Source organism: Mercenaria mercenaria, chromosome 3 (genome assembly GCF_021730395.1).
Source record: "Mercenaria mercenaria strain notata chromosome 3, MADL_Memer_1, whole genome shotgun sequence".
In the NCBI taxonomy this organism is placed as follows: Eukaryota; Metazoa; Mollusca; class Bivalvia; order Venerida; family Veneridae; genus Mercenaria; species Mercenaria mercenaria.
The window spans coordinates 49,153,125-49,297,303 of NC_069363.1; the positions used below are offsets into that span (position 1 = coordinate 49,153,125).

Below are 144,179 nucleotides of genomic sequence, written 5' to 3' on the forward strand. Positions count from 1 at the left end.
CGTCTGTCGTCAACAATCATGTTTAAAGGACATCTCCTTCAAAACCACTGAATGGATTTTGATGAAACTTGGCTTGGATGTCCCTTGGATGGTCCTCTGCCAGAGTTGTTCAAATGGTTCTGCTTGGTTGCACATAGGGGCTGCCAGAGCTGAAAATCGAAAAATCTTCAAACAACATCTCCTAAACCAATGGTTCGGCGTTGGTATTGCCTGGTTGAGTTTTATGTTTAGGTCAGCTTTTCTTCTAAACTATTAAAGCTATTGTTTTAAAACTTGCAACATTTGTTCACCATTAATAGCTGACTCTGTACAGCAAGAAACATAACTACATCCTGCTTTTTGCAAGAATTATGGTGCCTTTTGGACTTAAAAAAATCAGTTTTCTTGATAAAGTTTTGTTTTTGGGGTCGGGTTTTTCCCAAAAACTTTTTAAAAAGCAAAGAAATTTTTAATTCTACATTCCCTTTTTGCAAAAAATTATGGCCCCTTTTTGGGACTTAGAAAAACAGGGGGTAGGGGACAGTATTTCTGTTAAAAAGGGGGGACAAAAAAATCAATGGGTTGCCCCTGCTTTTGTTTTGAAAATATTTTCTGAAATTGGTTTTAACTGACTTGCAGGGTTTTTACGGGAAAAAAATATTTAAAAATTGAAAATTTTTTAAAAAAAAATCCCAGATATTTTTAAGAGCGGGAAGGGAAAAAACGGTTTTTTAATTGAAACAAAAGAAAATTTTTATAAAGTTTTTTGTTCGACATTGTTAAAAGTTTTAATGTTTTTTGGGGTTTCTTTAAAAAAATTTTATTTTGTTAAGCCAAAAATGGGTTTGGTTTTAAAATTTTTATAGAAAAAATTTTTTGTTCTTTGACACAACAAAAAACCCCAACAAAAAGAAAATCCCCCACAAATAATAGTAAATTTTTTAATTTCAGTGAAGGGTCAAAAAAGAAAAAGGATAAAAAAGAAGGGAAAAACGAAATTTACAAAAAAATGGAGAAAATTAAAAAAAAACAGCTTGGTAAAAACGATGGAGGAATTAATCGTGGGGCCCGCACTCAATGCCCCCAATTGGGAAAATCTTTTTGATGGGCTAAAACAAGAAAAGGAAAACAAAAGGGGGGAAGAAAGCCTAAAGGGTTTTTGTTATTGGGGGAAAAAATTTTTTTCTCATATACCATTTTCCCCCGATGTCATAAAAATTTTCAAAAACAGTATAGAAAAATTTTGCCCCAAATTGAAAGTGAAAAAACATTTCAGGATTAGGGGATTTGCAAAAGGAAAATTTTTTTTTAAAAAAAAAATGTCGGAGATGTTGTTTTTTTTTCCCAAATAAAATTTTAAAAAACATTTTCATAAAAAAATTTTAATTGCTCTTTATATTGGGGTTTTTTGACCTCATGTGGGTCTTTTAAACCCTCCCCACAATCGGGGGTAGGGGTTTTAAAGAACGTAAAAAAAATTTTCATAAATTTTATTTGCAAAGAAAAAAAATTTTGCAGTAAAAACAAACCCAAATTATATTTAACAATTTTGGTTTTTTTTAAAACCTTAAAAAGACGTTTAAGAGCAAAACCTTGGGGGAAGAAAGCAAAAAGGGGGCCCCTTTTACGGGAAAGGGGTCCTTAAAAAACGGGTCCCCCAATTTAACCAGCTGTTTGGGGTTTCATTTTATGGCGGGCGCCGTGAAAAACCAACTTTAGTGCGTTTGCGGACCGCCAGGGATCCGGGGCCCAAACCCTGCACACTGCGCAGCCCGGGTTCGGGACCCCTTGCTTTTTTCTTTTTTAAAAGCCTAGGAAATTTAAGAGAAACCGTTAGAAAATAGCATGGCCCTTTGGCCCAGACTCCCAAGGGGAGGGGGGGGGCTGGTCTGGGATCCATGTTGGGGGGAAAATTTCCCCTTTTTTTGGTTTTCTCATGGCGGGGGGCCAAAATTAAACATTTTTTTTAAAATCTGCTTGTTTTTTCCCCAAATAAGATAAAAAACTTAATAAATGCCCCCCTTGTAGGTAAATTTATTTTTTTTTGGGAAACAACGTTTGGGGATTCCATTTTGAAAAAATTTAAAACCATTTAAAAAAAATTTGGGCTCCCCAAATGATGTTTGAAAAAAGCATTGAATTTAAAAAGGGACCTTTAACCCGGCAAGAGAATCAAGTTGAGCAGAAAATTTGGGTTTTTTAAAATCCCAATGTTAAAACAAGAAAACTTTTAAAAACCCTGAGGTTAAGTTTAAAAATTTTTTCTTGTGTTTTAAATGGCCGGAAAATTTTTTTTTGTTTATTGACTGCATTTTTAAAAAACTTTTTCCTAATTTAAATTTTTTTTTACTTTTTCGTTTTCTTTTTAAAATACCCCCCTTTCTTATTGTTTCACGGGGAACATTGTTAATTTTTTGCCCCCCATCCCCAATTTTTTTCAGCGACTTTATATGCGGGTTTCCCCCCAGTCGGGAAAATTCTTTATTTGCCCCTTAAAACACTCTTTTATAATGTAAAAACATTTTCCTTTTTGTGTTTTTAATTGGCCTTTTTTTTTTTAAAACAATTTTTTCCGCCAAAAACAACTTCACGCGCGAAAAGGGAAACGGAACTCTGTTGGGTAAAAACTTGCGTGGGGGTGTCTAAAAAGTCCCCAAAAAAAAGGGTCTAAAAAACGTTTTTGGGACCCCGTTTTCACAGCGCTTGTCGCGAAAAGCCCGGGGGTGTTATTCGATTTATTTGTTATAGAAAAATTTGGCCGCCAACATAAAATGGGGGTCGTTTTAAAAAGGGGGGGACCCCGTTTAATTCGGGGGGGTTGAAAAAAGGCATCGGGACTGTACTTTTAAATTGTAAAAATTTAAACCAAAATTGTTTTTAAAAATTTTGGGGTCGGGTGAGACAAAAAACCCCAACCCAAAAAAAAATAAACTTAATTGTAAAAAAAAAAAGATGGCCCTTTGATAGTGAAAATGTACTTCTTCAACTTTTGCCCGGGGAAGTTTTTTTAAAAGACGAAAAATAAAAATTTTCAGTTGTTTTGCCGAAAAAAAATTTTTCTGAGTAAACATTTGGGGGTTTTATTTTTTTATTTTAAAACATGTATTGTATAAAACATTAAACAAAGGTAAATTATCTTTGTTTTGGTTTTACTGCCGACACATGAAGGGGCTTTTTAAAAAGGTAAAAGAAACCCCCCAAGCTGTTTTTTTTTCACGGCCAGGATAAAGCCCGACTCCCCAGATCCCCAGAATCAAAGGGAGTATAGGGAGAAAAAAAAAAATGGGAGACCATTTTTCCAACTCCCAAGCTAATTTACTTTTTCATTTAAAAACCCACAAAATTTTTTTTAAAGGCCGTCTTTTTTTCTTAGGGGTTTAAAGGCTTAGGGTTTTAAACTGAAGCCGATACCGCACCCTGAAAAATTTTTAATTTCCATTTTCAAAGATGTTTTGGGTTTAAATGCTTGTCGAAAGTAAATAAGAACATAAAAATTTTTTTTTGTCATATAAAAAAAATTAGGCAAATACAAAACCAAAAAAGAAGAATCAATTTTAATAGGGGAACAGAAAGGGAAAAACGCAAGGGAAAAAAAAAAAAAAAATCAAAAAAAACCTCATGAGAATTCAAAACTAAACCCAAAATGTATGCTTTTTTTTCCTTGTTTTGCTTTAACCCCGGGCCCGGAGCTTTTTTGGGCCTTTATCCCATAGGGGGACCCTTAAAATTAAACAAATTTTGATTTTTTTTGGGCCCAAGTAATGAAAAAGGGCAGAGGGGGTTTTTTATTTAAACATTTAATCATGAATGAAAAACTTTCCTCGTTTTTTGGCGGGGAAAATCAAAATTTAAATTGGGGTTTAAAAAATTTTTAAAACCCGGTCATTTGGTTAAACCCAAAAATGAAATATTTTTTTTTGGATATTTTTTTTATTAAGATGAAAACCCAACCTTTTGTTTTTTTTTTAAAGATTAAGTTGGCACAAAAATTTTTTAGGGGGAAAACTAAAAAAAACCCCAAAGGAATTTTATCAAAAATCCCCACAAGGTTTTTGTAAAAAAGGGGACCCCTGTATATAATTTTTGCATTTTCTTTATAAAAATATACATAAAACTTTTTGTTTTCTTATGGGATAAAAAAAGGGGAAATCCGGACTTTTTTTTTGGACATTTATTTTTAAATTTAAATTTTTAAAAACACCCAGGTACTTTTTCCCCTTAACCATTAAACTTTCCCACCATTTCGCAACTGGGGGAAAAGCAAAAATTCAACCCCCCAAAAAAAAAATTTTTGGGCCCAAAAACATTTTTAACATCAGAAAAGTGCGGGGGAAAACCCAAGCAAAGATAAAAATCTTTTAATTGTTTTTATGGGCCTTTCTTATTATACTTTGTATCTGTATTTGTTAGAGGGTTTTTGGGGAAAAGGGTTGTATTAAAAGGGAAATTGGATTTTTCAAAATGGTAAAAAGGTAATGTAGAAAAAAAACCAATGTGAAAAAGTTAGGGGTTTTTGTCTAACATTCAAAAAAAGGGTTTTCTTTTTTTAAACCTTCTTTTTTTCCCATTTTGCTTTTTGTCAAAAAATTTTGGGTGTGTCAAAAAAGTTTAATTTAAAAAATTGCTTTCATTTTCTGAAAATTGGGTATCCAAAAAAGGTTTTTTTTAAGAAAAAATTTGAATTATGGTTTAAAAAATTCTTGACGGGAAACCCGGGGTCCTTTTGTACAAAGTTGGCCCCAAGTGACTGGGACATAGACGGTAACAGTTTAATTTTTTAAGCCCCAAAACCAAAAAAAATTTAAATAAGGAAAACCCATTAAATTTGGGTTGTAAAAGCCCCTTTAAATTCATACTGGTATGAAAGAAAGGGTTTCCCTGGTAACTTAACCCAAAATCAGTATTTAAAGGGGACGGGCCCCTTTTCCCATAAAAAACCTGCCAGTGCTGAACTCCTTTTTTTCCACTTACAAGTTTTTTAAGGGGGTTTCAGGGGACACTTTTTTAAAGGTTATATTAAACTCAAATCTTAAAAAAAGGTTTTGAAACTTTTTTTTTTTTATCCCCCCCACTTTGGGGGGGGGGATTTTGTTTTTCCCCCTTGTTTTGTCCGTCTTCCGAGAATGTTTTTGTCGCCCCCCAACCCCCAAAAAGAAATTTTTACATAGCCCCAAAAATTTTTAACAGGAAGGGTTGGTTTAGCATGTTATTTGTGCCCCGGGTTTTTCCTCCGGATTCATTATTAAAAGAAAGAAGTTAGGGCCCCCGGGATTTTTGAAAAAATTTGGGTTTCTTTTTTGGGTGTTTTGTCGAAACCCTGCCCAAAATTTAAATAAATGGGATTTTCCCAAAAAATTTTACGGGGAATGTTGGTCCCATGTGTTTTGTGAAACCGGGGTTTTTCCCGGGGTCCGGATTCTCCATTGGGTGTAGGTTTTAGGGCCCCCCAAAACATGTAAAAAATTGGTCAAAAAATGTTGTGCCGAATAGCCCCAAAAGTTTTTGGTTCGAGTCCCAAAGTTTACGGGAAAATTTTGGGTTTCGGGAAATGTGGGGTTGTGCACCTGGGTTTCCCGCATCAGGTTCATTCAGTCTTGTAGGAGTTTTTACCCCCGGATTAGTAAAAAATTTGGGGTCTTTTTAAAAGGGTTTTTTTCGTCCCTAGCCCAAAAGAAATTTGACCAAAGGGGCACCAAAGTTTACGGGGGGGAAAGGGGTTGGGCCCGGAAGTGCATTTGGGGGCCCCTGGGGTTTTTGGGGCCCGGGTTTCTTTTCGTCGGGGTTGGGAGTTAGGGCCCGGGACAAAAGTTAAAAATTTGTCTTTTTAAAAGTTGTTTAATTTTTGTGTTGCGCTTTAGCCCCCAAAAAAAAAATTTGACCTAGATTTCCCCCAAATTTTTTACGGGAATTTGGGGTTCAGCATGTGCAAGCGGGAAAACCGGGGGGTTTCGCTTTGGGAAATTCTTTCCGGTTTTTGTAGGATTTAGGCCCCCCTTCCCGGGGAAAAAATTTTTTCTTTTTAAATTTCATTAGTGGGGGCATCGTGCCCCCTTGGACACATTTCTAGTTCTACTGAGAATAAAATTTTAAAACCTTTTTCATTTTTGAAAATGTTTTTTTAAGACCCTATGAAAAAGGTGAAATAAAATTTGATCACAGGTTCAAAACAAAAAAAGAAAATTGGTCATTACAGGAAAAAAACCCTTTTTTATCCCATTCCCCTATTTCAATAATTTTGAAACGGGCCTTACGCTTGGGGGAAACCCTCACTTTTAATTCAAATTTTTTTACTGGGGGGCATTCAAAACTTTTTAAATTAAAAGGGGGGCCCTTAAAAACATTTTTTATATAAGTTTGGGCTTCAAAAATTTTGATAGGGTCCCTTTGTAGCCATGGGAAAAATTAATTTTTTTTTTTCAATTCGCTTAGAGATTTTTAAAAGGGAAATTTGGGTTTATATACTTCAAATTTTAAAGAAAAAAGAAAGAAAAACCTTTTTGAAGATTTTTTTTAAAAATAAAATTTCAAAACATGTTTAACATCCCCTTTTAAAAACCCACTGAAAACGGGTTTTAAATGGCGTGTTTTATTTTTTAGGTCGTGAAAAAAAAGATGACCTTTTTTAATTTTTTTTGGGTCCCACACTTTTTCTAAAATTTTTGATAATTTTTTTTTACAAAAATTCTATAGAGTTTTTTTAAATTTTCCATGGCTTTATTTTGTTTTTCCCCTCAAATTTTAAAAAAAATTCAACCCTTTTACATTGTTTTTAAAATTAAATTTATTAAATTAAAAAAAACTTTTTGATTTAAAAAAATTTATTTTTGGGGCCGGGTACTATGAGCATTACTTTGGTGAGCCCTTTTAACGGGGTGAAAAAGCTTGCCCGGTAAAAAAAAAACACATTTGTCTAACATGCACCACCCTACAGTTCCTGTTTTTATGAAAATTCTGTTTTAAAGCTACTCACTCAGAGGGGAATGAAAAAATTCCCTAAAATGCCTCTTTAACATATTTTTTATTTTAATACCCTTTTGTAAAACATAAACATTTTTTAGGGCCCTCAAAACATATACTTTAAAATTTTCCACAAAATGAATACATTTTTACTAAGCCCTTTCATGTACATGTAAAATTTAAAAAATTAATGTCTTCATTTTTACATAAACTTTAAGTAATGTCCTTAATGAATGCATTTTTTCCCAAATGCCCTTATAAACATATACTTTAGTTAAAGTCCTCTTTTAAAATAATTAAGTAATTTTCCCCATTAACATTTTTCTTTAGTATTACCCCTCAAAAGAATATGCTTTAGAAATGCAACATGTTCTGTACTTTAGTTTTTCCCCTCATTTATTATGTTTTAGTAATGTCCATACTTTATTTTTTTAGTAATGCCCTTATTTCAAAAATTATATTTTATTAATGCCCAAATTTACATAAAACTTTATAATGCCCCTTTTTCTAAATAATTATACTTTAGAAAGGGTTCCCTCATACATATACTTTGAAATGGCCTTATTCTCCAAATTTTTGTTTTAGAAATGTCCTCTTTAAAATTTTACTTTTTTTAATGTCCTTATTCTCAAAATTTTATATTTTTAGTAATGCCCTTTCAAACATATATTTTAGTAATGCCCCTTATTCTAAAAAATTATGTTTTTGTAATGTTCTCATACTTTATACTTTAGTAATGTCCTTATTCCAAAATTTAAATTTTTTTAAAAAAATTTTCCCAAACATAAACTTTATAATGCCTTTTATTCTCATAATTATGCTTTAGTAATTTTCCCCCTTTCATAACTTTAGAAAATGCCCCTTATTTTTCTTTAAATTAAATTTTAGTAATGTCCTCATACAAATATTTTAAAGTAATGTCCTTTTTTCTCAAAATTTAAAAATTTTTTAGTAATGTCCTCATCATAAACTTTAGAAATGTCCTTTTCTTTAAATTTTTTACTTTAGTAATGTTCTAATTAAAAAAAAATTTTTTTAAAATTTAATGGCCCAAAATCCCTATGCTTTGGGTTGTTTCTTTTAAAAAACCCACTTTTTTCAGAATTTGTCCTCAAAAACCCAAAAATTTTTAAAATTAAGGGCCCCCCTATACCAAAACCTTTTAGTAATGCCCCAAAATACACATATTTTTACCAAATGTCCCAGTACAAAAAATTTTGGAAATTTGCCTGATATACATATCCCCCCCCATTTAATGCCCTTTTCTTATAAATACATTTTAAAGGAAATGTGATGTTTTCATTTTCCAAGAGTCAACAAATCAAAAATAGAAAAATTTAAAAGATTTGTTTTTTGGTAAATTTTTTTTTCCCATTGCTGAAAGTTCAAATTTTTTTTTGGGGCCCCCCAAAATTTTTAAATTCAAGCCCTTTAAAGAAATTTGATAAACCAGTCCACAAAATTTTCCCTTTTCATCTTTTAACAAACTCCAAAAGGGTTTAAATCGTTTGACTTTAAAACGGGAAAAAGGGGACTTCGGATTTTTTAAAAATTTAAAAAAAAAAAAAAAAACAATTAAAATTTTGGTGATTTTGTTTGGGAATTTTTTAAAGAGAGAAAAACAAAAAAAAAACATAGGGGTGTTGTGACTTAAAATGACACTTTTTTTGACATTGATTTTGTATGTTTAAAAAAATTGTGATAAAACGAATTTTGAAAAAATTTGTCCTCCTCTATTTGGGGTTACTAAAAAAATTTTTATGAATCAAAAATTTTCCTTTTCCCCTGCATTCACATTAAAATTTTTCAAAAATTTCTTTAAAATATTTATCTTATGAAAAAAAATTGAAAGGAAGGGAAATATTTTTAAAATTTCCTCAACCCTTAATTTAGCTAAGCCCAAAAGTTTTCCCCTTTTTGCAAAATTTTTTGTTGGGGGGGGGTTTTGGGGGGTTAAAAAAAGGATTTTGTTAAATGATTTTTTTGCAAACAGTAAAAAGGGGGCCCTTCAATTTTTAACTGAAAAAATTGGGGAAATTTTCACATTTTTTAAAACTCGGGAAAGGGCCATTTCCCTTTCACTGAATTTTTTTTAAAAGGGAACCAAAAAAAAACCCGCATGAAAAAAAGGGACAATGTTCGATATTGGGCATGGGTTTTTTTTTTGTACTTTGTGAATATATGCCCTAAAATGTAAATTTTTTCCCTCACACACCCTGTAATTTAGTTTCCCACATGTAAAAAAGGAGGGAAGCATGGTAAAGATAAACCCAATTTTAAAAAACATTTTTTTTTAAAAAACGTGTATCATATATATAGAAAAAAAAAAAAGTTTATCTTTTTAAAAAGAGTTTAAAACCCCAAATGATGAGTAAAAAAAGGTAGAATTGTAATCAGTTTAAACTTAAAACCCAGCCATTTTTTTTGGTTTCATTGTATTACAATTGAAAAAAAAGGAAGGTCTATGTTTTTTTAAACCCAAGGAAAATTTAATTTTTGGGGGACAATGTGCAAATTTAAAAGTTTTTTTGGGGAAGGGAAAAAAACAATGTATAGGCCCAAAAAAAAACAAAAAAAATTGCGTTTTGATGTAAGGGGGTTTAAAAGGGAGTTTACTTTCTTAAATATGGGAAAAAAACTAACAAAATGTTTTAAATTAAATTTTTAAAAATAGGGGTGAACTTTCCCGGGTTTTGATTGAGGTGGGGTCCCAAAGCTAGAAAGGGACCAAAACTTTTTTGCTGGCATTTTAAAAACTGTATATTTTTATGGTTTTTGAAAATTTATAGCAGCATAGTTTCAAACAATTCATTTGGGGCAAATTCAAACATCACCAGCAAATCATTTAAAAATTAAAAAAACCCAAAATTAATTTTTGAAACCCTCCATTTTTGTCTTCATTTAGTAGATGACTTAAAAAAACCCCAAGAGCCAAATTTTTGTACATTATGAAAAACGGGCCAGCTTTAATGTTGAAAATTTTCTCTTTTAATGTGAAAGTTTTAAGGCTCCCAAAGGGTTTTTGCTACATGGGGTCAGGGGGGGTTGAAAAATGCCCGGGAAAAAAAGGGTTGAAAAAAACTAAGATCACCGGGGAAACAAAAACCCTAGGGTATTTAAATTTACAGAACTTTCTTTTCCAAATTTAATCCCTTAAATTTTAAGGAAAATTGCAAAATCTATATTGTGAAGGGGACTGCCCCAAAAAACCTTGAAAAAAATGAAATTTTTTAAAGGGCTATTTTTTTTTCAGTTGAAAAAAGGGTATTTAAAATCAATTTTTAGATTTCTGTTAACTTGGGGAGTCCCCCTTCCTTTAAAATTTTAAAAAGCCCCAAACTGAGAAATTGCACTTTTGTTTTAAACAATTCCCTTAAACCTGTTAAAAAGGTTAAACCATTTTATATTGAAAAGTAAGTTGTAGTTAAAATTTTAGGTATTTTCACAAGGGGAAAATGATTTTTTCCCCTAATTGAGCCGCCCCATGAAACCCCCAAACATATTTGCTTTTTTGGCGACCAAGCACGGATCCAGCCCACCGCGCACCCGGGTTTCGGTTTCCCTCCCTGTTCGCTTTCAAACCCCAAATTTGCTTTTTAGAAAAAACTGTTATCCATTGAAAGGCAAAAAAGGCGGGGGACCTGTCGGCTCGAAAATTAGAGACAATAAAAAGAGGGAAAGGGAATCGGAAGAAAAATTTTGGGAGGGAAAGGTTTCAAAAGATTAAACCCCCAATCAGGCCACAATTAAATTTTTGTTTGTTTCTCAAACATAAGGTGCCCCCGGGTTTCTAGAAAAAGGGTTTTGTGTGAAAAAGTTCCCCATTCCAAGTTCAAAAATTTCAGTGCCAAGTTTAAAATTTGGTTACGCTGATGGAAAATATAAAAAGGAAAAAAAAAAATTTTTTTTTTTTACAAAATTACGTCTTTGGGGTTTTCAAAGCAAAGTGATTTTTAAAATTTAAAGGTTTATTGAAAAAGAAATTTTTAAAATTTGACCTCATTCCCAAAATTTAAATTGCTTTATTTTGGGAATTCATTTTTAAGCTAATACATGTGTTTTCTTTTTTTTGGGGGTTTTTCCTTAAAAAAAAGAGAACGGGAAAATATTTTGGTTAAAAGCCATTGTATCAGTTGTTTGGTTATTAGCAAAATTGCTAAAACCCAAAAATTTAATTTTTTGACGCTTGTTTTCCCGATAGGTCAGTTAATTTTTTTACGATATTGTTTTTTGTTTTGAACTTCCTACCTTCAATTTTTAAAAAGCTTGGTATTCCCTTTTACAGTAATGTAAATTTTTAAATTCTATAAAAGTTCAATTTTTTACCATTTTTTATTGAACCCTTATATAAATGTTTTTATGATAAAGGGACTTTTGGGAAGTTTTTTTATATAAAAGTGGGGATAAAAAATGTGGGATTCATAATGATTTTTTTTTTAAAAATTTTTCAATTCAAATTTTTTGTAATTTCTGGTTTAAAGGGTTTTCTTTGTTTAAAAATTTTAAAAAAAAAAAGGCAAAAAAAAAGAATTTTTGTTTTCAGGAGGACCCGTTTTAAAAAAGGGTCGGGACTAGGGCCCCTAAGGAAAAAGGGAAGGGCTGAGGTTAAAGGGAAAAAAAAGATGGAGACATGGATAAAACCCCCGGGCATGATGGAAAAGGGCTTGTTTTCTTCAAATTCCAAAAGGGTCGGAAAAAAACTAGGAAATAAAGCACTTTCACTCTTTTTTTATGGGTTCATTTTAAAAAAACCTTTTTAATTTCCCCCCTGTAAAAAAATTTAAAAAAAATTTTTTTTCCTGAATTTTTTTTAGTAATTTTAAAATTTTTACCGGGTTTAAAACAATACATCAGAAATTTTGCTGATAATAGAAGTTTTTTTAAAATTTTTCATTTTCCCCCGGTTTTTACCTTCATTCATAGAAAAAATTTTTTTAACAAATTTTTCCCGAACCCAAAATTGTAGTTATGAAAAAGTAGTTTTGTACTTTTCCCTTTACAAAAATTTATCAAAAAGAAAAAGTTTTTTCGTCCCGGACCAAAATTTATCAATGTTTTTAAATCAAAAAACCCTAGACTTCAATGCAAAATTCCTTTTTTTTGAAATTTTAAATATTTTAAAAAAAACAAAAGTAATTTGCATAGATTGGGGGTGGAACTTTGGGATGAAAGTTTTAATTTTGCAGCTGTAGAAAAAAAATTTTCTTTTTGATTTTGGGTTTTAAAAAAAAAAGCCATGGCAAATTTTAATATTTGCAATTCTTTAGTCAATAGTTTTTACGTTTTGGAAATTTTAATATGGGGAAACCCAGGCTTTTTCCTTGGTTTGTTTATTTCATTTTTGGGGGGTTTTTTCACTTTTATTTTAGGGTCAAAAGACTTTTTTCAGGGGGAGCCCATTTAAAAAAGGTTTGGGTGGTTTTGACCAAAAGCAGGGAACAATTTTTTTTGGAAAAATCTCTACTTTTTGAAACTACTTGTTTATAAACACCAAAAATTGGGGGCAGTGCATCCTTTGGGATGGGACCTCTATCAAGTTTTTTTTTTCCCAAAAGGTTTAGCTGGGCCTTTTTTTTTGGGGCCAAAAAAAGTTTCAAAAAGTAAAACCTTTCCCAAAAGACTTTTTTTTATTGAACCATTTTTTATGGTCTTCAAAACTTGCCCCGTAGGGAAAAATTATAAGGCCTTTTTTCCCGTGTTTTTTTCAAATAGGCAAAAAAAGGCCCCTTATTAAGGGCTTTTTTTCATGAAAACCTTTTAAAGGTTTCCTTTTGTCAAACTTTGGGCCGTGGCATCATTATAAAGGGCCTCCCCCAAAAGTTTTCAAAATTTTTGGGCACTTTTGGGGGCCCAAAAAGGGGGCTGCCAAGCAAAAAACAGAAAACCCTTTTAAAAACCTTTTTTTAAAAAAATGCTTAAAAAAATCATCACCAAAAATTGGGGGGCAGAAACAAGTTTGAAAGGAAAAAAAGGGACTCCTTTGATGGGGCAATCCGGGCCCCTTTTGGGGCCCCAAGTTTGTTTCTGAAAAATTTGCATTGCTTCTTCCCTCAAAGTCCCCTCATTGGGTTCTACACTGGACCTTTCCCCCTTTATCACCAAACAGCCCGACCAAATTTTTTAAAAAATATGCAAAAATTTAAAGGTTTTCAAAAAAAAAGTTTTCACTGGAGTTATGCCGTTAATTGGGCAACTTGTTTATCAGTTTTCCCTTTTTAAACTCTAGTTTAAAAAATTTTTTTTGTTAGTTTGATTTCTATGGGTTTGTTACCTGTGTTCAATTTCCATGTTCCAAAGGGGAATTTTTTAATTTTTTTTTATTGAAAACCCCTTTTTTTTTTAGGGTTTCTACCCCTTAAGGTTTTTTTCCTGTATTCCCTTTTTTGCTTTTTTTTTTTTTGGCCAAATGATGGGGTTTTTATTAAAAGGGAAAATGAAGGGAAGGATAGGGGTTTTTTGGGAAAGGTTTGCATTGCACAACCGAGGCCAAATTCTCCAGTCAGCTGACTAACAAATTTCCCAGACCTACGAAACCAACCCAAAAAGGGAAAAACAAAATTTTAATTTTTTGTTGTTTGGGGTTTTTTTTTGTCCTTTAAAAAAAACTGCTTTTTTAAGTTGATTTTGCCCAAAAATTTTCCCAAATTTACCCCCATTACATGTTCTTGCAAACGGCCCGAACCCGGAAAAATGGGAAAATTCGTTAGAAGCTGCACGGAAAAAAGAAAATTTATCTAAGGGGGCAATACAGCACATTCTCCGTAATTCTTAAATTTCTCATGGGTTTCTGCGGGAGCTTGTCATAATTCCGAGCAAAAATTTTGTCTGTTAATATTATTATAATAGTGGGTTTTTTTCCTAGTTGTTTTTTGCTCCTTTTGTTTTTTGGGGAAAAAAAAAAAAAGTTAAAATTTTCCCTCCCTTGATTGGCGTTTTGGTTTGGGGTTTCCCCGGGTTTGTTTTAGGGTTAGGTTTTAAAATTTTTTCCTAAAAATAAACAAAGCTATTGCTTTAAAAAATTGCCCAAAAACTTGTTCCAAAATTTAATAGCTGACTCTTTTCGGGAAGAAATAACTTTCCCTCCTGCTTTTTGCAAGAAAATGGCCCCTTTTTAACTTAGAAAATCTTGCTTAAGTTTTTTGGGTTTTGGGGCAATTTTTTCCTAAGCTATCAAAGCTATTTTTGAAAAATTGGAACCCCTTTTTTTTTCCCCTCAGAACTGACTCGTACAAAAAGAAACATAAAATCCATCCTGCTTTTTTTAAGAATTATGGCCCCTTTTTTAAATTAAAAAAAAATCAGATTTCTTGGTTAAGTTTTTTTTGTTTAAATCAAGGGTTTTTTTCCCTTTTTAAAAAATTCCCAAAACTATTGCTTTAAAAAATTGGAAACCCCTTGCACCATCAGAAGCTGCCTCTGAAAAGCAAAAACATAATCCCATCCCGCCTTTTTTCAAGGAAAATTTTGGCCCCCTTTTGGACTTAAAAAAAAAGGGGGGTTTTTGGTTAAGTTTTATGTTTAAAATAACTTTTTTTCCCTTTAAAGGCCCAAAGGAAAAGCTTTTAAAAACGGAGCAGTTAAACGCCATTAAAAGGCTGGGCTCTAAAAAAAACAAGAACCCTAAAACCCAAATTGCTTTTTTCAAGAATTTTTTTGGCCCTTTTTGGTCTTAGAAAAACGGTTGGAAATTTAAAAAAACCAAAAAAAACAGTGAGCGTCTGCACCCGGGAAGGCGGTGCTTTGGTTACAATTGGTTTCTCAAAAGAAAATTTTTATTTTCCTTTAAATTTTTTTATTATACCCCCCGATTTCAAAAATTTAAAATTGGGGGGGGGTTTAAATTGGGGTTAAAAAAAATGTTTTATCCCTCCGGGGATTAGTTATTCGTCCATCTTTCACTTCTTTCCCTTTTTTGGGAGGGGAACCCGGTTTATTTACATCTTTAGAATCTTTTTTATGGGAGTTTTTACCTTTACCCCGCAAATTTTTTTAAAAAAAGGACGGTTTTAATTTTAATTCGGGGGACTACCATTTTTAATTTTAAGGTTTTTGTTCCCTTGAAAATTTACTGACTTTATAGCGAACGTGCAGACCTGATCAGGGCCCGCACAACAGAGGTTTGGGTCTTGGGTGCAAAATTTTTAAAAAAAAGGCAACCAGCAGGGTAAAAAGGTTTGGGAAAATTTTTTATGTGTAAATTTTGGTTTTGTTTTTTTCAGTTGAGTAAGAAATAAATTTAAAGCAAACCCAGAAAGTTTTGTAGAGGGAAGGGAAAATTGTTTTCAGTGAATTTTGAGGTTAGTGTGAAATGATATTTTTAAGTTAAAAATTGGTCAAAAGATTTTTTGGGGTTTTAAAATTTTACAGCAATTGGGTTCAATTTAAATTTTCAATTTAGAAGGGTACTGTTTTTGTCGTTTTTTTTTAAAACTTTGTTTTGAATTTTTATTTTTTAAAGAGGCTGGTTACTTGGAAAAAGGTTGGGGAGGTTCCAAAAAAAAAGGTTGTAGGGCCAAAAAAAATAGGGGAAAACCCTTTATTTTTCCCTTTGGGAAAAAAGATTTTCTTTTTTAAAATTTTTATAAAAACTTTTTCAGGGGTGTTTGGGCCCATGAAAAAAACCAGGTCAAATTTTTAAAAGGGGGTTTATCTAAGCTCAAAAACAAAGGTTTCCCCAGTTAAAAAATAGAATAACCTTTTTCACTCCCCCCGTTTCTGATCTTGGGTTTTTTAAAAAGGGAAAAATGTGTTTTACAAATTTTTATATCCGGGCTAATATGAAAAATTTTTGTGTTTAAAAAATCTTTTTAAAAAGAAAAAAAGGAAAGAAAAAGAAGTCAATAAAGTCAAATTTGGGAAATGCATCACGATAAGGACCTTTCAAAAACCCCCCCCCATGGGGGGGGAAGGATAAACTGATGAAAAAAATTTTGGGGGAAAAGAGGAAGATGGAAAATTGGGTTTAAAAATGCAGAGAAGAAATTTAAGGGAAATTCTGATTTATAATTTTTTTTCCCGTGTTTTGAATTTTTGTATTTTGAAATGCGCACTAAGTTCTAAAAATGATATTTTTAAAAAAAAATGTTTTTTAAAAATGGGGAATTTTAAAAAAGGGGGGCTCGAGCTTTTTTTTTGAAGGGAGAAATTTGAAAATTTTTCCCGTGTCCACCCGTTTTTTAACTGGGAAGCATTAATAATTTAGAAGTCCAGGGCAAAGGCTATAAAAATAAGTTTGGAGACCAGTTTCCCGTTTTCGGGTTTGTTCCAAATTTGGGCAAGTTTAAAAACTTTGCTCATGTTAAACCCAAACAGTGGGTTGAGAAAAAAAAATGGGCTCCAGGGTCTTTTATTTTCATCAGACCCAAAACAGTCTTTGGGCATAGATATCTTTAATTTTTTCCTTTTTGTAAAATGCACCCGGAAAAAAAAGGGGGAAAAAAGTGGGAATTATCAAAAAAGGGGGGGTCCACCCAATTTAAAATTGTTAAATTTTTTAAGGCAAAGAAAAAATGTTTTTATGTAAAGAAAAAATTTTTAAAAAAGTAATTTTTTAATTTTGTTTAAAAAAATTAAATAAAGTTAAGACTTTAATTTGTCCTTTCCCTTTTTTAGCGTTTGAAAAAATTCCCTTTTGAGATTAATTTTTAAAATAAAAGTATTGCTCCCAAAAAAATTTTTTTTAGCCCTTTAACATTACAGATTCGGGATTTTCATGGTTTCAGATGGAGTATTACAAAAATGTGGTTGTACAACTCGCAAAAAATTTATCGATGGGGAAGCCCCCCCCTGCTATGGAAAAAACCGTGAAAAAGGGCCCCATTTGTTTTTCAGGGGGCGTATGGAAAAAAGCTTTAAAAAAAAATTTCCATTTTTAGAAAAAATCAAAAGACAGGGGGGCTATTTTAAAAACTTTTCATGGGGGCCGTGCCAAAAACAACAAAGACGGAAGGGGGCTTTAAACCCCGGTGGGGGAAAATTAAGTGAAAAAATCCAGTTTCGATAGAAGGGGCTAAAAAAAACATTTTTGGGGAAGAATGCAATAAGTGATAATGAAGATGAAAAGGGGTTTATATAAAATTTTTAAAAAATTTAAAATTTTTTTATTTAAACTTATTAATTTTTAAAGGGTTTTTTTTTTGCGTTTTTGTTCCTTTTTGTTTTCAGGTTTTTTTAAATTTTTTATTTTGTTTTGGGCCCTTTCCCCACCACTGTGGGGGGGAAAATAATTTATTTAATCCTTTAGCCGTCTTTCACAAATGTGTCTGCACTCTAAGTTGAAACCCTTTCTCATGCGGGTCTTTTTACCAAACCCCGAACCCAAAATTTTTTTGCCATTTAAATTCCCAGCCAAAATTTGAAAAACTAGGGCCAAAAATTTCCCAGGCACTTCGGAATTTTTGGCCCTTGAAACAAAAATTTTTTATAAACAAAACCTGAAAGTTAATTTGGGTTTTAATTTAAAACACTGAAGTCTTTAAAGGGTTTTTATCAAAAACACCCCAAAGTCTGATTGGGGGGGTGTAGGGGTTTTTTTGCTTCCCAATATTTCTATTTCCCATTTTTTTAAAATTTCTAATTTAGATGATTTGGGGGGTTTTGGGAGAAAAGCGCTTTTTTCAAAAGCAGTTTTGTTTTTTTTTTAAGAAAAAAAATTTCATTTTTAATTTTTTTGAAAAGTTTTGGGAAATTTTTTTTCCAGTAGGGACTTTCTAGCATTGTATATTATAAAAAACAAAAGGTTTTCACTTGGGGAAAAAAGACAGAAAAAATCAATTTTTCCAGGAAACAAACCTTTTTTTGGAAATTTTAAAAATGTTTGTCAGAAAAAAAGTATTTTTTAAATACTTATTTTTGGGGAAAGCAGAAGTAAATACAAAAAAATCTTTTCAAATTTAAAAATGCATTTTAAAAAAAGTTTAAAAAATTTTTACCATGCACTTAGTTTTTTTAAAAACTCATGTTTTTAAAAATTAAAAAAAAACCGGGAAAAGAATTATTCAAATTTTCTAATTTTGTAATGTAATGTTAAGGGGAATTTTTAACCCCCCCTTTTTCAAATTTTTTTTAAAAAAACTGTGTTTTTTAAAAATTTAAAAACCCCTATTCTCGCCTTATCTTAAAATTTTAAAAAAAAAAAACCCCCCCTGGGATATCAATTTTAAAAAGGAAAGAATTTTTTTTTAATTTTTTTTTATTTTATATTTTTTTTTCATACGGGAAAATTTGTTTAATTTAAATTTATATATGGAAAACATTTTCTTTTCGTGAACACATTTTTTAAATTTGGGTTTTATTGTCATTGAAATTAGTTGGCCCAAAAATTTTTTCCCCTACTTTAAAAATTTAAAGGAAAACTTTTTTCTAGAGAAAAAATTTTTAATAAAGAAAGAAAAAAAGGGAAAAATTTACCTAAGGGAAAAATTGGATTAAACCCTTTGAAAAAAATTAAAAAAAAAAACCATTTTCCCCAAAGGGAAAAAAAAAAATTTAAAAAACTTTTCCCGGGGGTTAAAAAAATTTTTGTTTCATTGAATTGTAAAACATCAGCGTTTAAGTTTTAAAGTTTTTTATTTATTGACCCCAAAAAAGTGTCCCTTTAAAATAATTTTCCTAAAAAGTGCATCAAAATTGAGGCTGTAAAAAGGGGGACGTTTTAGGTCTATTTGTGACCTTGTCTGTTTTCCGTCTGTCATTTAGGTTTAAAAACCCCTTAAAAATTAAAATTTATGTTGGCACCCCAAAAAGTTAAAAAACAGTTAAGGGAAAATTTTGGTTTTTTTTAGTATATATCAAAAAAAAGGTAATTTTCTTTAAAAAATGTAAAAACGGGGCAAAATTTTTAAAAAAACATTTTAAAAGGCAAATTTTCCAAATTTTTCATATAAAAAATTTTTAGAAAATTAAAAATTTGGGAAAAAACAACCCTCCCTTTTCTTGTTTTTTTTACAGGCACTTACAAATAAAATTTTAAAGGGTTTCATTTTTTCCCGTGAAATTTAAAATTTTAAAAAGGGTTTCTGCTGGGTTGAACACTGTGATATGTTTTGAAAAAAAAAATAAAAAATTTTGTTTCTTTTGGAAAATTCTTTGAAAGATAAAACAGTGGGATTTAAATATTTAAAAATTGGAAAAATTTTCAGCATTTGGGAAAAAAAAATATGCACGTTTTTTAGAAGTTCCCTTTTAAATGGAGCAGCTCAGATGTGGGCTTTTGGGAACTTCCTTTTGGGGAAATTTTGGAAAAAAGGGGAGCTGAGATTTAGATAGCTTGTGTTCTTAAGAAGGGCATTAAAATTAGAGAGTGAGATTTTTGATATGCTCATGTTTTTTAAAAACAAATTTTTAAATGGAGCAGTTTAGATTTAAAATTTTTCTATTTTTCTTAAGAAGTCATTTTTAAAAAAGAGCAGTTTTAAAATATTGATATGCTCGTGTTTAAAAAAGTCATTAAAAAATTAAAAGCAAGGGTGAGAATTTTTTTTGCTCCTGTTCTTTTGAAAACAATTTAAACCCGGAGCAGTTGAGATTTTTGATTGGGGTCCGTTCTTAAAAGGCATTTTAAAATTTGAGGGTTGAGGGTTGAGAAAAGCTCATGTTCTTTAGAAGTCATTTGAATTTTGGAAACAATTTTAGATTTGATAAGCTCAGTTCTTGAAGTCATTTGAAATTTGAGCACTGGGATTTAGTTGCTCATGTTCTTTAGAATATTGAATTTGGTATTTGGATTTAGATTTTGCTATGTTTCCCTTTTCCCGTCCCTTTGAAATTTGGGAGTTTAAAACACTTGGGAATTTCCCAATTTTTTAAAAAGGCATTTTAAATTTGGCAGTTTTAGATTTAGAAAATGCTATGTTCTTTTGAATCCCTTTGAATTAGAGCAGTTTGATTTGATATGCTCATTTTTTCCCTTTGAATTTTTTTGAATTAGAGGCCCGTTGAGATTTTTGGGTATGCTCATTTTTCTTTAGAAAATCCCTTTGAATTTGGCAGAAACACTTTTGATATTTCTCCTTTTTCTTAAGAAAGGGATTTTAAAAAAAAGAGCGTTTTTAGTTTAGAAATTTCTAAGTTTTTTAGAAAATTTAATTTTAATTAAAAGCAAAAAGATTTCTTAGATATGCTTCCCCATTCTTAAAAAGGGATTGAAAAAAGGCAGTTTTTAGAATTTTGATTGGGTATGTTCTTTAGAAATTTTTTGAATTCGAGCAAGGGTTTGGGGTTGATATGCTCTGTTCTTTAGAAGTCTTTGAATTAAGGGGCAGTTGACCCCCTTAGATATGCTCCTATTCTTAAGAAGGGGGGGGGAAATTTAAATTAAAGCGTTTGAGTTTTTGATATTCTCAAGTTTTTTAGGAAAATTTATTTTGAAATTTTGAGAAAATTGAGAAATTTTAAAATTTTGCATGTTCTTTAGAAGTCATTAAAAAAAAAGAGCATTGATTTGGTTTTAAAAAATTTCTCGGTTTCTTTTGAAGTCAAATTTGGGAAATTTGAAGCGTTGAGGTTTGGGGTGGGTCATTTTTTTTAAAATTCATTTGAAAAGAGCATTGGAGTTTGATATGCCCGAATTTTTTAAAAGTAAAATTTTAAAAAGGGGCAGCTGAGAGTTAAAATGTGTGAAAGTTTATTAGTAGTCATTTTAAAAAGAAAAAGCTGGGAAATTTTGATTTGGATGTCCTTTTTGAAGTCGCTTGAAAAAAACATGAGGTTTAAAAAATTTTGTTGGGTTTAAAATAGTTATTTTGGGGGGTTTGAAACAATTTAGAATTTAAGGGTTTTTGTCCTGTACACAGTTTTGGGGCATGAAAACCCATTTGTTTAAAAAAAACCGGGGGGGGGGGGCCAAGTAAAAAGTTTAATTTTTTTTTGTAAAATGATTTCCTTCTGCCCCAAAAACTATTAGGGCATTTAAAAGAAGAACTTGGGAAAATACGGTTTGGACCCCCATTAAAGGGCTTGGTTTTTGGGCCCCTGACCCTTTTTTAAATTTTACCAAAAATAAAAAAAAAGGTTTTTTAAGAGTTTTTCCCGATGATTTCACTTACAAATTTTTTTTGGGGTCTGGGCCCAAAAAGTAGTGTATCGCAATGAAGAGGGAAATCGAGGTTTTTTTGTTTAGGGGCATGCGTTCACCCCGGCCAAAATCCTGGAGTTATGGGCCTTTTTTAAAATATACAAAAAAGCTTAAATTTTTTCTAAAAGGACAAAAAGCCCGTAAAAAAAAACTTTCAAGTTATCTTAGTGGACTTACGCCTATATTTTTAGGATATTTTATACTATGCCCCCTTAATAGTTATTTTCCTTTCAATTTTTATTCCCCCCAACCAAACCTAACCCCATGAAAAAAACGAAGCCCCCTTTTTTCATTTTCATCTGCATTCTTTAAAGGATGTAAAACCCCTGCAGGTACTTAAAAAATCTGCACCTCGCGAAAATATAGAATTTTTCCCAAAGGGCCCAAAATTAAAACCCGATTTTTTTTTTTTTAAACAATAATAATTTATTTTCGCTTTCTGCAAACCCATTTTTTTCATTTTTTTTTAAAAAAAAATTTGGGCCCGCAATACTTTAATACAAAATTTTTAAGTTTCTAAATTTCTGGGAAGGGTTTGGGGGCAATTTATTCAAAAAATTCCAAAAACCTTTAAAAAAATTCCCCTCATTTTTTGGGTTTAAATTTCCCCCCCGTTGGGGACCCCTTTTAAACCTTTAAAAAAATACGAATGGGAATTTTTTAAAAATTTTATTTTAAAAAATTGTTAAACGCGGGAGAGGAAAAAGAGGGGGGACAACTAATGTCCTTAATATTTGTTTTTTCAAACTCCCCCCTTTTGCAAATTTTTTTTTTTCATCATAAAAATTTTTGGTAAAATTTAAAATAACGAAAAAAAAACTCGAATACCGGGAGATTTTAAAAACATTTTAAAATTTTTTTAAAAACTTAAAAGTAAACCCCTTTAAATTTCCAAAAAACCCCTTCCCTTTTTTATTCTTTTTGGCCAAAAACCCTCCCTTCTTTTGTCCAGGGGCAATTTATTTTACCTTTTAAAACTGTTTCTTTTGGATTGGGGTTTAATTCAATTTAAATTTTGCTTTACGTAAAGACAAGGGTTCCAACCGTTTGATTAAAAAATATACCAAAACCGGGCTTTTTTTTAGGGTTTGATAACAAGGGTTTTCTTGATATCAACCTTGAAAAAGTTTTAAATTTTCAAAAATTTTTTGGACAAAGAAATGGAAAGTTTTTTTAGGGAAACCCAAAATTTGGTTTATATTGGCTTTTTCCCAAAACCTAGCTACTTCGACTTTTTTTATATTTTTACTAAATTTTTAAAAACCCCAAAGAAAAGAAATCATTTAAATTTTCGGAAAAATTTTTCAGCCCAAACCGGGGGGAAACAATAGGGAAAACCCGTTTATGTAATTTAAAAAGAATAACGTTTCGGGCGAAAGTTTTTACCAAATGAAAGTCAAATACGAAAAAAGCTTGGCCCTAGCAACAAAAAGGGCTTTGTTTTTTAAACAGTTTCTAGCCCTAAATTTTGAACCAAATTTTTTCGTTTCCCCCAAAAAACCTTTTGGGAAAAGGGGCGGCAAATGGGAAAAAAAATCTGGGAATTTGCAGACGGGCGTTGTTTTATCCGGGTTTTGGGGGAAATGCTTTTCCCCAAAAGGGGCCTTTTTTAGTTCAAAAAAAGTTGTGTTTATACCGCCCCCGGGCCCTGGGGCGGATGTAAAACCCGTGGGGAATTTTGGGTTAAAAGGCAGCGGCCCCTTTTTAAAAAAGGTAAGATTGGGAGTATATGCCTAACTGTTGGGCGAAGTATTTTTTACCACTTGATTGAAAAAAGTTTCCGATTGGCCCATCGAAATTTTTTGTGTTTTGTATAGCATAAAGTTTTACAATCAACCCAAATTTTTTTTTATTGGGCTGGTTCTTCAAACCAAGGACTTTGATGACCCCGATGTGCGCAGGAAGGGTAAAAAAAAAGCAATGGGAAAAGGGTCAACAGCTTTATTTTAAACAGGTTAAAAATGCTCTTAAAATTTTAATTAGTCAAAAATTTTTTTTCTTTTTCTTCTTTCAGGGCATTAAAGGGAGGGCCCTTTTCCAAAACCCTTTTGGAATTCTTTCCCAAAAAACACATACAAAGTCCCTTTTAAAAAAATCACTAAACCGGTTTTTAAGGGGGGCCAAACCCCTTTTGCCTCTCAACCAAAACCCCTCACAGGAAAGCCCAAAAATTTTATTCAAGTTAGGGGGGGCCTTCCCACCGCTCCCTTTTTTGACAAAACTTAAAACCCCCTTTTAAATAAAAAATTTGGGAGGAGCCAGAGTTGTGGGGAAAACGTTTCCCGGGGGGAATTATTTTGCCCGGGTCTGGGCCCCTGAAAAAAAAAAAACGAGAAACAATTTTTGAAGGAAAAAATTTTAAATGCCATTTTTTTTGGGAAGTTTCTTTTCAAAAAATGGCCCTTTTAAACAAAATCGGGAAAAATTTTGTCACCAGGGTGGGTTTCCCCGGATTGGAGACTGTGGCAGCCGGTTTGAAAACCATTCAGGCCAGCTTTGGGGCCCGGGGTTTAGCCCGGGTTCTAACCATTGTTCCGCTGTCCCCGGGAAAAAACTAACAAAAAGGGGGAAAATTTTATGGTTTTTTTTCTGCCACCGGAAAAACTGGGAAAAATTTCCCAATTTTGACTTAAATTCTGGGGGCATGTCCTTTAAAACCCAAAGGGGGCGAAAAAACAATTTTTCCCCATCTCCAAAAGGGAAAAAAAAAGCATCCCCACAAAATTTTCTGGTTGCATTTAATTTTTCTTTTAAATTGCAATTTTTTTAAAATTTTTTAGTGTTTTTTTTACCGTGATAAATTTTTTAAAAATTTTTTCGGAAATTTTCCAAATGTTCGAAAGCCCAAAACAATTTTACTAACTTATACTGTGACCTAGGATGAAAAGGGTTTAAAGAATTGTGGGGCAAGGGTTTTATTAAAAATCATGCGTATAAGGGGTTACCTTTTTTTTTATAAAAATTACATAGGGGTTACTAAGCCCCTATGAGAATTTTTCCCAAAATCCTGAAAAAAGTTAGTAACTTTAAGTCCCCTTTTTGAGTTATTAAGTCTAACCCTAAAATTTCGTTTGTACGGGAAAAATTAGAAAGCCATACTAGGAAAATTATTAATCCCTACGACTTACTGCAAAAACTTTTTTTCTTTGGGAACCCCCCTTTTAGCGTAAACCCTAATTTTAGGGAGTTTCTTCACTTTTTAATTTAAATGTTTTTTAAAAATATAGAATTTTAAAAATTCCCCCCCCCAAAATTTTTAAAAAATTTAGGGTTTTGGGTTTAAAAAACCGGGGGAAAAAAAAAGGGTACTGTAGGGGCGTGTGTTCGATTTTTTTTTTGCTAATTTTCTGAAACAAAAAAAAATAACCCCAAAAGTACGGGTTTTAAAGTGGAAAATCACAATTTTTAAACACATTTTTTGCGAAAAGATTTTTTTCTTCAAAAGCAATTTTTAAAATTTGGAGTCGGGTAAATAAAATTGGTCTATATATGGTGAAAAAAATGTAGAAATCCCTTTCGCTTTAAAAGGGTTTTTAGCATGGAAATTTAAATTAAAAAAGGGAAAAAAAGCCCATTTTAAAAAGGGAAAAATTTTTAAAACATCTTTGGAAATTTTTTTAACGTGCCCTTTTGATAGCAATGTTTTCCTTTGTAAAAAATTTTTCATTTTCCGTACGCCGATTCAAGGCTTTTTCTACGTTTTCTGGATAAATGACGTTACACCATTTCTTCCGGTTTATCAAACGTGCAGAATTACCTCAATCATGGTTCTTTTTTTTCTCCAAACTTCATTACATACTGAGAAAACTCAAACTAAAGTAATTGCTAATTCTGTTATTTTGCCCTGTATGCATCTTCCATGTTAACCGTATAGGGTCGTGCGTTTGACTGTTTGCAAGACTACTCACTTTGAAGACAACGAACATTGTGATATTCACATAATGGGAGTCATTGAAGACTAAGTCAACGCTCAATCCGGTGGTCGTGGGTTTGAGCCCCACTTGGGTCACGACCATGACTTCTCATATGACACCAGTACTGGTTTTTCCAGGAAGCGGACTCCTGAGTGGTTATAATAAGCTTGAAGCTTTCATCACAATCGAGCTAAAACAAATTAGTATAAACTAAACTAGCTAAACTAACAGCGATTTTACATGAATGTTTCTGTATTTGGCAGTCCCGCCTACAGTGGAATACCCTGATCGAGCTGGCATGAAGTGTATGTGTTACGAAAACCTTATGCATATTATAAAAGAACGAGTGAATATTCCTCCGCCACGGATATACAGGGTTCAGAAGGAACACGTGCCTAAAATTAGGTTAGAAGGGTGCGTAGGAAGAAAGTTTTCCTATCACTATTTTATCTACGGGAAAGTATTGAATTCCAGTTTTTATTTTAATAAATTACATTGTATTTCTCTTTGTATTCGTTTTACACCAAACCGTATGCATTCAATATTGCTTGTATCTATCTTGCAATCACCCTCGACTCTTGCACATATAATAAATTTATATTATAGAATCCATTCCTTGTATCTGACCAACTAGATAGTAAAATATTTTTCATTAGTTTTAAATATTCATTCTCTAAATGTGTTAAAAAAAGTTCTTTCGGTCCTGTTTTGTATTATGATATATGAACTGCTTTCAGCACCAGACCAAGCTGGACAAGAAAAGCTATGCAAGGATTCTACAGCAACCAACAGCTACAATATCCTTTAACCACCATAATCGTAAGATGGCAACTCAAACGGAAGTTACCGAAATACGACCCGGAAACATTAAAATCCATTTTCGCGCAATATGGAGAAATTAAGGCTATTCGAATTTTAAGCCCAAACAGTTGTTTGATTATTTTCAAGGACATTTCGACGGCATGCCGCGTGATCCAGGCACGTTGTCTTGGTGATCCAATGAATAAGCTGACATGCACGTGGTGGCACAAATCAATGGCAAATAAATGCGTAGCTGCACGTGCAAAGGGAGTTTCGATAAAAACTGATGTTTTCATTGTTTAGTTGTTTATTTTTGAATAATTTGCTGATAATCAAATTAACAAAACTGTAGGCATTACAATCTTAGTTGTTTTGTTTTTTTAACTATGTCTATTTTCATGGGTCATATGAATTCAAACACCGAATTATCTCAGCAATTGTTTTTACATTTAGAAATAGCGACAACAACACCCTTTTTGTGCTGCCTAAGTCAATCTTGTTTTAGAAATAAATGAAATACATTACCATTACAGCATCAACGAAGATGTAAAACATGAAAGTGTAGCTATTCGAGGTGCGTACAACTCGCAGTTCACGATTGTTACAACATATTTTTGGTGTATTTATTTTCTGAGTGGTGAAGAGAACAGGCTCAATCATACCAAGCCTGCAAAATTGTTGAGCAACCTGTGGAGTTTCCTTTTTTCTATTTTAAATGCTGTGAACTCGTATATATACCGCGTAAAATTTATCATAGGTTGACAGTAATCATTTTAAATTATATATCTTGACTTTTTCAAGACAGAGAAATAGTTTATTTTATTATTCATATACAAACTTTTCTTCAAATGATCCAGAAATCACTCCCCAAGGATAGTAAAATAGTTCTGGAAAAGCAGTGAAAATACAGAAAATATGTTCAAATGCAGAGAAAAGATTAAAATATGCATTTTATTTCATCAATATTTCTAGATAATTCATTAGTATGTATATAATAAATTCCAGTATTTCATGGAAAAGCATAAAATAAAAGAAATCTTACTGTCGGAAACAGTTTCTGCTGGGTTAATATTGAAATAATTATATAAGAACGTTTAACTGGAGACCCTCTACTAAGATTGTTATAATTATTCTGAATCATCAAAAACATGGCCACCATATTGAAACCTTACAAAATTTTCTTGTTAAAACTGTTGGTGCCATTCTGAATAATTTGACACAAATGTTCTTTGGGTGACCATCTACTAAGATTGTAATATTTTGATTTGTCAAAAAATGGCCACCAGAGCTAAAAATAGTAAAGTTCAAATTCCATTTTCTCCTAAATCACATGTCCCAACTATGAATTAGTTTCACAGAAATGTTCCTTTGGTACTAGTAAGTCACTACCATTTTTTAAAAGCCATTTGTATATGAAACAAGAGGACCATGATGGTCCTGAATCGCTCACCTCTTCCCACATGACCCAGTTTTGAGTACGACGTCGTTTTTTCTATTATTTGACATAGTGACTTAGTTTTGAACTTGACCTAGGTATTATCAAGATAAAAATTAAAAATTCTGACCAATTTTCATGAAGATCCATTGAAAAATATGGTCTCTAGAGAGGTAACAAGGTTTTTCTATTATTTGACCTATTGACCTAGTTTTCGAAGGTACGTGACCCTGTTTTGAACTTTACCTAGATATCATCAAGGTGAACATTCTCACTAATTTTCATGAAGATCTCATGAAAAATATGGCCTCTAGAGCTGTCACAAAGTTTTTCTATTTTTATACCTACTGGCCTAGTTTCTGACCGCACGTGACCCGGTTTCGAAACTGACCTAGCTATCATCAAGGTGAACATTCAGATCAATTTTCATGAAGATCCATTGAAAAATATGGCCTCTAGAGAGGTCAAAAATTTTAATAATTTTAGACCTACTGACCTAGTTTTTTACCGCACGTGACCCAGTTTCAAACCTAGATATCATCAAGATGAACATTCAGACCAACTTCCATACAGATCCCATGAAAAGTATGGCCTCTAGAGAGGTCACAAGGTTTTTATTATTATTTAACCTACTGACCTAGTTTTTTAAGGCACGTGACCCAGTTTCAAACCTGACCTAGATATCATCAAGGTGAACATTCTGACCAATTTTCATGAAGATCCATTAACAAGTATGGCCTCTAGAGAGGTCACAAGGTTTTTCTATTTTTAGACCTACTGACCTAGTTTTTGACCACAGTTGACCCAGTTTCGAACTTGACCTAGATATCATCAAGATGAACAATCAGACCAATTTTCATACAGATCCCGTGAAAAATATGGCCTTTAGAGAGGTCACAAGGTTTTTCTATTATCTGACCTACTGACCTAGTTTTTAAAGGCACGCGACCCACTTTCGAACTTGACCTAGATATCATCAAGATGATCATTCAGACCAACTTTCATACAGATCCCATGAAAAATATGGCCTCTAGAGAGGTCACAAGGTTTTTCTATTATTTGACCTACTGACCTAGTTTTTGATGGCACGTGACCCACTTTCGAACTTGACCTAGATATCATCAAGATGAACATTCTGACCAATTTTCATGAAGATCTCATGAAATATATGGCCTCTTGAGAGGTCACACGGGTTTTCTATTTTTAGACCTACTGACCTAGTTTTTGACCGCATGTGACCCAGTTTCGAACCTGACCTAGATATCATCAAGGTGAACACTCAGACTAATTTTCATACAGATCCCATGAAAAATATGGCCTTTAGAGAGGTCACAAGGTTTTTCTATTATTTGACCTACTGACCTAGTTTTTGATGGCACGTGACCCAGTTTGAAACTTGACCTAGATATCATCAAGGTAAACGTTCTGACCAATTTTCATGAAGATCTTGTGAAATATATGGCCTCTAGAGAGGTCACAAGGTTTTTCTATTTTTAGACCTACTAACCTAGTTTTTGAAGGCACGTGACCCAGTTTCGAACTTGACCTAGATATCATCAAGGTGAACATTCTGACCAATTTTCATGAAGATCTTGTGAAATATATGGCCTCTAGAGAGGTCACAAGGTTTTTCTATTTTTAGACCTACTGACCTAGTTTTTGAAGGCACGTGACCCAGTTTCGAATTTGACCTAGATATCACCAAGATGAACATTCTGACCAACTTTCATAAAGATCCCATGAAAAATGTGACCTCTAGAGTGGTCACAAGCAAAAGTTTACGGACGGACGGACGGACGCACGCACTGACGCACGGACGGACGACGGACACCGCGCGATCACAAAAGCTCACCTTGTCACTTTGTGACAGGTGAGCTAAAAAATGTTGCTATCCGAGTAAATTAAACCTGCGCAAGTTGCTAAAGCCATCTTTATTTGAAAAAACGTGGTTTCTATGGATGGGTCTAGTTTTCCTTATATGATTCCATGGCAAAATTCGAAAATCTTAGAATTTGCATGCCTATTTTCAGTTATTTAGCAGATTTTTTTCTTGTAAGAACCTCTTTGAATTTTAAAACTGGTGAGCAATATAGGGTTATCTTGGCCCTCCTGATAATCATTTAAGGGGGCCTCAGTGTCCGAGCGATTGTAAGAATTCTTCATTTGAGGAAGCCATCCAGCTGGCTTACAATATGTCAGTGGTTCTACCCCAAGTGCCTGCCCATGATGAATTAATGCCCGGAGGGGCACCTGGGGTCTTCCTCTACCATGAAAACCTTGAAAGTTGCCAACTGTCAGTGTGATGTTAAACACAACAAGAGGACCATGATGGTCCTGAATCGCTCACCTGTCCCCACATGACCCAGTTTTAAACCGAGTATGATGTCGTTTTTTTCTATTATTTGACATTGTGACCTAGTTTTTGAGCTCATGTGACCCAGTATTGAATCTGACCTAGATATCATCAAGATAAAAATTCTAACCAATTTTCATGAAGATCCACTGAAAAATATGGCCTCTAGAGAGGTCACAAGATTTTTTATTATTTGACCTGACCTGGTTATTGACGGCACGTGACCCAGTTTCGAAATTGACCTAGATATCATCAAGGTGAACATTCTGACCAATTTTCATGAAGATCCATTCACAAGTATGGCCTCTAGAGAGGTCACAAGGTTTTTCTATTTTTAGACCTACTGACCTAGTTTTTGACTGCAGTTGACCCAGTTTCAAACCTGACCTAGATATCATCAAGATGAACATTCAGACCAATTTTCATATAGATCCCATGAAAAATATGGCCTCTATAGAGGTCACAAGGCTTTTTTGTTATTTGACCTACTGACCTAGTTATTAAAAACACGTGACCAAGTTTCGAACAAGACCTAGATATCATCAAGGTGAACATTCTGACTTACTTTCATGAAGATCCATTGAAAAGTATGGCCTCTAGAGAGGTCACAAGGTTTTTCTATTTTTAGACCTACTGACCTAGTTTTTGACCACAGTTGAACCAGTTTCGAACCTGACCTAGATATTATCAAGATAAAAATTCTGACCAATTTTCATACAGATCCCATAAAAAATATGGCCTCTAGAGAGGTCACAAGGTTTTTTTGTTATTTGACCTACTGACCTAGTTATTGACGGCATGTGACCCAGTTTCGAACTTGATCTAGATATCATCAAGATGAACATTCTGACCAATTTTCATGAAGATCCATTCACAAGTATGGCCTCTAGAGAGGTCACAAGGTTTTTCTATTTTTAGACCTATTGACCTAGTTTTTGACCGCAGTTGACCCAGTTTCGAACCTGGCCTAGAAATCATCAAGATGAACATTCTGACCAACTTTCATACAGATCCAATGAAAAATATGGCCTCTAGAGAGGTCACAAGGTTTTTTTATTATTTGACCTACTGACCTAGTTTTTCATGGCACGTGACCCAGTTTCGAACCTGACCTAGATATCATCAAGGTAAACATTCTGAATAACTTTCATGAAGATCCATTGAAAAGTATGGCCTCTAGAGAGGTCACAAGGTTTTTCTATTTTTAGACCTACTGACGTAGTTTTTGATCGCAGTTGACCCAGTTTCAAACCTGACCTAGATATCATCAAGATAAACATTCTGACCAACTTTCATAAAGATCCCATGAAAAATGTGACCTCTAGTGGTCACAAGCAGAAGTTTACGCACACACGGACGCACGTACGACGGACGCTGCGTGATCACAAAAGCTCACATTGTCACTTTGTGACATGTGAGCTAACAAAAACAAGAGGGTCACGATGACGCTCAAATTGTAAAAAATTCCTGTGACGTCAGTTAAGAGCATGTTGGCGACAGCCACTGTTGCTGTTATCATGCAGATTTTAAAATCACTCTTCAAGGTTTTGGGATTAAAATGAAAAGAAGAACAATTTTGTGAATGTTTAAGCAAATTTTATTGAATCTGAATGACTGAAACCCTGTAGAGATTTCCTTTATGAAAATATGGATTGGACATGATCGGCAGACAAACAGACTGCAGGAAGGACATGTGTGACTCCAATATAGTCCCCATACACTTTCTATATGGCAGTATAAAAATCCTGTTGATATCAAACTTTACTCAACTTCCAGTGGAATTTAAACAAATTTACTCTGAAAAATTTCAGACAAATCCAGAATACATCCAAAATCATGGACTAATAAAATATACAAGTTTTGCACTTATTTCTTTTACTGCATATATCTGTGTCATATCACTGCAGTTCTAAGGTAGTTCACTAGGCATAATGTTTGATTAAATAAGTCCTGAACTGCACACCATGAACTAGACTGTAGTGCTGACAACTTTTCCAGTTGTTTTACCAGCTCTGGCTCACTAGATAATATATCACTATGTACCTGCAGAAAAAAAGAAAACGTGTAATTCATTTTAGAACCAGTACCTTTTTAGCGATAAATCATTAACCTATTTCTGTTTCTTTCTATATTTCTGGCACTTTTTTCTGTTTTGGTAAAAAAGTTGTGGACCGCTTTAAACCCATCAAAGAATGTTGTAATATATATCACTTTATCCTATGACAACATGATATGTATCTAGTGGCTTAACATGTCACATTAATATACTGACTCTGAAAGCAAGTCATCCTGATGAGGTGCTGCTTAGAATTTTTTTTTGCCCTGCATGTACAAAAGAAAAATGCCTTTTTACTGTCTATCTTAAAGTCCAATGAAAACTTCATACAGCAAAATCTTGTCATGGAGTCCAGGACAATCAAAAGTCTACTTAACATCTATTTGAACAGAACAGAACTAAATGAGGAAAAAGCTGAATCTTGTAATACCTTTAGAAACAATCCTAAATAGGCTTGAATTATTTCAAAGTTCTTGTTGGTATCAAGGACTGACTGCACAAACTGTAGGAAACTGCACATGACTGGTACTGAGCCTCCCATCTCCGGTGCCAGGGAGCGAATCTCTATATCAACAGCCGACGGACCGAGAGTCTTCATGTACTCCAATACTTTATCATCTGGGAAAATAAGATATAAGAATAATGGCAAATGTACTCTGGTTAAAGTTAATGATGTTAAAGAAATGATATAAATGATTTCTTAAAACATTTTTTCCACAAAAAAAAAGCAAGTAATCATGAACCAAATTTGCAAAGCTATCTGACCTATCAAATCTGTACCTAGGTATTTTTATGAATTTTGCAAGACCCAGATAAGTTACATTTTATTCTAACAGTCTCCTGGACTGCTACCTCTTTCTTTGCCACTTAAGACAACTTTACAAGAGAAAGTTACTTTTATGATAACTAAAAGAGCTTGGCAGTTTTATTACAATTAATCAACAAAGTCAAAATTGAATTTTTTGTGCGTGTCAAAAATGGCTGAAATTTACAATGAAATATACTCTACCAAAATTGTTTTCCACGATAAATTCAAATTTTATCAAGATATTTTCATAATTTAGTGCTCTATTACCATTAGATGATGTATAACATTTAACATTTACAGAGAAATCAAGAACTAAATGTGTGACCATAGGATAAAGCGGTCCCGAACTCCTGTTACTGTACACTGTTTCATGACTCTTTGAGATATATGCAACACAAACTTTTATGCACTTTAAGTTCCCTTTTCACAAAATAAAAGACCATAACTCTGGCCTAGCTGAGTGAAACCAGGTGCACTACTTTACAGTCATGCTATATTACAATCCTCTAATGTCTTTTGACTCTCTAAGTCAAGTACATTTTGAGATACATGGGACACAAACTTTTATTTTTTGACTTAGTCAAGGGCCATAACCCTGGTTTTGCAAAGCGAAATAATAAAAAAAAACTCAGAAGCACAATTTCACATGCTGGATAATATTCTACATGGTTTCATGACTATAGGTGTAATATTTTTTAAAGATACATGCTACTCAAACGTTTTCACCAACTCTGATCTGGTTGAGTGAAATACCAAACAGAACACCAGGTGCATAACTTCACACGGTATAAAACATTTCCCAAATGTTTCATGACTCTAAGTCAAATATTTTTTGATATATATGCAACACAAACTTGTATCCCCTTTATACATATTTTTGACAATCAAAGGTCATAACTCTGGTCTGACTCCTAGAAATCCTGAACATAATCACAGATGTACAACTTTTCATACTGAATATTCTTATGTTTAATAAGCCTTGGTCAAATACTTTTTGAGATATGTGTGACACAATTTTTTTTGCCTATTTATGCATTTTTTTACTAAGTCAAGGGCCATAACTCTGGTCCTGCAGAGTGATATCTCTAACAAAACCCCAGATGCTCAACTTCACATGCTGAATAATATTCCTGTAATGCCTGGGTCAAATACTTTTTGAGATACATGTGACACAAACTAAGGCCCTTTTTGTGCATAATTTGACTAAGTCAAGGGCCATAACTCTGGTCTGGCAGTGTGAGGTTTTAAGTTTGAAGGTGGAGGTTACATGAAGGCCTTGTAGATCTTGTTAAAAGGTTTAATGAATGTGAGTTTTAACTGAACTGGGTCATTTGTGGGGCTGTAGGAGTATAAAATGTGTTTTTAAAGGTTTTAAGTTTGAAAGCTAAGGTTATAAGAGGAATAAGGTCATCTATATATAGGTCAGTTTGTAGGTCTTGCCACAAGGACTGCTGAGTGCGAGTATGAAATGAATCGGGTCATTAATGTGTGCTGTACATGAAACGGTAAAATCTGGTTCCTCTGAACGGACAAACAGACTGACAGCTCAAGCACTATATGCCCAGGGGCATAAAAATGATAAATCTTTGACCTCTAAGTGTGGCTTTGTCCTTTGAGAAAGAGGTATTGGTCTTGAACTCAACACACTGTCTTGTTATGGTAAATGTTGGTCCCACGGTATTTACATACCCATACATGCATGAAAAGCAGACAACAAAAATGACCTTAAATCTTTGATCTCTAAGTTTGACCTTGACCATTGAGCTTAGGATGTGACACATCATCTTTGCTCTCACCTGATATGGATTTCCTCAACAGCGTATCTCCAATATCCTGTCACCAACAAACAGTGTAACTAATAATACCTCCCCCTATTTTCAATCGGAATGACTTAAACTAATTGCTAGTACTTACCATGCAATAACTTTGTTACTTACAATTTTTACTTGAGTTGCCTTCCTTCAACAGCTGTCCTAATGTACACAATGGCATGAGATTTCCTGCCTCCAACTTTGACTGAAGAGTACAGATTATTATTCATTTTTAGCTTCTCTTATTGACGTATAATGAAGACTTATTTATGATATACAAAATTTCTAACATGGGCCACTTAGAAAATAAGTTTGTCCTTCATGGTGACATGTCAGAGATAACCAGGTTTGTAATGCTGAACTTTGACCCTGCTGCTGTTATTCCAAGCATTGGTTGCTGTGACCTTTGACCCAATAACCCCCACTTACTGACCACAGGTAATCATACCCACATGCCTATATTTAGTGAAAACTGTTTCAAGTCTCAATGTCACTGTGACCTTTGGCAATAAAAGGATATTGGCAATCATGCTATAAATTCTGTCAAAGCATTATTGTGCTGAAAAAGTTTTAGTCTACAGGTGACTTGGACCTTTGATATACCAACTCTCACAACAACAGGCTTTATCAACTGACCAACAGCAAATCCTATGAAGTTTGTAAGCCCAAGTATTTTCAGATACTGATCTGAAACCATTATCAATGTCATGGTCACTGTGCTCTTAATCTTTAAATAAATGACTAAAAAAAAACAACAAGAGGGTCATCATGACCCTGGATCGCTCACCTGAGTAATAGGACCTACATGATTCAAATGTCAAACTGATGATAAAATATTAAGAAAGTCAGTAGGTCATATTCATGGTTAATGAAATTCAGTTTTACGATTTGTGTGCAAAACTGTGTAAGTCATCAATATTTCAAGGCTGTATCTTAAAAAACAAGAAAGTAGGTCAAGGTCACAATCAAGTGACATCATATTACTTGGGGTCATCAGGTAATTATAACAAGCAAATTCGATGAATTGGAATCCCCCGCCGAAAGGGTCAGAGTTGAGGAACGGCAAAAAAATATATCCAGCAAAAAGTTAAGAATGTTACCAAGAAGCAAATAATTTCATTAGTCAAAATCAAATTAAAAGAAAATGAATGGTTTGTTTGGGTGGGGCTGGGGGGGGGGGGGGGGGAGAGGACACAACAGTTTACATGTTGATTATAAATATTGATAGAAAATGAAAAATGAAAAAAAAAAAAAAAAAAAAAATGGTGGGGGGGGGGGGGGGGGGGGGGGGGGGGGGGGGGGGACCAAGGTAAGGTGGTGACCAGGTGTAGGTACACAACATCACATGTTTATAATAAATGTTCATGGAAAAGAATGAAAGAAGTTTAATGAAATTCTTCCAATTGGTTGGTTTGTTATGTACAGATCTGTGGATTTTTAAACAATTAAAGGGCAATAACTATATGGAAAATTGACCAATCGAAAAAAACCTTGAAGGGCATCGTCGCAGTATCTTGGTTCATGTCTGTTTCAAGTTTGATGAAATTCTACCTGCTAGTTACTGAGAAATGGCTGCAGACGGACATTTTTCATTAAATCAAGGGCAATAACTCTGACGGAAATTGACCTATCAAAAAAAAAACTTGACGGGCATCAGCACAGTATCTTGGTTCATGTCTACTTCAAATTTGATGAAATTCTACCTGTTAGTTACTGAGAAATAGCTGCAGACGGACATTTTTTATTAAATCAAGGGCAATAACTCTGAGGGAAATTGACCAATCAAAAAAAAAACTTGACGGGCATCATCGCAGTATGTTGGTTCATGTTTATTTCAAGTTTCATGAAATTCTACCAAGTAGTTACTGAGAAATGGCTGCGGACGGACGGACGGACGGACTGACGGACTGACGGACGGACAACGCCATTTCAATACCCCCCTCCCGATTTCATCGGCGGGGGATAATTAGATAGTCATGGAAATAGGATCAGATGATTTTTTAAGTATTTTTCCTATATAACTCACATAATAACTAAGTGACCCCAGGGTGGGGCCTCTTTTAATCCCAGGGGCATAATTTGAACAATTGTGGTAGAGGACTACTAGACAATGCATCATACCAAATATCAAAAGCCTAGGTCGTATGGTTTCTGACAAGAAGATTTTTAAAGCTTTTTCCTATGTAAGTCTATATAAAACTTGGGACCCCAGGGCAGGGCCTCTTTTCACCCCAGGGGTACAATTTGAACAATTTTGGTTGAGGACCATAAGACAATGCTACAAACCAAATATCAATGGTCTAAGAGTTGTGGTTTCAGACAAGAAGATTTTTAAACTTTTTTTCCTATATAAGTCTATGTAAAACTTGCGACCCCCATGGCGGGGCCATATTTGACCCTAGGGGGATAATTTGAACAATCTTGGTAGAGGACCACTAGATGATGCTACATACCAAATATCAAAGCCCTAGGCCATGTGGTTTTGTACAAGAAGATTTTCAAAGTTTTCCCTATATAACTCTATATAAACCATGTGACCCTCGGTGCGGGGCCATATTTGACCCTAGGGGGATAATTTGAACAATCTTGGTAGAGGACCACTAGATAATGCTACATACCAAATATCAAAGCCCTAGGCCACGTGGTTTTGTACAAGAAGATTTTCAAAGTTTTCCCTATATAAGTCTATATAAACCATGTGACCCCCGGGGCAGGGCCATATTTGACCCTAGGGGGATAATTTGAATAATTTTGGTAGAGGACCACTTGATGATGCTACATACCAAATATCAAAGCCCTAAGCCATGTGGTTTTGTACAAGAAGATTTTCAAAGTTTTCCCTATATAACTCTATATAAACCATGTGACCCCCGGGGCGGGGCCATATTTGACCCTAGGGGGATAATTTGAACAGTCTTGGTAGAGGACCACTAGATGATGCTACATACCAAATATCAAAGCCCTAGGCCATGTGGTTTTGTACAAGAAGATTTTTAAAGTTTTCCCTATATAACTCTATATAAACCATGTGACCCCCGGGGCAGGGCCATATTTGACCCTAGGGGGATAATTTGAATAATTTTGGTAGAGGACCACTTGATGATGCTACATACCAAATATCAAAGCCCTAAGCCATGTGGTTTTGTACAAGAAGATTTTCAAAGTTTTCCCTATATAACTCTATATAAACCATGTGACCCCCGGGGCGGGGCCATATTTGACCCTAGGGGGATAATTTGAACAGTCTTGGTAGAGGACCACTAGATGATGCTACATACCAAATATCAAAGCCCTAGGCCATGTGGTTTTGTACAAGAAGATTTTTAAAGTTTTCCCTATATAACTCTATATAAACCATGTGACCCCCGGGGCGGGGCCATATTTGACCCTAGGGGGATAATTTGAACAATCTTGGTAGAGGACCACTAGATGATGCTACATACCAAATATCAAAGCCCTAGGCCATGTGGTTTTGTACAAGAAGATTTTCAAAGTTTTCCCTATATAAGTCTATATAAACCATGTGACCCCCGGGGCTGGGCCATATTTGACCCTAGGGGGATAATTTGAACAATTTTGGTAGAGGACCACTAGATGATGCTACACACCAGATATCAAAGCCCTAGGCCCTGTGGTTTTGGACAAGAAGATTTTTAAAGTTTTTCCTTTCGGTTGCCATGGCAACCAGAGTTCTGCATGGAATTCAATTCTTTGAACAATTTTGAAAAGGGGGCCTCCCAAGGATCATTCCTGTGAAGTTTGGTGTAATTCTGCCCAGTGGTTTTCAAGAAGAAGATTTTTTTAGGAAATGTTGGACGGACGACGAACGACGGACGACGGACATTGAGTGGTCACAATAGCTAAAAAGTTTAGTGACCTATGAACTATGATTCTCTGAAATGATAACCAGAGGCAATCACTGTATGAGGACTGTATGCCTAAATGTTCTCCAACAAATTCAGTGACATTGACCTTGCACCTACTGGCTCTCAAAACAAAGGTAGAGTTCATGTAATGAACACGGGCAATCACTTTATTAAGGCTCTATGCCCAAATGTTCTCCTCCAATTATTTAATGGAAGCCATTTCAGTATTACTGTCAGTAACCTAGACCTTTCACATACTGACCCTCAATTAGATAGACGTCATCTGATGATCATAGGCAATCACTGTATGATGTATATAGAGCATAGGCCGAAGTGAAATCCAGTTATCTATTGGAAACTATTTTCAGTATCAAAAGTCACTGTTACCAGAATGGCTAACAGGTTATTGAATATCTGTCCCTAAGTGCTGAAGTTTTGTGATTACTTATCAAGTGTTGAAATATTGTAATACCTTAGCTTCTTTTTTACTGGCATCTTCATCAACAGCAAACTTTGGTTCCAGGCCTGCCACAGTTGGTAGGAAGAATGGAGCTGCCTTGGGGGCCTTAGGTGGCTCTTTAGGTTTGTTTCTTTGCTTTGAAAACAAACAGAAATTTATATACTTTTATACAGTATACACCTTCAGTATGCTGGTAAAAAACTATAGTATCAGATTTTATCACAAGAAATTTGGAAGAAAATGTTTTTTTTAAATTGCACAAAAAATGGAAAACAAACCTAACAGAGTTTGAACTATCTTAATGCTACGTTACAGTGTTTTACTTGCATGATTTAACCAAAACCTAGATTAAAACATTTTTGGCAAATACTGCTCTTGTCTATCCACTGTATTGTCAAATAATTTTCATAAAATGAACACTGCAGATTCATGAAATTTTAGCTAAATGTTCTTTATTCAAGTTCCACAACAAAATTCTGCTTCAAAGATGATCTAAAACTACCTAAAAAATTCTCCTGTCTGGTAATAAATTAAAGAAATCTTAGATACAAATACCTTGATTATATCTAAGTTAAGCAGATTCTGCCATCTTGAATTTGGCAGAAGAGAAAGTGTCACTAACTCATGACTGATCTGCTCCGCAGATTTGAACTCGGCTCGGATAAATTCCTCCTCCTCATCCTGGGCTTCTTCATCGACACTCTCAGCTGTAAGTGAATGCATGTGGAAGTAAATGAAAGATAAATGTTTTGTGTACCAAGGATATTACACTTTAATGACAAAACCAGTTTCTTATTTCCTGTAAAATTCCTACTGTTTGGTGTCTAAAGGTGTGATATTGTTGTACTGTTATGTGTACCAAGGATATATCCCTTTATGACAAAACCAAAATTTCATGTAAAAGTGTTACATGATGCACAAGAAAGTTATGATCACTGTATCATATATTCCTACTGTTTGTTGTCTAAAAGTGTGATATTGTTGTATGTCTATTCAACACATGTTTTGTTTGTTAGTATATGATTTACACTACATTTCAAATGTATTAATGAAATTGTTAATTATTTATCTATGTCTTGCATACTACTGTACTAACAAACTTTTCCAATATTATGTACCTGGTACCGGTATATTCTTCTGCCATTTTTCATAGTATTGTGATAGACAATGTAAAGTGTTTCAATATTCTTTTTGCAATTTCTGCATTGTTTTACTCTAATTTTTATCTTTATATTAATGTCAATGTTGTATCTTTTATGCTTTTAACTATATTGAAACAAGAGCTTGTCGAACACGAAATGCCCCCCTTGATGCAATCAGTTATTGCACAAGGAACTGAAATTATATGCTCACTGTAAACAAAAGTTCTACCGTTCTGGTTCAATCTGACCTTGACCTTTAACCTATTAACCTAACAAGAGATCACAGAGTGATCTTGGTGCCCACCACTGAGCCATTTTTGAATATTCCAAATTTCAAGACTAGCTCAAGGTCAAAATCAAGGTCAAATTTCGTATCGGTACAAAACACTGTGCATGTGGTCCAAATTTGACAGCTGTGGCTTGAGAAATGTGAAAGAAGGACACTAGATCAATTTCAAGGTCAAAGTTCATTTCAGTAGACAGAACTATGCAAGTGCTTCAAATCTGGAGGCTGTAGCTTGAGAAATGTGAAAGTAGGTATTAGGTAAAAATCAATGTCAAATTTCAGAACAAAAAAATATGCATGCAGTCAAAATTTAAAGTTGTAGCTTCAGAAATGTGAAAGGTCACTAGGTCAATCTCAAGATCAAAGTTCACTTCTGTACACAAAACTATGCATGGGGTTCAAATTTGAAGGCTGTAGTTTGAGAAATGTGAAAGTAGGTCACTAGGTCAAAATCAAGGTCAAATTTTATTTCGGTACTCAAAACTATGCATGTGATCCAAATTTGAATCCTGTACCTTCAGAAATGTGAAAGTAGGTCACTAGGTCAATCTTAAGATCAAAGTTCATTTCGGTACACAAAACTATGCATGTGGTTCAAATTTGAAGGCTGTAGCTTGAGAAATGTGAAAGTAGGTCACTCGGTCAAAATCAAGGTCAAATTTTATTTCGAAACACAAAACTGTGCATGTGGTCCAAATTTGAAGCCTGTACCTTCAGAAATGTGGAAGTAGGTCACTAGGTCAATCTCAAGATCAAAGTTCATTTTGGTACACAAAACTATGCTTGTGGTTCAAATTTGAAGGCTGTAGCATGAGAAATGTGAAGGAAGGTCACTAGGTCAAAATCAAGGTCATATTTTATTTCGAAACACAAAACTAAGCATGTGGCCTAAATTTGAAGTCTGTAGCTTCAAAAAAGTGAAAGTAGGTCACTAGGTCAATAACAAGGTCAAAGTTTGTTTCGGTACACAAACCTATGCATGTGGTCCAAATTTGAAGGCTGTAGCTACAGAAATGTGAAAGTAGGTCACTAGGTCAAGATCAAGGTTAACTCGTGTCAAGCTTCATCTTGCCACTCAAAACTATACATGTGGTCAAAATTTGAATGATGTAGGTTATGGACATGAAGATTCTAAGTTTTTCCCTATACAAGTCTTTATGAACCATGTGACCCCGGGGCAGGGCCATATTTGACCCTAGAGGGATAATTTGAACAAACTTGGTAGAGAACCACTAGATGATGCTACATTACAAATATCAAAGCCCTAGTCTTTGTGGTTTGGTCAAGAAGATTTTCAAAGTATTTCCCTATATAAGTCTATATAAACCATGTGACGCCCAGGGCGGGGCCATATTTGACCCTAGAGGAATAATTTGAACAATCTTAGTAGAGGACCACTAGATGATGGCATATACAAAATATCAAAGCCCTAGGCCCTGTGGTTTTGGACAAGAGGTTTTTCAAAGTTTTTTCCTATATAATTCTATGTAAACCATGTGACCCCCGGGGTGGGGCCATATTTGACCCCAGGGAAATAATCTGAACAATCTTGGTAGAGGACCACTAGATTTTGCTACATACCAAATATCAAAGCCCAAGGCCCTGTGGTTTTGGACAAAAAGATCAGAAACCGTTTAACTGTTCCTGGCCAATGTGACCTTGACCTTTGACCTCAAAATTAATAGGGGTCATCTGCTGGTCATGACCAACCTCACTATCAATTTTCTTGACATTAGGCCCAAGCATTCTTGAGTTATTGCCAGGAAACCATTTTCCTGTTCCTGGTCACTGTGTCCTTGGCCTTTGACATACTGACCTCAAAATCAATAGGGGTCATCTGCTGGTCATGACCAACCTCCCTATAAACTTTCATGACCCTAGGCCTAAGCGTTCTTGAGTTATCATCCAGAAACCGTTTAACTGTTCAGGGTCACTGTGACCTTGACCTTTAACATACTGACCTCAAAATCAATTGGGGTCATCTGCTGGTCATGACCAACCTCCCTATCAACTTTCATGATCCTAAGCCCAAGTGTCATCCGGAAACCGTTTAACTATTCAGGGTCACTGTGACCTTGACCTTTGACATACAGACCTCAAAATTAATAGGGGTCATCTGCTGGTGATGATCAACCCCCCTATCAACTTTCATGATCCTAGGCCCAAGCGTTCTTGAGTTCTCATCCGAAAACAGATTGGTCTACATTCCGACCGACCGACCAACCAACCTACCGACGGACCGATAGACCGACCGACATCTGCAAAACAATATACCCCTCCTTCTTCGAAGGGGGGCATAATAATAAACAGAAAGGATTGAACCTACACTTACATTCGGTATATTTAGCCCCCTGTGAAATAAGGAACTTTATGCAAAGCAAACAATACAATGTCAATGGACAATTTTGTCACTGCACATTAAAATTTCTTGCAGCAGAAGGCAAAATATTCACAGTAACTTTTATGTCATTTGTACATATTCTGTGGCTCAACTAACATTTTGGTTGAAACACCTCTGCAAATGAAGGAATACATACCTGCAGTATGTCTTCTTGTTGATGGCATTTCAATTATCTGTGGTTCATAGTTTGCTGGCAGAGCTGTGAGTGGCACATGTGAAAACAGTGTTTTGTTTGCCCAGAGGTAAACCCCAACATCATCCAGGTGACATGTGGCAAGGAAATCGTATGTAGGTGACATTGAGAGTGAGGTCACAGCACTATCCACTAGGAAACAATCAATCAGTCTGTAAAAACAAGAGCAGTGTGAGAGACATAATCACAAGAGCAGTTTTAGAGATGTCATTACCTTTTATGGAAAAAAACAACAACCTTCTTCTTTAATTTGGTCCTCAGGTTCAGTACAACAAGGAATATAATTAAACAAGGAGCTGCGTTCAATAAACGCTTGATGCCCCCAGTGGCATCCTTGTCGATACAAAGCAACCTAAGTCCAAAACGAGGTCAAGGTCAAACTGAGGTCAGATGATGTTTGAAGATGAGGAATGGTCACAGGTTACATCTGTATTAGTATCAATTCATTCTTGTAAGCGGTATTGATGCTAGACGAAACGGTACCATTTGGTTAACCAAGAGATGGCCCATATAAAGCAACCTAAGTCCAAAATGAGATCAAGGTCAAGGTCAAACTGAGGTCAGGTGATGTTTGAAGATGAGGAGGTGTCACAGGTTACATCTGTATTAGTATCAATTCATTCTTGTAAGCGGTATTGATGCTAGACGAAACGGTCCCATTTGGTTAACCAAGAGATGGCCCATATAAGGCAACCTAAGTCCAAAATGAGGTCAAGGTCAAGGACAAACTGAGGTCAGGTGATGTCCGAAGATGAGGAATGGTCACAGGTTACATCTGCATTAGTATCAGGTCATTCTAGTAAGGGGTATAGATGCTAGATGAAACGGTCCCATTTGGTTAACCGAGAGATGGCCCATATAAAGCAGCCAAAGTCCAAAATGAGGTCAAGGTCAAACTGAGGTCAGGTGATGTCTGAAGATGAGGAATGGTCACAGGTTACATCTGCATTAGTATCAAGTCATTCTAGTAAGGGGTACTGATGCTAGACGAAACGGTCCCATTTGGTTAACCTTGTATGGACTGACGAACGAACGGATGGACAGGACAATCACTATGTGCCTCCCGCATCAGTAGATGCCGGGGGCATAAAAATTATTTTTGACAGATTTATGGTTCTTGTGCTATGTCTTCTGCATTTCCTCTTGTTGCTATCTATCGTAACAGTTTATTATACCTCACTTTTGTCTACAATGATAAAATCCCATTACCCGAGAAAAAGATATTTTGACTATCAAAAACATTTTCAACCTTTTTGACACGTGACCAAGCGAAAGTGACTGTCAGGTCAGGTGACCGCGCTGATATTTTGAATGTCATATAAGGATAAAATACTGCTTCAATTTTTAGCCAAAAATCATGAAATGATTGCCTCCCTTCTACACATATAGTAGTGACGTCACTATTCAATGTGGACACAGGCGATTCAGACGACAGTAACTGTCAGAAAGAAAAACAAAAGAATTTAAAACATTTTAAAACTTTTTCTGTACTTAATTTTGTTCGGTATAATAAAATAAATATCATATGGCAGCGTGTGTGCCACTGATATTATCAACCCTCGAAACAGAATGTCACCATTCGACTTTCGAGACGGGTGACATTCTGTCCTTGGGTTGACAATATCAATGCCACACACGCTGCCATATGGTATTTATATAATGTTTCATTTCATTCACTTCAGCAGTTTAAATGTTACAGTCGGGACAAAAAAATACAAAAGGGGAAAAATTAAAAAGATTATTCAAGAATGAATTCTGTTTTTCGAGCCCTGTACTACCTCTCACTGCCACCTATCATCAACAGCTTCAAAAAATTACCTCCATCAATTGAAAACTAATGTCCAGACAAAAGAAAATTAAGTACAAACAGAGTGCCAGACTGTCACGAAATACGCCCGTCATTGAACTTGGCTAATTCCTCTGGTATGATGACTTGACTGTAAAGAATTCTATGTGTTTTTAACCCTTAACACACACATTTGATTTTCTAAGTCTTCTTACTAAAATATTAATATATATATACCTAAAAGTTAATAGACTGTTAGCTTAATCGCTTCTTAAAGTTTTAAATGTCTGGTGGCCTATTTAGTTTTGTGCATTTCAGTGAACTTAAATAAGCCAACAACATGACAGTTTTTAATTTTAGTATCAAACATACCCAAATGTGTTGCAATTTGTAAAAAAAAAATAAGCAACATAATCATTACTTCTTGTGCTCAGTTGAAATTCGACGTTTGTATTAATCGATTTCTTTACATTTATCGTAATTTCTAAATCATTATTTAAAGATGTTTTCTGACAGGTGTACACCGTCTGTTGAGAAGTCAGTGGATTGGGCCAATTGCGACCAAAATCTTTTTATACGCCAAAAAGTAACCCGAGTATGCGGAAGTTCTTGAATCCGTGCTGATAACATAATTTGTGTCATCAACCCGGTGATTACACCGGGAAGTGTCTACTTGGTAGCGGCCTGTTTTAGAAGGTTGTCAATGGAAAATATAGCAGATTAGAACTCTTTTGACGTGTTCAAAAATATCAACCTGTCCGCAAGATCCACAATTGCTGAAGTAATAGTGTTGAAGTCTGCCTCTGTTCGAGAGAAATCGTTTGTTCCAGTCACGAGATCCACAACGTCCTGAGAAAAAAATATCAATGTCCGACAAATTATTACGTAGCGTTTCGAAGTTAGCTCCAGGATAACAAGAATATTTGACCAATGACGACGACAATAGTTTTAAATGGAAATGTAGCTGTGGTTGGCTAGGAAAACATCGAAATTTACAAGTATATCCCATCCTTACTGCAGTAAACCAGAGTGTAATTGTTAACAAATATGTTGTGTTAGCTAGATAACCATAAAAATTCAACCGAATCACTTAAGATAAAACCCGAAATTAGCCTAAATAAAATTTAAGAAAGAAGCGTGCTATTCACTCTTGAATGTTGACGAAGAAGGAAGATGCCTGATTGGTTCAACGGTGTCACGTGATAAAATTGGCTTTTACCGTAGCACATAAATTAACATAATTCAGAATGGGACCGATTCGCCCAAATGTACAACAATGACATAAATAATTTTATCTACCTATAAAATTCATAAAGATGTATTCTGCTCATCTTTCATTAAAATATTTTATATTTAGATATTTACTTCAAATGCAGATACTCCTGATCAAATATATTCAACTTCACTTAATATATAAATAAATTGTCTATATTGAGCTACATTCATAATCAAATGTCATGTAGTAACAGCTGATTGTGGCTGATTGTTTAAAAAAACTTTCAGTTTTTTACACATTTATACTGCTTTAAGCTGTACACGTATACAGTTTGTACTATTATTAACTAAAAATTCATCAGTGTTAATACACATAAATTTGTTTATTCTATGTTTACATAAACTACTGGTAGTATTTGTTTCATGTCTTTAAATATGAAATTTGGGTCTAGTATACCTTTCATAATAAACATCACCTGGCAGCCATGTCGCACTATTGTAAATATTCAGAGTGATCATTTGTAGTACATTTTGTTTGTGTATTTCATTCAGCATAAATTAACCAGAAAAAAGCAAGATTGTTTCTTTATTTCTCTGTAGTAAATCTGCTGTCGTAGGTTGCATTGCAAGCAATTTACTGGGTGTTAACGTTTGAATCCGAAGTTCTGTTTACATTTATCGTATTCTCTAAATCTTTATAAATTTACACGAGTCTGGGCCGCTAGGCCACTTTGCTAAGTAGAACATTTGTTTTATGTACTGACTGTTTCTTAATATCTTAATTCTTAATATAGTAAGCGTACATTGAAAGGCGTCAAAAATTGTCAAAGTTAAGCAACTACATTTTGTAGTTAACTGAGTTCAGTTTTCTTTATATTTATCGTATATTTTAACAAAATCTGTAAAGGTCCTTTGGAAGCAAAGAATGCAACAAAGACTCGGTTTTGACTGAATCTGTTCAGGAGAGGTAATGACATTACCACTATTGGATCAGAAAATATACCAGCACTGAATCAAAGTATTGGGAAACTTTTTACAGTCAACCATTATTTTTACAATGAGTACATTAGTCTGCAAGGCCGCTAGGCCGCCAGCGTCAGTAAAATGGTGTTTTTGCTATCTAACTACAAAAATGCATATAATAGTTTTATGGAATTAATGGAACACTAAGTACAGTAATCTGCTTACACAGTTAACGACCATAATACATATGAGATATTACACTAGTCCAGACTACAGACTGGGGCAATATTTAAAATTAGCTTCAATACTTTAAGGACTTTTGTCGCTATTTAATCTCATTACAGGGTACGGTGTCCGCAGAAGTTGTCCAAAACTGATCTACTCGAACAATGTCAGCCGCCGATAAGATAAACCGTAAATCATACAGAGACTGGGTGAGAGGAGCCCTCGGATTATCCTTTCTGCAAGAAGGTCTCCATCCATTCACTGACCGTGTTGTTAAAGCGGAACATGAACGAATAGTTAGCAGCCTTACGAAATGTAGTAAGCCACATTCCAAAGGACATACCAAACATTGCCAGATGTATGAGAAGATTGCTTCAAATCACAATTTTCAGACGCCAAGTTTGATAAGTAATTGTCATGCATGGTATACTGACCATTGGCAGTTTGCAAAATGTTTCATGACAACCACAACAAAAGAATCAAACAAGAACAAGACTGCATCCGACACGGATGCATCCGGATTACTCAGCATTATAATCAATGCAAAATTCTTTCAGTTAGAAGTTCAGTCCCCTTTTAATCCACGTACCGGTACTGATATTTTTAGTCAGGTAGGAACACATAAAGTAATTACCAATTATTTAACATTAGTTGCATATTCAACACATCAGGCTTGGTTGATTTTATATTATCGACTTTTAAATGAAAGTTCAGTTTCTTTTTCAAACTATTGACGGATGAAACCCAAAATGCACAAAAAATTAATACGCAAGACAATATTTGGAAGACGGTCGTGGTTGGCAAATCATTTCAAATAACCCATTTGCCATGTAAAACATGGTACTAGATCTACAATTTCCTGAGAATAATTACTGTTATAAGGGCACTAAAACACGTTTTAAAAAGTAATAGATACTACTACTATTTATCAACATGTTAGTTTTAACATAAAATATTTAGAACTAGAGAAGTACTGCTACGAAACATCAAAGAAGTTGGTGAATAAATCTATTTCCAGTACATAACGGTATCTACCATTTGATCACACTTTCCTTATCCTTCTTTCACTAAAAAACTAAAAACGATACAGCTGACGGTATTAACTTTTCACTGTCTGCTGTATTATTTTGTCGTGTTACAGTGATCATGATAAAAAATTTCAGCCGTATTTAATTTAATATTCAGCTGACGGAACTGTCTTATAACTGTCCGATGTATTATTATTTCCATGGCACAGTTATCGTAATAATAATTCTCAGCCGTATTTAATCTACAATGCTAGCATGGCTTAAGTTTTTGTCAGTTAAATAAAAAACGAAGTTGTAGATTCTGGGATAAAAACGGTAGAGACACGAACATGTATGAGAACATCACGACGTTAAATATTACGCCAAATAGCCACAAGACGCTTTATTCATTTCTTCACGTATGAACTTCAGTATAATTTTATCATTTATGTACATATAAGAAAGACCTCTTTGCAGTTTAAGCTCTGATTTATCACTGTTCGTCATTCAAATTTAACTCTGAACTTTTGTCAATCAGGCTATAAGCAACGCATAGCCGTGACTTATTTGATACACAAATTAGTAACGAAACCGTGATAGTATGAATAGTCCTTACTTAAACATCTACTATACAGGCACGGAAGAAAAGAAATGAATTGCTACACAATGCTACACAAGAATTGGAGGATTACGAAGTGACTAAATATTTAGAATCTATGATAGCAGTACTAGAAGACAAGAAAATACAAAGCATTGATCCAGAAGCTCAAGCAGCTCAAGCAGCAGTAAAAAAGTTAAAAGAGGTTTGTTAAAAATATCGTAAAGTAGCCACACTGAGTGAACATTCTTATTAATGTTGTTTTTGCTGTTGTTTTTGAAAAGGAAACAGAACATATTCGTTCCGAATAGTTTTATAATATCATACAAAATGTCACACCATCAGAAACAATACAAAGATGTTTCGTTAGGACCATCGCATCGCAACAGCACGACAACACGATACGACAGCCAAATAACACAATGCAAATGCACGATAATACGAAACGATGGCACGACAAAACGATGCGATAACGCGATACTAATATCGTGTTGTTGCATCATGTTGTCGTGGTTTCGCCTTCTATTATCATGCTGTTGTCTAGTACTCATTTTAATAATGATATAAAAAACATTTTGACTGCATTAGTTTTGCTCACGAGTGAAGAAAATATAAATGACATTCTAAAACTCCAGATTTTTATCGTGTTCATGTTTTACAAATTCCTCAGACGATTTAATTATGATAATACTCAGACTTTAAAGGCACTGGCCCCCAGATGGTACGACAACAAATGAAATAAAAAAATGTAGGTATCAGGAAATGAATGATATATTTAAAAGAAAGCTTTGAAACTTAATTACTGGCAAACTTTGTATTACGGATGAAACACATGGGAATGAGATTTTTTAACTTTTTTTTTTAACTGAAAATTGAAAACCCGTTTGTGACGTTTTACTCTCGGTGAACTGTCTACATAATATTTAAGACAGTGAAAATGTTGTTGTGTTTTATTTTTTCCTCTTCATTTTAAAATATTAATATTTATAAACCATAAATTAATATTTGAGTGTTAATAATATTACAAAACTTAAGTTTGAAAAAAAATCAATTTTAGGTAAGATTTGGAGGTCAGTGTCTTCAACGAGCATAATTCCTTATTTAATTTAACAGATTCTCAAAGACAAATTAAACATTACACCAAGAGAAGAAGCCAAGGTAATGCAAATAATTCAAGCTGAACTGGATGACATCAAAGAGAAAATTAGAACGCTTGAACAGCAGAAGGAGGATTCTACTGCAAAAATAACTGAACTTGGAAAAGGACATGATAACCTTGAAGCAGTATGTATTTACATTGTGTGATTACCCAAATATAAAAAAGATGAATGTTGAATCGCTTGCATACAATGGCAACTGGCAGTCATTTGGGCATTTAGTATTATGTTCAAAACTTGCTGAAGTATGTTAAACATTCATATGGGAAAATTTGAAACCTACATGTAAAATCTACTAAATATGTACAAATGTAAAGGAAGTTTATGAATTAGTTTAAATCATAAAATGATTTATTAATTAATTTCAGAGAGTGGAAAAACTGGAAAAAAGAGTGTCAGATTTGGAACATAATATCGCCACACTGAAAGGTACTAAAGAACATCTCCAGAAAAGGAGTAAATACCTGAAAGACAAACTAGGTAACTTTACAATAATTAACACCATAACTGTTACATCTATTGTACAATGTATCATTTATATAGCAAAGGTGGAGTATTTTCTTCTAGTTATCGTTCCAAGCTTTCAAAGCGTATGAAAATTTATTATCGATTTTTAGCAGGGTTCATCTTGACATTAAAAGCAAACTCTCTTTATTTGACACTCATACACTTCTTGATGGGTCAGAAGTAAGGGGCGCTTATAATAACGAAATTGATAAGCTACATTTACACTTTTGCTAATGCATCCCACGTATTCGCATTAATTATCTAATATTACAGGGTTTGAAGAACTTGATCCTTTGCCTTTGTCGTTAATTTGTAAAAAACGTGTTTAAAGCCGTGGATAAAAATAATGAAAAACACCGATTCTCTTACTCACGGGATATTTGTTGAATTGCCTTCATCTGATATTGATAACCCAAACAATTCATGGGATTTGTCTGTTAAAAACTTACTATTAAACAACATTTGATATTGTTATTTATGGTATGCTACCAATTTTGATAGAACGTATTTACCATTGTTAAAACAAAGCTTACAAGATCAGAATTTACAAGAGTGGAATGATATAATATCAAACCAACCTAAACTTGAGTATTATAGAAAATTCAAGACTGAATTTACATATGAGAAATATTTAGATGTAATAGATAGTGTGCTTGTAAGAAAAGACATGTCACGTTTTAGGTTGGCATTTTGAAAGTGGAAGAGTTGAAGGTATTGATAAAAATGGTCGAATATGTAAACTATGTACAGGAAATGTTGAATCACATTTTACTGTGCTGTCCAATTAATCAGGAGCTACGTCAGAAATATAACATTGTTTCTTCCTTTCCTAAGTTATTAATAGATTTTCTAACGTGTTATCTAATAAGAGTATCAAAACTATTAGAATTTTGTCTAAATTTGTTTCCAATGCTATGAAATTCCGTTTGGAAAAACTTGCTTATATTGCTGTGTTTTCGTGTAGTATTGATTGTGTTATTACATCGTGTGTTTGTATGTTGATGATTGTATACTTTGTTTGTTGATTGTATGTCTTGGTCATCTTAGTGAGTTATTGTAAATAGCCAAAGTCATGAAATAATGCCGATTGCCTAATAAACGTGTAAACTTGTTCCATATGAAAACCGATATATCTCATCTTTATATTTTATTAGTACCCCGCTGGTTGAAAACCAGCTTTGGGGACTATAGGAATGCGCGTTTCCGTCATTCCGTCTGTCCGCAATTTCGTGTCCGGTCCATAACTCTGTCATCCATGAAGGGATTTTAATATTACTTGGCATAAATGTTTCCCATGATAAGACAACGTGTCATGCACAAAACCTGGACCCTAGCTCAAAGGTCAAGGTCACAATTGGAGATCAAATATCAACAGAGTTTTTTTCCTGTCCGGTCCATAACTTTCCCATCCATGAAGGGATTTTAATATTACTTGGCACAAATGTTCCCCATGATGAGACAACGTGTCGTGCGCAAAATGTGGACTCCTAACTTTAAGGTCAAGGTCACGGTTGGAGGTCAAAGTCAACAGGGCTTTTTTCCTGTCAGGTCCATAACTCTCCCATCCATGAAGGGATTTTAATATTACTTGGCACAAATATTCCCCATGACTAGACAAGGTGTCATGCGCAAATTCTGGACCCCTGGTTAAAAGGTCAATGTCACAATTGGAGGTCAAATGTCAACAGTGCATTTTTCCTGTCTGGTCCATAACTCTCCCATCCATGAAGGGATTTTAATATTACTTCGCACAAATGTACCTCATAATAAGACAATATGGCATGCGCAACTTTCAGACCCATAGCTCAAAGGTCAAGGTCACAGCAAATGTTAACATAACATGAACAAGGTCTGTTTCGTGTTCGGTACAAAACTCTGCCATCCATGAAGGGATTTTAATATTGTTTGGCACAAATGTTTCCCATGAGAAGACAACATATCATGCGCAAAACCCAGACCCTTAGCTCAAAGGTCAAGGTCACAATTGGAGGTCAAAGGTAAATAAGGTTTTTTTCCTGTCCGATCCAGAACTCTGTCATCCATCAAGGGATTACAATATTACTTGACAACCCAGAACCCTGGCTTAAAGGTCAAGGTCACACTTTCAGATCAAAGGTCAATAGGATTTTCTCCCTGTCCGGTCTATAACTTTGTCATGCAAAACAGGATTTAAATATCAGTTGGCACAAATATTTCCCTGGATGAGACAACATGTCAGACAAAAACCCAGGCCCAAGGTCTAATGTCAAGGTCACACTTAGAGACCAAAGGTCAGACGCAAGAATGACTTTGTCTGGACCATTTCTTCTTCATACATGGAAGGATTTTAATGTAACTTGGCACAGATGTTCACCAACACAAGACAGATTGTCATGTGCAAGAACCAGGTCCCTAGGTCTTAAGGTCAAGGTCATATTTAGTGGTCAAAGGTCAAATTCAAGAATGACTTTGTTTGAAGCATTTCTTTTTCATACATAGAGGGATTTTGATGTAACTTGGATGAAATGCTCACCACCATGAGGCACCCTTGTTTTTAGAATTACGTTCCTTTGTTTTACTATAAATAAATTTTATTGTCACTTTTTTATTACTGACCGTAGAGAAAAATCGAGACCACTTTTCTGTGGTACAACATACATGTTGTATCCAATTTTTAGGTGTATTTTGACCTGTCTCTACCTGGTTAAGAGTTTCTTGCAGACTTATATTATATAGATTTTTTGTGTTGGTATAACATATTGTATATATAGTACAATATTGTTTATACATCATTGACGGATATCAGTTCATTATGTTAACTTCCTGTCCAAATTGTGGGTATAATCCATCCGTAATTTGTTTGGATCACGACTGGTATGTTTTATTGCGTCATAATATATCATGGGCAACTTATTCAAAGATGGCCATCACCCGTCACAAGGCTCGCGTCTTTTTAAGCCTTTTTTTTTTTTTTTTTTTTATGGAAGGTGCTGACGATAGTTTCATAGTTTCTTGATTAACGATCTAAACGTTGTAGCAATCAAATCGGTTTCCGTAACACATTTATACTAAAAATCTAAAGTTTGAGGTGATTGATAGTATGAAGAATGGATTAATGCTGATATATAAAGTGTGATCTTTTCAATAAATTCTTCAAAAATAAATGTCATTGGTAAATGAAAAGCTCGATCTTTATATGGTTTGATAACTTAACATATTATATTGTCAAAAATATCTTCAATTTGTATTTTCCGAAACTGATCAGCGTTCACAGAACTATAACCTGAATTAGATAAGGAATGAATAAAAGGGGCCAAGATGAAATAAAAAAAAATGATTTAAACTATTTCAGTGATACCGTGTCAAGTTTAATTGACTTTATTCCAATTACATGGGTTCTGCTGTACCTACACATTGTAAACACTCCTCTGAAAGTTGTGCTTTTGCCATGTATACTTTTAAGAGGTCGTGGGTTTGATCCTCGGCCGCGTCATACCGAAGACGTAAAAATGGTACTAGTAGCTTCCTCGCTTGGTGCTCAGCATTAAGAGGATAGTGCTAGGACTGGTTAGCCCGGTGTCAGTATAATTAGACTGGGTTGGGTATCATGTCAAGTGTCTACGGTGTGATATTCCAGTGAGGCAGCACTATAAAGTTGGGCATTTTTACAAGAAGACACCGTCGTTTATATGACTGAAAAATTGTTTAAAAAGACGTTAAACCCGAACTCACACACACTACATGTCGCTTCTTAGAGTCAGTTCCTAAAAGCTACAACACCTAAACAAATATCTTAAAGTATCCGATACATCAAATAGAAATATATGAGGAAGGATAATTTTTGATAATATATTTGATCTCAAGAACTTACTCCCGGGAAGGCAAGACGTCTGACGTCTACCACCTGTAATCATTACACCAGTGAGCTTTACAGACTATGGATATCAAACAATGGCGTGCGGCATTTTTTTATCAATCGGGTGAGTTAAATCGCCGAACGCAATATGGAAAAGCTAGTGCATTGAAGTACTTACATTCAAACGAGTTTTAAATGTACTGACTTAATTGAGTAATTCCATATGTTTGTTTATTTTGTTAGATTTAACGTTGAACCGAAATAAGTATAGGTCAGATAGCGACTTTATGCTATGTATTATTTCATCTAGGGTGGGAACCTTGGTATTTTAAAACTAATGCCCTTTCTTAAGCCAGTTTGATGGCTTTCTCACATGAAGAATTCAACTCCCCGATGGAGGCATGAACCCACATCGGTGAGAGGCAATTGATTCTAAGTCAGCGACCTTAACCATTCGGCCTAACAGGCCCTTTCAACTCCCTTGTTTGAGACAGGTCCCTTATAGATATGTGGTAGTAGCTAGAGGTCCATCTGGGAAAGTGAACATTTATTGCTACAGACAGAAATAAATGAGAACAGAAGACGGTCATGTAGATAACGCAAGGCAAGCGACACCTTCAGGAAGGCAGCAGTACTATACATAGTAAGACATTTATATCTTTATCGTCAACAAAGCTAACAGTATATACAGAGAGCGAGCTACTACGAAATTCATTACAACCCACGAGCTACAGACCGACGGAATAAAAATACATCAGCTGTCTGCATGTGAACTTAAGAAAGCAGAGAAGGTGTTAAGCAAGTACTTACTCCCGCGAAATATCAAGTATGAAGTCGTTTGCGACATGACTGTCAACATCGCCTGTTCCTGGATGATACTGGACATGTAAGCGGCTGTAGAAAAGTTAATAAAACACATGTTTTTGTTGCAGCGTCAAGAATTTCTCATAAGTATTACTATTGAATCTCTCATTCACTAATCTTGTGGTAGGGATTTCCAATGAAAACGTCTTCATAAAATGATCGGATATCAGCCATATTTTAAGTTGCATCGCCTATAATACCAGAGTGTGTCACTTGCCGCCGAGTAAATGTTAAGCCATGCAGTGCACCTTCCCTGAACCAATTCTCGTTCAAGTATGAGCGTTTCATCACTATCAACGTCATTGGTGGGGATATCACCAGGGCCTTATGTATAGCATACTTGTGTTTGGTAAAATGCGTCACGACTAAAGCCGTTCATTTAGAAGTAAAATGAAACCCCACTAAATTGGAATCCCTGAATACCGGAAACCCCTTCTTTCAAAACAAATTTCATGATCCCGAAATTTGGTCTTTTTAGTTCATTAACAAATACCCCTGTACACGAGAACCCTTCTATGTCAGAAACCGAACGATTATTCCAGACAAAAACTTTATTTATTAACACAAACTTTCTTCTAAAAACCTTACAAGTTTAAAGGCAATCAGAATTTTGGCACTTGCCTTTTTCATGATTACAATGATTTACCATACATGATACCATATTTCCATAATGGTTTAGAGGCTGATTGGTTTAGAGGGTTTAACTGTAGTTCGTAACATTACGAAACAGTAAATAATCCAATCTTTCATACGATTTATTTTTGCCGGAGGTTCTCACAAAACCTACTGGTTTTTGATGGCGCAACCACTTTTCAAGCATTCAACTATGAATTATACATTGAAACAACAAATGACAGTGACGTATACTCTATTTACATTTATCATCACATATCAACAAAAACAAACAAAGCATAGTTAATTGAACATTTCTTATCAAGATTAAATTTATGATGTCGGACTTGGTACTTAATAGCGCTTCGTGAACGATTCCGTGAGTCAGGATCACACTATCCACCGATAACTTTAGGGGATGATTTACAAGAACGCACTGACCTACAGAAGATTACACTGATTGTTGCTGCTACCGAAAGAAGATGCCGCAATTCTCGGGTTAACTCCGGATCAGTAAAGACTTTATACCACTAAGCCTAATTATTATGTCTTGGGGTCGCCCCATCAAAGGTCAAGGTCACAGGGGCAAACATCTGTCACTCATCATTTTCAATCAATAACTGTTCATTGGAGAACTATTTGATTTAGAACTTACAAACTTCATATGAATATAGGACTTACGGAGTAGAGGACTTCCGAGGGGTCTACTTTCCAGATTTTATTCCATTGGTTTTGGGGTCATTCCGTCAAAGGTCAATGTCACAAAGGTCTGAACAGGGAAACAGTTTCCGATCAATAACTTGATAACCACGTGACTGACCAGGAATGTTGAAATGTCACAGGTTGATTGGACAGGCAAAGCAAATGGCCCGTATTGATCTTATTCCATCGAAGGTCAAGGGCATGGAGGGCTGAAAATAAAAAGCAATCCGATTAATAACTTGAGAACCATACAGTTCAGAATGTTGAAACTTCATAGGATGATTGGACATGCATAGTAAATGATCCTAATTGATTTCAATCAATAACTTGAGAATCACCACACCCGGAACTTCATAGGAATTTTGGACATGCAGATAATTGATTTTGGTGACACTGTATCAAAGGTCAATGTCACATGGGCTAGAACATTGGAACCCGTTTCCGATCAATAAAGTGATAACAAATTGACCCAGAACCTTAAAACCTCACTGTACGGTAGGACATGCAGAGTAGATGACCCTATTGTTTTGTTGTTGTTCTTTTTGGTCACCCTATCAAAGGTCAAGATCAAAGGCGTCAATCCGTTTCTAATCCATAACTTGAGAAGCATTTGACCAAGAACATTGAAACTTCATATGATGATTGGACATGCCAAGTAGATGATCCCATCGCATTTCAGTCACTAAGCCAATCATCGGTGTCTCTGATTTTCGCTCCTGTACCATATTGGCTTCTTGCCTGTTTCTACCATGGTTTGGGGGACACGTGCACTTTTCTACAAAAGCATCTTTGTTGCAATAAAAGTGTTCAGTGATAGCAAAACATAAATAAAGCAGTTAAAAGCAGAGAGTTAAATAGCAGCGATTTAAAACGTATTTTGAGTAGAAATACTTATAATCGAGTATTTCCAAAATTAATATGTTTCAATAAGGAATTTACATAAGCAAAATGTTTATGGAAGTATAAAAAATATAAAAAGTCCTTATCATTCCAACAGAAAATGTTTACTCAAAGATAATGGATGACTTCCCAAAGGAATTGTTTCGCAAAAACATTCTAGGTATATTTTGATTTAATATATCATAATATAAGTCTTAAACGACACAGGAAGGGCATAAAGAGAGCGGTTATTCTGTATACCTTCTATCAGTTACTAATGAACGAAAACCCACTTGTTGGACTGAAATCTTAAACAAGCCCAACATTTGTGACTAATAGCATAATGTTACATTGTTTTTGATATACCGGTATAGTTCAACTTTCCAAGCGACCTCGGTACCCTAGTGGTAGAGCGTCCGCTTTGAGTGTGAAAGGTCGTGGCTACTATCTTTGGCCCAGTCAATCCAAAGACTTGCAAAATTATGACAAAAGCTCCTTCGGTAACAGCTCAATCTGGCTTATCTACTCCCATGTACTTGCAGCGACAGTTTCCATAGGGAATATGGCGTGGAAAGTGATTGATATCAGTTGTATATGCTCAACAATTCACTTTAAGAAAATAAATATAAACTAACTTTCCAAGCAATCATTTTGCATAAGTCAGTTGTGGATTTAGTCAGGGTAGGAGTAAAGACTAATAATGACTTTGTTGATAACGTTGCTGCCACATTTTTGTTAAAACATAAGTATGCCATAGTTTCAATTATCTTGCTCAATTATTAAGAACAAATAAAATACTTATGGGAAATAATGCATTAAATTATATTGAGGTGATGCCGTATTTTATATTGCATGCTCCTTGGATCTTAAGTGTTTAACTTGCGAGATATTGTAGTTTTTCTTTTGCAAATATAGATCATTTTTTGTCCAGTTTTAAAAAGAATCGGTACACGTGTACGTTATTGTTACGACCTTGTACTAGTAAATTGTAATATCTATTAATTTCCTGACAGTTTTGATTAAGAGTTATACGTACCTGTCGTCATTCTTATTTTGTTTTTGTGTTGTTGTTTTTTCATCATCATTTTCCGGTCAAGCTGATTGTAGTATACAAAAATAACGAACTACATGTAGTATAGGCGGTTCCAGAAGATAAATGTTGAGATTTAAGAAGTTAAACGGTATGGTCGCTGGGCTGGCATATGACAAAAACATGCTGATTAGCGGCAGCGCTGGGCAAAAATGTCTAGATTAAAGATCACTAATAGTAATTTTTACAAAATGGCCTATGCTTGGTATATTCTGAAAGGTAACCGTGTTTTGCACAATTTTGCAATTTTTAAACAACTTTTACCGTGCCACTTTTTATAAATTTTGTATAACTTATGGTATGTCCACAAGCTCAAATAGAGACAAATTTCAAAGTGATAGCCACTATCCAAAACGTTTGCAGAGAACTCATTTTACCATTAATGTTAATAAAAGAAACACCAATTGGTAAACAATTATAAAACACAAAATAAAAATGTCAATATCATTTTTTCTATGGTGCCTCAAGAAAACAGATTTGATGAGAAAGAGTTCATACTTCAACATTAAAGAATAAGGTCGAATGCTGTGTTTCTGTTTTGAATTTTGCTTACTCCATTTAAAAATAACCTTAGGGCAGACGTAAATCCTACCTAAATTTCTTCCACAATATATAATGTAAGAGTGAAAGCAAAATAGAGAACTTTCACCGCGTATAACTCAATATTTTTAAAGATGTGTAACTCTACCCCTTCTGTTTAAGTAGTAAATTCACTTTGAACACCAAGAAATCACTTATAAGATTCATCTTTTTCCATTTCTGTACAAGAAATCAATAATAAATCTTGAAAGAAGTAAAATCTTACTAGAAAAAAAAGGAAAATAAGGAAGAAAAAAAAATTGTCCCAGTAGGGCTTACACCTACGCCCCACTAAGAATTGCAGTAAAAGTAGGCTTATGGTAGGAATTGAATACTCTTCAAAAAGGAGGTTCTCTATTAGTGATCTAATACCTTAGGTGGGATCACGGAGTGAAAAGATGATAATAAGCACTCTCGCAGTTTTACTGTAATTATCGTGTGTTCGCAGTTTCGTCCTCAAATGATTTAATTGTCGTTGTTTCACTCGGCGGGGTCAGGGGTTGACCAAACGAGATTTAAGTTGTGGGAATGACAAGGGTGTGGAGCGAATGTCGACATTTATGGAACGTAAACGGCGGGGGTGCGTTGCGGAACTCGCTAAACAGTGGCGTTGCGCGACAAAAACGGTTAATAAGCGGGTGTGCGTTGCGAAACAAACGGAGATTATAGAGTCAAAATGACGGGGTCACGGAGCGGATAGACGCTAATAAGTGTTCTGCCAATTTTAGCAACTTTTAGCACCGCATCTCCATTATCTAAACTTCTTACATCTCATGTTTCCTCTTGGTACAGTCGCGGGGTCGCGAGTTGACACGACGAATTTGCACAAATCAGCCACCATACATGTAATATCTACTTTTTTGAAGAATAGATGTCGAGTTTGTTAATGTCTTTGTATATGAACATAAACTGATTGTATGGAAAAATACTACAAGGTGCATACATAAAACATTGCTATGTCCGAATACCGCTCAACGTATACTTTTCCGCGCTCTACCTTTTGAGAAACCGTCAAGGATTAAACGTAAACATTAAATACCTGTATCAAATCTAAATATAATATCTGACTTAAACCTGCCCTAAAATAGTAACATTGGCTAGACGCCTTGGGTTAGGTACACCAGGTTTTTTTGTTTGTTTGGGTTTTTTTTTGGTTTTTTTTTTTTTTTTTTTTTTTTTTTTTTTTCAACAATATTGGCTACATTCCTTGGATAAAAATCGTACGGAAGGGGAAGTGTTTTTTGTTGTTTCTTTTTTGCCATTTGAATAGCAACAACTACATTAATGTATTGACCCCGTAATAGAGTATCTCCTTTTTGAAGAGTATTCAATTCCTACCAAAAACCTACTTTGACTGCAATTTTCAGCGGGGCGTAGGATTAAACCCCACTGGGACCAAATTTTTTTTCCCATGTCTTCCTTTTTTTTCTAGTAAGTTTTTACTTCTTTCACGACTAATTATGGATGAATTGTACAAAAGTGGAAAATTTTCATTTTATAAGCGATTTTTTGCTGTTTAATGTGAATTTACCTCGGAAATCAGGAGGGGTAGAGTTAGACATCTTTAAAATACTGAGTTACGTGCGGTAAAAGTTCTCTATTTTGCCTTCATTCGTTAGATTACATGTTGTGGAAGAAATGCAGGTAGGTTTTACTATTGTTCCAAGGTTATTTTTGAATGAAGTGAGCAAAATTCAAAACAGGCCCACCGGATTCGACCTTAATTTTTCAATGTTGCAGTTAGAATTCTGTCTCATTAAATCTGTTTACTTGAGGCACCCTAAACAAAAATGATTTTTAAAGTTTTATTTTGTGTTTAATAATTGTTTAACAATAGTTTGATGTTTCTTTTATCAAAATTAATGTTGTAATAAATTCTCTGCAAGCGTTTTAGATAGTGGTCATCACATTGAATTTTGTCTCTTCTTGAGCGTGAGGAAAAACCATATATTATACAAAATTTACAAAAAAACGGCACTGTGAAAGTTGTTTAAAATTTGCAACACAGTGTGCAACGTGATCAACTTTAAGAATATACCAAGCAAATGCCATTTTTAAAACATTACTATTAGGGGTCCAATACCTTAAGTCATAAAAAGAAATAAAAATTGTAACAAACGGAATCGTGTTAGGGTTTCCTAACAATTCACACATGCCTTCCCATGGTAATAGCTCTTGCTATCATTTTTGTATATTGCCATTTTTTAACAACATTCTAATCGAGATAAACAGTGATTAGTATCTCAGTTACTGCATATGACAACTGAATGAACTTCAAACACTTCTCTGCCATGATAATGCCTTTTGAATAGCATATGTTAAACTTTATCTTATTACGATGAGTTTATATATATATATTGGTAGACATATTTTTAACAAGTATTTGTTTGCGATTTTCAGAGAGTTAGTTTCTAAGAAACAACACATTTCAGCGTAATGGCTTTGCCACTATAATACCAACAAATCAATGACGTAGGTTCCGTAACCCTTGCGGTAATTTGTTGATGAAATTAGGCCTCCTTTTGGAATACGCCATTTCTTTACAAAAAAAAATCTGTTTTCGATCGCCAGAGAGTTACTTTAAACTTATCTTTGCAGTACTGATTTTTTTCTTGCCTACTTAGCGGGGAAAGTGTACCATTGTCAGAGCACGCGCCTGGGATATTTGTTCCTGTCTTTCTTTAGGGAAAACCCTTGTCTAAAATAGCGTACACTAAGGTTTTTAATTCCACACTGTCCATCGGGTAGGATAAAACCTGAATGTTTTTCACAGGCAAGCATGTAAGATCCTTATAATTCCATTTTTAGTTCATCTGATTTTTTGAAAAAAAAAAATGATGAGTTATTGTCATCACTTGATCGGCGTCGGCGTTGCCTGGTTAAGTTTTATGTTTAGGCCAGCTTTTCACCTAAACTATCAGAGGTATTGCTTTGAAACTTGCAACACTTGTTCACCATTAATAGCTGACCCCGTACAGCAAGAAACATAACTCCATCCTGCTTTTTGAAAGAATTATGGCCCCTTTTGGACATAGAAATTCTGGGTTAAGTTTTATGCTTAGGTCAACTTTTCCCCTAAACTGCCAAAGCTATTGCTTTGAAACTTGCAACATTTGTTCACCATCATAAGTTGACTCTGTACAGCAAGAAACTCCATCCAGCATTTTGCAAGAATTATGGCCCCTTTTTGGACTTAGAAAATCAGATTTCTTGGTTACGTTTTGTGTTTATGCCAGCTTTTCTCATAAACTATTGCTTTAAAACTTGCAGCACTTGTTCAACATCATAAGTTGAACCTGTACACCAAGAAACATACCTCCGTCTGGCTTTTTTTGCAAGAATTATGGCCCCTTTTGGACTTAGAAAATATCAGATTTATTGGTTAAGTTTTATGTTTATGTAAACTTTTCTCCTAAACTATCAAATCTATTGCTTTGAAACTTGAAACGGTTGTTCACCATGATAAGCTGACTCTGTACATTAAGAAACATAACTCCTTCCTTCTTTTTGCAAGAATTATGGCCCTTTTGGACAAGAAATCATGGGTAGGACAATATTTATATTATATAAAAGATCAGATGAGTGTCATTCACCCGCAATGCGGTGCTCTTGTTATACATGGAAACAAGACATATTTTAACACAGTTAGAAAGCAAGCTATCTTTCGACTTTAGTCTATCTAAATTTTGAGGGAGTGAGTCTAAATTTCGAGAAAGTATGTCAAAAATAACACTCATATGGCAATAGTGCTATTTCATACTTGAGATTCAGTAAAGATATGAAAGACATTTATATCACCGAAAAATTATCAATTGCTCCTCACTTTAGTTCTTTGGCTATTTTTTATATTTTATTCCTTATTATTTTTACTTCACCTGGAGCACTTTGTGACCGGTCATTGTCCGACGTCTGTCAGCTTGTGTCGTGCGCCGTCCGTCAACATTTGCCTTGTGAACACTCTAGAGGCCACATTTGTAACCCAATCTTTATGAAACTTGGTCAGAATGTTTGTCTTGATGATCTCTAGGTCAAGTTCGAAACTGGGTCATGTGGAATTAAAGGCTAGGTTAGTAGGCCAGAACAATTAAAAGCTTGTGAACACTCTAGAGGCCACAGTTGTGAACAAATATTTATAAAACTTGGTCCAAATGTTTATCTTGATGGCTTATAGGTCAAGTATGAAACTGGGCCATTTGGGGTCAAAACCTAGGTCACTCGGTCAAATCAAAGAAAAAGCTTGTGAACACACTAGAGGCCGCATTTGTGACCCTATCTTTATGAAACTTATTCAGAATGTTGGTCTTGATGATCTTGAGGCCAACCTCGAAACTGGGCCATGTTGGGTCAAAAACAAGGTCAGTATGCCAGATCAGCTTGGTCAGAATATTTGTCTTGATAATTTCTAGGGCAAGTTTGAATTTGGGTCATGTGGGGCCATTCACTAGGTCATCCGGTCAAATCAAAGGAAAAGCATGTGAACATTCAAGAGACCACATTTGTGACCCAATCTTTATGAGACTTGTTCAGAATGATAGCCATGATGATCTCTAGGTCAAGTTCGAAACTTCGTCATGTCGAGTCAAAAACTAGGTCAGTAGGCCAGAACAAAGGAAAAGCTTGTGAAAACACTAGAGGCCACAGTTGTGACCCAGTCTTTATGAGACTTGGTCAGAATGTTTGTCTTGATAATTTCTAGGCCAAATTTGATTTTGGGTTATGTGGGTCACCTGGTCAAATCAAAGGAAAGACTTGTGAACACTCAAGAGGCCACATTTGTGACCCAATCTTTATGACACTTGGACAGTATGTTAGCCATGATAACCTCTAGATGAAGTATGGAATTGGGCTATGTGTGGTCAAAAACTAGGTCAGCAGGCCAGATCAAAGGAAAAGCTTGTGAAGACTCTAGAGGCCACAGTTGTGACCGAATATTTATGAAACTTGGTCCGAATGATTGTCTTGATGATTTATTTTGAACTGGGTTATGTAGGGTAAAAAAATGGGTAACCCGGTCAAATCAAAAGAAAAGCTTGTGAACACTCTAGAGGCCACATTTGTGACCCAGTCTCGATGATCGTTAGTAAAACATTGAAACTGGGTCATGTGAGGTCAAAAACAAGGTCAGTAGGCCTGATCAAATGAAAAACTTGTGAATACTTTAGAGACCACAGTTGTGATCTGATATTTATGAATCTTGGTCAAAATGTTTGTCATGATAATTTCTAGGAAAACTTTGAATCTAGGTCATGTGGGGTCATAAACTAGGTCACCCGGTCAAATCAAAAGAAAGGATTGTGAACACTCAAGATGCCACATTTTTGATCTAATCTTTATGAGACTTAACCAGAATGTTAGTCTTGAAGATCTCTAGGTCAAGTTCAAAACGTAATCATGTGGAGTCAAAAACTAGGACATAAGGCCATATCAAAGGAAAAGGTGAAAACTCTGTAGGCCACAGTTGTGACCCAATATTTATGAAACCTAGTCCAAATATTTGTCTTGATGATTTATAGATCAACTTTGAAACTGGGTCATGTGGGGTCAAAAACTAGGTCACCCGTCAAATCAATGGAAAAGCTTGTGGACACTCTAGAGGCAACATTTGTGTCTCAATCTTTAAGAAAACATATTCAAAATGTTAGTCTTGAAGATCTTTAGGCCAGTTTCGAAACTTTTGTGACCCAATTTTTATCAAGCTTATTCAGAATTTAAGTCTTGAAGGTATCTAGGACAAGTTTGAAACTTGTTCATGTGGGGTCAAAAACTAGGTCACCCGGTCAAATCAAAGGAAAAGATTGTGAACACGCAAGAGGCCACATTTGTGACCCAATCTTTGTGAAACTTGTTTTGAATGTTAGACTTGAAGATCTCTAAGTTAAGTTCGAAACTTGCTTATGTGAGATCAAAAACTAGGTCAGTAAGCCAGGTCAAAGGAAAAGCTTGTGAAAACTCTAGAGGCCACAGTTGTAACTCAATATTAAAGGAACTTGGTCAGAATATTCGTCTTGATAATTTCTAGGCCTAGTTTAAATCTGGGTCATGTGGGTCATAAACAGGTCATCCGTTCAAATCAAACGGAAAGCTTGTGAACACTGTAGAGGCCACAATTGTGACCCAATCTTTATGAAACTTCGTAAGAATGTTAGCTTTGATAATTTCTAGGCTAAGTTTGAATCTGGGTCATGTGGGTCATAAATTAGGTCACCCGGTCAAATCAAAAGAAAAGATTGTGAACACCTAAAAGGCCACATTTGTGACTCAATCCTTATGAAACTTAGTCAGAATGTTAGGCATAATAATCTCCAGGTCAAGAATTACATTGGGTTATGTGGGGCCAAAAACTAAGTCAGTAGGCCAGATCAAAGGAAAAGCTTGTGAACACACTAGAGGCCACAATTGTGACCCAATATTTATGAAGCTTGGTCAGAATATTTGCCTTGATAATTTCTAGGCCAAGTTTGAATCTGGGTTATGTGGGGTCATAAACAAGGTCATCCGGTGAAATCAAAGGAAAAGCTTGTGAACACTCAAGAGGCAACATTTGTGACCCAATTTTTATGAAACTTAGTCCAATGTTAGCCTTGATGATCTCTGGGACAAGAATGAAACTGGGTTTTATGGGGTCAAAAACAAGGTCAGTAGACCAGATCAAAGGAAAAGCTTGTGAACACTCTAGAGGCCACAGTTGTGACCAAATATTAATGAAACTTGGTCTTAATGATTGTCTTGATGGTTTATAGGACTGGTTTGAAATGGGGTCATGTGGGTTTAAAAACTAGGTCACCCGGTCAAATCAAATAAAAAGCTTGTGAACACTCTAGAGGCCACATTTGTGACCCAATCTTTATGAAACTTATTCAAAATGTTAGTCTTGATGACTCTAGGCCAGCTTCGAAATTGGGTCATGTGTGGTCAAAAACTAGGCCAGTAGGCCAGATCTAAAGAAAAGATTGTGAAAACTCTAAAGGCCAAAGTTGTGACCCAATATTTATGAAACTTGGTCAGAATGTTTATCTTGATGATTTCTAGATCAAGATTGAATCTGGGTCATGTGGGTTTAAAAACTAGGTCACCCGGTCAAATCAAACGAAAAGCTTGTGAGCACACAAGAGGCCATTTGGTTAGAATGTTAGTCTTGACAGTTTCTAGGTCAAATTCGAAACTGGTTCATGTTAGTTCAAAAACATGAAAAAAATATTAAACTTAGTCAGATTGTTAGCCTTGATGATCTCTACGATAAGAATGAAACTGGGTTTTTTATGGGGTCAAAAACTAAGTCAATAGGCCAGATCAAAGGAGAAGCTTGTGAACACTCTATAGGCCAAAGCTGTGACCAAATCTTTATGAAACTTGGTCCTGTTTGTTTTGATGATTTATAGGCCAAGTTTGAAATTGGGTCATGTGGGGTCAAAAACTAGGTCAGTAGGCCAGATCAAAGGAAAAGCTTGTGAAAACTCTAATGGCCACATTTGTGACCCAATATTTTTCAAAGCTGATCAGCATGATGGTCTTATTAATTCCCAGGTCAAGTTTGTATCTGGGTCATGTGGGGTTAAAAACTAGGCCACCCGGTCAAATCGAAGGAAAAGCTTGTAAACACTTCAGAGGCCGAAATTTTGACTCAATCACCAGCTTAAATCAAAGGCAGATCTTGTCAATACTCTTGAGACCACAATTTCTGTTGAAACTCATGAGAATTAATCAGAATCTTTGTATAGAAAATCTATAAGTCATGTTGGAGTCTTGGTTATGTGGGGTCAAAAACTAGGCCACCCGGTCAGATCAAAGGAAAAGCTTGTGAACACTCTAGAGGCTACATTTGTAACCCGGTTTGTATGAAACTTGGTCAGAATATTAATCTTGATGATTTCTAGATCAAGTTTGAAAATAGGTCATATGGGTCAAAAACTAGGTCCATGTTTACCTCATTTTTTAAATAAAAAGATCGCGAAAGAAAGCCGACGTTGTCAAAAATATTCTCATGCCACATTAATGCCACCCTAGTCATTTGTTCCTTTATATTGACTCTAAGTATCCTGAAAACCCACCCACCTATCCCCCCCCCCCCCACACACACACACACACACGTATACGCAAACGCACGCACGTACGAGCAGATAAACAGATACACATACGTTTTGTTCTTAAAGGGATTTCCGGTAGTTTTTATGCGCATCTTTCGGCGCAGCCGACACTATCTATGGAAAATTGAAACGAAACATGAAACAGACAATCTTAAATATGAGGAATCTTGAATAAAATAACTATTTTTAATAAGGTTTATCCGTAATCAAATGTTGACACTGGTTTATGTTGCATTGACATGAACCATGCCTGACATGAACCATGCCTGACATGCATCTTGCCATTTTGGTGGCTGTGTTTTGACAGCGCATTTTTGTACAAAGACAGTGTTGTTTATATAATGTTAGACAATTAACTTGCTATGACCGTTCAGATTATTTAGGTTTCAATGATAGAAAGAATTCAGAATTTTTAAACATTTTTTAACTTCTAGCAGATACACATGTAATCACTTTGGTCAGGTTCGCACCATTTTTCGTTCGAACAGGTGTTGCATTCAAGCGGTCTTAACATAAAATTTAGCCTGGTGACCCATACATTTTTGCAATATTTATTTTCGCGATACAATTGTTTATTTGCAATGAAAACAGGAAAAAGATTCTAGCAGCAGTTTTATCAAAATTTTAAAAAAAAGTTCTTTATCAATATGAGTATTTTTCATTGAAAAAAAGTTCACAAAAGTGAATATGAAACCAGATTTTTTCCCATTTGTACGCATAATTGTAATGATATTGTATTAAAAATATGACTATGATATGAAATAAGTATATAATAAAATCTGTTAAAAGAATAAACCTTATTGTGCTTTCTTAATGCATACTTTGGTTGGTATTTATAAAAAAGCAGAAAATCATGAAAATGTTGAAAAAAAAATCAGTTTCAGCAACAGTGGGTGTTTTCAAAACAATTTTTCACAAAAACAAGCCTGGTTTTTATTTGTGCATTGATTTTAGCACAAATTTTCCTTATACGAGGATATATATATATATATATATATATATATATATATATATATATATATATATATAATATGTGAATTTGAAAAAAATCTGTGAAAGAAAAAAACTATAGGATATATATCATTTTTTGTTTCTTGATATTGTTTCTTAGTATCTCGTCATCATTTACTTTCTCAGATTAGAAAGAAATCCTTTATATTTTTGGATAATGCCTTTGCTATATTTTATTTTCTCTTTATTGTGTTTCCCCGTATTGTACTCAACCCATCAGCTCGAATAACAGTTATTTAGAACCTGCTCTTGTAAAACTTTCTATCTGTTATTGCCATCTTGTTTCGGCTGAATTTTTACAATTTTTGTTGTAAATGCACGCTGATGACAGCACGATCTCCGCAAGCGCATGAGGCAAAATCACAATACATTGAAATACATGCTTGAGTATAGAAATAATATTCGATGTCAGATTTATTTAAAAACTTCTTAGAGCTGTGAGTTAACGTATTTCTTATAAATATAGGATCACAAGCTACATTTCGATAAAAATGCTGAAGTGTTATTTTACAAATACATCTGTGGATGTCTCTAAATTGCTTTTTGTACTTTTAGCATGTGTAAATGTTGAGTTCTGCTCAACAGGGGGCTAGAGGGCGTGGACGGTAGCATGCATTTCCACTACCGTCCATGAACAGGCTCAATCAAACCGAGCCTGCAACATCTTCGTTTTTGTCGTGTTGAGCGACCTGTGAAGTTTCCACTTTTTTCTATTTTACATAGAAGTAATGAATCTGTTACATATTTTGACTTATTACACACTCATTTAAAAATTCCGTTAAGTTTCAGTGGAACATGAAACTTCAAAATGTTTCCATATTGACGTTCAAATTTCATTTCGGGTGCGTGACGTCCTAGGCAGCCGCGTTCAAAAGTTCCTAAACGACAATATTTTCATTTTCATACAGGCTAAATAACAAATTTGAATCATTTTCATAATAATTTAATGAAGATGCGTATTTAATAAAAAGGTTATTAGATTCGATCAAGAAATATACACTCGTTCTTTCGCGGAATAATTATAATATTGCGCACCTAAAATCGCGCACACTTTCCGGTATAGAACTTCCGAGGGGTAATATCTATTTAGGTTACATCAACTGAAATCAAGTTATACATAATTTTATTTCATTGACAGCAAAATAATATAAGAAGAATGCCCAAAATAACGAGATGTTTGCATGTACATTTTTTTTTCTTTTTAGAAATCTCCTTGGTTTTTGTGTTTGTTTCTTTTTATTTTCTTCTTCCTTTATTTTTTTATTTTTATCTTTTTTTTTTATTATTATATTTTTTTCGTGTTGATGTGGTCTGACATAAAATCCCCCAAGTATTAACTTGATACGATATCAAACACAGTCTTGTGAAATATCAACTCTGGCATTTTAATTTTGAATTGACCCCTAGTTTATTGCGCTACGGGCGCCGCCATATTGGAAAGTCGACGTAACGTCATGTAGCATTACGGTCTATGGGGAAAAAAGAAAAATGCATTATTTCTTTAAAAAAAAAAACTGAAAAAAAAGTCTAGAGATATTAATGTATGGTATATAAATATGTTTTTGGACGACTTTACCGTTACTGCTAACTCAGAAACGAAGTAAACGTAATAGGTGGAACAGACGTCAATGCATATTTCTCGGTACAAATCTAATAACCTATAAATGTAACACTTACATCAATGTACGCGACACTTTTTAATATTTTTTTATGAATTAACGTCTAGGTTGCAAGTTCAATGGCAAATGGTACAATGATAATTTCCATTTCCTTCCATTTTTAAGCTTTCGTGTTCATGATTTTGCAATAAAAAATCAAAGAAAAAAAGAAATATGTCTATTCATTGTAAATGTTTCCTGATATTTTGGCGAAGTTTGCTTTTGGTGCATGTTGGAATGCTAAAGACTTTAATTTTCCGCCCGTAAATGTCTGTTTTGTGTACTATATACAATATTATTTCGTAGAATAATCAGATCATTCATATTAATAATTATCACAATTTCCATTAAAATTATCAAAATAGATGCCTTCATAATCATTTACAGGTCTCCAACAACACCTGGTGGATAAATATCAGAAATATTATGTAAAGACATGGATTTCTCCTCTAATGACGCAACGAAATAAGGTCAACATAGGGGACGTTTATGTATCACCTAGCATGAAAGTCGACGAAAATGAAAATGACAACGACGGAAATATCACTGAAGTCCGAAAAGACAGGAGAACAAAAACGAGGCATGTAGAGAGATACTGCGACTTATTTGGCACAAATGAAAATAAAAACAAGAAGATTTTTATCGTAGGAGATGTAGGAACTGGAAAAAGCTCCTTTTGTAAAATGATGCTGCAAAACTGGAGCAGCTCCATCACAAAAAGAAGAGACAGTGATGATTTGAGCGTCATGGAAGATGAGGATATCCCTCATAAAAAAGAAGACGAAATAAGCGATATGGATCGATTTGATTTTTTATTCTATATACCTTTACGCGAAAAGCTGAGTGGTACTGATGACATTATCGATATGATAAAAGCTCACTTAGGAAAGTATGGGTCTCTGGTTGACGAGGTATTCACGAACGATTCGGAGCGTATTCTCGTTCTAGCAGACGGTTTGGACGAGTGGGCACATGACGGGATACTGAAATCTAGTCTTGCAGGCGATTCTACAATACTTACAACATCTCGGCCGTCGTCTAGTGGTATCTTAAATATGGAATCAACGGACTACGATTTGAAAGTTACTCTCCTTGGTTTAGATAAGAAATCTGTAACTCCTATGATAGAAAAATACATGCAATTGTTAGATAAAACTTCATATGTCGAAGCCTTTAAGGACATTCTTCCAGAATTACCATTCAAAGATATTCATAAGGCTCCAATGTTGCTGCAGCAGATCATCTGGTTGTACTGCTATGGTCATGATATAGGTAAAGCTAGAAGTTATATCTACATACAAATTATTAATGCTGTACTTGGATCGTATCATGGAAAAATGAAAGCTTTTCCGAAGTTGCAAAGTTGCAGTTTGAAAGATCTTTCACTTCCTGCGACTGTTGCTGATTATCCTAGATGTCTTGAAAATAAAGAACTACTACTTCTTTTAGGTAAAATTGCTTGTGACGCGTACATAACGGGTAAAGACTCATCACTTGTGTTCGGTCGGCACAAACTGAAGCAGTTGGGTGTGCCAGATGAAGATATTGAAACAATTTTACAGACTGGTATTCTAACTGAAGTCAACTGTGCCGACCCGACATACGAGACGACGCAACTTTCATTTATTCATACATCTTACGTGGAGTTTTTTGCTGCTCTATACATTTGCAGCAATTACCTATCAGAAAGTTCTGATTCTTCCTCGAGTAATCCCTTTACTATACTCGAGCGTCTCATTGCAGTAACACCAGAAACCTCTGTGACCGAAATACTGCGATTAGAAAATGTACTTATTATGATATGTGGACTGGATCCACGTCTCACAGAACATGTTTGTGACTGCATATATAAGTTGACACCAAGCGATGAGAATACGGATTATAACATTAACTGTCAGATACATGACTTGATTGAAGATTGTTTATCAGAACATAATTCTTACCATCAAAAACCCGTTGTTAAGTTCAAACTACGTCACATATGTAAGTGGTTCGCATTTGATAGAGGGTTGTCTATGCGTGTTTCTGATTTAGTTCCTACTAGTGTCGAAACATGTAGTTTAGTGTATCTTAGTCTGTCTCATGAGCAATGTTTGTCGTTAGAGTCATGTTTGTCACAAGCAGTATCAATACGAACTCTTACAATAAACAAGATCACATGTACTAAGGACGATTGTGAGGGTCATGCCATTGATTTAACTGATCATAACGAATTAAAGAGTATAGATTTATCAGGAAATAAAATATCAGTTGCTGGTATAAATCATACTTGTCTTCAATCCTACAGAATCTCATACTGTAAATTGTCTCACGAGCAGTGTTCGTTGTTATCATCATGCCTGTCACAAGCAGTATCATTACGAACTCTTGAAATAGAGGACATCAAATGTACTGAGGACGAATGTGAGAGTCATACTATTGAGTTGACTAATCATAAAGAATTGCAGAGTATAAAGTTATCAGGAAATAAAATGTCAGTTTCTGGTATAAATCATACTTGTCTTCAATCCTACAGAATCTCAGACTGTAAATTGTCGCACGAGCAGTATTCGTTGTTATCATCATGCTTGTCACAAGTAGTATCATTACGAACTCTTGAAATAAGTCGCATCAAATGTACTAAGGACGAATGTGAGGGTCATACTATTTACATGACTAATCATAAAGAATTGCAGAGTATAATGTTAAAATGGTGTAAAACATCAGTTTCCGGTATAAAAAGTAAGGTCCTTGAATCGTATGAACTCTGTGGATGTAGCTTATCACACGAACAATGCACAGAATTATCATCATGCTTATCACAAGCCACATTATTAAAATCGCTAGAGTTGTACGATGTCGAATGTATTAAGCCTGAGTGTGAAGGTCATTGTATCGATCTATCAAGTCAGAATCAACTGCGCGACATATGGGTTTCTAGGTGTGACATAATAACGCTTTCTGAGGTTAATCGAACTTGTCTTACGAATCACAAACAGCTACTCAGATCACATTTATCAACCTGTAACACGATATTTATCACCGGTATAAATCCTACATGCCTCGAGAAGTGTGACATCAGTAACTGTGATCTATCGCACGAGCAATGCGCGTCATTATGCTCATTCCTATCACAAGCAGAGTCTTTATACGTCCTTGAACTAAGCTGGATCAAATGTATTGAGTATGCTTGTGAAGGTCATCATTATATTGATCTTACGAATCACAAGCCGCTAGAATTCTTAAACGTATCATATTGTAACATGATATCTATCACCGGTACCTGTTTCCTGACAATGTGTAATATCAGTCACTGTAATCTATCGCACGAACAATGCGCGTCATTATGCTCATTCCTATCACATGCAGTATCTTTACTTGAGATTGAACTAAGTGAGGTCAAATGTATTGAGGATGCTTGTGAAGGTCATTATATTGATCTTACGAATCACAAGCAGCTAGAACGCTTAAAGGTATCAAACTGTAAGATGATATCTATCATCGGTAAAAAAACCTAACTTTTTTGTGTCTCATCAGAAACGGTGATCTATCCCACGAACAATGCGCGTCATTATGCATATTCCTATCAAAAGCCATCAATTTTCCTAGATCTAATATCAGACTGACCGCAGTCAAATGTACCAAGGAAAAGTGTGACTGTGCAAATATTTTCAATCGAATTTCAACTGGTTGATCAAATACCATCACCATTGTTATGTAGATAGTACAGTTTGATTTTGACACACGAGAGTTCAGTTTAAAGACTCGTCTGCCAGTTAGGGGCATCAGCATGATTGACAGAATTTTAACCGAGATGAATGCAAATTTACAGCACATCTGAATTGAACATGCATACAATTTCAATAACATATGTAATGCATACTGTATTTGAAAAAAAATATATTACAGTGCACAATAGACTTCTACTAGATGTTATTTTAATTTTTCTAATTCGCTCATAGATATGAATGTTAAATAATAAAGTAGGATGATTTACATTGTAAAATAATGCTATAAAAGACTCCCTCAGGTTTCGAACCTTCGCCGGCAAAATACAATTATCACATACCTTACTTGCGTACTGTGACAGCCGTTGAGATCAAATTTACTTGTTGATGTTAAAATGAAATGAGTGATGTTTTTGTGTGTGCTATTTATATAAATGTGTCAGCTCATAAATATTAATGAAAGTAGTCCTGCAACATATAATACGGAAGGTACAATACGGGATTTTTTTTCAGCCTGTTCTTATTTCCTTGTGAAATGCAAGCTGTATTTTTGACAGAATTTATATGGGTATATGATAAACATGTATATGTGTTTGGTGTAAAGATAGGGTATGTTAAATAATTTTCTATTGTCATTGTAATTGATTAATTTAAAGTGCTTAGATCTATAATTATCAAAATGCAGTATTATGTATAGATTTTAGTACTACTACGCATATGTTTACATATATTTTCTGTATCATATTTTGTGTTTAATTTGATAATGTTTATATTCTAAGTCAAATTGTATGTACTTAAAAGCAGATCATCAAGAAACTATTTCTTGCCTATCTTGCGAGAAAAGTACACATTTTTCATTCCATATTGTTCCTCGGGTCGAGAAAAAAACCCGTCTTACACAGGCGGCATGTAAAATCCTTATCTATAGGCAAATATTTTATGCAATTAACATTTCTTAGTTTCTTATGGGATGTCTTTGTATTTTAAGGAATATTAATATTTAATACAATAAAATTAGAAAACAACAATAGTTACTGTGTTTGCCCATAAAATCCCAACGCTATCCTAAATAATGAATTCAATTACTCATTATTATCCCCCGTCTCTGAAAGAGCGGGGCGTACCCGTGGCTGGCAGGCGGTCGGCATCCAAAGCATGTCAGCTCTCTAAGGCGATCGGTTTTCATCCGATCTTCACAAAACTTTCTGACAATGTCTTTTTGCATAATATCTCGGCCAAGTATAATAACCAGCCAAATCGCCCAATGCACTCTTGGATTATGACCCTTGAATTATTCCAAAACTGCAAATTTAGCTTTTTCCGCTCTTGTAAGTCAAACAGTTTTCATCCTATCTTCATCAAACTTGCTGATAATATTTGTGGGTATAATATCTCGGCCAAGTTTAATAACCAGCCAAATCGCCCAAGTAGAGATAGTCTTTGATTATGGCCCTTAAATTGCTCGGAAAACAGCGAATTTAGCCTTGTCCGCTCTCTAAGTATAACAATTTCTATCCGATCTTCACCAAACTTGCTGGTAATGTTAGTGGGCATAATATCTCGGACAAGCTCGAAAACCACCCAAATCGCCCCTGGTACTCTGGGAGTTTGGCTTCCCTGGAATTAGGCCAAGTTCGATGACGGGCGCATTTTGTGACAGTCTGGCACTCTTGTTGTACATATTGTGGTATGACCTCTAATAAAATCCCGGTAAAAACAAAAATTGAAAGTTCATTCCCATGCATTTTATCTTGTAACGAAAAAGACTATGCACTAGTTAACTCAGTATTCAGAACGCGCTTATTTCGACATTCAAACTATCCAAAAAACTTTCAAGTCCGGTCAGAATTCCTCCTTATATATAGAAATAGAAGCAGTATCAAAATTATTAAATTGGCAACAGCAGTGGCAGTAACAACCGTAGAAGACTTTAAAATTGATGGTAGAAATAGTAGTGCAGAAACGTAAAATTGACAATAGCATTTGAAATAGCAAATTTTGGAATTGGCAAACGCACAAGCGTGCCAGATTGTCACACTATACGCCGGTCATAGCAAATTTCTTTACACTAGCGCCTATGGATTATTTTTGCCAATTAAAAAACGTTTTAATATATGTTACCTTTAGCAAATCAAAGGGAAGTTAATCCTAAAAATGTCCATGTAATATAAGTACACAAAAAGCTCCTTAAACAGGTAAAGACATGTCAAAAATACATAAAAATGGGATGTAACATGCATGTTGTACCATATCAACGTGGTCACGTTTTTTTAGTTCGGCCAGGAATAAAAAGTAACAATATAAGCAATTGATAGAAATCACAAAGGGGAGTAATCCTGAAAACAACGTTGCCTCACGGAGGTGAACATTTATGTCAAGTAATATTAAACTCCCTCCACGCATGAAGAGGAAATGCTCCAGGCAAATTCGTTCTTGAATTTGACCTCCGACCTCAAAGTGTGACCTTGACCTTAGATCGACCTAGGGACCTTGTTGTTGCGTATGTCACTCTGTCAAAAGGCGGTGAACTTTACTGCCAAGTTACATCAAAGTCCCTCCATGCATGAATACGAAATGCTCCAGACAGAGTCATCCTTGTATACATCTGACATTTGGCCTCTAAGTGTGACCTTGACCTTCGATCTAGGGATCTGATGCTTGCATATGACACTTTGTCTCATGGCGGTAAACATTGGTGCAAAGTTTATCCTAACTTTTTTAATTTAAACTTTGACCTCAAAGTGTGACCTTAACCTTAGACCTAGGGATAGGTTCTTAGGCTTGACACCCCGTCTCATGATGCTAAACTTGTGTGTGCAAAGTTACATCAAAATCCCGCTATGTATGAAGAAAAGTTACTCCGGACAAGGTTTGTGAATGCCGCCTGCCCGACCAACCTCCCGCCCGCAAGGGGCGTTCCAATAAAATGATGTCATATATAATTGGTAGCAGCTTTATAGCAACTGTAGCAGTATTAAAAACATAAAATATGGAGTAAAGCTTGCGAAAGTAGAAACGTAGAAATGGCAATAACAGTAGCAACACAAACCGTAGTAGTTACAAAAATATTTAAATTGCATCAGCAGTACAAATAGCAGCAGAGGTAGTAAAACTGGGGAATTGGCAGTGACTTAAGGAGCTGTGTAACAAATGTAAGATTGGTTGTAGCAGTAGAAACAATAGCAGAAGCAAAGGTAGTTGTAGCAGTAGAAACAGTGAGTGTTTTCAGTAACAGGCTTTTTAAGCAGAAAAGGTACAAGCATTATCAAAAACGCAAAACTGACAAAAGTTGAAACTGAAAATTGCAGTAGCAGCAGTGTAGTAACTGTAGCAGTATTACCAGAAGAAAATACGAGAAATCAGCAGCAGCAGAAGCAGCGTCAAAATATGAAATAGGCAGTTGAAGTAGCAGCAAAAATGTAAACGTGGAGGTAGCAGTTTAAGCCTTGGCAGTAGCAGATGCAGTAATTGTCAATAGCAACAGCAATTACCGTTGTAAAAGTGACATTGACAGTAGCAGATGCAGTAGTAGCATTAACAATCTTTAAAATCATCAGTCGCAGAGGCAGCTGAAGCTGAAGCAACGGTGGCAATAGCAAATATTTAAAATTGGCAAAAACAGTGACAGATATAGCGGAAGCAATAATTTGAATTGCATGTTGCAGAAGTAACAGCAGCATCAAACGTAAAATCAAATATAGAAGTAACAGCTATATCAGTAACAGAGTTAGCTGTAGCAGTAGAGGCACTAAGCAATTGCATTTACAGCCTTAAGCAGAGAACAGTTGCTGTAACAGTAGAAACAGAGGCGTTGATCATTTTGGATTTGTTTGTTGGTTGTTTTTTTTTTTTTTTTGTTGTTGTTTTTTTTTTTTTTGTTTGATTTGTTTGGTTTTTTTTTGGTTGGGTTTAACGTCGCACCAACACATTTTAGGTCATATGGCGACTTTCTAGCTTTGATAGTGGAGGAAGACCCCAGGAGCCCTCCGTGCATTATTTCATCACGAGCGGGCACCTGGGTAGAACCACCGACCTTCTGTAAGCCAGCTGGATGGCTTCCTCACATGAAGAATTCAGCGCCTCCAGTGAGGCTCGAACCCACATCGATGAGGGGCAGGTGATTTGAAGTCAGCGACCTTAACCACTCGGCCACGGAGGCCCTAAGGCGTTGATCAGTAGCAGTACAAGGAGCAGTAGTAACAGCGATACCAAGAATGTTGAAACGACAGTTGCAGAAGCTTCAGTAGCAGTAACATTGATACTAGTAGAAAAAAAAACGTGAAATAGAAAGCAGTAATAGCAATAGCTAAAATACGAAATAGCGAGAAGCAATATTAATAATAGTTGCAAAAATGTGCACAATCGGTATAAACAGTGGTAGCAGCAGGGGTAGCAGTAGCAGAAACATACAATATGCAGTAGTGTAGCAGTAGCACCATTATTAGTAACGTAATATAGGCAGTTGCAGATGCAGCAAAAGCAGAGGAAAAACACAGATTTTGCTGTAGCAGTCGTAGCAGTGGTACAAAATTAACATTTGCAGATGTAGACACAGCAGCAACATAAGCACTAATATGAAATTGGCAGTAACAACAGTTGCAATATAACCTGAAGCAGAAGCAATAAGAAAAGTTTGAAACTGGCAGAAAGCTGTTGTAGTAGCAACCATTTGAAATTGGAAAGAGCTGTAACAGCAGATGCAATAGTACAAGCGTGTCATTGGTAATAGCAGTTGCAGTAGCAAAGCAAAGGTGTGAAATTAGCAGTCGCACTGCAAAAAAAACCAGAAGGTTTGCAAAAGAAGAGGCAAAAGCTTGAAATCGGTTATAGCAGAAGCAGATCCGATAGTGTTATATTGACAGTACCAGTAGCAACAGTAACAGTAGTGGTAATGTGAAAATGGTAGTAGCAGTAGCATAAAGTGGTAACTGGAAGTAAATATAGCAACAGTGCCATTATTAGAAGCTGTAGCAACAGTAGTAGTGGCGGTAGCTAGTATTTTAAATTGAGAAAAGCAGTAGCAAAAACGTGAAATCTATTGTACGAGTTTCAGAGGCAAAAACGTTAAATTTGCAGCAGTGATATTAGCAAAAAATGTAAAATTAAATGTAGCGCCGAAACAGCAGTAGTAGTATCAGAGACGTGTAACTGGCCATAATAGTAGCATCGGTACCAGTATCAGAGAAGTGTAACTTGCCATAATGCTAGTAGTAACATCGGTAGCAGTATCAGAGAAGTGTAACTGGCCATAATAGTAGCATGGGTAGCAGTATCAGAGAAGTGTAACTGGCCATAATATTAGCATGGGTAGCAGTATCAGAGAAGTGTAGCTGGCCATAATACTAGTAGTAGCACCGGTGGCAGTATCAGAGAAGTGTAACTGGCCATAATAGTAGCATCGGTAGCAGTATCAGAGACGTGTAACTGGCCATCATAGTAGCATCGGTAGCAATATCAGAGACGTTAACTGGCCATAATAGTAGCATCGGTAGCAGTATCAGAGAAGTCTAACTGGCCATAATAGTAGCATCAGTAGCAGTATCAGAGACGTGTAACTGGGCATAATAGTAGCCTCGGTAGCAGTATCAGAGACGTGTAACTGGCCATAATAGTAGCATCGGTATCAGTATCAGAGAAGTGTAACTGGCCATAATAGTAGCATCGGTAGCAGTATCAGAGAAGCATAACTGGCCATAATAGCAGCATCGGTAGCAGTATCAGAGAAATGTAACTGGCCATAATATCAGCATCGGTAGCAGTATCAGAGATATGTAACTGGCCATAATAGTAGCATCGGTAGCAGTATCAGAGAAGTGTAACTGGCCATAATAGCAGCATCGGTAGCAGTATCAGAGACATGTACCTGGCCATAATAGTAGCATCGGAAGCAGTATCAGAGACGTGTTACTGGCCATAATAGTAGCATCAGTAACAGTATCGGAGAAACGTAACTGGCCATAATAGTAGCAGTCAAAGACGAGTAATTAGCTGTAGCAGTAACAACAATAAAAGTCCCAAAGATGAGTAATCGCCAGTAGCAATAATAACAAATCTTAAGTTGGCAGATAAATAGTTTTCTTTTATAAATAATTCTATATCTAAATGTTAAAGGCCAAAATAAAATGCTTTCCGTTACTCTCAACGTATGAAATGGAGGCCCCGTTGCTCCTTCGATTTTGACTTATAAGCCCTTCGTCCCATCATATTTATGTTCAGACTTTCCCTTTTCGGTAGTGTGATTAAGGTCAAGGTCAAGACCAAAAGTCTGACGTACAAAGATAATTTATTGTGAATGTTTATTGTTTGGTGTTATTATTGTTACTTTTTTGCACGTACAACGACTTCAAAAGTACCGTATCCCTCGTCTTTTCACACATGTTGTTATAAAACTGATTTTTAACTCTGAACCTTATTTTCTTCAATCTATGTCAGCCATGTTGTTAAGATTTTGTAATCTGGTTTATCACAGGCTTTATATGTCAATATTTTATCAAATTGTCTTAAGAAACGTAATAAAAAACTTGAAATAACATTGACTTTTGAAATTTCTTATTGGCACTGTGCCATATATATGTGCATCCGGCTTCTCCATGACAATGTTCTTCCCTTTTGATAAGAATAAAATTTGTAAGAAGATCCTTTGGAAACATAGAATGCAACCAAGCAAAATATTAGCAAACTCGGTTTTATTGAATCTGTTTATAAAAAATAATGGAAAGTGCAACATCTCTAACGCCCCCGCCCCCGACCCCACCCCCACCCCCACCCCCAAAGCGGAACTCTATTATACATGTATTGAATGGACTCCATAATCCGAAAGTACCAGAAAAGATAAGTACACTGAATCCAAGTACGGGAATACATTTTACAGCCGCCACATGGAACTTAAAGATTGCCGTTGTGATAGTTAATAAATCGGATAGAAGATCCTTTGGAATTATAGAATTCAAAATAATAGCAGACTCGGTTTGATTGAGTCTGTTCATGAAAGGTAATGGAAAGTGCAAGATCTCTGTAACTGAAGGTAGATACTGCCAGTGCCATAGGCCAGACCCAGACATCATCTTAGTTGCGTATCGCAGATACACAGAAAGTAAAACGTATTTATGTTTGCAGCAAATATTCCGAATTGCTTTTACACCCATGAAAATAATACTGGGGAATATCCAGTGTTTGTAACGCGAAAGTATTTATTCAAATAAGAATCGCTGATTATAAAGTGGAATCTATGATATTAATTTGCTTTATTGTCTAGCATAAATATATTTTACAGCCAAAAATATCATATTTTGATTATGTCTGTTCGTTAAACGAAAGGGAGGTAATTCAAGACTCACTTCAGTTTCCAATAATGAACGGTTATTTACCTTTATCTATCAAAATGTATTTAACAGCTGCTACTGTTCTTTCTATTAGGTCAATAATTTAAATCCTTCTTTTTTCTTCATGAAAAAAACAACAACAACTTCTGGTCGTCTTTACTTATTTTTTTTTGACCATCACTCTTTTCCTACACCTATTTTTCATGAAAGTTCTATCACAAATTAACGAAAAAATGAAAAGAAAATAGAGGGTTGGGTAGTTCCTAGCGAAATGCCAGCCAGTTGTGGTCTGCTACCCTAAAAATGACGCATTTTTGCATGGCGCATTTTTGCTCTAGTCCATGCAATAAATACCTACTTCCGGTTTCGATCTGCACAACTTGCCTTGTGGGATTTATGAACATGAAAACCGTCTCATTTCATGCAGAATGTATTCTAGTAGTGATTAAAGCACTCATTCTTTATTAATTTGCGCAAACAATGGGAAAATTATAGGATCTATTTATTATGGACTTCTTTAAATTACTACACCACGGAAGCACATTTACGACCGAATTACTGACCTTATTCTTTTATGTAAATGATGTTTCTCAGAAATCATTTTTACACTCTTTTTGCAGTTGTCCTGGTATCTTTATTGAAGAAAAAATTGTGCATCACTCTAGGAACACATTCCGTATTGTTAAATAAATTTCCCCCAAGGACATTTCTAGTGTTGTGTCAAGTCCTTTAATGACACATCGACACAAGTTTATGCTAATATGGCAATGCTGAAGTCTGCACAGCATGGTAGGGCGCCAGGATAAAACAACCGAATCGACGGATCTTCTGCAGACCATCTGGATAGCTTCCTTGCACGTAAGCGTTCTACAACATAGACGAGGTTCTGAAGCCACATTCAGGCGACTGGTAACTGACACAAACATTGCGGATACCTTAACCACACGATCCACATAAACAAATTATCAATCGTCTTAAAGTACCCGATGTTAGGTCACATTTATATGTTGTGGTAACGCATGCGTTTTGTGTTATAACATTTGCGTAATTTAGACGGAGAAGTTGGTCACGGACGAGCTGAGGAATTCTGAAAATGTTATAACATGAAATGAACATGCGCATACGCTGTTCTAGCATAAAACGTGCAAAAATGTAATTGAATACATTGTCCCTCTGCGTCATTGAATCTCTATGAAATGCGCGGGAATGTCATAAAATATTGGTCGCTATTTGTATCAGTTGGGTTATATGCATTTCATGTGGGTAATTACTGATCACAAATTCTTTTCAAGTTTTGTATTTAAATGCCAGAACAAATATTTATACAAATGTATATACGTTTTATATATTTCATAATTGTATGAAAGAACTTTGTATAATCATTGATGTTGATGTTTTATAAGAAACATTTCTTTCTACCAATTTGAAAGTGTATATTGATTGTAGTTAGTTTATTTTGTTAACCACTTTATAAAACATTTCAATTAGCATATCCTTGACAATCTATAATATTTACACAGGTCAACTTTTCACCTTGACAAATACAAGGACAGTAACATTAGAATAGAAATTGAATACTTTGATTTTGATACTTTGTTATATATATATATTTAGATATTAAAAACTAATTGGGTTTCCAAACGAGATTCATCCATATATAAATGAAAGTCAGCACAATCCTTGAGCAGGTATAAAGATATAAAAGTTCAATTTCCAAGAAAAAGAGCAGTAGTCTTCTGAGTTATTTTCAATTATTTTAAGTGAAAAAAATGAAATAATGAAAAAACATAAGAATTCTACTGCTGTGTTTCAAAGTCGTTATGTTGCTTTTCGTTGTTTATTATAAATGTAACCCACAATTTTCTTCCTGCTGGTCGTTATTCACAGGGTTGTGTCTAGGTGTTTACTGGGAGGTTATCTATATCCCTACTGGCTGAGGAACCAATCAATCCCAAGGGATTCTGCACACGTTATCCCTACATAAAAGACATGTTCTGATAAACGAAGCCAGACGCGATCGCGGTGTTGAAGGGATATCTCCACTGACTGTGGATTTCTGATCCGTTAATAAATACTATAAGATGTCTAGGGTCTTGAACCCAGGAGATGTTTAGCAAACAAGGTTCTTTGGTCACAGCCGGTATTTGTTCAAAAAAGATAAATCAAAGACATATTTTTTAATGGCAGACATAATAACGTAAGACATAAGATTTAAGATAGTATTTTATTATTTCTATAACTATTCTTAAACAAAAAATATAAGAACTGAAAGAAAATGATTATTCCAGTTTTAGACTTTGAATTTTAACTTAAATTTTAATTGAAAATGGTCATAAAAAAAGTGTTTTAAACTTCTAAAAAAATGAGAAACACTTTGATAATTCGTTTCTAACATAATAAAAAGTGATATTACGCCTTGCCTGTCACAGCATCTAAAATGACATGATAATGATTTTAAGAATGTAAAATCTCATTCGATGCAGAAGTTTTCAGCACACGCTTGTCTGGAAATATTGTACATCATTAATGAATAGCTAGACGGAAATGCATATTCATTTTAATACGATAGTCACAGAGTCATCCTAACGCCTTTCGTAACGCTGATGGGATTGTTAGAGTCAGACAACTATTGAACAAGAGATCACAGAGTGATCTTGGCGTCCACCATTGACCCATTGTTTGAATGTTCCAAATTTCAGGACTAGCTCAAGGTCAAAATCAAGGTTAAATTTCATTTCGGTACACAACACTGTGCATACGGTTCATGCATGTTGTCCAAATTTGAAAGTTGCAGCTTGAGAAATGTGAAAGTAGGTCACTAGATCAATTTCAAGGTCAAAGTTCATTACGGTACACAAAACTATGCATGTCCTTCAAATCTGGCAGCTGTAGCATGAGAAAATATGCAAGTGGATCAAATTTGAAGCTTGTAGCTTCCACAATGTGAAAGAAGGACACTAGGTCAATCTCAAGATCAAAGTTCATTTTATTGCGGAACACGAAACTTTGCATGTGTTCTAAATTAGCTGTAGCTTGAGAAATGTAGAGAAAAGTAGGTCATTAGGTCAAAATCAATCTCAAATTTCATTTCGAAACACAAAACTATGTATGTGATCTAAATTTGAAGCCTGTACCTTCAAAAATGTGAAAGTAGGTTACTAGGTCAATCAAAAGGTCAGAGTTTTTCGGTACACAAAACTATGCATGTGGTCCAAATTTGAAGGCTGTAGCTACAGAAATGTGAAAGTAGGTCACTAGGTCAAGATCAAGGTCAACTCATGTCAAGGTTCATCTTGCCACTCAAAACTATATTTGAATGTTGTAGGTTATGGACAAGAATATTTAACCATGTGACCTCAGGGACGGGGCCATATTTGACCCTAGGGGATAATTTGAACAAACTTGGTAGAGACCCACTAGATGATGCCACATTAAAAATATCAAAATCCTAAGCTTTGTGGTTTGGACAAGAAGATTTTCCATGTTTTTTCCCTATATTATTCTATGAAAACCATGTGACCCCCAGGGTGTGGCCATAATTGACCCTTGGGGAATAATTTGATCAATTTTAAGTAGAGGACCAATAGATGATATCACATACAAACTATCAAAGCCCTAGGTCCTGTGGTTTTGGACAAAATGTTTTTCCGAGATTTTTCCCTACATAAGTCCATGTGACCCCGGGGCAGGGCTATATTTGACCCAAGGGAAATAATTTGAATAACCTTGGTAGAAGACCACTAGATGATGCTACATACCAAATATCAAGCCCTAGGCTCTGTGGTTTTGGACAAGAAGATTTTCAAAGTGTTTCCCTATATAAATCCATGTAAATTATAAAAAAAAGGCCAGAACTCATTCAAAAATTGTTGAACCAGGTGATTTTCAGGGGACACAACTAGGGTACCAATACATAATTCTGACAAAGTTTGGTCAAAGTCGCCAAGTAGTTTCTGAGGAGATGCGATAACGTGAAATTGTTAACGGACGGACGGAAGGACGACGGATCACGGACGTAGAATGACTGGAATAGCCTACTATCAGTGATGATGGTGGGCTAAAAAGATGTGGCAGTTTGAAATTTAAGAAAATGACTGATCATAACGGCAGCAACTTTACTGTGTTTATGCTGTCATTTACACATTGCTGAATTTTTTATTTGCCAAATAACCTTTTAAATAGATTAAGATTCATATGTTTCTTGAATATATGGTGTAAAACATGATCATTTCTTTCATTATAGCTAGAAAAAATGATACCCTAAAATTTTAATAAAACCACCATTTTTTTGGTGTCATAGAAACAAAATGGCTGCCACCTTAATCAAATATTTAAATGCTCGTAACATTCTAATTTATACTCCGATTTTGAAAATTCTTTCACTTCTTTAAATGATTTAAGAAATAACCTGCAGACAAAATTAACTAAGAACAACGTTGTCATATACGTCTCTGAAAATCTTATATGCTAGAAAATTGCAATAAAAAAAGTATTATTATTAGAGGATTTTGTATTAAATAAAGTACAACCGACTTAAAAGATGTTCAGCCTAGCAATCGTACGTTTTTATTGATTTTTGTCTCTTTTTTTTTTTCTTTTTTTTTTGACAAGGGTTGAAAATTTAAAACAGATTACATATAAAACAACAAATCCGTAACTTAATAATGACAAACCAAAAAGGTGCTTCTGAAAATAATTTAATATGTGAATATTCAAATATTGTTTAATTAAATTTTTGTTAAGCCATGGCGATTACATACTACAAGTAAAAAACGTCGATGTATTTGATGGGGTTTGTCAAACACGAGACAACCGTGAATTCAAATTTTGACTTAACTATCGAATATCTTTAAGGTATTTCACACATTTTGGAAATACTAAAAGTAAGTGTTGAATTAACGTGATTAATCTTGATGACATAGAATACAGCCTAGACAAGGCATATGAAAACCCTTTATAAAAACTGCTATTTGAATAAATGTCTACAGGAAAAATATCACGAATTTTAACACGAGAAGTAACTCTTTAACGACTTCTTATCCTTTGCAAATACCTTGAAAAGGTATTGTACCTTGAATCCGCTTCCTGAAAAAAAACACTACATGTGAGTCATATGAGAAGTCATGGTCGTGCCCAAACTGGGGCTTGAACCCACGACCTCATGTTTGAGTAGCCGACACCTTAACTCCCCTATAGATTATGACTGTGACAAGTATAAATAAAATCAAAATGCTGTAGAACAACGTTTACATGAAAAGAAATGTCATCAAAGCTAAGATTTTCCTATTAATTTCCATTTTGAAATCTTGCAAGATATCCAAATATTTGTGATAAGTCAGGACGAAAATGCCTTATTATGCAAAATCACCTTAAATCTGAAAGATTAACGTTACTTGTACAGACTACAACGCCTTTCTTTGATATAAAACCTGGTTGTTGCCTTTTCGATATATTTATATCTACATTTGAATTTAATTTAAAAAAAAAACTTGAAATTTCATCAAAATGGATTTGACGAAAAGATCTTATAATAGCATTGCACTCAATGAAACTGGATAGATATATGTATAAAGTTTTACATTTTACAAACAATAATATTACTAAGAGTTTATCACAGAAATGCTGTTTAAAAGACTAGCTTTTTCCTAGTAAAATCCATGTATATACAATTGGAGTATGAAAAATGAAAATCATTCGGTGGCGTCCGATACCATGACCCAGAAGTTTCTAGATAGTCGATAGTCCATAGTCCATCTATGTTTTAACTTGCTGTATGATTGAATAGAATGCCTGATTTTAATTCCACCCGTAGTCCCCATTCGGTATTTGCGTAAATTTGTTTAACTCACTAATTTTGGCCCCAATTATATTGTTCCATGCGAAGCAGTAAATGCTTCAAGTCGACTCTAAAACTTCTATTGATATTCGTGTATCATTTGTTGTACTTTGTAAGCCATTCGGAACACTTGTCAATTGCCCGTTGTCGTATATCAGGGGGTGGGGTTTCAGATTCTCTCTCCTCTACAACTTGCATATCATTGTATCTACTATCGAATCCTGGTGGAGTAATTTCAAATACAGGGTCTGCCTGTGCAATATCATATTTACCTATTCCAGGAAGTCGATACGACGAACTTCGTGTAGTATTTCTTTCTCGAACACTTCCAGACTGAATATCCGGAAGTCGGGAATTTAACCTCTGCGTGCCATCCGAAAGTGTTCTCTCAGACGAACAACATGAATCGTTATCGTCTGCTGAATTCACATAGATTAATCCCATCACTATGCAAATCCTGCAGATAATGAGACTCATTTTCTAGTAGCTTTAAATGCACTCCTCACTTTTGTCGGCGCAATCCATTATTTAACGCACTTCCGCCCGCGACCCGATATGATCTTATCCGATTTTTCAGTTCTGCCGGGAGTTGAATGGTTCATTTCGTGAATGGTTTCTGTAATTGCGTGTTTTGCTTCCTCTGACATTGGCGTGAACATTTTTGCATTCCGATTCACAGCTTTACTCCGTGTAATCAATAAACATTTTTGATTTTGTCGCTGCATTGTTTTTGACAGAATTTTATCAGGACATGATGCTTTTAAATTCACATTATCGCTCACACGAGTAGGAAGCCGGATACCCAGCGTGCATTTTGTTACAAAAAAATATATCTAAAGATGAAGGTCGAATATAAAAATAATATTTTCTCATAATTAGACCCAGACAAATGCACCAGAGGCCATGTATTTCAAAAATGTCCTTCGGAATATACCATCAGACCCCCAAAATAGGAGGGCATGACCGCATCACGTACCTCAAATTTTGGACCAAAATGCAACAGGGACCACCATTTTATACCTATATCTAAAACGAATGACAAGGGAGAGACCCCGTGATCCCATTTTCAGGACGGGGATAACCCCGTACCTCAAAATTTGGACTTATAAAATGCAGCAGGGCCACCATTTTATTAATTTTGCAGGCGAGCACGCCCTGAACCACCCAACAAGAGGAGTAACCCCATTTCATACCTATTCCTGCTCGGCTCGCCGTTGCCGCCTTCATTCTTTAACTGTTCCCGCACACCGCACCCCGACGAAATATTTCTGGAACCGGATCTGTTATATCCATATTTGTATATATTATATAAATATCATATGCAGCGTGTTTGACATTGATATTGTCAATCCGAGGGCAGAATATCACCCGAGGCGAAAGCCGAGTGGTGACATTCTGTTTCGAAGGTTGACAATATCAATGTCAAACACGCTGTTATATGATATTTATTTTATTATACCGAAAACAAATAGTATAAGTATAATTTATTAATTAATTAATTAATTACATGTAGTATATTAGTATAATTTTTCACTATCCGATGTCCTTAATCTGTTACCGATCCTTCACATTTAAAGAATAAACGCAATGTGTAATGATAGTTTTTCGCTTTACACACCTCTCTTGGACAAGAAAGCCGTTTCACTTAAAATTTGTAGGCATCCGCTGGCAAAATATTAATGAAAGATCGGAACTTTTTCTAAAATAAAGATGAATTTCAATCATTTTCAAAAACTGGAAATATTGCACATTGTGTTGAATTTATGAATAAAACAAAACTCTCCAAAATAAACCATTTTAGAACTTTTCCGGGAACTATACGTTTCAGCCGAACAACGCATTTCAAGATGATACAAAACTGATTTCTCTTCGTAAACAATGTCAAAGTTCACCTGAGGAACATTGGTAAAAAATAAAAGTGCTTACTTGTTACAGTTTTATGTCCTGTAGAAAACAATCAACTTTCAACTTTAAATGCATATATGTTCTATAATTATTCCAATATAAAAAAAACCGTCAGATCTTTTCCGTGAGAAATAAAACGAAGCAAATTTAACTATTTGTTTACACTTCAACCATGTGAAATTAAAGGCATGTACTATCACGAGACTCCCGTGCATTTTGAACCTCGTGGTGAATAAAGTGAATTTACTTTAAAGTATGGTGTCTCAGTTGAGCCAGTTATTTGTTAATTTCAGAGAACATACATTAAAGAAGTGTTTATAAAGTGGCAGGGGCCAGTTTCGCATTTGGCCGGGTACGTTTTTTAAATAAAATAGACATAAGTACTTTACAGGCATATATATTCAACTGGTTATTTATGATGTTTATAGAACTAAGGATTCCTGCGTACGAGTGATTATTGTGTAAAATAAATATGTGCATGTATCGATTTTCCTAGCTCCATGTAGACGGCCGGGTCTAAAACTTTACCTGAGGTATCGGAAGTCAGACGAATTGGAAACGGTCATCCATCCATCCAGCTTCAGCTCAAATTTGCGGAAAAAGTAAACGGTTATGAGACACTTTTCTTCCCACCATTATTGTCGTCTGGCCACATGCTTTAAAATATGTATGTGTTTTAGGTCAGTCATTTGCAGATAAATATGGTACAGGTCGCGCAAGGTGTGCATTTTGGGCCATTTTTGTCTAAAAATTTAGTGTCCTGAAACCTGCGTTTCACTCGTTTTTATCACAGAAGCAACAGAATCGGCAGACTGGAAATGTCACATAATGAAGTTCTATGTCTATGCAAGACATTCGCTTAACAATTGCCTTGAATTTGTCGAAATTAGATTTTTTATGATTTTTTTTTTTCGCACTGGTATCAGCGCAGAGTTGTGGAGTTTTCAAATTTACTGTCCCTTGCCCCCTAAGATTATGCATATGTACGAATAACGACGATAGAAAACAAGTGTGCACTCGGCAAATAGCAAGTTGTATACTGAACACTGATCCCAATGTTCTTAATTTTCAGATAAAGAACTCGTTATCCTTGGGTTCGTAGACAGTCTTAGTACTGGACCGCTGCTTCCGCTGTCAACACCGCAGTAATCACTAATGTAAAGTCAGTGTCCATTTCTATGCCGGAATTTCAATGCACATTTAGTATCAGTTTAAATCTATGAAAGTGTGAAAAAATATCATTGTATAACGAAGAACCAAGATACAGAAAAGTTACTTTTGAGATATTGCTGATTTTAATCCTCAGGTTTTCGCGTGAGAAGTTCAACTGATTGCATTTTGTAAAATGTTTCGTAGTTATCTACAATTGTGTACACATTGTATTACCTCCTACCATATTCGGCTGTACATTTTTTCTGCCATTTCTTCTCACAGTGTTTTGAAAAACATGCTGCATAAATTCTCATATTGAATAAAAAGTCGATAGATCAAAATTGGATAGTTTACGACGCATGAAACATCTAATAAGGAATCACTATACACATCAAACTTGTCCCGGACCAGTATGCGGAAATACTGTGGCCAAATGTTTCAAGATTGTCTAAAAATATTTGCATATATCGTGAAAATGCAAATATTTCGATTGTTTTTTATAATTTATAAATATACAATCACGTATGTGTGAGAAAGTTACGTTAAGTAATTTCGGTAGTTACCGCAGGAAGTACCGGAAATTCCATTTCCACCAAATTTTCCGTGAGATAAGAAGCGCATAAGTACATAAATTCCACTATAATAAACTAAACCTTTTTTATACTTTCACAATCCTTGAAAAGATTTTTGGATCGTTGCCAAATCTTGTTCACATTAAGTCTGAGACTTCTCTTACAATTTTAGGCAGTTTGGTACACCATACGTAGAAAAATCATTGTCCGCACATTGCACTACTTTTATGTATGCTGAAAATAGCAATATGTACAGATTTATTTTCGTTTTAATACATGAGGTGGTCAGATATGAAAACAGATTTTGTACTAAGTTTAGTTCTTTTCAGTAAGACAATTCTCCTATGCACTAATTGAAACTTTGAACTAACTTTTGCCATTCATGAACTTTTAATAAAGTACGTATTTTGAAAGGATTTATAAATCTAACCAAAAATTTGGAAAAATACATAAATATCTTCTTTGTTTATTTCCAAATTTTAGTTTTACTCTTTATACAGCTACTTTTAGTTCAGGTCTTGCAAACTGAGCTGTTCTTGTATTCTGGAACAGCTGCATTTGAAAGCTTTTGTTCACTATATTTTCACACCTCAAATGAAGGTCACCCTAAATTCAAGATGGCGGAAGTACCTTAATTCATTTAATTTAACAGTTTCATCTTTAGCGCGGTAATCGCCTGTGTACATATTGAATAGTGACGTCACTACTATAGCGCGGTCACATGACCTGACAGTCACGTTTGCTTGGTCACGTGTAAAAAAGGTTGAAAATGTTTTTGATAGTCAAAATATCTCTTTCTCGGTAATTGGGATTTTATCATTGTAGACAAAAGAGAGGTATAATAATAAATCAAAGCACTGAAAGTACTGGAGGATCGATTGTCTCTGAACAACACAGATTGTACATATTATGTGTAAATATCAGGAGAACCTTTTCTAGTGTACAAATGCACACAAAGTTTGACATTAAACCATATTTGTGAACTTCACTTTTGATGTAGGAACGGACGGCTTGCCTTTTGCATTCAGTAATCATATTTCACCATCCTATGACCTATCACAGCAGTATCTTGAATGGTATTCGAGAAGTAGATTTTAACAATACTGAACTGAAAATTCAAAGCTTGCACAACAGGTAATATTAAGTTAAACGTACTTTTTGTGAAATCAATTCAATATTTATTTATTGTCTGTAAACAATATTATTGTTTAATATAACAATACAAACATATTAAAGCTATGTATATTGTATGCTTTTGACTTTGGTATATTATGGGTGGGTGTTACACTATAATTTTTACATTTCCTTTTTAGTCACTTTTTATGCAGAGCAGGACTGGTATGTTTTTATCCAGTCTACATTTTTTATACCAGTAGTAAAATATTCTCCATTGGGACTTGAACCCAGACCTCTTCCTACATGGTGTAAGAAGCATTCTTACATTGAAATATGAAGAGGATTTAGCAAAATGTTGTAATAGTTGAAATACAATATCAGAAGAATTCAAAACAAATGTATACACATTAAAATGTATAATTATGCCTGCATGTATATTCCTCCATCTATTTTATTTCAAGAAATTGAAAATCATGAGATTAATCCAAAATTAAATTCTTCAACCAATTGCAAGTTTAAAAAATTACCTATGTAATTATTTTGAAATAGGATGAGAATTCTTCATAAATACTTTTAGGTCTGTTGTGCAGCATTTTTTAAACCTATAGGTCTCTTGTAAAACTAGAAATACTTCAGTCACACTGGTAAAATTCACTAAAATTGAGTTGTAAGAGCATACAAATTGGACACTTTGTCTGTTTTTGGCAATCAGGAACATAAAGCAAAAGCACTTAACTGCAGTGCCACCTGCAAAATCCAAGGTGAACATTCATTCCAAGTTACATCAAAATCCAACCATGCATGAAGAAGAACTTCAATTTGAAATTTGACCCCCAACTGTGACCTTGACCTTTGAGATAGGAACATGGGGTTTATGCATGTCATATCTTCTCACTTGGATAAACATTCATGCTAAATATAAACAAGATGCATGTGGAAGTTATGATCCGGACAAAATTGGACGGACGCACAGACGCACACACACACACCTACTTCCCAAAATGATGACTAAGTCCAGCTAGTCGAGCTCATCGCAGGCAACTCATTTCTGTTGTTCAGAAGCTTATTGTTTCTTTTATATTTTTGCTTAATCTGGAATTTACACATGTTCAGTTAAAGTTTACTCAGGAACCAATGCTTTTCTAAAATCTTGTTTCAACTCAAAATTTTGTTTGCACATAAGTATCAATATCTTTAGTAAATAACAGGTATCAGTAAGTTTATTCATTAAGAGAGCCGCGTCATGAGAAAACCAACAAAGTGGCTTTCCGACCAGCATGAATCCTGACCAGACACATGGCGGATATTCGCACGCTGGTCTGGATAAGTGGTGGTTGCAAACGAACTATGTTGGTTTTCTCATGTTGTCGCTCAAGAAATCTTTTACAGGACGGCTACAAAATCCCCTGGCTAGGCATCAAGTTACCGGACAGCTATACACTTCCTTTAATATTTGCCGAATTTGCCATTGTATTTTCACCATTATGTTTCCTGTAACTTTCCACATAAATGGACATGAAAAAAAGTAGGAGAGCAAACTTTTGAAAACATCGCCCTATTTTATATAGGAATGTGACGATTCCTTGGTTAGTTGGATCCGATTGATTACTAGGTGAAACCGGTTTCAATTTTGCAAAACCGCTAATCGCTCTCAAACAAATTAAAAATCAAGAATAGTACTTTATACAATCACTTCTTTGACAAGCAAATAGACCCGCAACATATTTCTGCTAAAACACAGTGAACATTGTGAGTCAATAGTCAATAATTTGCTTGTCATGATATATTTATATTTATTACCCCATATTTTAAAAGCAACTGCGGCGTTCGTCAAGGGGAAATTTATCGCCATCACTTTTTCCCATTTACCTAAACGACCTTGAGACCCATTTAGACCTGAATAATACAGGAATTAAACTAGAGCAACCCACCTTCACACTGACCTTTACCTGAAACTTTTTGTTTTGCTATATGCTGATGATACTATTATTGTTAGTGACGACCCTGTCTCGTTCTAAAAACTATTAGACGATTTTTATGACTACTGCGTAAGGTGGAAATTAAAAATAAATATGAACAAAACCAAAATTATTATTTTCGGCTCCACTAAACAGAGTAACTTTTGCTTCAAAATTAATAACGAACCCATAGAAATAGTGAAAGAGTATAAATACCTAGGAACATTTTTTTCAGCGTCTGGCAGTTTCTTAGGGGCTAGAAAACATTTGGCAAACCAAGCAAATAAAGCTATGCATATTCTTTATTCAAGAATTTTTAACCTTGATCTACCGTTAGATTTACACATGAAACTTTTTGATCAAACTATTGTTCCGGTTGATACTTTTTATTGTGTTCATTGTGACTACAGTTGTTTACAAAACATTTGTAACAGGGCATAGAATTAATAGTTGTATCATTTATGTTATGAATTACTTATAAACTTAAGTTAGAGACGGTCTGTAATTTTATGTGTAAAGTGAAAACCATAAAATTGTCAACTTTTAGCTCCCCGAAAGCTGAATTATAGTTATTTCATATTGTACGATTAACTGTCCCCAGGAAAAATAACTTTTCTATGCTTAAAAAACCCACATATTATTGAAACTTTTTGCTTTGTTTTGTCATGTTGTTACAATGTCGTAACCTGACTGTAAATAAAAGTATTTGTTGTTGTTGTTGTTGTTTAAAATAAAATACACCAAAATATGACTTATTAATTATCACACTGCTTGCAAACGATAAAGTCCGGAAGTTCCTAATGTAATCAGCTGCTGGATGTACCTTGACACAGTCGTCAGGAAAGAAAACAGCATTTTAAATATGGCGGCCGATTAAATAAATCGGTTTGATTTCATACAAATAATTAATCGCTTTCAATATTTTTGAATCCTCCCAGCCCTAATTTTAAAGATGAAATATATGTCTCTCAGTATTCATATTGTCCTGTACGTGTTGTCTAGAAGTTCGGTTTTTAGCCCCCTAATAAGTCACTGCTAATTTTAATATTTTCGTACCGATGACAATTCATCTTTGTTATTTTTTCTCTTACTGTGATAATGTCTGAATACTGAATATGAGACATTACATGTATACATTTCTTTAAGATTTTTAGATTTTAACAATTTTTTCAATGGATTTTCAAAGGTAGAACAGTTTTGAAATATTTAGTTTTCATATTTTAGTATTCAATTTTTTTTTAAATTACATGTAACACCAAAAGCGGCAATGTGATGTTCAAAATTTTAGAAAACCAGTCGTTAAGTGTTTATAAATAATCCATTTTATTCGAAATACATGTGTAAAGTAAAAATTGATGAATGAATTGCTTGGTTTATATTTAGCTTTCAATTCATCAAAAAGATATTTCTAAATTTGTGTTTTTTGGATGAAAGTTTATGCCATAAAAAAAGAAAAACACGGACGTTTCTAAAAAGAAAAATAACAATGGATTTGTATACCAACACGATCTTATTCGTTTTCTCGACTGATAAATTGGTAATCTATCCGAGACGTTGAAAAATGTACATTGGTATGTATTCTGTGACAGTGTGAATTTCATACAATATTTTGTTTACAGATAAGTACTGATATTTTAAGTAAATAACAGTTAAAACTATATACAATCATTACTTATTCATTAAGAAATCAATAACATGACAGCTAGAAAATCACCTGAGAATTTGCTAGCTGTCCGGTCACCGGAGGGCGCGTCAAAATAATCTGACATTCATACTGTTTTATATTTGTGACAGGCAATCTTAACATCAAAACTTTGAAGGACCAAAATAATGGAAGATATAAAGCAAAATACACAGTCATGTAAAGTTATTGGTTTTATCACTAAGGCGTAAAAAAAACATTGTTTGTTTCTGGTATCCTGACCTACCCTAAAGTTTTTTTATGGCCTTTGAGAATATTTTTTTTTAACTTTTTAACAAAAAGATGCAAAACTGCACTTTTTAAGCTTTAAATATGGCCAGTGATGTTGGTAATCAACTTACTGATGCTCTTAAGGCATTACCCCCTTATTTGTTTTCATTTTTTTCACAAAAATAATTTCCGAAAAGTCTCTCTGATAAATAAAAATCAAAAAAAAAAAAAATTCAGAATTACCTACCCTATTTTTTTTAGCATGTTACCGGAAACAAAGAATTTTTTTAGGCCTAATTCACTTGTGAAGTAACAGTAGATGTTAATCGTGTACAGCACATACATAGGTTTAAATCACCAGAACATTTGTAATTTTGGATATAATTTGATAATTTTTACATAAATCAATTAGGAATTAAATCCCCTTTTGATAAATGTAAGTTGCATTTTCCGATGAAATAATTGGCATTTAAACCTATAGTATGCGAAGCGTCAGCAGCGATGAAAGTTTCATTGGAAATCGCTTCAACTATTTTGGTCTTTCGAGTGTTTGACACGAGTGGGGATATATTGCCCATATGAAAAAATATCTCAATATTTCTGAGGACAACGTCAAATTAGTTTGACTACTGAACGCCTAGAACTCAGGCTCAGTGAGTAGTAGACATCCAGTTACCAGATAACAAGACACTTCCAATGATAAAATATATATTTAGCAATTTGTACACCATAATCAATTTCTTAAATTCATATTTGTCTCGGAACTGATTGATGAAAAAAATTAACGTTTCCTTCAGTCAAAGAACTATAAAATACAAAGAATGGCAACTGGAGATACTTCCGCATCATCGCATGTTAACGCGTTATCTTATTTCAAAGCGCTTGCCAACTTGATCAATTGTGATCAAATCAACAGACGCTTACCTTCATGAAGTATAAAACAGACGGTACGCCTGGCCCTTATAAACCGAATCGAGTCCATTTTTCAAACAACAACTGTTGATTTGCCAGACAGTTCCAGTCATAAGTTCATTCCTTCCCCATGTAGAAAATACTAATAGCGAGCTCGAAGAGCAGGCCCAAAGGGCCTGCTCGAGAATCGAGCTTTACGGTAACGCAAGTATACTTCCACACTTGGTGATGGATTTGAAAAGTTTCGTCGGAAGTTCTTAAAAAGCGCACCCTAACGGATAGGTGCTCACAGGAAGTACTTCTTTCCGGAGTGAATACAGAACTTCATTCAATTGCTAAAAAATATTCATCACTCAACAATAATGAAAGAATGCTTTCCAGTTGTTTGAAAAAAATATTATTTTCATTTAAAAGATCAAGCATCAGCCAGAAAATGGAAAAAATGTCATTAATAAGCAGAAAGAAACGGGAACGCGGTAATGACGTCATCGTGACACCGGCTTCCCATAATTTTTGCAACGTATGATATTCACTGTTACAGGTATGGTGACACTAAATGTAGACTTCTTAAAGTGAATGGGTTCTCATGAATTCTTGTGAGTAGGGAATAGTTTCTTAGTGACAAATAAATGATGAATAATATTTTTAGCTAAATCCGATTTCTTTGAGCTCGCTTTGAGGCTTTGCCTTATTTCATATTAACAATAAAAAAACACCATTATCATTGTAAAAAAAAAAACATCCGAAATTAATAGCGAGCTCGAAGAGCAGGCCCGAAGGGCCTGCTCGAGAATCGAGCTTTACGGTAACGCAAGTATACTTTCACACTTGGTGATGGATTTGAAAAGTTTCGTCGGAAGTTTTAAAAAAGCGCACCCTAGCGGACTGGTGCTCACAGGAAGTACTTCTTTCCGGAGTGAATACAGAACTTCATTCAATTGCTAAAAATTATTCATCACTCAACAATAATGAAAGAATGATTTCCAGTTGTTTGAAAAAAATATAATTTGCATTTAAAAGATCAAGCATCGGCCAGAAAATGGAAAAAAGTCATTAATAAGCAGAAAGAAACGGGAACGCGGTAATGACGTCATCGTGACACCGGCTTCCCATAAATTTTGCAACGTATGATATTCACTGTTATAGGCATGGTGACACTAAATGTAGACTTTTTCAAGTGAATAGGTTCTCCTGACTATCTTGTGACTAGTGAATAGTTTCTTTGTGACAAATAAATGATGCATAATATTTTTAGATAAATCCGATTTCTTTGAGCTCGCTTTGAGGCTTTGCCTTAGTTCATATTAGCGAGCTCGAGAATCGAGCTTTACGGTAACGCAAGTATACTTCCACACTTGGTGATGGATTTGAAAAGTTTCGTCGGAAGTTCTTAAAAAGCGCACCCTAACGGATAGGTGCTCACAGGAAGTACTTCTTTCCGGAGTGAATACAGAACTTCATTCAATTGCTAAAAAATATTCATCACTTAACAATAATGAAAGAATGCTTTCCAGTTGTTTGAAAAAAATATTATTTTCATTTAAAAGATCAAGCATCGGCCAGAAAATGGTAAAAATGTCATTAATAAGCAGAAAGAAACGGGAACGCGGTAATGACGTCGCCTAGACACCGGCTTCCCATAATTTTTGCAACGTATGATATTCACTGTTACAGGTATGGTGACACTAAATGTAGACTTTTTTAAGTGAAGAGATTCTCCTGAATTCTTGTGAGTTTGGAATAGTTTCTGTGTGACAAAAAAATGATGCAAAATATTTTTAGCTAAATCCGATTTCTTTGAGCTCGCTTTGAGGCTTTGCCTTATTTCATATTAGCGAGCTCGAGAATCGAGCTTTACGGTAACGCAAGTATACTTTCACACTTGGTGATGGATTTGAAAAGTTTCGTCGGAAGTTTTAAAAAAGCGCACCCTAGCGGACTGGTGCTCACAGGAAGTACTTCTTTCCGGAGTGAATACAGAACTTCATTCAATTGCTAAAAATTATTCATCACTCAACAATAATGAAAGAATGATTTCCAGTTGTTTGAAAAAAATATTATTTTCATTTAAAAGATCAAGCATCGGCCAGAAAATGGTAAAAATGTCATTAATAAGCAGAAAGAAACGGGAACGCGGTAATGACGTCGCCTAGACACCGGCTTCCCATAATTTTTGCAACGTATGATATTCACTGTTACAGGTATGGTGACACTAAATGTAGACTTTTTCAAGTGAAGAGATTCTCCTGAATTCTTGTGAGTTTGGAATAGTTTCTGTGTGACAAAAAAATGATGCATAATATTTTTAGCTAAATCCGATTTCTTTGAGCTCGCTTTGAGGCTTTGCCTTATTTCATATTAGCGAGCTCGAGAATCGAGCTTTACGGTAACGCAAGTATACTTTCACACTTGGTGATGGATTTGAAAAGTTTCGTCGGAAGTTTTAAAAAAGCGCACCCTAGCGGACTGGTGCTCACAGGAAGTACTTCTTTCCGGAGTGAATACAGAACTTCATTCAATTGCTAAAAATTATTCATCACTTAACAATAATGAAAAAATGATTTCCAGTTGTTTGAAAAAAATATTGTTTTCATTTAAAAGATCAAGCATCGGCCAGAAAATGGAAAAAATGTCATAATAAGCAAAAAGAAACGGGAACGCGGTAATGACGTCACCGTGACACCGGCTTCCCATAAATTTTGCAACGTATGATATTCACTGTTATAGGTATGGTGACACTAAATGTAGAATTTTTCAGTGAATAGGTTCTCCTGAATTCTTGTGACTAGTGAATAGTTTCTTTGTGACAAATAAATGATGCATAATATTTTTAGATAAATCCGATTTCTTTGAGCTCGCTTTGAGGCTTTGCCTTATTTCATATTATAATTTCAAAGCGTTTGCCCACTTAATTAATAGCGAGCGCGTAGCTCGCCTTACGAATGGGGCAAAGTGATGTAGCTGAAAAAATTTCCTCTCGTTGGGCGCCGCCATTTTGTTCTACTTCCGTCAAAGTCGGGAAAATTGTTTTTTTTTAATTTTATATTTGAGTTACAATCTCCATGTTCATTAGGTGTCTTTATTTTTTAAAAAAAGTTATGTTATGGAAATAATTTCAATTTTGCTTTTATTTTAGGAAGTGGGTGTCCCTAGAGGACAGGTGCTCACAGGAAATGCTTTGTTGGCAGTGAATACAGAACTTCATTTGATTGCTGAATATTATCCATCACTCAACAATAATGCAAGAAAGATTTTCAGTTGGTAGAAAAAAATATGATTTTCTTTTAAAAGATCAAGCATTGGCCAGAAAATGGGACATAATGTCATAAATAAGCAAAAGCCATAAGAACGCCGCAAACAGGTAATGACGTCACCGTGACACCGGCTTTCCATAAATTTTGCAACGTATGATATTCGCTGTTACAGGTATAATGACACTAATTTTTTGTTTCTTTTCAAGTGAATAGGTTCTCGGAATGGTTTTAAGCAGTGAATAATTTCTTTGTCGTTTAAGCTACGCTCGCTCAGAGGCTTTGCCTTTTTCATATTAGGGATCAACAGACGCTTACAACGAGATCTCATTCAGTAGTCACGGGATGTTGGCAAGATTTGTTCTATATGCCTTTCAAGTTGCCGATCTATTTATTTTTATAGCTCTTTGCTTTAGTAAATAAGGCATGGAGTGTGCTCATGACTTGTTGTAATTACCAGAATTATAAATGATACATTTACAAAAATCGTGATAACAACTACTCATCAATTATACCAGCAATTACTTTATACACTTGCTTAACAGTACATAATACGTACATGTTACTTATTGTATATTAAGTAACGGATCTCTTACCAAATTATAGCCCATTAAAATTGGGGACGAATTGACAGGGGCGAAATTACGCCTTCACCTTGCATAAACAGATATTATGGAACTACAGCAGAGTCTAGAGCATTTACAGATTAAATCAGCATGTCTGGTGTACAATAAAATTATGACTGAAAAGTTGGAATGAGATATTAACCTCTTTTTGTTCGCAGAAAAATGTATTTCTGACATGTATGCAAAGGACGTAAATGAAACAAAGGGAGGTAACTTTAAAGACGAATCGATCTACAGCTGTTTTCCTTGCTATCTCGGACTGTTTGTTTTTTTCTTTCAGTTCAATAAAATCTTATCGATCAAAATCGCTACAGAAAAGACTCCTCTAGGTTAGCTGTAACCTTTAAACAACGTCTAAGGATCAGTCTGTGCTGTAAACAAAACTGGCATCGTAGGTTTGTCGGTGGCCTAGTTTTTGCGCAAAAATATGTCACTGCAGTCAGAAATACTCATCAGAAATGTATGTAATAAAACTTTGAAAATACGTTAAGAATTTCTTGTTTTGGACGTTCGACAGCTGAAAATTCAGTCGTACCAGAATAATTATATTTTGATGGTTGACCTATTCTATGGCATGGAACTACTTTCCGCACTATTTTGTTCGGTTTACAGTAAGGAAATTTCTGCATTGTTAACTTTGGATCGATTGCGAGACAATCGATCCAAAAATACATACTTAGAACAAATTAGATTTGACCGGTGTTACAGAATATTGTGGTAAAAATATGTTGAATCCTATATCAACCCCAACAACAAGAAACCGGTATATATTATAAACATTTAAATACATTTAGTAAATTAATACACTGACTTCTTCTTTTAGATATACCGTGAATTTAAATGAAAGGGATATATGAGTTCCGTTAGGGTTTGCGCTTGCTCCCTGTGAACGCGAAGCGTGACAGTATGTCGGTACGATGGCGAAGCACGACAGTACGATGGCGAAGCACGACAGTACGATGGCGAGGTACGACTGTACGATGGCGAAGCACGACAGTACGATGGTGACAACACGACAGTGCGATGGTGAAGCGCGACAGTACGATGGCGAAGCGCGACAGTCCGATGGTGACAGTACTGTCGCGCTTCGCCATCGTACTGTCGCACTTCACCATCGTAGTGTCGCGCTTCGCCATCGCACTGTCGCGCTTCACCATCGTAGTGTCACCATCGTACTGTCACGCTTCGCCATTGTACAGTCGCGCTTCACCATCGTACTGTCGCGCTTCGCTATCCCACTGTCGCGCCTCACCCTCGTAGTGTCAGCATCGTTCTGTCGCGCTTAGTTTAAACAGTATTTATTTCAATCAATCAGGTACACATAACATATACATCATTGTAACAAATACAGTTAGGATTAGGAAAAAAGTTACAAGGTAACTTTTATGAATCCATTTCCTAATACATACAAATAAATCTTTGTTATGACAGGTTGCAACAAGATTAATACTGTTAAATGATTAACGTAAAATGAACTTAGAAGAAAATTGAAGTAGAAAATGGTAAAAACTGTGTATTTTCCAACCTAATGTAGACGGATGAAAAAAAATAATACGAAAATAGAAGAAAGTAATGTAAAATATATATATATTCAGCTACTTGGGGACCCCCACTCATCAACCGTTGTGACTCGGATCAAAACGACCTGTCGCTGCTATGAATTGCTGAGCTTTGATTATGACATGCTTATTTTGTTCAAAAAACAGATGCTCGTTGCCGAACAGAAGGTTGTCAATCGTAGCGGGACAAGGGAGGTTAGTCAAAAGATTTTGCCTTTGCTGGGTGTAGTTGGGACAGGATAAATAGAAATGACTAACTGTTTCGACTAAGCCACAACTACACAACGGCGAGTCAATTAGTGAACGCCGATGGAGATCGAAGTTTAATGAACTACAACCCAGTCTTAGGCGAGTATGAAGCATCTGGAGCTTGCGCTGACCAATTATAAACAGAGCGTTGGGTTTCAGATTGCTTCTATCATTTAAAGCATTTTTGAAAGAATGGATGGTCGTTTGGTCTGTAATAGAAGCTGGTAAACTGTTCCATTCCCGTATAGCAGAGGGCAAGAAAGATGTTCTATAGAACTCTGTTCTACATTGTATCAACGGTAACCTTTGAGAGTGTCTAAGTTCAAACCTATGATCAACTCTGGGAGGAATCAAATTGCATAAGTAGCTCGGCACTAGTTCATTTTTCATTTTAAATAAAAGGGAAAGTTTATGTTTTCTACGTCTCTTAACTAAGGGCTCAATACTGGATTCGTTGTAAAGTTTATCTAAGTTACAATATTTAGTTGCTCCCGTTATTATTCTTAATGCTTCAATTTGAACGGACTCTAGTTCTGATTTTAAGTAGTCGGAACAGTTGTCCCAGACGACATCGCCGTATTCAAGTAGAGGACGAATAAACGAGACATATAGTCGTTCAAGATTCTGTCTAGTTAAAAGGTATTTAAAGGAACGTAGAAGTGCAAGCCGTTGCCAGGCTTTACTGACTGTGTTTGTGATATGTGCATTCCACTTGCAGTCTTCCGACAATGTTAGACCTAGATGTTTGTGTGTACTTACAGGATTTAACAAGACATTATCAAAATATAGGTCAGGATGTACAGGTTTTGTCGTTTTTCTAGAGAAGGTGAGAGTCTCAGTTTTGGAAGGATTAAAAGTGGCTAGCCAAGTCCTAGACCATTTCCGAACTGTCTCGAGATCTTGGTTTAAGGTTGCTGCCGACGTAGCAGGATCATCGACAATAATGTACATACTAGTGTCGTCAGCGAACAACCTCACATTTGAACGTAGATTGATAATAATGTCGTTTATGTAGACAAGAAATAGAGCAGGTCCGAGGATTGAGCCTTGAGGGACAACAGCATTGATGGATGACCAATCAGACGAGGTATTGGCAAATACCACTCTTTGCTTACGAAGAGTGAGATACGATTTGAACCACTGAAGTAGGTTACCACAGATACCAATTGTGGACAATTTAAAAAGAAGACCTTTATGCCATACTCGGTCAAAGGCTTTGGAGATGTCGCAAAATACTACTCTTACTTCTTTACCGTCATCCATAGCCTTGCAAATGTCATGTAGATATACACAAGCTGATTAATTGTGGAATCACCACGTATAAATCCTGATTGATAACTACTGAGTATGTTATTTTGTGTAAGAAAATTGAAAAAATGTTTGTGTATACATCGTTCCATAAGCTTCCCAACACAGCTAAGAAGAGATATTGGTCGGTAGTTTTGAGGGTCTGATGGATTAGACTTTTTGTAAATTGGAGTAACATTTGCTGTATTCCAGACTGAGGGAAAGTACGACTTGGTAATTAGTTTATTAAAAAATATAGCAAGCGGTGCAGCTAGGACGGAGGAGCCTTCTTTTAGAAGCCTTGGACTGACCATGTCCGGACCACAGGATTTAGATGGATTAATAGTCGATATTGCATCTGTAACATCTTGTTGTGAGATATGAATAGATGAAAGAATATGGGATGGTTGTTCTGGGCCAGCAGGTAGTGAGTGGTTGCTGTCGTTAATGTTTGATTGTTCGCAGAAATACGAATTAAGAATATTGACCTTGTCTGTGTCTTCAGACGCTATCCTACCATTGTAAGACAATACAGGTAAAACAGTTGACTTGGATTTATTGGTAATTTTCTTAGAAAGTTTGAACCATGTTTTAGTATCAAAATTTTCTTGATTAATTTTCTCAATGATTTTATTTTTAAAGTCGCTTTTGGCTTTTCTTAGTTCTCGAATGGTTTCATTTCGTTTTTGCTTGAACTTATTCCAGGTTAATTCGCTTTTAACCAACTTTGCCTTTCTGAATAGTCTGTTTCTCTGTCTGATTAGTTTTCGAATTCCGGAATGAAACCATGGTATATCTGCAGGACGAATAGTGACAGTTTTAGAAGGGATTGTTTTAGAGGCAACATCAAGTATAGTATTGCTCAAGTCTTCGGCTACGGAATCTAAGTCATCGATATTTAAAAGGGTATCCCAGTCGACTTGGTCAAGTTCTTCTCGGTAACTATCGAAGTCGGCCTGGTCGTATTTCCATATTTTTCTTTTAAAAGCGGTGATTTTTGGTTTCTGATTTTTAAAAACTACAACGGTTGGACAATGGAATCTTGTGAGATCAGGTATAAAGGGATCTGCGGTGAAACTTGATATGACATGCTGCGGATTGTTTACAAATACAAGATCGATAAGAGATTGGGAGTTTTCAGTAAAATGGGTTGGCTCAGAAATTAGTTGCACAGAACTATATGAACTCATAAGTCTTGATATTTTGTTTGACTGGTCGTTTAGTACATTAATATTAAAGTCACCTGTGATAGCGACATTATTAGAATGAAAATGGGCTCTATCTATGCTCTCTTCTAGGAGAGTCCAATATTCGTTGCTAGAATCGGGAGGTCGATAGAAGCCCCCAACCAAGAGTTTTTTGTTACGTAATGTAAGTTCTATCCATAAAGCTTCTAGACCAGGAATTTCCAAGTTCAGCCGTCGAGTAGCACAGAGACCAGATCTTACATAAATCGCGACGCCTCCTCCAAGTCTACCGACGCGATCATTTCTAAAGGGCGGATCAAAATTCTGAATGAGGATATCTTCGTTTGAAGTTGTATGAGAAAGCCATGTCTCAGTAAACCAGACCTGGGGTCAATTACTTTAAAATGTAATTAATTAAATTACAATTACATTGAGAAATGTCCAATTAAATTACAATTACCATTACAGGACATTTAGCAATGTAATTAATTAAATTACAATTACATTAGAAATTGTAATTAATTACATTCAATTACAATACCAAATGTGGTGCTTCTTACACGAGCACTGTAGCAAAGTTCTTTACTTTGTACTACACAAACATGATAATCCACATGTAAACTGATTTCAGTTATTTCAAAATTGAATTTAAGCTCGAAGTAAAATCTGTGTTTGCAGGAGAACATTACTCTGTCTTTAATATTATTGCAAAAGGAGCTACAACTCAGCCCTAATTAAATGTTAATACATCGTCTAGCAGAATTCGGTTAGAGAAGATGCATGTAAAGTCAGGTATTTCTCTGAGGTCTGAATTTCTCTGAAGTTTATAGGATCATGGTTCTGCAATATGTTTCAAATTTAACTAGTCTAGTTCAGTATTTAATCATTTACATTTTAAACATATATTTTAAGTTTTTATCCTTGACACTACAAGTTATCCAAAGGACCACATCGAAAATAAGTTGTAAAACATTCATGAGTCATCCTAGAATAACTATGTCACTAAAACTGTAGAATACTCATAATGTCTACAATAATAATTAAATCTTTTATCTTGTTAGAACTGTGAAATGCTATGTTGTTTATATCATTTAATACAACAAATTTTATCACAGATAAAAAATGTTTAAACTAAATGCTAAGCATTTCAATTTTTGATCCGATAAAAAACTAAATAATAATTATGCAAATAACAATTTCATATCCTAATTTGATCATTTTCTCCAAAAACATTGTGACAAACATCATCAAAGATTACCAGTTGGTTCTAATGAAACAAATATCAGAACAAAGGAGCTATGTCCAAGGGGTTAACACCTACCATAATATTCTATTGTTATTTTTCACAGCTATGAAATGCATATTAGCATGTTAAAGTGAAGTGTCACTGGTTATAAACATAAAATAATAATCCAGTTTGTTGAACAAATTATATACACTATTTGTTCAACAAACTGGATTAGCATGTGTCATGTAATTGGAAAGTAATTAAAATGTAATTGTCAATTACACCCTAGAACTGTTCTGTAATTAATTAAATTACAATTACATGTAATTGATAAATGGCCCAATTACAAATTACATTCAATTACTTGGGAAATGTAATTTAATTGCAATTAATTACAATTACATTTCTAATTACCCCAGGTCTGCAGTAAACACCAAGATTTCATAAGGCTGAGATTCTGTCTGGAGAAGGTCTATTTTAGGAATAATACTTTGCACATTAAGGTGCATGATACTAAGACCAGAATTTATTACATTTGAAAAGGAGGTAGACATCTCTGAGGAGGAAGTTGTATCTAAGCCAGAGGGACCTGGATTCGGATGGATGTCGCCAGCAATCAGTAGGAGAACGTAAAGAAAATACAGCAAAATACTGCACAGAGTGAATGTGACAAAATGAACAAAGAACATGTAGTTGTCGATAGAGTGAGCTAATTGTGTTTTCCTGTAAGAATTAGCTCGAACTGAATAAGCTCTTGTGTTATCCAACGATAGTGTACTCGTAATAAAGAAGCATTGGAAGCCCAATGGATCTGCTAGGCTGACATAAAGTAGAAAAATAATGAAACGATAGTAGCGACAGTTGATATATTTCCAAAAATGCAAAGCACGACTTCGTTTTACTGAGGATCTAATCTTGACAATAGAGGTTGTGCATATACAGATTTGAGTGCGTCCGTGTCAGATAGCTGTAAGGAAGGGGAACCCCGAGTAGCAAATCTATACTGGTAGATATCAAAATGATAAACATCGACGTTCTGTCGCGCTTCGCCATCGCACTGTCGCGTTTATCTTTTCTCTGTTTTATTAAAGGCCGACATTAATTAAACTCTGTATTGTGTAGTATTGTCAACTCTGTCCAATGATCAAATAATTGGAACGCTTTTCGGCAGGGTATTATTGAAATGAATATCACCAGACCTGATGTTATTCAAACAAATATTCCCCGGCAGAGTGTCATTCAAATGAATATCATCTGGCATGATGATATTAAAAAAAATATCATACCTTAATATTGTTTGAAATGTATTATTCCAAAATAGGCTCCGTTGATCTATGGCTATTTTACTTTGTTTTCTTGAGGGACAAATAAACCGAATATCACCCAACCGAGTATTATTTGTGAACAAAATAACATTATATTAAAAACTAACCTCCATGTGGAAAATTATATGATAATGTATTTATATGTAATTAATTGTTTTGTGAGAAACAGTTGTTTAATCAGCTCATATATTTCAAGCCATGAAACGTTAAAAGTATAATATTATATTGTAGGCTAAAAATAATAAAAATACACTGTTGTATAAATTTGCTCATAAAGCTTTTGGGTATATTTTGTGCAAAAGTGTTAATTAAGTCTTGAATACAGTTGTTTGTTTCCGCTTACCCGACCGACCCTGTCTTTTACCACTGATCGTTAAGTTTTAATTTAAGAAACGTATTGGATGAAAATGTAGATTTATGTTAAACAAGATTATTATTAAGTAATGCGCGACAGTACGATGGTGACACTACGATAGTGAAGCACGACGGTGCGATGGGGAAGCGCGACAGTACGATGGTGAAGCGCGACAGGACGATGGCGAAGCGTGACAGTACGATGGTGACACTACGATGGTGAAGTGCGAAAGTGCGATGGCGAAGCGCGACAGTACGATGGTGACACTGCGATGGTGAAGCACGACAGTGCGATGACAAAGCCTGACACTACGAAGGTGAAACGCGACAGTACGATGGTGAAGCGCGACAGTACGACGGACTGTCACCATCGTAGTGTCGCGCTTCGCAATCGCACTGTTATGTTTCACCATCGTACTCTCGCGCTTTTTTATTTTTTGCTATTGGCGAGTCAATTGTCAGCACTTTTCTAACAAATTGAATTACATGGGCTTTAGTACGGCATGTAAGCTTTTCATCTACGAAAAGATATTTGAGTTCGGGATAAACGCAAATCCCACTGGGGTCTGTAACGGACCAAGGGTATATTAATTTTGGAGCTTTATCAAATCGCTCAATATTTCGTATTTGATGTTGTCTGCGAGTGTCAGTATATGCCTTGGATATAAGATATAACAGTATTTGAGAGCTGCAGACCTAGACATTTCAGAATTATTTTCAAAATAAATTTCGTGTAATAAATGTTGATTCTACAGAAGCGTGAAAGGTCCACGAGACACTAATACGTTTTATTACGTTAAGGCTGCGGAAAGGATATATAATATACTGTACAATAAATATTTTTGTACTAAAAGTTTTGATACAGGAAGTTTTGAAACCGCGATATGGACTAGAAAAATGTATATCTGGAGAGGATGCCGATAATTTTATAGAAACAGTTTTAGAGGAAAAGGACATCGACATATATAACATTGCCTGTCGCAAAGTCCTAAAATAAAATCGCATTCTCTATATGTAATTAGACTAAATGATACCTTAACGGAGCACTTCCTTCAAATTCCGAAAGCCAAAAATTTCACAGCGAAAGTAGTAATTCTATCTCCCGTCAGAGACGCTGAAAACTTCTTGAATCATTTTGGATATCTTCTTTCAGCTATTTCAATATATCCAATATATACTGTACAAAACAGCTCATCCGCCATTTATTTTGCCAATATCTTCAAAATAACTCAAAATACTTCATTGAAATGTAGCATATACTCAGACCAATATGTTATTGATGAAATGCCGAACTTTCAATAAAATCAAAGCACGTCTTCAGATAAATTCTTTCATTTTACGAGTTCAACCCATTTTTGACAAGTGGCGTGTTTAAAATTTACATGAACACGATACTAAAAACGAAAACGTATTGTGGGGAAATAATGAAATAACTTCCTGGTCTTGTCTTTTCTAAAAAGAGCATTCATTATTCGTACGATATTTAACCATTCTCTAGAAAAATATTAGTATGAAAACTCTGTATTCTTACAAATGATATCCACTCGTTTTCTAAAAACACATCCAATAAAAAAACCCATAAAACTTGTTCCTTACAATAGAAAATTTCATATTTTCTTTCTTTTTATCTGTCAAAAGATATTTTTCTTCAAATAGCTGTAGTATATATTTTTCTCCGACTTGAATGATATTCATTATCAATTTTAATGGACACGGCTCTTTGACATTGAAGTTGCTTTTTCAGTTATATACAGGAAATCATTACAATTACTTACACGTATTATGCAACTGACACATGCTAAAACATGGACAACCTTGGTGATCAAGACCGAAACATTGGACTTGTTTGTGATTTCGAGCATGTCAATCAGAATGGGTCATAAAAGTTACTGAATCATATAAAATGACTTTGATGTGACTTAATTCTCATGCATTCGAACAAGTCAAGTCAGTCAAGTCAAGTCAATACTTTTATTCAGAGTCACAGTTTACATGGTGTAAATACATGTGAACAAATACATACACATAAATGATAAAGTTCATACGGGAACGGTAATATCCATGTTTACTGTTCTAAAGGGGAAATGATCAAAACAAGAACACATTTTAAATACAGAAATTGATATTATACGATGAAGAATATCAATAATATAATGTCAGATTGCACTCGAACAAATATATCACGTGGCAGGACTGTTTCTCAAATCAGAAAATAAACATATCACACGATACCTAAAATTGTAAATAAAATCTATAAGAAATGTTTTGGGAATATGATGGAAATTTCCTTTTGAAATGATGTTCATATTGAAAAATAAATCCAAATTCGTTAGCTCTGCATCGTATCAATGACTTAAATTACTTCTGGTATTTATTTACTTAAGGGAAATACCTACTATGTCACTATCTCATATTTATAATCTGGATAATTTTGATGTTCTTAATATGATTGAAAATTTACCGTGCAGAGAAATCAACAACCATCAAATAATAGAATACTTTAAATAAACTTGAATTCAACAAAACAGAGATCATGGTCAAACAACAGATAAAGAATGTGAGTATAGAACACCCCTCTCCCCGGACCCCGCCCCTCCCTCCTCCCCTCTTTAAATTTGACCGCTGCCCGACTCAAACTTCTTTGATATTGTTAAATTAAATCTTGAAAATCTAAATAATTAACAGAAATAATATGATAATTATCTATTTGTATACGGACTAAATTGATCGTCGTTTGGAAGTAATTGGAGAAAAAATTCAAAGGAGAGGGTAATAATTGTGTCCACCTTTGTCAACTTTAGCATGGGGGACTTTGTAGGCGTGTGAGGGTGTACACCATATTGGCTTATTTTTTTTGTCAGTCGAAAATCTTTAGTTTTTAAATTTCTAAAATCCATGAGCGGAATGAAATGACTACTTTATTTAAGTTCGACTTTTAGTGATATTATTGTATAAGCTAACTGCGACAAGTTGTAAATTCTGCCAGATCAATACCTTTTATGAAATATCAATGAAAACATAAGTTTTAAATTGATGGATTATATCAGTTTCCAATTTTCTTTAACTAACATTTGTCCAAATGAAAGATCAATATGACTTGCTTGTTCATTATGATTCCCTTATTATCAGTTGTAATGTAAGGTTTCTCCTTTTTTAGCAAGGCAGGTGGGATGTACAAAGTATTACCTATATTTTTGTTTGTCTTGCGCTAGTAATAGATATATTAAAGACTCATGTTGGCCAAACTGGTTGAAATGTGATGTAACTTTAACGTAGTTTACGTTGCGGTGTCATGTCTTTTTGTCCTACGTAGAATGCGCATGCGCAAAATTTTACTTCCGTTATAATTTGTTTGTGCGATCTGGATAAGACAAAAAAAAACTCACATGTGAAATACATATTTACCGATTATTCATGAACCGAATATAGAACGAAAATAGTTTTGAAGTCTATTGCAGTGGCCGTCACGGTGGTTGATGTGATGGTCCTGGTTGTACTAAATAAAATAATAATTATTATAACAGTAATAAAACTTACCCAATACAAATAGTGTCCAGCAGTATGCTCTTCCATGGTCAAACACTAATGCATATGTTCCGTTGTCAGTTAACCCGATATTCTTTAGCTCTATCGATATATAGAGCTCTTCAAATAACATCCCTTTACTGTGTAAAGTTATTCTATTCTTCAAAAAAGGAACATCGAAAGTCATCTTGTCAAAACTAATTGGGTGGGGGCTGTCAAGCCAAGCATCGAAAATTCTTTGAAGCATACCAGTTGTGTTGTAGAAATTTATTCTACGAAAATAAATTGCATAGGCAGCATCGACATAAAACACTGCAGAATTTCCTGTTTTCGTGAAAAGAGTATCCGACTGGGTACAATCTGAAATAGTACAATTCTATGTTCAAATGAAAAAAAAATGAATTTATTTATAAATTGACAGTCTGCTTAGATGTCTCTGTTACTGACTGATAAGTACCAATATATCTAGATAAATTTATTGTATATTGTTTTACATATCAAAGCGTTAAAACAATTTACCCAATGTAGTCCCTTCATCGGTTGTACAAACTAGCAGAAGTAAAACATAACACAATAGCATTTTGTGTGAAATAAATGTTATATGCTTAAAATGTTTTAAAATCTGAATCTATGTACATTTTATATTTACTAAATTTAATGTTTTAATGTTTAGGAGGAAGTTCTCACGTAACTTCTTAAGTTAGCGTATATTATATTCATTCTATTGAAACGAATGAACGCGGAAGTTTACATTTTGAGTTTGTAACTTGTATTTTTCCAATCTTTAATTTCGATTATAAGTTTAAAATTTTGTTCGTTATCTTGTTACTTCCTGAAGGTTGAATATTTAATTGGTGTATCCCGCAGAACACAAGGCTTTGCTTCCGCATTGGACTCAGCAGTAATGGTAATCCTTCACTTTAGTCCTCATTTAATAAAATGCTGCATTTTGAGTACAGTAAGAGAATTTGACGAATGACATACTGCAAAATATAGATACATTATTTTAATACTTTCATTATGTTCTTAAAGATTGTGACATAAATGTCAATTTGCCTGTACATTGTGGCAAGTATTTGATTTACCAGGCGTTGCCAAGAGTGTCGCCATTTTAGGATCAAATGTTTGTACCATCGTCACGTGATTTGCTTAGAGGCAGGGGTGATTGTTTGACAATATTCCTGCGCGGAGGTTGATTCTTGCTTCGAAAAAAAAGATATCATCAGTGTTTGAACCATAAATGATTAGAACTATAATGATCATTTTCATTCATATTTATTTCTAAAGAAGTTGATCTCTAATATTTTCCGTGAAATTATTACTTTATATTTATTTTGATCTTTAATAGTATGGCGATTTCTTCTTTATTTAAGAAATAATATACAACAGAACCATATTTTAACATATCTAACGCAACGGGGATGTTATTAGCCCGCTTAATAGATTCACGATTGCGGTAACACATCCTTCGAAATAATTAAGGAATGCGTAGACGTCAAGTGCCTATAATCGATTCAGAGTGTGTGCAAATTAATAATTTCTATTCTTTTATAAAAAAAATAGTAGATAACACATGTTAGATTCTTTCTCGGGGTCTGTGTGATGCCAAATAATATGTCTTTTTTTTCAATGAAAATGTACGTGACTTTTTTCATATAAGAATAGAGTTAGGCTTCACTCTTCCAGTCATGTTGTCATATTTTATTGATTGCATTAATTAAATGTGTTTCTTGTTACAAGCACATTGATAAGTTTTGATGCTTTAAACCATTGAAATACATGTTTTGGGGTTTGATTGTTTGTTTTGGGGGTTTGTGTTTGTTTTTTAGTATTAATAAGACACCTAACATTCTTCGATATTATGGTTGCGGCCTAATAGTACAGGAATGGGACGTGTAAATGCGCCCTTATTCTATTTTGTCACAGTTACGTGTTATGTTCAGAGTGCTCAACTGATGTACTGACGTTGTTCGCTGTAAACAAAAGATACAATCCACTTCCTCAAACATTTCTGATAAGTCGAAACTGCCCAAATTTCACTGAGCAGGTGAACAGTGAAAACAACGAGCTTTGTCAAAATTTCAACAGTAATTTCATGAATTTTGATAGATTTCAACATTAGGAAATTGCAATCTAAATACCTCACTGCATCACACAAAATAGATTCGCTGTCAAACAATATAATGGCTAATTATGACGGTCATTCTTTTCAGTCTTAAATATAAATTCCATTATTCGTTGCCGGTGCACCTACGCGGAGAACTTGCAACAAGGCTTACACATTAAGTAGCAAAAATGCCCTTAGAAGTAAGTTAATTAAGCTATTCAAGATTTTACATTTTTTAGTGTATACACTTATGATGGAGGCAGGTTTAGAAAGACCTAAGATGTATCTGAAGTAAACAGCAGTTTGAAAGTCTAATTTGTAACTGCATATTGTAAAAAATGACGACCATTGTTGTTAATAAAGAATAAGACACATATTATTATCAAAAAAACTTTTATAAACTGAATGTATACGAATAACGTTTCATTTGATATATTACATACATATACATATATTATCAAAAATATCTGTACTCAGTTAATATGAAGAAAACGTTTCATTTGAATTATGGTATACACCTTAATATAAAAACTTACTGTACAATATTAAAATTAAAATTAAATTTGACACCCATTCGAATTCATAGAACAAGGAGATCAATATAATATAGGCATACTAAAGTCTCAGTTCTAATATCGATACAAGAATTAAATTGGATGAAATCAAGTTCGTGATATCTAAATAGTTATAATTTATCATATTTATGTTTCAGAAATAAAGACTGTTAAGGCATTTTAAACCTAGTAGATTCCCGATAATGCATTTAAAATGACCTCAAAAATATAATATGCTTATTTCATTGTTATTCTTTTGTAAAGTGGTGCTACTTTTGAATCATGATTTACTCAATATCATATATACTTTACACAAACACCTACAACCATTTCGAAGCGTCCAGTATATACATTATTGCAGGTTTTATGGAATAAACTTATTAATGTCTTCAAAACTAGAATAACCCACTTTAAAGAAAATATCAAAGACGTCTGGTTTGGCTGTAAAGCAAATACTAAAATAAAATATTATTTTATGCTCTTATCTTTTCATTTTTAGAATGAAGTATAGGAATACAATTTCGAACATTTTCTAGACTTTCTGTAGTTTTGTATATCCCTGAAAAACGAAATATTTTTGGTATACATGCGCTATAATATCTTGTTTCACTGCTTATTGTCTGCTAAAATAAACATATGTTTATGTGAGTGTTTATTGTAAAGAAATAAAATGGGTCAGCCAAATGGGACCTCAAAAGACATTGATTTATAAATTTCATATGATGACATTTTTTTCATTCGAAAATTGCTTTTACCATCGATATAATTTCAGTATAAACTACAGTAAAAATTGTACAAGATACGTCATGACCTGCTAGTTTTTGCCGAGAAAACAGAGCTGATCTGTTTAAGTGACTGTTACAGTAACTTTATTTTCCGGTAATATTTGCAAATAAAGAATACATGGACATGATGTACATTATACACCCATCACGCTACAAATATAAAACGTATAAATTTTGAAATATTTGTTATAAAAAACAATTTGTAATGGACAAAAGTGATTACATGTGGGGTACTCCGAACAACCATACTTTTTCTGTTCTATTTTATATAAAATATTTATTTTTAACTTTTGCATCAATTCTCGTTTCCCTAAGATATTCGCGTTGATAACCTATTCATCTAAAATGTCTTTAACTCATGTCTGTAGTTAGTCTGAACATTTTATGTGCCACTATATGTTATATTGAATAATGGATTTGTTTCACTGGTAAGGTTACTAGTATAACAAGAATAATTTACTGCGTTCATCAATGTCTTATATTTAGCTCACTTGAACTATGTTCAGGAAGACCTATATAGTACAGGTGAATGGTCAGGTGTCCGTCGTCCATCAGTCATCGTCCTGGGTCAACATTTGTACTTAAACATCTCCTCTGAAACTACTAGTTAAAATTGTTAAGCTTGACCTCTTCTAGGGGTCACCAGAGGTAAAAGTGGAAATACTTTTAAACGATTTTTTCTCATGAATCGCTTGATGGATCTTCATCAGACTTAGTCTGTAGCAGCATTATAAGGTCCTTTCCTAAGAAAAGTGACCCACCATAGCGGAAAATAAAAAATAAAACATTAGAAAGGCTATTCTTCTCAGTCAGGAACCGCTTGAAGTGTCTTCATCAGACTTAATTTGCAGTAGCTTGCTTTCCTAATTTGTTCAGATGGGGCAACTGGCACCTCTAGAGCTAGAAATAGTAAAAAAACATTTGAACGACTTCTTCTTATAAACCGCTTCATGGATCTTCATCAAATACTGTAGCATTAATATAAGAATGTCACCCAAGTTTATCCAAATGGGGAAAGTTTGGTCCTTTTTAGGGGCCGCTAGAGCTGAAAGTAGAATTACGTTTAAATGACTTCTTATCATGAACTACTCGATGGATATTCATCAAATTTGGTCTGGAGCATTATTATAAGGTCCCCTCCATAGTTGCTCAAATGGGGACAACTGGCCCTTTGTAAATAAAGATCCTTTGGAAGCAAAGGATGCAACCAAGAAGAATAATAACAGACTCGACTCGAGTCTGTTCATGAGAGGTAATGAAATGTGCAACGCCTCTCACCCTCTAGCACCAGCTTCAGCGGAACTCTATTACACATATGTTGAATGGACTCTGTGATCCCAAAGGACATACTGAATCCAAGTACGGGGAGTAAATGTCACTAGAGCGTAAAAATAGAAATAACATTAAATGACTTCTTCTTATGAACCGCTTTATGAATCTTAATCAAACTTTGTCTGAAACATCAGTTTAAGGTTCTCTTCCTTCTCATTTTAATTGGGTGCTTGGGCCCTTTTATTAGAGGTCGCGAGAGTTGAGTTAAAACTAGAATTCTTCTCATGTATTGCTTAATTGATCTTCATCAAACATGGTTTGGAACATATTTATAAGGTCTTTCTCCTCCAAATTAGGGCATCTGGCCACTTAAAGCAAAAAGTACAAATACCTTTAAATGAAATGACTTCTCATGGACCGCTTAATGAATCTTCATCAAACTTGGTCTGTAGCATCGTTGTAAGGTTCTCTCCCAGATTTGTTTCAAGTTGCTACCGGAACTACTAAGTAAATGACCTGTCTTATTGAACCGCTTGATGAATCTCTATAACGTAGTTTGGAGCATTATTATATATGTCAAATAGTCAGGCGAGGAACTTATGATCACTTAGTTTCAATTATCATTCTGTGTGATTTCAACGATCATAAAGTTGACACAGCATTCCGAAGCCCGTTTCACTAAACTGGTATCTGTAGGTATACATCTACTAACTGCAGTAGTGATTCGGAATACCCGGAAACGACTCGAAATTGCCGAGTTCATAGAGGTCGGGAAAAGTTTTTTTAGGCAAAGCTAGCGGAATTCCATAACTCTGGTAATGTCTTCTTACTGGCATTTTATGGTCTACTCATGAATATATTTCCTATCAAATGAGGCCATGAGAGTAGTTTATACTGTCGCAACATATATCTTTCAAGCCCCAAAGTGATAAATTAACAATATTTGTCACCGATGTGGAATTAAGAAATTGCTTAATTTCTAAATTTAAAAGATAATCTATATACGTTAACACAGAAAAATGTAGCATACATCAACAAAGAAATATAAAATTTAGCATACAAACAATTCATTTGAGACATTGTGAGTCAATACAAGAATGCATGAATTAAATTATTATGTCAAGAACACTTACATTCTTAACGCTTACTCAACAGACTGGATTTATTGTACTGTTAAAACATAAAGTCAAAACGTACCCGCGTATATAATTTTAAAAGAAAAGTCATCATCACTTGTTAATGTAATGTAGATGGCAAACAGGACCTAAACGTTCCCATAATGTGTATGAAGTCTTATCCATGCGATCGAAATTATGTCCATTCAACAACCTCTCTTGAATATGCTTACATTTTAACCACCCTTTGGCATTTACGCTCATCTAATTCTGATTCCAAAGTTTCTATTCATTCGCTTCATTCAGGCTCATACAAAATGTTCTGTGTTGCAATTTTCTGCTTTTTAATTTTAAACTCAAATCCCAGCTTCGGGATTGAGCCAGTATGTTCACGGTTCCATAGCGAGGAGCAAATGTTAGAAAAGATGATCAGGCAGGAAATATTCGTAGAGAAAATGAAAGCTGATATTGATGACTCTAAACAGCAAGTAGTGGACGCTATTGTAGACTTGAAAAATGAGAGAGAAAAGTTTGCAGCGGACTTTGAAAGTCTGAAAAATGACGTTGGAACAATGAGTGGCAACCTTGAAAATGCGTTGGATCGTATGCAATCACAAACTGAAAAAGTCATTCAGGATAATACTGCAGAAATGGAAAAATTAAAAAGTATGTAGTTGACTTTAGTTTTGTGTTGTTATGAAGGAAAACTCTGGTCAAAAACGAAAGTATGACACTTCCGAATATGCTTCATTTTTCAAAGTAACTTCATAGGTGAAGTATGAGTTTAGTATTAGTTCTGTATAATAAATTGATATGAAATAAAGCAAAGCCTCAAATCGAGCTCGGGGAAATCAGATTTCACTTTTTTCCAAACTCTTCAGATAAAAATAATAATTTATTATCAATTATTTTTATAGCGAATATCATACTTTGCAAATTTACGGGGAAGCTGATGTCTCTGTGACGTCATTTCCTATTTGCTGCGTTTACTTTAGAAATATTTATTCCACACTTTTCCAATTTCTTTCCAAAATATTTATCTTGAAAAAAAAAAAGGCGTGTAATCATTTTGGCGACTAACTGGAAGCCTCTCTTGTTATATGTTTGAGTGAAAAATAATTTAAAACAATCGAATGACATTTTCTCTTCACTGCGAAAAAAAAACTTCCTCGCCGCCAGGTGCGTCTTTGAGATTAGCTCAACCTGGGTCTAGAGGGTGTGAGTGGCATTTCCACTACCGTCCATAAAAAGGCTCAATCAAACCGAGCCCGCAACTTTTTTATTTTTGTCGTCTTAAGGCGACCTGCGGAATTTCCACTTTTGCTTTTCTGAGCAGGCCCTTCAGGTTTGCTCTTTGAGTTCTATTCAGTTCAGTTCAAGGTATAAAAGGTTATTACATCAGTCCTAGTAGTTCTTTGATGAACAATGTTTTATTTGACTCGAGAACGAGGCCTTAGAAAATCCACAAGAGCCGAATACATCATACTCTATCTATTGCTAGTGTTAGTCAAAATAATTCGACGGTCAGATTGTTTTATATTTGTGACGGCCGAACTAACCGTCAAAACTTCGAAGGGCCAGAATAATGAAGGATAAATCACAGTACACAGTCATATAAAGTTATTGGCGCATATGGCGGTGTGGACTCGGTAAACGTTAGTCGTGTACAGTACATACATAGGTTTAAACTACCAGAAAATTTGTAATTTTGGAAATTTTTTGATAATATTTACATAAATCAATGAGGAATTGAATCCCGTTTTGACACATGTAAGTTTCACTTAAACTTGTCTCATATTCGCAACATAATTAGCATTTAAACACCAAATCGACAGCGATGACAAATTCATCGGAAATTTCCTCCACTATTTTGTTCTTTCGGGTGTTTGCCAATTACTTGAGTGGAGATATTGCCCATAAAAAATAACTCAATATTTCCTAGGATCATGTCAAATTAGTTTGACTATTGCTAGTGTAATATTAGCCAAAATTGACTGTAATTGTAGACAAAAAATACTAAAAACACGTTTGAAATAGTATAATATTTTAAGCATGGAACATCAAGACACCATCATTCCTTCATCTTGACGTCATATTTGAGGTCACGACTAAAGCCACTCATCACACCATTGATTATGTTTATCAAATACAAGCTGTATTACAGACAGAAATATCACAGGTATATCATAAAATATAATATATAGCTTACTGTTTACATTTTAGTAAATTCAAAATCTTATATAAAGTGTTCATATGACTTTCAATATAACAATTTTTGTAAAACAGCATTGAGTTATAGTTTCGCGTGTTCCTGTCGATTCTAAAAACATATTATTGGGAATTCATTTATAAATGAAAAACATACATTATTCAGTAGCATTAATTTCAAAATTTTATCAGTATACACTTAACAAATCGCCTAACGCAACACTTAGCTTTAACATTACCTGAAGTACATTTCTGAAATTTGGCATACAACCATATTTTGAATGTCATAAAGAAAATTCAAGGAAATAAGTTAAAGCCATCGTATAATTTGATAAATTTCATGACTACGCACCAGTTTTTAAAAAGTCACAATATCATAATTATAAACATATTTAATTTTTAGACAAGTATATACTCCATTTTATACGATCAATAATACCAAAAATAAGCATATTATTTACACCTTGTGTCCATGCGATAAAATTTGACTCATTTTGGCTGATATTATAAAAAAAAAACTCATATATTCATAGTCGTGTTTAGAAAGTATCTCTTATACAGGAAAATGAAAAAGGTAAAATCTTGTTTATAATAAATACTTTCATATATAAGCAGATGTTCATTTTAAACATCCTTCTTAAAAGTTACCCCCTTTTGCAAATACTTTAACATTATAGTGGAGTCAAATTGCAGGAATTTATGTCGGAATATTTCCCTCACGGGACACTTTTAAAAATACAATTTTAAACAAATGTTTGAAATGACTCCAATTTACCATAACAATTTGAACGAGATACCTAAAGTTATACTAGACCCAGTATCTTTTTATTTGAAATTTTACTTCATATAATGCATGTAAACATAAAATTAACGTTTATGCATATTAGCAGTACTATGCATTACGTTTAAAACAGTACACACTTTACACATGTTTAGCTAATGTTTTCTACTGCCAAAACAAGTGTAAGAGTCATTTCAAATTACTTGTCTCATACTGCTATGTCTTCGAGTCTTGCCAACGAAGTGATTCAAATTCTTTCCTGAACTAATGCCTGGGAAGGCTGCATTGCCCATTCCATTAAAAGCGATGTAGCTGTAGTCCCAAATTAAGGTAGTTCTGCACGTTTGATAAACCGGAAGTGATGGCGTAACGTCATCTATCCGGAAAACGTAGAATAAAACCTGGATTCGGCGTACGGAAATGAAAATCATTTTATGAAATAATCGCAACCTGTGAGTTAATTTATTACAATGACACTTTTACTATATTTTTAAAGTCAAAATATGGTATTAAACATATGACACGTTAAATAATTCAAAATAATGGCTTAAAATTAGCGTGAAATGTCCGGTTCACTTCAATCATGGTCAAATATATTAAAAGTAAGCACACGGACCTATACATTTCATTCCATCAAATTATAGGCCATGTCTTTATTCACAACTGTGAGAAGTTTCATCAAAATCTACATTGTAGAAAAATTTCTATTCGCGAAAATGTTATGAAAATTATGATTTTCCCGTAGACTTCCATTATGAAATATTGCATGAAGTCCATATTTTTTCAAATCAGTCTAGCAAAAAATCGAGCACACGACCTTATTTTTTTTATTTGCTGAATTTTCTAGGTATATTCTGAAGTTTTGAAAAATCAGAGTTTAGTCAAATTCTACATTGTAGAAAAAATTCGATCCAAACGTGCATAACTACCTTAATGTATGCCTTTACAAAGTATGCTAAGTTCTACTCGATGACTACGCTGTTCTGGCTTTTTTACGTTTCAGATTATATGTATAGAAATAGCGCATTTCTAAATATCATTTATTAATTGATCAGGGTTCCAGTCGATGTTTTCAAAACATGACATTCGTTACTACCGTTTAGTTCTAGAGAAACGTTGCTGAAACAGTGATATTTACATCGTTCATTTTCATTCTTTTTAAATGACTGGCATCTTCGAAGCACCGATTGGGGGCATCTATCTATTCACGACTCAGATATGTTTATCTACAAGTACTGGTTCTTCGTATTTCGGCATCACTTTGAATGGGGGACTTATCTCTCAATCTCTGCTTGGAGACGATCAGAGGACTAAATGTTACACAATGGATGCCATTGTTGCAGTCAACAAGGGCGATGACGTCACGGTTAACTGTACTAGATCTTGCGATAGCAGTGAAAGTTTATGAGACAGTCTTTGTTTCGCCACAAATAGCTTCTCGTGAGTACTCGTCCAAAGACTTATTTTTTAAAATACGACTAGAAAGTTGTCCGGCTGTTTCCCTTACCTCGCGAACATTAATACCTATAAGATAGTGTAATTTTAAGACGAACAGAACAAACTACATAGATCGTTATGTTTAGTAGTAAAAGGATACTAACCAAATGATTCTTATCCGAAGTTTCATTTATATACAGGCTAAGTATGCTTTAACTGACCAAGCAATAACAAGGCAGAAGTATTGCAATTTACTTTTAATAAGGGAAACATGTTAACGATATAAACATTCTTCAAACACTTAGGAATGTTTGTTTTTATATATTTTACCGAATGCATTTCTTGTTCATGTTTTGAAGCTCGTTTATAAATCAAGACAAACGTCTAATCAACAATTTCTGGAATAAATAGTTTAACCATGCTTTGAATGTCAACTACCAGAACATTTGCTTTTCAGCTTCAAACAGAAGCTATCATCAAACAGAAAACTGATATTTCATTTCTGTAGGATTATTTTATTATACAATCATCCTGAATTTTGTAGATTTATTAACCAGAAATTAGAATTAGAAATGAAAACTTTAAGAATTTTAAATTATGATTGACTCGTAGCTCAATGCTTTTACACATTTGTTTAAATGGGCATGTGCAACATTTTGCTGCAATGCTATAGCTAATTAGAAAGAAATGCATGGAGCATTAACACTGACGAAAGAGTTATGATAATCGAACTGCAAACAAAAAAAGATATAGCCATTTGAATACCACCTATGTATGAAATGGCAGCTATTTGGGGCACAGTGATATCACCATTTTTCCCCTTATAAGGGCATAACCATTTATAGTAAATCAGTGAATTACCACTAAGAGAACCATATTTTTTAGGTCATGATATAATATGAATCTTAGTTTGTGTACAAAAGTGTATACCTTCAATTTAAACTCCATGTTTAATTGTATTTAAAATATGTTTTCCATGAATGCAATAATTGGTAATGCCTATAAAAGTAAAGAATGATGACGTTATTTGCCCAAAATGGTTGCCGTTTTGTTGTATTTAAAATACTTAAATTGTCATATCTTTATTGTTTGAGGTCCGATTTTTATAAAAAAAATCGCCAGTTTATTTGTTTCATTTAGCTATTTCTAAATAGAAACCTTGTCAAATGTTGAATATTCCCTTAAAATGTTTCCAGTCAAAATATTTTCCATGAAACTTAAGTTTAAGTTGATAACTTGACACTAATGTATGTTTCTAGGTACCAAAAAACAAGAGGTCTATGTGGGATCTATATCACTCACCAGGATTTCACACCTCAAACAGATATTACAAGAAACATTTCTGCCAAATTACTATGAAAACTGGTTTGCGTATTCAGACAAGAAGATTTTTAAAAGATTTTCATAGAGCTAGACCCGCCCATGGCCGCTACATGTTTTACAAATCAGGACGGGGTGTTCAACCTTTCATTACCTCTCATGAACAGGATCAATTAAACCAAGTCTGCTATTATGTTGTTTGGTTGCGTTCCATGCGCCCGAAGGATCTTTTCACAGATTGTTTTACAAATTTTAGAGAGTCACCCAAGAAACATTTCTGTGAAATTATCTTAAAACGTGAATAATGGTTTACAAGCAGACATTGTTTGAAAGAAAAAGTCATTTTTTAACTCGCGGTCATGATTTTTGACGAATCACAATAATTTGAACAATCTTAGAAAGGGTCACCCACGGCGGCCATGTTTTTTACGAATCCAAATAATTTTAATAGACATTTGGAGATTTTTTGCTCCAGCGGCCATGCTGTGTTTTATAGGATGCTGCAGATATTATAACACGATAAAACATGCATTTTCCCTACATAACAGACGAAAATATTCAAATTTATCTTTTTTCACCATATACTGATGCGTTAATCAATTTTTAGAGTCAGCTTGGGTATCGCAGAGTTGTTCACATGAAAATAAGTATTCGGCATTTTCGGTGCATGCAACTTTGTTGGGCGATGTACTCTTATAGTTATAAATGGATTAAAAACTTAAAAACTTCATACACTTGATGATTATGAAGAATGGAATGTGTAACTTACGTCTGTTCTTATTTTGAGTACAAAATTGCATCTATATAAATATAATATGTATCCAAAAATTAGAGGGATATTTAAAGAGGCTTTTAAAAACGTTTGTAATCCATAAATTTATACTGCTTTCTCAAATTTTGAGGTGTACAGGTCCGTCTCAAAATTTGACTACATAGCTATCTGTGTTATAATTTCTTAATACCCATGAGCCGGCTAAATATAGATCACGCTGAAACGCATACATTATAACGATTTTGCTTTAGCGATTGTACGAGTTTAGGTGATACATAATGATAAATTGGCTAATATTATACATAATTGATCGATCCTTAATTCCTGTATCAGAAACATCAACAATTTAATACCAGGAAGCATAATATAACCATTTTTGCATGCGACTGATGCAGGCGTGCTCGAGTTTAAGTACATCGATCTGGGAAATATATCATATCAAGTAGATATAACATGGTTTTACTGTCGGGGCATATCTAACCAAGTTTTTGTTTCACCCCAAAATATATCTGTTATGAAAGTAAAACCGTATAGCGTCTCATCAAAGAAAAATTAACTTCAACAAACAAACTTCGAAATAGTTTAAATCCAAAATTTGGTATAAATGCTATGTTTTGTTGGGAAAAAAATACTGAAAAATGCCTAAAATGTTATATTAATTCAATTCCTTCAATCTTAACCAATCCTGATTTTCGTTCTTTGCGCAAATTCAGTTTTCTGATTTAATAGGGATGGAAACGGTTAACCGGTTAACCCAGTACTCGCTCGGTGTTCCGAGTATCGATTACGAAATTTAGTAATCGAGTACTCTAAACAAAAAGAAAAGAAAAAAAGAGACTAGAAACACTTCAGTTTCAACGCGGCCGTTTAAACGACACCAAAGTGTCTACCTGTCATTTTTTCGATCAATTACCCAGATTATACAAACACGAAGGTGTGAATTGATGCACAATGGTCAATAATGTCCCCTGACAGGTAACACGTGTTCGCAAGTTCATGATTGCTGTAAATTGTAATTATGCCGCTTATTGCAGTATCGCTTATATCATAAACAATTAGAAAATCATACCACACTTGTGTGCAAACGTTAAACTTAGCGGTAGATCATAAAGAAGTTTTTTATGTTATTACTTGGACATAAAACGTTACATTGTACTTATAATATGTCTATAAACTGTTATCATTTGTGTTGGTTTTACATTCTCGAGTTTTCCCTTTAGCACAAAGTAATTATTTACAATTGTATACAACAACCAAAAAAAGGGTTTTGAAACATTATATCACTGCTTTCGGGAGCCATGGTGAAACAACTAATGATTTTGAATTATCTTCCTTTAATAGTAAACAAATGCTAAATACGGTCGATTCTCGCCTATTCCGGTTACGGAAACAACTTTAAACGAGTAACCAAGTACTCGATCGAAAAAATCGACGAGTACTCGAGTACCAAAATCGGTACTCGTTGCCCACGTAATTACCATGACGCAACAAAACAAAAACAAATCTTTATAAATTCCGAATTCCGATTCGTTCAAAAAATAAAAATTAACAGTTCAAACATGGAGTTTGGGATCATCCCTTCAATGGTTCAGGTATAATGATCATTAATAAATAAAGGTACGTTATATCGACATAAAATCTGTATACACCAAACTCTTTTTGGATTTTCAAATTTCAGCATTTTATGAGGGCCAGATATTTGAAGAATCTCTTTTTTTTTTGCACATGTATAATTTCTTCGTACACGACATATTTTATTAGGGCAAAAATGCAGATGTGATATCTTGTAAACTTCATTGGAAGCTTCCAACAACAGGCTTCTGTTCGTTGGATTATAAAGTACCTATATCTTACAACTTAATGTAATAAATACTACTATCAGTTTACTCTTATTGTCAAATCTCCTTTGATGAACTTTTTTAATTTGAGGAATCATTTTCTAGCTAAACTGTGACAATCATCTGTAAATTTTTTAGGCGCTGCATGTAGGTCAGTGTGAGGCGTCGTAATAGAAAAGTATGCTCTTTCGATTGTCCAATCAGAAATAAAATATAACTAAGGTAATGCTTATATACATGAATCAAATCTGAATGGTATCAGTAAAGTGTTGATAAACAAATTTTTCTTATACCAGTAAAGATATCTCTTCATTAAATTATTGTAGGAATCATTAAGTTCCATGCGTAATTATATATCATATACTGAAGACATTATTTACAACTGCTGTACGCCTTATAGTCAGTCATGTCTTCCAAAACACACCGACCCCCTCCCCTCCCCGTAACCCACTCCCACCATCCAACTTCCATTCTATAACCTTCGGTTAAGTTGATCCTGTTGAAGATTTAATAAGCATTTGCCAAAATCAGACGCAGAGTTCATTTCGGCTCATAGTTAATACAATGTTGAACTGCAAACAGACAAGTTTCGCTTCTATTCTCTATCTTTACATCCAGTGTCACAGATGAACGACGTATTGAATGTATAGGTGAGTCGTGCTGGTTAAAGATCAGGGTCGCACAGTTACATGAAAATTCACGTAAGAAAACTATGCAGAATGTTATGCCCGTTCATTTTTAAGCGCCCTGAGATACGATTTGATTGCCTTGAAATATACAGGTACCCATCAGCCATATCGCTTCAAGTCATAAACTTACGGTAAAATCACAGTACTAATATACAGTATTTGTGTCCGCTTTATAATTTTTACTCCCTCAAAAAAATTTTATATACTAATATAGTAAAGTTATTTGCAGAAACCGTATTTCAGCCATGTCGATCCGAGACTACATTTATAATGATCTGATTATGTCAATTTTCCAACAAAATTATTCGTCATGTATACAATAATGCTATATATAATGTATGATAATGTACGATTACAGCACATTTTTTATCATTATCATATTAGACAAACAACGTTAGAAGTTTACAAGTCTTTTGGATTCAGTGCTGTTATATTTTCTGGTCCTTTGAGATCATGAGTTCATTCAATAGATGTGTAATAGAGTTCCGCTTAAGCCGGTGCTAGGGGGCGTGAGAGGTGTTGCACATTTTATTACCTTTTATGAACAGACTCAATCAAAACGAGTCTGCTGTTATTGTTTTTGGTTGCGTTCTATGCTTTCAAGGGATCTTTTTACAGATTTTTTAACATATGAAATTCTATAATTGCAACTTTAATACTTTCCAAATTTATTTCCATATATACATGTATCAATTTGCAAATAAATCAGCATATACTTCTAGCTGCTGTCATTATCATATACTATCGTTTTCAGCATATACTTCTAGCCCTGCGGTCGTTATCATATACTATCGTTCTCAGCATATACTTCTAGCTGTGGTCATTATCAGATACTATCGTTTTCAGCATATACTTCTAGCTGCGGTCATTATCATATACTATCGTTTTCAGCATATACTTCCAGCTGCGGTCATTATCAGATACTGTCGTTTTTGTACAACAAAAAAACCCTACCGGTCAATGTGTAAATTAACTTGTGAAAAGAAAGTCTGGAATTGTATAAAGACAACTAAGGTCAATGTTTCTGATTAATGAATGCACAATGAATTATGCTAAAATACGGTATACAGTAAGCTTCTCGAGCGAAAGCACATGCAGAGACACTATTTTATGCCAAAAAGGTGAACATCAACCGTGAAGCATTATATGGGGTACTTTTCGCAATAGTTTTGCTTTCGTGAACATGATGACACGCGAACTCAGAAAACAGGCGAATATTAAGCGCCAATGAACAGCTACGAAGCTTAAATTCTTAACAACGTGAATACGACTGTGGTTCATTAAATGCAAAATAAAAGTTCTGTAATAAAACCGCAATCTACAGTAATTCAGCCCTGACCCTTGCAGAGAACAAGAGAACATCTACATATCAAAATATATTTATATGAAAAATGGGGACAAAGTCCTACATGAAAAGCCACATTCAAAGAAAGCAACAACGCACACTTCTTTTTCAAAGACTGAAGCACACTATCATTCTTTACGACCATCCAACAAAGACATTTCAATTATTCGGTGTACGATTCAGATGTTTTCAATATCCATCTGATATTTTATTTGATAATACAAGAACACATATTTCCGCCATCACTGTTTAATTGTCAGTTCAGTAATAGTTATAATGGAATGGAATAATGAGATATATAATGCTATAATAAATATACATATCAAAACACAGTTCATATACAGTTAAGACAAAGCATGTCAAAGGCATGATAAAAACATATTATAAAAATATCAAATACACTGTATTTTACAAGTTTTCAAATTTATGAGGGAGCATGTTTACTACCGGTAGAGTATAACATTTTTTTCAAAACATTTGAATATGAACATGTACTTGATTTGTTGCAACCCATACATGCTTGGTCAACAAACTGTTTCAATGTTTAAGGTGTTTGAATCTTTCCAATAGTTATTCACGAGTCGAATTTCTTGATGTAGAGGTCATTCAAACAGGAAATGGTTGGTATTTTATGTGGCTTAAGTCATCTATACCTGATTCTATTTGTAAATGGTCTGACACTCTTCAATCTCATAAACGCATTCTTAAACTTTTTGATATTTACAATATTAGATATCTAAAACACCGTTATATATCGTTGTTATAATACCACAGTCAGTATGAACATATCCTATATATCATTTTCACCGTCGAGTTTGTGGGTTGTGCATTCCAGTGCTGCAACGCAGTTTAGAGCTTAAATAATTCTAAAACATCCCTTATTGACAACAGTTAGAAAAAAAAATCAAAATTAAAGAGTCTAGTAAATATTGTGTTTCATGTCCATGATTTCATGTTAAGATTATATATTATATATTTTCCTTCTACTGTCTATAATATTTATATCTTTATCTGCATTGCACAATCTTAAACTTAAAATACGAGCGATAAATTTGTTAAATAATTTTAAAATTTATATTATGTTAGTAAATTTAAGCAAATAAAACCTAAGTTTGCATATTGCCTTTAAAGTCTGCTCTGACAATGTTTCTGTGTTACAGTAATTGAACAACATGTGATGAATGTAGCTCTTAAATACGAAAAACTGCGAACAGTATACACATTTGAACCATTATACGTAAAACATTATTCTAACACCTCCCGATTTATATTCCTACGAAACAGAGAAGGCTGAATATACAACAATTCATTTTTCTGACGTCACAATTATTACGTCATAGCGTTAAACGGCATAGCGGCGCGCTGGAAAAGAAACCAACAGAAAACAGAAAATATTTGATGGACGTCATCAAGGATTTACTTAAAAATCCTTGGTAACGTGTTAGAATCGAAATAATATATCTCATTTAGTGATTTGCTCTTAAATAAAAGCATTGTTTGTCGTGCAGACGCGTATTATTATATCATTCAGGCTGCGCCCACGTGATATAATTCCTTCGCCGCATCTGAAATCCAAACAACGATTTCCTGCGAACTCTAGTAGCAGATTCATTGCACTTCTAGATAAAATAAACGGAAAGACATCACGTCCGGGAAAACGTTTTATTTTGCTTGAGAAATTAGAAAAGAATTTTGAAACTTTTGATATTAAAATGGGAGCATATGGGTATAGAAGACAAAATCAAACAATTATATGATTGGATTTGGCAAATTAGAAGCACTGACTTTTCTTTGGAGCTAGTTAATGATAAAATGACACAGTGTGAGAAAGTGAAAGGAATTTTACACGAGATGACTTATTTACAGTCGCAATCAAATCAATGCATAGCAATTTTCTATTTGAAAGCACAACAGAAATCCCTACAAAGGACAAAGATGAATTGGAGACAAATGTGAAATACTTTATCCAGGAAAAGATGAAAGTGGCGGATAATTTAGTAGATGCAATGCTATTCTAGCGGGTATGTGGAACGGATCCAACATTTGACGGCAAATGTCGTAAGCAGTGGTAAAATAAGTTACATTGTTTAAAGAAAGACAGTTTGTATGAAACAGTAGAAACTTTTAGAAGGCGCACTGTATTGTGTACATGAAGTAGTCACAGTCAACAGCGTGTGACACTATTCCAACAATACCAAAGCAATGTGGTTGGCGTTACACACACAAATGAGCAAACTTGTAAATTAATCCCTCCGCCAATTGTATGTCTGCAACTTAACGCGTGCGTTTTGGATAAGTTCGCTTCTGGGTCTCTATGAAACCATTTTCCTTCTCATATCGAACTCGTATATTCTGTCCGCTTGTTCAATTTAAACTAAATGAAAGCATCCCACTTGCTGACATCTGCAAGCATAGGCAATTCGTGATTCGATGCAGATATGCGTGCATATATGTAGTACAATTCGGGTGTGTATATAAAGCAGCATCGAAACTAATCTTATTGGGTTAGTGGACTTGTTGTGGCATGTGCACGCTCGTTTTTTCTGCTACGCTTTGCTGTATTTTGTCTGGTATATTGTGTTGGTGATTAGTTCGTATAAATTATCTCTACTTATATAATAATTTATAATGCGATCTTGTATCTTCACGGATCTCACGTATGGGAAAATAACTGTTCTGAATTGGATTATACTGTCTCTATAAATTCAGTGTATCCTTGAGATCCAGTTGAATTTCAGACAGAGAAAATATAGCTTCTCTAGTCCCAATCAGTTAAAAAGACTAAAATGTCACTGCTGATTTGTGACACATGATTACATAGATTTGGGTACATATAAAAATATTCAACCATTGCGAATGTGTAGTACAATTCGGTTTTGTATATAAGGCAGCACTTGTTGTGGTATGTGCACGTTCGCTTGAACTATTAGACGCTTTGCCCCAAATTGTCTGTTATATTGTGGTGGTGATTGGTTCGTATAAATTCTTTCTACTATATAGATTCTAAGCTAGTTGGACACCGCTCACGACATAATAATAAATGTGCAGGTATTTGATTACACAAAAAAACTATTTAAAACCTTTATTTCATAATCAAGTTCATCAAACAAAGTATTATAAAAGCGAGCTTCCATCTGATTGTCAGATAGTAGAAATTATTTTTGCAAAGTAATTGCCCGATTTTACAATAATGTGTTTGTTGAGAATACCGTTATAAAGGTATTATGATAAATCCACCAAATACCATTTAGGTTCCGATTAGTTCCAATTTATTTTCAAATTCATCTTTGAAATCACTGTAAGTAAGACTTGAAAATATTCCTTAAATACATATGATCAAAAGTATTAATGTAACGGTATATTGGCGAAGGAGGGATTACTTGTTAGACATCGGCCTTAAATACGGAGTAGACCGAAATCTAGCGAACATTCTCGGCAGCCGGTTTACCTGGCCAAACTTATTATCGGCTTTTGCGGTGATTTTCACGATGGGTCTAATTTTCACATATGTGTAAGAGTAAGATTTTTTTTTAAATTTGTTACACAGTTTTGTAAGATTTTTAAAAATTTGTTACACAGGTTTCACACCCTATTACCTGATGTCCACCACGCCGAGGGATGCGGCTGCCACAGAGGTCAGAAATCAATAACGATGAGTAGTGGTGTTAGTCTTTTGAGCTGTATTTTTTCATTTCGACTTTCCATGAAAATGTTCTGGTGCAAGCATACGTGTAAATGCCTTAACATATTATATGATTAATCCTGGTCGCCAACTTTGCGAAATAAAGAAGAATTCAGCTGTTAAAATTGGACGTTTATTAAAATTGATGCGAAAATCATATTCAACGGCCCAAATCGAAGTGTTTACAAAATATTTTGATCAGATTTACCTCACACGTCAAACGATCAATCATCTGGTAGAGACCGTACCATAGCTCTTCGCATACTTTGATTTTTCAAACTAAAGTGATTTTTACAAGTGCACCGGTTACGATAAAAATGTAAACAACGGACTCTGTCTATGAAACTTTGAAATGAATGAATGACAGTCGATCTTAGTCATAATACTGATTGACAGTGAATGCTAATGACTCCATGTGTTGCAGAAAGGTATTTAGTTTGTAACTGTAATTTCCCATCAATTGAAATCCTCTCAAAATTTGTAAAATAATTACTTATGTTTGGACAAAACTCATCGTCTTTCCCGTTCGACAGCTGCAAAAAGGGCAAATATAAAATATTCAGTGTAAGTAATATTTCACTGGTACTACCAGTTAGTAAGTTCATACTCTGAACAACACGTCAGAGAAATTTGGGCAGATTTGACCGATTATGACGTTGGCAGCATTAGATTATTTTTTTTTTTTACACAAAAATTGCCGTTAGGTAACAAAGCGAATACGCCGATAATCCGGAGTTCACCGATTATTGTTCCAGTTCACGGAATGTAATCAAGCAATTAAACTGCATAGCTATTAGCTACTGCTGTTATAGGGAAGTGGTAGAGTGTCTGCATTAGGTGTGAGAGGTCCTGGGTTCGAGTCCCAGTTAGAGCTTAACTATTTAGATTCTGCTAAAGCATAGTTTTGCTGTTAATAGACTGTTCCAGATGTTCTAAAGTTTTAGCACACAGTATCATGGATCATTATTTAGCAATCCAGATCAAAGTTGAATGTTAAATCAAATTTACCAAATTAGAAAATATTGACTATATTATGTCCCTTTGATGTTTATGCTCTCCATGTTCAAGAAGAGTTACATTTCCTTGATCACAAAATTTTCGTTAACATGAAAATATTAGATGCTCATAACTCCGCACTTCTGGTTAAAATATTGTCTATATTTCTGTTTTTGAGAAATATATGGACATTTGTCTTCATTTCTAAGCTTTTTAACTTCAAACCTATGATTTGAAAAACTTAGGTACTATCTCTACATCTGGGGATAATCCAAGTTTAAAATCTGTCCGTACGCCTACATCGACGTTCTGACCCTCCAAAGGGACCCGGGTAATGTCGCGTATGATAAACTTTACCGCAGAGGGCATTTTTAAATGATGTCCATCCCGCCAAGGAGTCAAAATATAGGATACCGTTTACGGCAGAGGGAAATCTGGTGTAAAAACATCTATTCTGGGTGTTTGTTTCGCTTTTAAGACTTGGTAGTCTTGGAATCATTTGAAGTATGCATTGTTAATACTTATGTTTAATAGTGGGCGATTTTCAATGGCGAACTTCGCTGTAACACAGTGTTAAGGAGGTAGGTTACCTTCATATTTGTATGTGCGCATGTCCAACCGGAAGCTAACGTGACGATTTACGACGACGTTTACGACAAATTAAATGTGTTTGTATATTCATTCTTCTGAAAACAAATCATGAACCTGTCTCCGATCTGATACTTTATGGTTTAATAATGCAGAAATAATGAATCAATTGCCGCAGAAACGCTTCAAAACAATGTTGCCTTAAAATGACGTCATTGACGTCATGACGTTACGTGTCAGTTACCGCGCAAAATTAATAGACTTATCTTGAAAGTACGTAATTCTGTGCATTTTCTTTATTTTAACTATCTTCAAATAACAAAAATTTGCTGAAATATTTGTTATGAATCTTTTGCTCTGAATAATCATCAATATTTTGCTTCTTTTATGTAGTTATATTGAAACGTTATGCGGATTGTAAGAAAATGGATGATGGTAACCAATGTTATTTGGAATATAGTTGGATGAAAGGTTACTTGTAACGGCCATTTTCAAATAAAAAATCTAGCAGTTTGATTTGTAATTCTTATTTTTCAGGTTCCGTTGATAATTTGTTACTTATATACTGAAACTAAGATCTAAAATTGTTCAAATTTCAGTAGAAAAATGTGGTTCCTTGAATTTAATTGATGTTACCATGGAAACGAAGCCCGTGACCTATGTATCTAAATGTAAAATTCAAAAGCGTTGACACTGGTCTATTTAAGAAACACAGCTTCGGCTTTTTATTTTCATTTCAACAATATCCGTGAGAATAATAGCAGCATGCTGAACGATTTTTCCATGAAAAATGCCAGACGAGGGGTACTGCCGTATGTATTCTAAGCTGTGAAATTTGTTTGAATCAATGCAAATAACAAGAAAATATAACTTACGTTAGAAATAATATGTTTTAAAGCTACATTAACTAGAATGATAATCTTATTCAATAATTATTTATAAGAAATTACGACAAAAAGCAAGATATAAGCTATTTTAAACATCTCTGTTGCCATGGTTACTGTAAACGTTAAGAAAAATAGGGTACCATGTAAAGTGCTTGGTATTTTGCTTATAATATTTCCCAAATATTCTATGTTGGTCATTAACAGAATGACACTTAAGCCGTCGAAAACCCCTATTTTTATACATAGTTGTTTAAAAATGAGAGAAAATGCGTTACCATGGAAACACGAGCCCCGCGACATATACATTTAAAGCTTATATTAGAAAGCGTACGTGAATATTAGTAAAATTATCAATTATGCAGACTTCTACGGATATCAATGAAACTAAAATACACTGAAAAGTGTTAAATATCCGTATTTTCCTTCTTCTTTCAATATGAAATACCTTTAGAGGGTCATGTTCTTCAAACCTGGATAAAAATTGAATTTGAAGGGACAGAGACAAACAAAATTGATATTGTAGCAGGTAAAACTTCATATTACACGAAATACAAACAAACGCTGCGGTTCAACTAATTTGAATTTACCCTTGTAACAAGGTAACCTACCTCCTTAATCAGTCTAGATTGTATTTCTATCTATCTCAGACATTGCATACTATCTGCTACATGTATAGATTGGTTCTCCTGCTGTAAATGTTTATTTTGTAAATTTATTTTTGTTTCAATTTCTTTTATGATGAAATATACAGAAATAATGATCTCTTAAGTCCTGGTACTTGCGTTCTTGCAGGATTCAGTGTTGAAGTTTAATGTTAGATATTAAATCGTTTTGCAATTATTATATACAGCTTTCATTTAAATACACATCAGATCATATAGTTTAACACAGTTTGTCGAGTAGTATATTTAAGCATATATTTGAAATATATGAGAATTGATTTTAAAAAAAATGCTAAGACACTGATTTGCAGCTTACGCTAGAGTGATTGACCATTCAGTTACAGGGAACTGGAATTAGATGAAAACATTTGGAATGCTGGATATAAGACAGAAAAACATATACTGACGTGATTCCAAACGAAGATGAAATATTCATTTCTAGCGACCAGCGTGTGGGCATTTATCGAAGTTACAGGGAAAAATATCAAAACTGAATACATCTTTAAAGTTGTCAAGAGAGATCGATCAGAATGATATCTTCATTTCAGATAGTAACTCGGTAATAATAGGTGGTTTAGTTATTTCCATTTCATTTTGATAGATCTCTCTTGACATGACAATTAACTAAATGGTCAATCACTCCAGTGTTAACTTCAAAATCATTGTTACAGTAATGGACACATCTTTGGTTCTGAAACTGAATACAAGATAAATTGTTTAGAACATTTCTGTAAACGATTTATGAATAACAGCTTTATTTAGATCAGATCACTTGACTTACGCCACTGACAAAAAATATATTTAAATTTTCTTGCCTAACTGATCTTTTATGTAGAACTATGTTATTATCAGTAGCCTCTTAGTATGAAAGCTTGATAATGGAAAACAGCTTGATATTTAATATTAACCTATATTCAACACTGAATCCAGCACGTACCATGACTTAGGATTTCATTGCTGGCAGCAAATATCTGTATATTATGATAAAAAAAAGAAACAAAAATGATTTTACAAAACGAAGACTTTTAGTGACAAAACAGCTCTATACATGTACAGTAACAGATTGTATGCAATGTATGAGATATATATAAATACAATCTAGACTGATTGCAAAACGATTTATCATTTAATATAAACCATAAATTCAACACTGAATCCTGCAAGAAGGCAAGTACCGATACCATCAGGACTTACGATATCATTATATCTGTATATTTTATGATTAAGTAAATTGAAACAAAATCGAGTTTACAAAACGAAGACTTATAGTAGCAAAACAACGTCGGAGGTAGATAGAAGTTCAATCTAGACTGATTAACACCGTGTTACAGCGGTGTTCGCCATTGAAAATCGCCGATAATTAAACACAAGTATAAACAATGCTTACTGCAAATAATTCCATGACCTCCCAGGTCTAAAAAGCAAAACAAACAGCCAAAATAGACGTTTTTACACCAAATACCCTCGGCCGTAAACGATATCCTATATTTTGACTCCTCGGCGGGATGGGCATCATTTAAAAATGCCCTCTGCGGTAAAGTTTATCATACGCGACTATACCCGGGTCCCTTTGGAGAGTCAGAACGTCGGTGTAGGCGTACTTGCCAGGATTATCCCCAGATGATTGATCGTTTGACGTGTGAGGTAAACTAGATCAAATTATTTTGTAAACACTTCGAATTGGGCCGTTGAATATGATTTTCGCATCAATTTTAATAAACGTCCAATTTTAACAGCTGAATTCTTCTTTATTTCGCAAAGCTGGCGGCCAGGATTAACCATATAATATGTTTAGGCATTTACACGTATGCTTGCACCAGAATATCTTCATGGAAAGTCGAAATGAAAAAATACAGCTCAAAAAACTAACACCACTACTCGCCGTTATTGATTTCCTACCTCTGTGGCAGCCGCATCCGTCGGCGTGGTGGACATCAGGTAATAGGGTGTGGGTTTGTAAGATTTTTTAAAATTTGTTACACAGTTTAGAAAATAAATATTTTAACATTTACTCTGTTTGATATCTTAGTTTTATGCATTGACATCTCACTTTGGAAGATCCTGTCATGATTGTCTGTCGAACCTGCTTTCAGTCTAGTCCGTTTGATTTTCTTAGAACCTTGCCAAAGACATAAACAACCCCTATTGATTTTCGTGTCGAGGTCAACGCGACCTTAAAGCCTTCGTCTGCTTTTACTGATGATCAGACTTCATACATACAGACATTGGTTCCCTATTAGATCTAGAGTCTAGTCAAAGATTATGATTTGAGTAACCTTTACTGACTTTGGTCTTGATGTGGGTTACTTTTTGGGTTCAATGAGTTAACAAAACCAACTGGAAACTTTAGGAAATATTGCAAAATGATGGAGTCTTTTCTTGCCTAGCTTCTCCATTAAAATGCATACCGGTTGAGCTACGCTTCCTTACAGTCCTCAGGGCTTTGATTTCTCCTCGCTGGTATGCCTAATAGTATAGAAAATGTATATCAAATGGAATATGTTGACATCGAGCAACACAATACTAAATGGCTTGCCAGTGAATACTTAAAACTATTGCCCGTGGTTCGTAGGATCTACTGTAAGTTGTTCTATTTATTTGAAATTATTGTACTTGAAGCATGCATAATTTATCTCAGCCTTTTTATTATCATTATCAATTCTCAATATATAAAATGCTAAGCGAGTCCAAATAGTATGGAGAAATATGCACGAGCTCTGTACCATCAATATTGCGCGATTTTAGGAGTGCAGTATCATTCCGGGAAAAAACGAGTGCATATTTCAAGTGCACAGCTAATAATCTTTTCATTACATGTGAATAATAATAATAATAAACGATTATATTCGGCGACAGAGATTAAGATAATGTCACAAATTATGTCACGCACACAATACAAAATTTGCACATCAATATGAAAATACCTACGTCATTAATACAAATGTTCTGTAAAATATTACTTGTACATCTAAAACAAAATTGAACTAGCAGAAACCAAGATCAGTGCTGCACTAGGTGAAAATCCGTTTGCGTGTTTGGCCTTCTGAAAATGTTTGAATAAAAAAGATGGTTGTTTTTGATACAAGAGTCATGATAACAGTAGCTCCTCGTGTGGTCCAGTCCTGTCAAAATCCGCTCGTCTCGAATACAACATCCGAGTAACTATCATCAAAGTTATACATGAACACAGAGCACTTCTGTAATCAGCGACGTGAGAAAATTTCAGTTTTGTCTTTCGCTATGCCTTGTAATTAGCTCACTATCATGTACGTGCATATTAATTCACAACACCGTGAAAGCTTTTCTAAATGATTCAGTTATATTCATGGTTACGAGCCTTCAGTATGGAACTGATTAAACTCTCTGTTTATTGAAATGAAATATTGAATTTGATTAGTGTGTCATATTTATTAAATTAAGTGCATTCGCAAAATTATACATAATTGATCTCATAATTTGCAGTGTGTCTATACTGCTGTTATACAAGAAACAAGATAAACGTTTTCTTTTTCGAATATATTTGTATTTTCACTTAACGAAATGGAATAAATGAGCCGCGCCATGAGAAAACCAACATAGTGGCTTTGCGACCAGCATGGATCCAGACCAGCCTGCGCGCCTGCGCATCAGCGCAGTCTGGTCAGAATCCATGCTGTTCGCTAACGGTTTCTCTAATTGCAATAGGCTTTGAAAGCGAACAGCATGGATCCTGACAAGACTGCGCGGACGCAAAGCCACTATGTTGGTTTTCTTATGGCACGGCTCAAATAAGTAAAGGTATTCGTACATTGATGATTGTGACGGTTAGCGCTTTCATCTTTTAAAACTGCTATACGTTCAGACTCTGAGTTATCCGTTGTGATGAAACCAAGATAACATGTCCAATTCAGTTTCTTTCTAATTATATTGATTTCAAATGATAAACAGAAATATCAAACATAAGCATGTCATAAAGTTTGTATGTTTTCTCATGCAAATTTTTAATAGAACTATGGATGTCTCATAGATTCTTGTTTTATATTCCAAAGAATAGATATAAATATACTGAACACATGTTCACCAACAACAACCAGATATACCTTAATTATGGTTAGCACCACTAGCCTAGGAAGCCATGCATCTAACCGGACGGCGACATGTCACGTGTGCTGCAGTGATAATTTGTGTAGACTAACTTTTAGGTAACCTCATTGGTACATCGATAATTATAACATCTGTATTTTATTTTATTTACTTCAGTGAAGTAAAATACATTAATATCAACAAAGCCTAGGAAATGTTTTTGTTTAAATGATTGTGTTTTATAAGTTTCCATCTTCCTAGAAATTCAAATATTTATCTTGTGAAACGTTATACAAGCGAAAGCGAGCGCGTTCCATACATAAACAGTGACATTTAGGGAGAGATCATAGTATACTTGTTTGAAAATTAATACACATACATGTAGACAACACACCAAGATATTCAGAATATTGTACACAAGTAACATCAAATTAACAAAAAAATCGCAACACTTTGTAAAGCAGCTAACAAGATGAATACATAATAGCAACAATGATCAGAAAACAAAAGTGTGTGAGATAGTAACATGCATTAATGTTACAATGATTCTGTTTAAACATATCTCGCCCATATCCTTAATCAGCGTGTTTGTTTGCCATTGCTCCTTGAGTTCAGAAGTAAATACTTTTGTTTGGCGATATTTTGGTTATCATCATCACGATGTCTTTCATATTCTTTTCCCTTTGCGGTCTACTCCATTGAATAAGAACGAAATAAGAAACACTGAAATAAAATTATTTTAACATTGATCTTCGTGTGATATTTTATTAAATGTTATAAATTCAAGCTGACTTAACATATACACATCGTTTGTTTTGTTTTATGATATAGTCAATTGAAAGTGAAACAATATGTTTGTAGATAGTGTTTCATTGTCTTGGACTTGCTGTGCACACACATTCCAATTTTTATGCTTCCAAATGATCTCCTTATGATTAAATCTACATTAGATTTATTCCGTGACTAGAGTTACAAATACACAGCATCATCATATCATGTGTGGTACAATTTTACCAGACATTATACCAGAATGAATCAATACTTTACTTGTCCAATAAAGAAATATATTTAGCATATTACTTTTCAATGCCCTAAAATTGTCGAATTCGTCATTTGTATATAATAACGAGTGACTTAATGTCTATTATTTTGTGTGTAAATTTGAAAACAAATATAGGGATTTTGGCTTCTACAAACCTAAAGCTCCAAGTCCGGCTGCCATATAAAACAACCCATGCCATCCAATCACTGCCTTTAACGACGTTCCGAAAAGACTGCCTAGTATGCTGACCAAGGACTGCGAAATTAAGAATTTTACATGTTTACATTTGTATGTTTAACTAAACATATCAAAATTATTTCAGTTTAATAAATATATAGATTTTTAATATTTTAAGAAGGTTTGCACTTTTTCTTACGCTTAGTGACTTGCCAAAACTAAGATAGTAATTATGGTTGGTGCATTTTTGCAAAAATAAAAGGCCAAACTGATTGCTATGCCTTCAAGCACGGAATTGTTTTTGTAATTAGTCACAACGGCACAACTTGGTAATTATCGTTTCAGGCACTGGTTAGTACCTGGTGGGTAGAACAACCAATCTCCCGTGAGCTAACTTCTTCAGTTTCTTCACATGAAATATTTCTACACAACAAGCGGTGTTTGAAGCTACAGAGATGAGGGGCATGTGATCAAAAACAGCAGGAGTCAAACATTTATACCTAAAGCTAGCTTTTGCCTTCGTGGTTCGTTACAAATGCAATAACAGTTTTAGATACTCAATTATGAAATTATTACCAGTCCCGTATAAATGATCCCGTAGTTGATAGCCATGTGTTGTGGACCCAGAAGTTTAGCAAGAGTTGCTGGCATAATGGACCAAATTCCACAGAAGAAGAAATACAAAGCACAAATCCACACCAAAAACAGATACTTCGGCAAATATTCGGTAAGAAGTAGTGTAGCAAGTAGAATTACAAATCCCCCAGATACACAACGGATTGCAACCTTAGAAAGTATCAATGAAATAATAAAAACACAAACGCTTATCAAAGTGTTAACAAAAATGAACTTTTGAATTTACTTTGAATAAAATAGAATATTTGTAACAGGCACATTCTAACTAATTAACAGCCATTAGTAAATTTAAATTACAAAAGATGGACGACAGAGTTAGCGAAAGGGTAAATGTTATTTTGTAATTCATATAAAAACCTGTACGTGTACACAATCTTCAAAATCACCAATTTCGAGTAAAATGTGTTGTGTCATTTATGTTCATGTTTTAGGTATTATTACAACTGTCAATCATGCGGCTTGTACATTGTATCTGCAAACCTTTCTACAGCGGAAGCAGACAATAAGGGTACTTCATGATATATGTTATTGCATGTTATCATACAACTTTATGATAAACATTTAACATTTTAATGAGATTAACACATTGCATATATGTACATTTCAGTAAAGAAAATATTCAAAGTTAACAGTTTCAAAATATACTTCAAATGCCATTCTTCTTCAATAATTTCTACGTTCACTTTTATAGAGTTCCAAATAGATTATTCTGTTGGAATATTAAAAAAAAACAGACATTCATCTGCAACAACGGACGACTGAAATCCTAAATTAAGTGTATCCACAGAAACATGCAACTGGCCTTTACCACAGAATGAGGTGGTAATTTGTGAAAGGGGCGATATTTTAATCTTTTTCTTTTTGAAAATGTTGACTTCTTCAATATTTGAACGTAAGTGTATATATGTATATAAAATGAAACTTTGAAGTTTTCATAATAAGCCTGTGTGAAGATATACGTAAAACTTCACAAAAGAACATAGGCATATGAAAGGATAACAGATATTTTGAATATCTGTACAAGTCTGTACAAGTCACGTAAAAACATACCCTGAAGCCTGTTTTGTCCATAACAGCTCCCCAGATCGGACGTCCAATGCAATTAAATACGGCAGCCAATGAGCCTACTAATGCTAGAAAGTGGTCATCATCTATAAATGTAAGCTCATAAGCCTGAAATCATTATTGTAAAACAAGGGTTTATCAATTGATAATTTCACAGTTTTGTTTCCGTCAAACATCACAAAATCTAAATATTTGCAATTTGCAAACAGAAGCGCTACAAACAATGTCACAAATACACAATGTACACAACCTAATTTTCGTCAAGGAAGAGTTGTAAGTTTATATTTTAGAATTTCTATACCTTGTAAAGGCCATTTATAAACTGCATGCCTCCGTTCATCAGCATTATTGTCAGCCATACTACATAGAAACTGCGGCATCTTAGAGCAAACTTAATTGCTTCCATAATACTAAGTTCTTTGGGAATACTGTAAAATTAAGATATGTTTAATATAGACATAAATAAGTGAAATCAAACGATACACATACATTGTATATTACGTGAAATTCGGGGGAGTCAAGCAAAAGTGGTCTTAGCTCATACTGATAAAGGAGCATTTAGATCAATTTCATCTTCTTTAACCAACATGCACCTTCTTATAAGAGTGTTCAGCTGCGTTGATTAATTGAAATACCCTTGGAATATTTCAAAATATATGGGACAACTTTTCTTTTTTTTTCTAAGAGCGAAAACTTCACAATGAAAACAAATGGATTATTTCTATAAACATGACATAATCCAATATTATTTGTCATCTAAATACACTGCATATATGGCATTGAAGCTAATTTAAAAAAAAATGTTTTTTTTTTCCAATACAAATAAATGTGCATGAGAAAGATAGTTTTGTTGTTTTGGTACAGAAAAAATTATAATATAACACGGACTCAACAAAAATATGATACTTTCGTATCTTCACCTGTCTTCTGTTGACATTTCTTTATTTTCGTATTCCATCGTGTTATCAGGAAGCTCAGTTGCTCTTTGTGCAAAGCTCTGCTCCGTGCGTTCATCGTGTTTGTATCCCAAGTTGTCATGAACAACTGCAACTTGTCCACTGACTTCGTGTGAAACGTCTTCTTTGCTTTTATAACTTTTAAGTTCTACAGGTAACTTGTTAGACTTAGACTTTGATATTTCCCCAAAATCAGAATTTACCTTTACAAAGATGAAATAAACATTCTCTTTTAGAGTTTTATGCGTTACCAATGATGCTTTCAAATTTGTAAATGAATATATAAATTACGTTAGTCGAAAGAAGTTTAGCTGATGACTGAACTGTTGCAAATGATTGAACAGTTGCAAAGCAAAAAGAGTTGCGATAAACACAATTAGAATCGGTGAAAGACATATGTTGTTCAAACTGACAAAAATTAAACTTTACTACTCACATTGCTGCAGTAATACTTATTAGTGAAACATATTAACAGTAACTTCGAAAGGCAGTTGATATCCATTATTTGTGGGTTGGCGCATTTTTTAAACCAGTCAATATATGGATGCAAAAGTCGTCCGTAAGAAAAAAAAGCATTGTATATATGATTTTTTAAAAAATAAATAACGAATGGACATTACATTCGTAGATCTATTGTGTAATTACAAAAATAAAATTTTCAACGCCGTTTCCGCAAACTGTCTGTGCAAATTTCATCTTGCCTCAAATCTTAAAAGGTCTAGCTAAATACAGATACAATGCATAATAAAGATGTTTGAAAACCATTTTTGAGTCACTGGGATCGGGTGTTGATCGGGTGTTGACTTACCAATGTTTGAGCTTTCACAGGAATGTATGGAGAATATTGTGTAAAACAATTGTATTACTTGACTTATTCGGAATGTCCAGTGTCTCATGTTCGAGTAATTGAGATTTATCTGTATCAAAACTGTAAGATGTATAGAAGATTTAAGCACATTTTAAGAGCATGTTGTGCAACTCATATCAATGCAGCATTTTTCTAGTGTACCATTTAATTTTACAGACTAAAGGTAATCGTACCGTTCGTAAAACTCGCAAATTAAAAGAGAGAAAGGATTGTGTGGCAAATAATTCTAAAGTGCTTGTATTCGCTTAACATATCATCCCATATAAAATATGGGGTAATGCAGTTCTGCTTATTGGTTGCTAACTGAATAAAATATATCATGTTGGTCAGACCTGTTGATTATTTGGAGGTGGGTCTGACAAACATGCGATACCAATAAGCTGTAGACCAAAGTAAGTTGCACCGAGGACAAGAAAGCAAGTCGGTACTCTACCAAGTAACTCTGGTTGGGTGAAATATCTGTCAAATGGAAAACACAATAAGCAATACAGTTGAACCTGCTTTTTCGGCTTCTTGTATTAAGGTACTTCTGCACGTTCGGATCAAATTTGTTTCTACAATGTCGAATTTGATTAAACTCAGATTTTTCAAAACTGCAAAATATACTTAGAAAATAAGGCAAATAAAAAGAAATGGTGGTGTGCTTAAGTTTTTGCTATACTTATTTGAAAAATTAGGACATCACGCAAGTTTTCATAAGGGAGTCTATGGGAAAATCACAATTTTCATAACATTTTCGCGAATAGCATTTTTCAACAGTGTAGATTTTAATAAAACTTCTAACAGTCTTAAATAAACATATGTCCTATGATATGGCGACATCAAATGTATAGGTTTGTATGCTTGTTTTTGAGATATTTGCCCTTAATTTAAGTGATTCGCACATTTCAAGCTGGTTTTAAGCCATTATTTGGAATTATTAAACGTGTCAGATGTTTTAATAATACCTTACCTACCACCATCTTCTGTAGTTAAGTCTGGAGATAGATTATCTGGATTGATATATCCTGTTATGACTTGGTTAAATATGAGGGAGCCACCACCAGTTCCACTGACGATTATCCCTGCAGCCAGTGTGGAATGTTCAGGAAGCCACTGCAAACATGTAAGTACTCTCTAGTGTTAGTTCACCAATATAACTAATTAATGTTACAGAGATTTGCCTTTACCAAACATTCGTTTGACTAGCCACAATGAGATCCAACAAATATTAGTTATAAAGTTATTTATATCATATACGTAACTGACAAATAAACAATGCATTCGTGTGTTTAATCGATGGATATACCACACAAGGTTTTGCCATGAGGGCACACTTCCATGATCGTAAAGAGGTGGCACTTTAGGCTAGATTTTCAACAACCTTAACAACTAATCAAGTGCAGACGCACATATTGCTTATTTCATGATAACAGTAGTTTGACATATTTTCCAGTAAAATGTTGATTTGGTGGATTTACTGTTCTTTCAGATGTTTGGGTATCATCTCTAGATCGTAGAAATATTGTGATAAAACACCTTGAAGGTTTCCCTTAACCTAACGTCATACTCTGAAATTTTACTTTTCATGGTCACCACATGGTACTCAACGACCGATGTTTTGATTGTTGATAAACTCGCATCTTTCAGAATAGTCTTTTGGTTCATAGAAAACAACGAGGTAAAATAACAGAAGTATGTTCTTGAAATGTGCAACATCCTTCGTGCCTCTTGCACTGTCTGAAGCGGAGTACAATTTACGGTGTTCCGTTTGGACAATCGTGACTTTTTATTGAATCCTAAACCGCGATGTACGATGGTACGATGACGAAAACGCAATGGTGCGATGGCACGATGATGAAACAACGATGGTACGATGGTGAAAACGCGATGGCACGATGATGACATCGCGATGATGCGATGGTACGATGATGAAATGTCGATGTAATATCGCGTTTTCATCATCGTACCATCGCGTTTTCACCATCGTATCATCGAACAATCGCGTTTTCATCATCGTACCATCGCGTTTTCACCATCGTGCAATCGCGTTTTCATCATCGTA

The 144,179-nt window shown here is 34.5% G+C and overlaps 5 protein-coding genes across 6 annotated transcripts in view; 2 read left to right on the plus strand and 3 right to left on the minus strand.

Annotated features, from left to right (window-relative positions):
* Window positions 1-25,153: 25,153 nt before the first annotated feature.
* Window positions 25,154-26,086, plus strand: LOC123524848 (testis expressed protein 56-like). Of its 2 annotated transcripts, none has more exons than XM_053538435.1 (2): window positions 25,154-25,338; window positions 25,662-26,086. In XM_053538435.1, exons 1-2 carry the CDS (start codon window positions 25,169-25,171, stop codon window positions 26,026-26,028), a joined length of 537 nt encoding a protein of 178 aa, XP_053394410.1. In that variant the 5' UTR covers window positions 25,154-25,168; the 3' UTR covers window positions 26,029-26,086. The 2 variants fall into 2 exon arrangements, with proteins under 2 accessions (XP_053394410.1, XP_053394411.1); XM_053538436.1 differs by having other exon boundaries at window positions 25,154-25,329.
* A 5,007-nt stretch (window positions 26,087-31,093) lies between these two features.
* On the minus strand, window positions 31,094-42,704 carry LOC128555615 (WD repeat-containing protein 36-like). The gene is made up of 6 exons (XM_053538437.1): window positions 42,480-42,704; window positions 39,070-39,221; window positions 38,527-38,649; window positions 34,315-34,393; window positions 32,000-32,187; window positions 31,094-31,556 (listed from the first exon to the last, which is right to left on the minus strand). The coding sequence occupies exons 1-6, from the start codon at window positions 42,640-42,642 to the stop codon at window positions 31,407-31,409; spliced, it is 855 nt and encodes a 284-aa protein (XP_053394412.1). The 5' UTR covers window positions 42,643-42,704; the 3' UTR covers window positions 31,094-31,406.
* A 4,185-nt stretch (window positions 42,705-46,889) lies between these two features.
* LOC123531105 (uncharacterized) lies at window positions 46,890-77,581 on the plus strand. Its single transcript, XM_053539691.1, has 6 exons — window positions 46,890-47,336; window positions 48,368-48,535; window positions 49,444-49,614; window positions 49,856-49,967; window positions 69,696-72,760; window positions 77,474-77,581. The coding sequence occupies exons 1-6, from the start codon at window positions 46,890-46,892 to the stop codon at window positions 77,579-77,581; spliced, it is 4,071 nt and encodes a 1,356-aa protein (XP_053395666.1).
* A 58,665-nt stretch (window positions 77,582-136,246) lies between these two features.
* LOC128555616 (oxalate:formate antiporter-like) lies at window positions 136,247-141,554 on the minus strand. Its single transcript, XM_053538439.1, has 6 exons — window positions 141,232-141,554; window positions 140,613-140,739; window positions 140,297-140,419; window positions 139,187-139,396; window positions 138,589-138,688; window positions 136,247-138,114 (listed from the first exon to the last, which is right to left on the minus strand). Exons 1-6 carry the CDS (start codon window positions 141,267-141,269, stop codon window positions 138,059-138,061), a joined length of 654 nt encoding a protein of 217 aa, XP_053394414.1. The 5' UTR covers window positions 141,270-141,554; the 3' UTR covers window positions 136,247-138,058.
* LOC128546223 (uncharacterized) overlaps window positions 141,554-144,179 on the minus strand; it is a 5,737-nt gene continuing 3,111 nt past the window's right edge. The window contains exons 4-5 of the mRNA XM_053538438.1: window positions 143,088-143,230; window positions 141,554-142,594 (exon numbers count right to left, since the gene is read on the minus strand). Of these exons, the coding sequence (XP_053394413.1) occupies window positions 142,462-142,594; window positions 143,088-143,230 (276 nt within the window). The 3' untranslated portion in view covers window positions 141,554-142,461. The remainder of the gene's footprint in view (window positions 142,595-143,087; window positions 143,231-144,179) is intronic.

Excerpts from the sequence above, each read along its gene's own strand:
- LOC123524848 (XM_053538435.1), top strand. The coding sequence starts at position 25,169 with ATGTTTCTGTATTTGGCAGTCCCGCCTACAGTGGAATACCCTGATCGA. Across the intron at positions 25,339-25,661 it reads CCTAAAATTAGGTTAGAAGG|CACCAGACCAAGCTGGACAA; the intron begins GTGCGTAGGAAG and ends AACTGCTTTCAG.
- LOC128555615 (XM_053538437.1), bottom strand. The coding sequence starts at position 42,642 with ATGTCACCTACATACGATTTCCTTGCCACATGTCACCTGGATGATGTT. Across the intron at positions 38,650-39,069 it reads TTAACTTAGATATAATCAAG|CAAAGAAACAAACCTAAAGA; the intron begins GTATTTGTATCT and ends TTGTTTTCAAAG. Across the intron at positions 31,557-31,999 it reads ATTTAGGATTGTTTCTAAAG|GTACATAGTGATATATTATC; the intron begins GTATTACAAGAT and ends TTTTTTCTGCAG.
- LOC123531105 (XM_053539691.1), top strand. The coding sequence starts at position 46,890 with ATGTCAGCCGCCGATAAGATAAACCGTAAATCATACAGAGACTGGGTG. Across the intron at positions 48,536-49,443 it reads CAGTAAAAAAGTTAAAAGAG|ATTCTCAAAGACAAATTAAA; the intron begins GTTTGTTAAAAA and ends TTAATTTAACAG. Across the intron at positions 49,615-49,855 it reads GACATGATAACCTTGAAGCA|AGAGTGGAAAAACTGGAAAA; the intron begins GTATGTATTTAC and ends AATTAATTTCAG.
- LOC128555616 (XM_053538439.1), bottom strand. The coding sequence starts at position 141,269 with ATGGAATACGAAAATAAAGAAATGTCAACAGAAGACAG. Across the intron at positions 139,397-140,296 it reads TGGACAAAACAGGCTTCAGG|GTTGCAATCCGTTGTGTATC; the intron begins GTATGTTTTTAC and ends ATACTTTCTAAG. Across the intron at positions 138,115-138,588 it reads AGCCGGACTTGGAGCTTTAG|TGTTTCTTATTTCGTTCTTA; the intron begins GTTTGTAGAAGC and ends ATTTTATTTCAG.